General features: G+C 41.9%; 4 protein-coding genes and 1 long non-coding RNA gene across 14 annotated transcripts; 2 read left to right on the plus strand and 3 right to left on the minus strand.

Annotated features, from left to right (window-relative positions):
• Window positions 1–29,519: 29,519 nt before the first annotated feature.
• On the minus strand, window positions 29,520–57,327 carry pcnx2 (pecanex 2). Of its 4 annotated transcripts, none has more exons than XR_016489472.1 (34): window positions 56,879–57,327; window positions 54,920–55,131; window positions 52,900–53,017; window positions 52,719–52,755; window positions 51,184–52,329; window positions 50,893–51,031; window positions 50,613–50,755; window positions 49,627–49,705; window positions 49,353–49,488; window positions 48,597–48,739; window positions 48,341–48,494; window positions 48,020–48,052; window positions 47,212–47,383; window positions 46,968–47,078; window positions 46,758–46,849; window positions 46,499–46,608; window positions 46,278–46,386; window positions 46,045–46,137; window positions 45,499–45,649; window positions 45,096–45,237; window positions 43,038–43,192; window positions 42,627–42,735; window positions 42,303–42,432; window positions 41,329–41,387; window positions 40,941–41,156; window positions 40,406–40,659; window positions 39,640–39,873; window positions 39,305–39,408; window positions 36,477–36,621; window positions 34,179–34,409; window positions 31,722–31,996; window positions 31,140–31,315; window positions 30,388–30,821; window positions 29,520–30,114 (listed from the first exon to the last, which is right to left on the minus strand). XR_016489472.1 is itself a non-coding variant. In XM_036956106.2 (34 exons), the coding sequence occupies exons 1-34, from the start codon at window positions 57,029–57,031 to the stop codon at window positions 29,944–29,946; spliced, it is 6,189 nt and encodes a 2,062-aa protein (XP_036812001.2). In that variant the 5' UTR covers window positions 57,032–57,327; the 3' UTR covers window positions 29,520–29,943. The 4 variants fall into 4 exon arrangements, 2 of the variants coding, with proteins under 2 accessions (XP_036812001.2, XP_036812000.2); XM_036956106.2 differs by having other exon boundaries at window positions 43,038–43,215; XM_036956105.2 differs by having other exon boundaries at window positions 43,038–43,215; window positions 50,613–50,773.
• Window positions 57,328–58,646: 1,319 nt separating this feature from the next.
• map3k21 (mitogen-activated protein kinase kinase kinase 21) lies at window positions 58,647–76,895 on the plus strand. 4 transcript variants are annotated; one of them, XM_021576321.3, is made up of 11 exons: window positions 58,647–60,397; window positions 66,062–66,242; window positions 66,958–67,106; window positions 67,496–67,671; window positions 69,491–69,731; window positions 70,234–70,350; window positions 70,552–70,656; window positions 71,218–71,368; window positions 71,471–71,568; window positions 71,679–72,443; window positions 72,561–76,895. In XM_021576321.3, the coding sequence occupies exons 1-11, from the start codon at window positions 59,623–59,625 to the stop codon at window positions 72,953–72,955; spliced, it is 3,153 nt and encodes a 1,050-aa protein (XP_021431996.2). In that variant the 5' UTR covers window positions 58,647–59,622; the 3' UTR covers window positions 72,956–76,895. The 4 variants fall into 4 exon arrangements, with proteins under 4 accessions (XP_021431996.2, XP_021431998.2, XP_021431999.2 ...); XM_021576324.3 differs by having other exon boundaries at window positions 58,700–59,105; XM_021576323.3 differs by lacking the exon at window positions 70,552–70,656.
• il22ra2 (interleukin 22 receptor subunit alpha 2) lies at window positions 76,883–80,595 on the minus strand. The gene is given in 6 exon segments (NM_001281388.1): window positions 76,883–78,237; window positions 78,662–78,838; window positions 79,317–79,486; window positions 79,609–79,787; window positions 80,252–80,384; window positions 80,505–80,595. Coding segments are annotated over 5 exon segments (696 nt in total). The 5' UTR covers window positions 80,569–80,595; the 3' UTR covers window positions 76,883–78,237; window positions 78,662–78,688.
• Window positions 80,596–90,206: 9,611 nt separating this feature from the next.
• Window positions 90,207–109,135, minus strand: ifngr1l (interferon gamma receptor 1-like). 3 transcript variants are annotated; one of them, XM_090211854.1, is made up of 8 exons: window positions 108,849–109,135; window positions 103,867–103,943; window positions 97,055–97,175; window positions 96,602–96,777; window positions 96,201–96,361; window positions 93,215–93,383; window positions 92,877–92,998; window positions 90,207–91,045 (listed from the first exon to the last, which is right to left on the minus strand). In XM_090211854.1, exons 2-8 carry the CDS (start codon window positions 103,913–103,915, stop codon window positions 90,686–90,688), a joined length of 1,158 nt encoding a protein of 385 aa, XP_090067980.1. In that variant the 5' UTR covers window positions 103,916–103,943; window positions 108,849–109,135; the 3' UTR covers window positions 90,207–90,685.
• Window positions 109,136–109,164: 29 nt separating this feature from the next.
• LOC149974569 (uncharacterized) lies at window positions 109,165–112,235 on the plus strand. 2 transcript variants are annotated; one of them, XR_016489473.1, is made up of 3 exons: window positions 109,165–109,254; window positions 109,905–110,008; window positions 111,276–111,415. It is a non-coding gene; the product is annotated as an uncharacterized LOC149974569 (long non-coding RNA). The 2 variants fall into 2 exon arrangements; XR_016489474.1 differs by having other exon boundaries at window positions 109,167–109,254; window positions 109,902–110,008; window positions 111,276–112,235.
• Window positions 112,236–115,235: the final 3,000 nt, after the last annotated feature.

Here is a 115,235-nt window from a genome sequence, read left to right on the forward strand (position 1 = left end):
AATTTAGTCCATATTGTCCTGATGAACAAAACAACTCGAGTTGTGCTCGAGTTGAGTTCTGCCTCAATAGCTGCCCTGCTACCAATTGAAAGTGGAAAAACCCTGCATTTCATTGTTTATTTGTCATTACGCAGTATACACATTTGGTTACTTTTATACCAGGGATACCTTTGTGTATAAGCCTGTTGTATATGTCATGACGTTGGCCTGGGGGTAGGTTTATGGCCGTCATAAATACCTCTTCCCCCCTTTTTCCTCTCTCTACCCTACTAATGTTACATTTGCAACCCCTTGGTTAACATAGAGATTCTGGGAACATCAAAAGGTGGGGGGAAATTAACTATATTCTGGTAATCCGACCAATTGAACATATGCGGTGGTACTTAATGACCGTCAGTTCGGTTGTCATCTGAGACATTCTCATCAATGATAAAATTACATAAACTCTACAGTGGAAAGTCTACACATCAGAGTTATCGGATTCACATGGAATTGTTGTTCAATTTAAATGTTTGAATATTAAATTATTCGTGATGGGATGAAATGTGATTTTAGCTTCTAAAATGTGAGATTTGGGTTTTCATAAGATTGAGCATAGCCCTATCAGTGGCCCGCCCCTGTGAAGGGACATGGGCTATAAAACTTTTCAAACACGCCCTCCTCTCCCTTCCTATATAAAGCCTTGACGGCAATGTAACCTCCTGTTCCGAGGATGTGAGGACGACGGTCCGATGTCAGAATGGTTCAGATAATAACTACAGAACGAAGCCAACATCAGAGTGAGCTTTGGTTGCGAATGGTATGAACTCCGAACTCCTATTCACTACAGAAGTGATACCTCCTAGCCGTTTAGTTAGCAACAGCAGCTGCAAACGAGGTTTAGGAAGGAACAGACAGAGTATCCTGTCTATCACACAACGACGTTACTACAACGTAACCAATTGACCACCAGAGACATTCTTCAAAGGATAAAGGACTCGGTTTGGCAACACGGACATCCATCTACCACCAACCTACTGAAGCGCAGCTCAGAGTAAATATTTATTGCATTTTCCTTTTCCAAATGGGCGGTAATTTAGAATGCATAAGATACTGTATTTACGATAGCACAGCTTCGCCCTTTGTTCCTCAGTCTTCCCGCTCTTTCACTCAAACCCAGCCCCTTTTCTTTTGTGTAACAAGCTGTCATATCTGTTCCGCCCGCTAGGGACGTTTTCCTTTATGATGTAATTTGTAATCAAATTATGATTAATTATGTGTATGTGTAATTCTGTGTGATTAGTTAGGTATTTAGTAAATAAATAATTAAACCCAATTTTGTATTGCTGATTCAACTTGTTAGCCACGGTTGGTGAAGATAACCAAGAATTTACAACTTTCAGATGAGACTGAATTAAGGTGACGATTAATATTGACTGCTATTGATGTAAAATATTACTAGGTCTTTAAGAGTTTATTCGGGAGATAACAGCTCTATAAATATTATTTTGCGGTGCCCCGACTCTCTAGTTAATTACATTTACATGATTAGCTCAATCAGGTAATATTAATTAAGGAGAAATTATTTGATAGAATAGCATGTCATATCACTTAATCCGGCATAGCCAAAGACACAACATATATGAGCAATGAACCAATAGGAATGAGAACAAGAACAGCTGTGGAGTTGCATGCCAGTACTGGGAATCATGATAATTAGATAACCTGCAGAGGTAGATGATTAAAGGTCCAGAATGATCAGAAGTCATTCATAAAAGAGATGATGCTTGTTTCAAGGCCAGGATTGCAGGCTTTTAAGCATCTGAGGAATCATTGTGTTAGTAATCGGATTTAGCCTTTCTGATTTGTCTATGTAACCGCTCTTTCGGATTGTAATGTGAACCCGGCTAAATTCTGGAAAACTGTCAAATCCCTGAAGGGTTATACTTCCTCCTCTCCGCCACAACAAATTCATTTCAAATCAAATCTTATTTTTTATTTGTCACATACACATGGTTAGCAGATGTTAATGCGAGTATAGCGAAATGCTTGTGCTTCTAGTTCTGACGATGCAGTAATAACCAACGAGTAATCTAACCTAACAATTCCACAACTACTACCTTAAACACACAAGTGTAAAGCGATAAAGAATGTGTACATAAATATATATGAATGAGTGATGGTACATAATGGCATAGGCAAGATGCAGTAGATGGTATCAACTACAGTACATACATATGAGATGAGTAATGTAGGGTATCTAAACATTATATTAAATGGCATAGTTTAAAGTGGCTAGTGATACATGTATAACATAAAGATGGCAAGATGCAGTAGATGATATCAACTACAGTATATACATTTGAGATGAGTAATGTAGGGTATGTAAACATTATATTAAATGGCATAGTTTAAAGTGGCTAGTGATACATGTATAACATAAAGATGGCAAGATGCAGTAGATGATAGAGTACAGTATATACATTTGAGATGAGTAATGTAGGGTATGTAAACATTATATTAAATGGCATTGTTTAAAGTGGCTAGTGATACATTTTTTTCCATCAATTTACATTATTGAAGTGAGCTGGAGTTGAGTCAGTATGTTGGTAGCAGCCACTCAATGTTAGTGGTGGCTGTTTAACAGTCTGATGGCCTTGAGATAGAAGCTGTTTTTCAGTCTCTTGGTCCCTGCTTTGATGCACCTGTACTGACTTCGCCTTCTGGATGATAGCGTTGTGAACAGGCAGTGACTCGGGTGGTTGATACAGCCCGACAGGATGCTCTCGATTGTGCATCTGTAGAAGTTTGTGAGTGCTTTTGGTGACAAGCCGAATTTCTTCAGCCTCTTGAGGTTGAAGAGGCGCTGCTGCGCCTTCTTCACAACGCTGTCTGTGTGAGTGGACCAATTCAGTTTGTCCGTGATGTGTACGCCGAGGAACTTAACATTTATTACCTTCTCCACTACTGTCCCGTCGATGTGGATAGGGGGGTGCTCCCTCTGCTGTTTCCTGAAGTCCAAGATCATCTCCTTTGTTTTGTTGACGTTGAGTGTGAGGTTATTTTCCTTACACCACACTTTGGACACTGGCCTCATTACGGGGATAAATGCCTCCATTGATCCATTTAATCACCATTTTATTTCAGTGGGCTATCTCTTTGAAAGAACTTCTGAGCATATCCACAATGAAATTGGGCTTGAAGCTGTTAGGGGAAGGTTGCTGAATGATCAGAGAAATGATAGTCAAAGCTTTTCTTTTAGGCTATTTACATAAAAATAAGTCCTGGATGCTTTGCTAGCAATAGACAACAAGAAATCCACAAGGGCTGACCAATTGGATCCTGGTTTGCTTAAGTGTGCAGCGCCCATCATTGTTGCCTCATTAACCCACATTTGTTATTTAACATTGTTATCAGAAAATATTCCAAAAGTATGGAAATCAGCTCTTGTGCTGCCACTCCATAAGGATGGGGATAGCAGGGATCTTAATAATTATCGCCCCATTTCAAGGACTTCTTGTTTAGCTAAGATTCTTGATTCTTTAGTAAATGTCCAACTTTGCTCCTTTTCATTTGAGGAATGTATTTTGAATGTTAACCAATCAGGGTTTACAACTGGCCATAGCACTATAACATCAACCACTTTAGATGTTAATAATCTTGTCAATGCTTTAGATACTAAAATTAAATGTGCTGCTTTGTTTGTGGACCTGTCAAACGCTTTTGATACTTTTGATCATACTAATTTATTGAATAAGTTGTCCTCGATAGTCATGAAACCGGCATTGGAGCTCATAATGGTGTACCACAGGGGTCGATTTTGGGACCTGTTCTCTTCACTATTTATATGAACACCAATGGCCAATCTGGTAAATAGTTTTAACTTAATCTATATGCAGATGATACTATTATGCATGCTATTGCTCCTACTGTTGATCTGGCTGTGTCAAAACTACAAACAGATGTTATAGCTATGCAGGAATCCCTTGCTGATTTTAAAACTTGTGCTTAATATGTGCAAAACAAAATCCACATTGTTTTTAAAAACTCGTAAGAATGTTTCAGATTAACAACACTCATTAGATGGTTCTCCAATCGAACGTGTTCACGCATATCGATACTTTTATATTTTATACATTTGAGATTTTTAAAAACATACGCTGAGCCTACAAAATCTTAAGGACATCTGCTCTTTCCATGACAGACTGAAAATGTGAATCCAGGTGAAAGCTATGATATCAGTGTAGATGAAGGGAGGAGACAGGTTAAAGAATTACTTTTAATGTCATGTACTGTCATGTTGTGTCTTGTCTCTGTCCTTTCCCTTCACCCTGTCTCCCTCTGCTGGTCGTTGTTAGGTTACCTTTTCTCCCCCTCTTTCCCCCAGCTGTGCCTTGTCTCCTCCTAACCACCTCGTCACCCCTTTTCCCACCTGTTCCCTTTTTCCCTCTGATTAGGTCCCTATATCTCTCTCTGTTTCTGCTCCTGTCTTTGTCGGATTCTTGTTTGTTGTGTTTCATGCCTGAACCAGACTGTCGTCATGTTTGCTGTAACCTTGTCTTGTCCTGTCGGAATCTGCCGGTCCGTCTGAGCCTACCTATGTTTGGTAATTAAAGAAGCTCTGTTTAAGTTAATTCGCTTTTGGGTCCTCATTCACGCACCGTAACAGAAGAATCCGACCAAGAATGGACCCAGCGACTTCGGATCCTCTCCACTCAGCCGTCGGGATCCAGGGAGCGATGCTAGGCAGACACGAGCAGGAAGTGTCTGCTGCTCGACATGCCGTTGAGACCCTGGCCACCCAAGTCTCCAACCTCACAGAACAGGTTCACCATCTCCGCCTCGATCCACCGGCCACTTCCAGGGCTTTCGAATCTCCGGAGCCCAGAATCAATAACCCGCCGTGTTACTCTGGGGAGCCCACTGAATGCCGCTCGTTCCTCACCCAGTGTGATATTGTGTTTACTCTCCAGCCCAACACTTACTCCAGGAGCACTGCTCGTGTCGCCTACGTCATATCTCTCCTTATTGGACGGGCTCGTGAGTGGGGCACGGCAATCTGGGAGGCAAGGGCTGAGTGTACTAACCAGTATCAGGACTTTAAGGAGGAGATGATACGGGTTTTTGATCGATCTGTTTTTGGGGAGGAGGCTTCCAGGGCCCTGTCTTCCCTATGTCAAGATAATCGATCCATAACAGACTACTCTATTGAGTTTCGCACTCTTGCTGCCTCCAGTGGCTGGAACGAGCCGGCTTTGCTCGCTCGTTTTCTGGAGGGTCTCCGCGCAGAGGTAAAGGATGAGATTCTCTCCCGGGAGGTTCCTTCCAGCGTGGATTCCTTGATTGAACTCGCTATTCGCATTGAGCGACGGGTTGATCTTCGTCACCGAGCTCGTGGAAAGGAGCTCGCGTTCTCCGTTGCCCCCCTCTCCGCATCACTACCATCTTCCTCTGCCGGCTCGGGTGCTGAGCCCATGCAGCTGGGAGGTATCCGCATCTCGACTAAGGAGAGGGAACGGAGAATCACCAACCGCCTCTGTCTCTATTGCGGTTCCGCTGGTCATTTTGTCACTTCATGTCCAGTAAAAGGCCAGAGCTCGTCAGTAAGCGGAGGGCTACTGGTGAGCGCTACTACTCCTGTCTCTCCTTCAAGATCCTGCACTACCTTGTCGGTCCATCTACGCTGGACCGGTTCGTCAGCTTCCTGCAGTGCCTTAATAGACTCTGGGGCGGAGGGCTGTTTTATGGACGAGACCTGGGCTCGGGAACATGACATTCCTCTCAGACAGTTAAAGGAGCCCACGGCCTTGTTCGCCCTGGATGGTAGTCCTCTCCCCAGGATTCAGCGTGAGACGCTACCTTTAACCCTCACTGTTTCTGGTAATCATAGTGAAACCATTTCTTTTTTAATTTTTCGTTCACCTTTTACACCTGTTGTTTTGGGCCATCCCTGGCTAGTTTGTCATAATCCTTCCATTAATTGGTCTAGTAATTCTATCCTCTCCTGGAACGTCTCTTGTCATGTGAAATGTTTAATGTCTGCTATCCCTCCTGTTTCCTCTGTCTCTTCTTCACAGGAGGAGCCTGGTGATTTGACAGGGGTGCCGGAGGAATATCACGATCTGCGCACGGTGTTCAGTCGGTCCAGGGCCACCTCTCTTCCTCCACACCGGTCGTATGATTGTAGTATTGATCTCCTTCCGGGAACCACCCCCCCCCCGGGGTAGACTATACTCTCTGTCGGCTCCCGAACGTAAGGCTCTCGAAGATTATTTGTCTGTAGCTCTTGACGCCGGTACCATAGTCCCCTCCTCCTCTCCCGCCGGAGCGGGGTTTTTTTTTGTCAAGAAGAAGGATGGGTCTCTGCGCCCCTGCATAGATTATCGAGGGCTGAATGACATAACAGTGAAGAATCGTTATCCGCTTCCTCTTATGTCTTCAGCCTTCGAGATCCTGCAGGGAGCCAGGTTTTTCACTAAGTTGGACCTTCGTAACGCTTACCATCTCGTGCGCATCAGGGAGGGGGACGAGTGGAAGACGGCGTTTAACACTCCGTTAGGGCACTTTGAATACCGGGTTCTTCCTTTCGGCCTCGCTAACGCTCCAGCTGTCTTTCAGGCATTAGTCAATGATGTCCTGAGAGACATGCTGAACATCTTTGTTTTCGTTTACCTTGACGATATCCTGATTTTTTCACCGTCACTCCAGATTCATGTTCAGCACGTTCGACGTGTCCTCCAGCGCCTTTTAGAGAATTGTCTTTTTGTGAAGGCTGAGAAGTGCACTTTTCATGCCTCCTCCGTCACATTTCTCGGTTCTGTTATTTCCGCTGAAGGCATTAAGATGGATCCCGCTAAGGTCCAAGCTGTCATTGATTGGCCCGTCCCTAAGTCACGCGTCGAGCTGCAGCGCTTTCTCGGCTTCGCGAACTTCTATCGTCGTTTCATCCGTAATTTCGGTCAGGTGGCAGCTCCTCTCACAGCCCTTACTTCTGTCAAGACGTGCTTTAAGTGGTCCGTTTCCGCCCAGGGAGCTTTTGATCTCCTCAAGAATCGTTTTACATCCGCTCCTATCCTTGTTACACCTGACGTCTCTAGACAGTTCGTTGTCGAGGTTGACGCGTCAGAGGTGGGCGTGGGAGCCATTCTTTCTCAGCGCTCCCTCTCTGACGACAAGGTCCACCCATGCGCGTATTTTTCTCATCGCCTGTCGCCGTCGGAACGTAACTATGATGTGGGTAACCGCGAACTGCTCGCCATCCGGTTAGCCCTAGGCGAATGGCGACAGTGGTTGGAGGGGGCGACCGTTCCTTTTGTCGTTTGGACTGACCATAGGAACCTTGAGTACATCCGTTCTGCCAAACGACTTAATGCGCGTCAGGCGCGTTGGGCGCTGTTTTTCGCTCGTTTCGAGTTCGTGATTTCTTATCGTCCGGGCTCTAAGAACACCAAGCCTGATGCTTTGTCTCGTCTCTTCAGTTCTTCAGTAGCCTCCACTGACCCCGAGGGGATTCTCCCTGAGGGGCGTGTTGTCGGGTTGACTGTCTGGGGAATTGAGAGGCAGGTAAAGCAAGCGCTCACTCACACTCCATCGCCGCGCGCTTGTCCTAGGAACCTTCTTTTCGTTCCCGTTCCTACTCGTCTGGCCGTTCTTCAGTGGGCTCACTCTGCCAAGTTAGCCGGCCACCCTGGCGTTCGGGGTACGCTTGCTTCCATTCGCCAGCGTTTTTGGTGGCCCACCCGGGAGCATGACACGCGTCGTTTCGTGGCTGCTTGTTCGGTCTGCGCGCAGACTAAGTCCGGTAACTCTCCTCCTGCCGGCCGTCTCAGGCCGCTTCCTATTCCCTCTCGACCGTGGTCTCACATCGCCTTAGATTTTGTCACCGGACTGCCTTCGTCAGCGGGGAAGACTGTTATTCTTACGGTTGTCGATAGGTTCTCTAAGGCGGCTCATTTCATTCCCCTTGCTAAGCTTCCTTCTGCTAAAGAGACGGCACAAATCATCATCGAGAATGTTTTCAGAATTCATGGCCTTCCGTCAGACGTCGTTTCGGACAGAGGTCCGCAATTCACGTCTCAATTTTGGAGGGAGTTTTGCCGTTTGATTGGGGCTTCCGTCAGTCTCTCTTCCGGCTTTCACCCCCAGTCTAACGGTCAAGCAGAACGGGCCAATCAGACTATTGGTCGCATCTTACGCAGTCTTTCTTTTCGCAACCCTGCGTCTTGGTCAGAACAGCTCCCCTGGGCAGAATACGCCCACAACTCGCTTCCTTCGTCTGCGACCGGGCTATCTCCTTTTCAGAGTAGCCTCGGGTACCAGCCTCCGCTGTTCTCTTCTCAGTTCGCCGAGTCCAGCGTCCCCTCCGCTCAGGCTTTTGTCCAACGTTGCGAGCGCACCTGGAAGAGGGTCAGGTCTGCACTTTGCCGTTATAGGACGCAGACTGTGAGGGCTGCTAATAAGCGTAGAACTAAGAGTCCTAGATATTGTCGCGGTCAGAGAGTTTGGCTCTCCACTCAGAACCTTCCCCTTAAGACGGCTTCTCGCAAGTTGACCCCGCGGTTCATTGGTCCGTTCCGTATTTCTCGGGTCATTAATCCTGTCGCAGTTCGACTTCTTCTTCCGCGATACCTTCGTCGCGTCCACCCGGTCTTCCATGTCTCCTGCATCAAGCCCGTCCTTCGCGCCCCCGCTCGTCTCCCCCCCCCCCCCCCCCATCCTTGTCGAGGGCGCACCCATCTACAGGGTCCGTAGAATTTTGGACATGCGTCCTCGGGGCCGTGGTCACCAGTACCTCGTAGATTGGGAGGGGTACGGTCCTGAGGAGAGGAGTTGGGTTCCCTCTCGGGACGTGCTGGACCGTGCGCTGATCGAGGATTTCCTCCGTTGCCGCCAGGTTTCCTCCTCGAGTGCGCCAGGAGGCGCTCGGTGAGTGGGGGGGTACTGTCATGTACTGTCATGTTGTGTCTTGTCTCTGTCCTTTCCCTTCACCCTGTCTCCCTCTGCTGGTCGTTGTTAGGTTACCTTTTCTCCCCCTCTTTCCCCCAGCTGTGCCTTGTCTCCTCCTAACCACCTCGTCACCCCTTTTCCCACCTGTTCCCTTTTTCCCTCTGATTAGGTCCCTATATCTCTCTCTGTTTCTGCTCCTGTCTTTGTCGGATTCTTGTTTGTTGTGTTTCATGCCTGAACCAGACTGTCGTCATGTTTGCTGTAACCTTGTCTTGTCCTGTCGGAATCTGCCGGTCCGTCTGAGCCTACCTATGTTTGGTAATTAAAGAAGCTCTGTTTAAGTTAATTCGCTTTTGGGTCCTCATTCACGCACCGTAACATTTAAGCCTTGAGACAATTGGAGACATGGTTGTATGTGTGCAATTCAGAGGGTGAATTGGCATGACAAAATATTTAAGTGCCTTTGAATGGGGTATGGTATTAGGTTGAAGGCTCACCAGTTTGTGTCAAGAACCGCAACACTGCTGGGTTTTCCACACAACAGTTTCCCGTGTGTATCAAGAATGGTCCACCACCCAAAGGACATCCAGCCAACTTGACATAACTGTGGGAAGCATTGGAGTCAACATGGGCCAGCATTCCTGTGGAACCCTTTAGAGACAATGCCCCAATGAATTCAGGCAGAGCCCCACCTGTTCTGAGACCCACATTTTTTGCAAAAAATATATATAAAAATATTTGTTTTGGGGGGGGGCTTGCATGTTACTTTGGCATTAATACGTGTCACACATCAGTTTGCAAATATAATTGAGTTAATAAAGCTGCATACAACCATGGTCTCTTTTTGTTTTCTTGAGTAAGGCAGCTCCAAAATGCAGGTGTTTCAGCCTAACTCAGTGCTTTCTGTGGTGGTGGGGCAAGCCAGCAGAAAATGGGAGCATTGCGCCGTGATTGTCTCAGTATTCTGTCACTCATGGGGACCTTGCGCAATTGCCTAGCTTCAGTCCTTTAGTAAATGGTAGACATCCAAAATTTCAGCCCTTTGGGTCCTACCATAGAGTTATATTACAAGTGGCTTTCCAAGAAGGCTCAAAGTCATTGGACCCAAATTATGTCAAATCAAGTTATATGTACAGTAGCTTTGATTGGACTGATCATGTCAACATCTTACTTTCACTATTTAAGCTAGCAGTCATCATTGTGAATCATGTCTACTCGCAAATCCTTTTTAATCCTTGTCATACAAAGAGAAATATTGAAGAGAAAATATAGATAAAACGTATCGATGTCCATTGGACATAAACATTACACAACAACTTGGAAATCGCAAATTCAACAATGAGTTGTTTGGATGGAATCGTGACAGTGGCTAAACGCAAACATTGCAACTGGGAAGTCAGACTGGGAAAAAAACATTTTGAACGGTCATCCAACTCGGAATTGTAAATCTTTTTCTTTGATGACAAAATTTGCCATTGAAGGACCGTCGCGCACAACAAGGTGAGTCCAAAAACGTCTTATATGCTGCTGCACAAATGATGTAATATTCCAGGGAGATATGGTCAGCCATATCAGCTGTGTTTTTAAAACAGGCAGTAAACAAGGCTGAATGAATTGCTCCGCTGATAGCCAGGTGTAGTGGTGGTAAGGATTCACTCCATTGTGCTGGAAATAAAGAGATGCTGTCTGTGGGCACTGCTTGTTGCCATTATAGTGCAATTAATGTATTGTTTAGAGTTTGCCCCGCCAAGATTTACATGCTAAAATCACCACTGGTTCTGATTTTTTTAATTTATTTTTTATTATTTAACCGTTATTTAACTAGGCAAGTAAGTCAGTTAAGAACATATTCTTATTTACAATGATGGCCTACACCGGCCACACCCGGACAATGCTGGGCCAATTGTGTGCCGCCCTATGGAACTCCCAATCACGGCCGGTTGTGGTACAGCCTGGATCCAATCCAGGGTGTCTGTAGTGATGCCTCTAGCATTGAGACGCAGTGCCTTAGACCACTGCGCCACTCGGAAGCCCCGTTTGTATCAATTATGGTGATATTATTTATCAAAGTGCAGCAACTACTAATCTTAAACCTTTGGATAGATACTGTACCATCTACCATAGTGCCCTTCATTTTGTTACAGGTGACAGTTGATACTCATCACCGCATCCTGTATCAAAAGGTTGGCAGGACTTCGCTGAAGACCCATAGAGTTCTACATTTCTCCCTTTCTGTTTACAAGGCCATACTTCAGAAACTTCCGTCTTATCTCAATCTGCTGTTGAAGTATACAGTATACAGTAGACACCTGAGTTGCCTAACCCATTCACAGGATTGGTTAACTTTTGAGGTTCCTGGGTCTCCACCGAGCTAGGTAAATCTGATTTTAGTCTTGATGCACCATATCGCTGGAACAAAATTAATTTCATCTTGATGTTCTGGTGCCGTTTGGGCAGTTTAAAGTATTGATTGGGGACTTATTTGTGGAGGAATGTAACTGTTTTTATGGATGAGAATGCCAAGAGTGTGCAAAGCTGTCATCAAGGCAAAGGGTGGCTACTTTAAAGAATTAAATATAAAATATATTTAGATTTGTTTTACAATTTTTGGGGTTACTACATGATTCCATAGTTGTGATGTCTTCACTCTTATTCTACAACGTAGAAAATAAGAAAAATAAAGAAAAACCCTTAAATGAGTAGGTGTGTCCAAACTTTTGACTGGTACCCTATATACTGTGCCTTCGGAAGGTATTCAGTCCCCTTGACTTTTTCCACATTTTGTTAGGTTACCGCCTTATTTTAAAATTGATTAAAGGTTTTTTTCCCTCATCAATCTACACACAATACCCCATAATGACGAAGCAAAAACAGGTTTTTAGAAATGTTTGCTAATTTACAAAAAATAAAACACTGAAATATCACATTTACATAAGTATTCAGACCCTTTACTCAGTACTTTGTTGAAGCACCTTTGGCAGCGATTGCAGCCTCAAGTCTTCTTGGGTATGATGCTACAAGCTTGGTACACCTATATTTGGGGAGTTTCTCCCATTATTTTCTGCAGAGCCTCTCAATTTCTGTCAGGTTGGATGGGGAATGTTGCTGCACAGCTATTTTCAGGTCTCTCCAGAGATGTTCGAACGGGTTCAAGTCCGGGCTCTGGCTGGGCCACTCATGAACATTCAGAGACTTGTCCCGAACCCACTCCTGCGTTGTCTTAGCTGTATGCATAGGGTCGTTGCCCTGTTAGAAGGTGAACCTTCGCCGCAGTCTGAGGTCCTGAGCACTCTGGAGCAGGTTTTCATCATGGTTCTCTCTGTACTTTGCTCTGTTCATCTTCGCCTTGATCCTGACTAGTCTCCCAGTCCCTGCCGCTAAATAACATCCCCACAGCATGATGCTGCCACCACCATGCTTCACCGTAGGGATGGTACCAGATTTCCTCCAGACGTGATGCTTGGAATTCAGGCCAAAGAGTTGAATCTTGGTTTCTTCAGACCAGAGATTCTTGTTCATGCTCTGAGAGTCTTTAGGGGCCTTTTGGCAAACTCCAAGCGGGCTGTCGTGTACCTTTTACTGAGGAGTGGTTTCCATCTGGCCACTCTACTGTAAAGGCCTGATTGGTGGAGTGCTACAGAGATAGTTAACCTTCCAGAAGGACAACTTTCCCATCTCCACAGAGGAACTCTAGAGCTCTGTCAGAGTGACCATTGGGTTCTTGGTCACCTGATCAAGGCCCTTCTCCCCCGATTGCTCAGTTTGGCTCTAGGAAGTCTTAGTGGTTCCAAATTTCTTCCATTTTAAGAATGAAGGAGGCCACTGTGTTTCTTGGGGACCTTCAATGCTGCAGAAATGTTTTGGTACCCTTCCCCAGATCTGTGCCTCGACACAATCCTGTCTCTGAGCTCTATTGACAATTCCTTCAACCCCATGGCTTGGTTTTTGCTCTGACATGCACTGTTAACTGTGGGACCTTATATAGACTGGGATGTGCCTTTCCAAATCATGTCCAATCAATTGAATTTACCACAGGTGGACTCCAATCAAGTTTTAGAAACATCTCAAGGATGCGCTCAATTTCGTGTCTCATAACAAAGAGTCTGAATACTTATGCAAATAGGGTATGTTTTTTATAATTTAGCGAAAATGTCCTAAAACCTGTTTTTGCTTTGTCGTTGTGGGGTATTGTGTGTAGATTGATGGCTGTAACATAACAAAATGTGGGAAAAGTCAAGGGGTCTGAATACTTTTCGAATGCACTGTATATACTATAACCCACAAAGCAAATATTGCATATAACAAACAGTTATAGGACCTGCTGCATGGTCAAGCAAGTTCATGTTTGTCGGTTTACTAAACAACTACTGATTTAGAACCACAGTGTTACCACAAGTCAGCACAAACATGGGTCAATCAATCAAATGTATTTATAAAGCCCTTTTTACATCATCAGATGTCACAAAGTGTTATACAGAAACCCAGCCGAAAACCCCAAACAGCGAGCAATGCAGATGTAGAAGCACAGTGGCTAGGAAAAACTCCCTAGAAAGGCATAAACCTAGGAAGCAACCTAGAGAGGAACCAGATTCTGAGAGGTGGCCAGTCCTCTTTTGGCCATGCCGGGTGGAGATTATAAGAGTACATGGCCATTTAAGGCCAGATTGCTCTTCAAGATGTTCAAGCGTTCATAGCAATAATAGTCACAGTGGTTGTAGAGGTTAGTACCTCAGGAGAAAATGTCAGTTGGCTTTTCATAGCCGAGCATTCAGAGGTCGAGACAGCAGGTGCGGTAGAGAGAATCGAAAAACAGCAGGTCCGGGACAAGGTAGCACGTCCGGTGAACAGGTCAGGGTTCCATAGCCGCAGGCAGAACAGTTGAAACTGGAGCTGCAGCACGACCAGATGGACTGGGGACAGTCAGGAGTCATCAGGCCAGGTAGTCCTGTGGCATGATCCTAGGGCTCAGGTCCTCTGGGAGGGGAGGGAGAGAAAGAAAATTAGAGGGAGCATACTTCAATTCACACAGGACACCAGATAAGACAGGAGAATTACACCTGATATAACAGATTGACCCTAGCCCCCCCCCCCCCCCGGCACATAGACTATTGCATCATAGATGCTGGAAGCTGAGACGAGGGTGGGTCGGGGACACTGTGGCCCCATCCAACAATACCCCCGGATAGGTCCAACCAGGCAGGATATAACCCCACCCACTTTGCCAAAGCACAGCCCCCACACCACTAGAGGAATATCAACAGCATGGATTAGGTTATCTGCATAATTCTTTGACAAATGGTTTCTGATTTTTGCAATGTTACGAAGATGGAATAAAGCTGTCCTTGAAATATTCTTGATATGTTCGTCAAAAGAGAGATCAGGTTCCATAGTAACGCAGAGGTCCTTCAGTTTTATTTGAGATGACTATACAACCATCAAGATCAGATACAACAGCAGATCTCTTTGTTTCTTGGGACCTTGAACTAGCATCTCTGTTTTGTCCGAGTAAAGTAAATTAAAGCATTTACCGCCATCCACTTCCTTATGTCTGAAACAAAGGCTTCCGGGGTAGGCAATTTTGGGGCTTCACCATGTTTCAGTGAAATGTACAGCTGTGTGTTGTCTGCATAGCAGTGAAAGTTGACATTGTGTTTCCCAATGACAATAGTGGTCCTAAAACGGAACCTTGAGGAATGTCAAAACTTACAATTGATTTGGACAAACCATCCACACAGACATACTGATATCTTTCTGACATAAGATCTAAACCAGGCAAGAACTTGTCCTTGTAGACCAATTAGGGATTCTAATCTCTCCAAAAGAGTGTGGTGATCGATGGTGTCAAAAGCAGCACTAAGGTCTTTGCAGAGCCTTGGTCTGAGACCATTAAAAGGTAATTTACCACCTTCACGAGTGCAGTCTCATTCTATGATGGGGTCTAAAACCAGATCGAAGCATTCCGTATACATTATTTGTCTTCAGGAAGGCAGTGAGTTGCTGGACAACAGCTTTTCAAAAGAAAATGAAAGGAATGGGAGGTTTGATATGTATTTTTTTATTTCACCTTTTTTTAACCAGGTAGGCCAGTTGAGAACAAGTTCTCATTTACAACTGCGACCTGGCCTGGATATAGGCCAATTTATTTTTTTACATTTTCCGGGTCAAGGTTTGGCTTTTTTAAGAGAATCTTTATTACTGCAACTTTTAGTGAGTTTGGTTCACATCCGGTGGATATGGAGCCATTTATTATGTTCAACATAGGAGGGCCAAGAGCTGGAAGTAGCACTTTCAGTAGTTTATTTGGAATAGGGTGCAGTATGCAACTTGACGGTTTAGAGGCCATGACTATTTTCATGAATGTGTCAAGAGATACAGGATTAAAAAACTTGAGTGTCTCCATTGATCCTAGGTCCTGGCAGTTCTGTGCAGACTCAGGACAACTGAGCTTTGGAGAAATACGCAGATACAAAGTGGAGTCCGTAATTTGCTTTCTAATGACCATGGTCTTTTCATCGAAGAAGTTCATGAATATCACTGCTGAAGAAGTGAAAGCTATCCTCTCTTGTTGAATGCTGCTTTTTAGTTAGCTTTGCGACAATATCTAAAATACATTTAGGATTGTTCTTATTCTCCTCAATTAGGTTGGAGAAATAGGATGATCAAGCAGCAGTGAGGGCTTTTCAATATTGCACAGGTACTGTCTTTCCAAGCTAGTCTGAAGACTTTCAGTTTGGTGGAGCCCCATGTCTGTTCTAATTTTCTGGAAGCTTGCTTCGGGGGTCCGATATTTTCTGTATACCAGGGAGTACATTTCTTGTAACAAATGTTTTTGTTTTTTATGGGTGCGACTGCATCTAGGCTATTACGCAATGTTAAATTAAGATCCTCAGTCAGGTGGTTAACTGATTTTTGTACTCCGACATCCTTGTGTAAGTGAAAGGAGTCTGGAAAGGCATCTAGGAATCTTTAGGTTGTCCGATAATTTATAGCACGGCTTTGATGTTCCTTGGTTGGGGTCTGAGCAGATTATTTGTTGCGATTGCAAACATAATCAAAAATGGTGGTCCGATAGTCCAGGATAATGAGGAAAAACATTTAGATGCACAATATTTATTTCACGGGACAAAATTAGAAAATTAGATCCTGGGTATGAATGTGGCAATGAGTAGGTCCGGAGACATGTTGGACAAAACCCACTGAGTTGATGATGGCTCCGAAATCCTTTTGGAGTGGGTCTGTGGGCTTTTCCATGTGAATATCAAAAGCCACCAAAAATTAGAATATCTGCCATGACTACAAGGTCCAATGGGAATTCAGGTAACTCAGTGAGGAACGCTATATATGGCCCAGGAGGTCTGTTTAAAGTGATTGAGTAGGCTGCATAGATTAACTAGGAGTGATGAGCTGTACAGCAGACTCTCACAACTCAATCGCTGGTTCAAAACTGTTTTCTGCCCCTCCCAAAATATAGAATTTGTAGATAATTAGCCCCCTTTCTGGGACTCACCCACAAACAGGACCAAACCTGGCCTGCTGAGGAGTGACAGAATCCATCCTAGCTGGAGGGGTGCTCTCATCTTATCTATGAACATAGACAGAGCTCTAACTCCTCTAACTCCACAATGAGATGGGGTGCAGGCCAGACACCAGGCTGTTTGCCAGCCTGCCAGATTAGTGTAGTCTCCCACTAGCACAGTCAGTGTAGTCAGATCAGCTATCCCCATTGAGACTGTGTCTGTGCCTCGCTCTAGGTTGAGCAAAACAAAACATGGCGGTGTTCACCTTAGCAATCTCACTGTAATATTGACCTCCTCCATTCCTGTCATTATAGAAAGAGATTGTGATATGTCCCATTATGCCATGACGAAAACCAAACACTGCATTCCACAGTAAGAACCTTATACCAATGGTCAAGCATGGTGGTGGTAGTGTGATGTTTTGGGAATGCTTTGCTGCCTCAGGACCTGGACTATTTGCCTTAATAGAAGGAACCATGAATTCTGCTCCGTATCAGAGAATTATACAGGAGAATGTCAGGCCATCCGTCTGTGAGCTGGAGTGGAAGCTGAAGCGCAGCTGAGTCATGCAGCAAGACAATGATCCAAAACACACAATCAAGTATACATGAATATAGCTAAAAATCAACAAATGTAAAGTTTTGGAATGGCCTAGTCAAAGTCCAGACCTAATCCCAATTGAGATGTTGTGGCAGGATTTGAAATGAGCAGTTCATGCTTGAAAACCAATAAATGTCACTGAGTTAAAGCAGTTCTGAATGGAAGAGTGGGCCAAAATTCCTCCACAGCAACGTGAGAGACTGATCAACAACTACAGGAGGAATTTGGTTGGAGTCATTGTAGCTAAAGTTGGCACAACCAGTTATTGAGTGTAAGGGTGCAATTACTTTTTCAAACAGGGGCATTGGGTGTTGCATAACGTTGTTATAAATGAAATAAGTATGTAATTGTTGTGTTTATTTGTTCACTCGGGTTCCCTTTATCTAATATTAGGTTCTGGTTGAAGATCTGATAACATTCAGTATCAAAAATATGCAAAAGTAGAGAAAATTAGAAAGGGGGCAAATATCTTTCACAACACTGTATGCTTAGTTTAAGACACTGAAAATAAACTTAAAAATACCAAAAAGATTTTAGTCCAATCAATGTTGCTAAATATCGTGTGTGTGTAAGTAAAAAAAAAGTTGTGGGACTCACCCTACTTGTAGACTAGTTGAACGCTTTTAGTTTCTGTTTTCATAGGCTACCTAGCTAAAATGCTTGCTAATGTAACTTCTTTGCATGGGCAACAATGAACCAGCAAAACCACAAGTCCAAATCCCCATCTCCATCCATGGCTTAGGAAAGGGCCGATTTAGCAAGCTAGCTACTACAGGACATCAACACCAGCAGTTCTTGGACATGTTCTTCTGACTGATGACGTTTTGCTCAAGGGAGGCCAAATGTCACGCCCCGACCATAGAGAGCCCTCGGTTCTCTATGGTGTTTAGGTCAGAGCGTGACTAGGGGGCTGTTCTAGTCATTGATTTTCTATGTGGCTGGGTTGTATGGTTCCAATTAGAGGCAGCTGGTAATCGTTGCCTCTGATTGGGGATCATATTTAGGAAGCCTTTTCTCCCACCTGCTTTGTGGGATATTGTTTTGAGTGAGTGCTTGTAGCACTACGGTACTTCACGGTCGTTGTTTGTTGCTTGGTTTGTTTAAGTTTCACAAACATAAAGATGTGGAACTCCAATCATTCTGCGCCTTGGTCCGTCTCTCCTCGCGAACGTGACACCAAGTTTTCTGGCATCAATCAATCAAATGTTATGGCGGCAACATGTCAAACTCTTTTGTTCCAGAAAGCATCAGACACATGGGCTACACATACTGAGACAGAGGGGCACAGTTTCCCTTGCTCAGATGATTTCTCCAGTGAGATTCAGCCACTTGCGAATTTAAGGAAAATTATGAAAACACAGAGAGACGAAAGTTAATGTTATCATTTTTATTTGTAAAATATTTGGGGAACCTGGCTTCACTTGGCATCCATGAATACATGCCACTGCTGAAGAGAGAGCCATCCATTTTTATTTCAGAGAACTCCATGTATCCCTTATTAGAAAAACGTACACTCCCTAAACATCATGTGGAGTCAAGGTAAATGTGGAGTCACACAATGATATGTTTTGTTGTCCTCCCACCACGATGTGGAAAAGGCATGAAAAGTTTATTAGGCAAATTAAATAAGTTGGAATGAACTTCACACGTTGATGAGCTTGATGCAGATTTCCAATACATATCAATTAGGGTATTATTTGTATGCTGGTGACATGATGATTGGTGCTTGGCTGGCAATATATTTTTATATCTATTTTATATCTTGCTCATTCATATCTCATTATCCACTTTATCAGCGAACTGTTGTCTAATGTGCATGTGCCTTTGTTTAAAACCTCTACTGACTCCCCATCCCGCATGCGGGAGCGTAATCATCGCCTGACACTAATTAGCATAACGCAACGGACATAAATATCCCTAGAAAATATTCCTATTCATGAAAATCACAAATGAAATATATTGAGACACAGCTTAGCCTTTTGTTAATCACCCTGTCATCTCAGATTTTCAAAATATGCTTTACAGTCAAAGCTAGACAAGCATTTGTGTAAGTTTATAGATAGCCTAGCATAGCATTTTGTCCAGCTAGCAGCAGGTAACTTGGTCACGGAAATCAGAAAAGCAATCAAATTAAATTGTTTACCTTTGATGAGCTTCGGATGTTTTCACTCATGAGACTCCCAGTTAGCTAGCCAATGTTCCTTTTTTCCAAAAATATTATTTTTGTAGGCGAAATAGCTCCATTTGTTCTTCCCGTTTGGCTGAGAAATCGCACGGAAATTGCAGTCACAAAAACAGCTAAAAATATTCCAAATTAGCTCCATAATATCGACAGAAACATGGCAAACGTAGTTTATAATCAATCGTCAAGGTGTTTTTCAAATATCTATTCGATAATATATCCGTCGGGACAATTCGTTTTTCAGTAGGACCGATTGGAGTAATGGCTACCTCTGTATTTTACGCGAGAGTCACCCTGGGAGCCATCAGGTGACCACTTACGCAATGTAGCCGCCTACGGCTATTCTTCAACATAAACACGTAAAACTACGTCACAATGCTGTAGACACCTTGGGGAATACTTAGAAAGCGTAAGCTGGTTGATAGCACATTCACAGCTCAATAGGGACTCATTGGAACACAGCGCTTTCAAAATATGGGGCACTTACGATTTGGATTTTTCTCAGGCTTTCGCCTGCAACATCAGTCCTGTTATACTCACAGACAATATCTTTACAGTTTTGGAAACGTTAGAGTGTTTTCTATCCAAAGCTGTCAATTATATGCATATTCTAGCATCTTGTCCTGAGAAAATATCGGGAACGTTTTTTTTCCAAAAATGAAAATACTGCCCTTAGAGTCGCAACTTAAAGAGCATGTGCACATCAACGCCATTTACAATGGGAGCCAATGATGCACAGTATGCGGAACAAGCAAGGAGGTGGGCAGAGCCAAGCACAAGCTAGCGAGATCCTAGCCGAGGGTTTTTGCATATTTCTGTTAAGGAACGCCAACTGCTGCGTTTCCAGAGCTTGATTTGAGCCGGAACAGAATCTGGCACCGCTCAGATTTGACTTTATTTGTTTTAGTGCCTATTTGCCCTGATCGGGTAACTCTTGCGGCATGATTTACTAATTGTTTAACTTTTCGCACTATAAACATTTGAATAAAAGCTATCAGAGTTAAATCACGTTGCCTCCTTGTTACTCCTTGTAATCATCTTATCCTGCCACACTGATTCCAGACCCGCTCTCTCATACATAGAGTTTAGGGGGAGGGCCTTGGTAGTGGTGGTCAGCTAGTGGAGAGGTCCCAACATATTCACTTCACCCAGACTAGGCTTGTCATCTCCCTACTGAATTTGAAATGTGGAAAAGCCAAATAAAACAATTGTAAGAAAAGGCAATTGAGTTTGATGACGTTTTCCAAGTCCAAAAATACAGAGAAAAATGTCAATGTAATATATTTTTTTATCAGGCTGTAACAACAAAATGTGGAATAAGTCAAGGGGTAAGCTTAATTAGATGATGCACTCACTGTATGACATATGTGCTTTTTGGTCTTGTTATTAAAACAGAATGACATTTAGATACACACACACACACAGAGTGAGAGAGAGCAACGTAGTGGGAGGATGCTGCTCTGGGCTGACCTGTTGATCTAGCTGACGTTAGCTAGCTACATGGGTGACAATGCAGCTAGCTAGCTTAACCATAATATCTAGTGGCAACCTAACGTGATAGCTAGTTAGCTATTGTCACACACATCTGATTAATTTGTTCACTCGTTATGCCAATGACAAGGTGGCTAGTTATCCAACAAACAGAAATCATATGGAGAGCTAAAAACATGAGATTAAACTTTGTCAGATCCTGGGTTAGCCAAAGCTAGCCATTTCATTTGCACTCTCCCTCAAAACACAATATCAACAGCAGAATTATATCTGAGAAATACTTATCTTACTCCATAAATATTTCATATTACAAAGGCGGAAATAAAGTGTAACTTAGCTCTCTGGTTCGAGTCCAGGCTCTGTCGCAGCCAGCTGCAACCGGGAGACCCATGGGGCTGCGCGCAATTGGCCCAGCGTTGTCCGGGTTAGGGGAGGGTTTGGCCGGCAGAGATGTTCTTGTCCCATCGTGCTCTAGCGACTCTTGTGGCGGGCCGGACGCATACACTCTGACACGGTCGCTAGGTGTACGGTGTTTCCTCCGACACATTGGTGCGGCTGGTTTCACGGGCTAAGCGGGCATTGTGTCAAGAAGCAGTGCGGCTTGGCTGGGTTGTGTTTCGGAGGACGCACGGCTCTCAATCTTCGCCTCTCCCAAGTCTGTACGGGAGTTGCAGCGATGAGACAAGACTGTAACTACTAATTGAATACCACGAAATTGGGGAGAAAAAGTGGTAAAAGTACAAAATAAATCAATTACCTCTGATCGCGTGTGGCTAAGAACACACAAACAAAGCTCTCAACAGTGAAGATGCGTGCTTCACTTCAAGAGCCGTGGTGGAGATACGGGGATTGACAGACAACTTTTCTCCGAGTTTTGATGACAAGCTATTTTGAATACACTTTATTGGTCAAGAGGTTGTGAAACGTTCATACAGACATAAAGGTGAACAATTAGTATTGATTCATGTAAAAAAAATAGGTTTTAATCCAACAGCGACGATACAATAATATAAATCTATGTAACTGAAGTGATTCGGTAAAATGTAATGGATTAAAAGTAAGTTAGTTCTTTCAGAAATTACTTTTAATAAAATAAAATGTTATTTGCCGAACAGGTGTAGAGCTTACAGTGAAATGCTTACTTACATGCCCTTAACCAACAAGGCAGTTTAAAAAAAATAAGAGTTAAGAAAATATTTAATAAATAAACTAAAGTAAAAAAAAGTAACACAATAAAATAACAATAACGAGACTATATACAGGGGGTATCGAGTCAACGGTACAGGTTTTTCGAGGTAATTGAGGTAATATGTACATATAGGTAGGGATAAAGTGACTATGCATAGATAATAAGAGTGAGTAGCAGCAGTGTATAAAGGGGGGGGGGGGTCAATGCAAATAATCCGGGTAGCCATTTGATTAATCGTTCAGCAGTCTTATGGCTTGGGGGTAGAAGCTGTGAAGGAGCCTTTTGGACCTAGACTTCCAGGTGGGAAAGGGCAATGTGGAGTGCAATTGAGATTGCGTCATCTGTGGATCTGTTAGGGCGGTATGCGAATTGGAGTGGGTCTAGGGTTTCCGGGATGATGGTGTTGATGTGAGCCATGACCAGCCTTTCAAAGCACTTCATGGCTACAGACGTGAATGCTACAGGGCGGGAGTCATTTAGGCAGGTTACCTTGACGTTCCTGGGCACAGGGACTATGGTGGTTTGCTTGAAACATGTCGGTATTACAGACTCGGTCAGGGAGAGGTTGAAAATGTCAGTGAAGACACGGTTGGATGGTCCATGCATGCTCTGAGTACACATTCTGGTAATCCGTCTGGCCCCGCGGCCTTATGAATATTGACCTGTTTAAAGGTCTTACTCACATCGGCTACGGAGAGCGTTATCACATAGTCGTTTGGAACAGCTGGTGCTCTCATGCATGCTTCAGTGTTGCTTGCCTCGAAGTGAGCATAAAAGGCATTTAGCCAGTCTGGTAGGCTCGCATCACTGGGCAGCTCACGGCTGGGTTTCCCTTTGTAGTCCGTAATAGTTTGCAAGCCCTATCACATCTGACGAGCATCAGAGCCGGTGTAGTAGGATCAATCTTAGTCCTGTAGTGACGCTTTGCCTGTTTGATGGTTCATCTGAGGGCATAGTGGGATTTCTTATAAGCATCCAGATTAGTGTCCCGCTCCTTGAAAGCGGCAGCTCTAGCCTTTAGCTCGGTGGGGATGATGCCTGTAATCGATGGCTTCTGGTTGGGATATGTACGTACGGTCACTGTAGGGATGATGTCATCAAATGCCCTCAGATGAATCCTGGAACATATTCCAGTTTGTGCTAGCAAAACAGTCCTGTAGCTTAGCGTCCGTGTCATCTGACCACTTCTGTATTAAGGGAGTCTTAGTGCCAGCATCGGTTTGTGGTGGTAATTAGACAGCCTCAAAAAATATAGATAAACTCTCAGGCAAACAAAACTTAGAGACTCCCTTAATATTAGATATTGTGCACCAGCTGTTACTGACAAATAGACACAGACCACCACCTCTCGTCTTTCTGGAGGTAGCTATTCTGTCTTGCCGATGCAGAGAAAACTCAGCCAATTGTATATTATCCATGTCGTCGTTCAGCCACGACTCGGTGGAACATAAGATATTACAGTTTTTAATGTCCCGTTGGTAGGATAGTCTGGAACAGAGCTCATCCAGTTTATTCTCCAGTGATTGCACGTTGGCCAGTAAGACGGATGGTAGAGGTGGGTTACCTACTCGCCAACAAATTCTCACAAGGCACCCGAATCTTCAGCCCCTGTATCTCCGTTTTCTCTTCATACAAATGACAGGGTATTGGGCCTGGTCCGGGAGCTGCAGTATATCCTTCGCGTCAGACTCATTACAGAAGAATCTTTGTTCAGTTCGAGGTGAGTAATCTCTGTTCTGATATTCAGAAGCTCTTTTCGGTCATAAGAGACGGTAGCGTAAACATTATGTATAAAAATAAGTTACAAACACTGCAAAAATACACACAAAATAGCACAATTGGTTAGGAACCCATAAATCCGTAGCCATCCCCTCCAGCGCCATTATGTACTGAGTAAGTAAAAACTTTGTAAGAGTATAAGTACTGCCAACAGAGAGTAACTAGAAAGGTACAAATTCCTCCAAAATTTTAGTTAAGTACATGTAATGTGTTACTTGTATCACGTTACCTACCCACCTCTTGTAGCTAGGATATATCAGTTAGCTAACCATTTACAGAAACAGCAGTTTATTAATAAGGCAATACGAACTATCATTGTTGTGGCTAGATTACAAAGCTAACCTGAAATATAAAGCAGAAATTGAAAGACCTCATATTATCTTGGCACTGAGGCGTGGTATGGAAGCTATTAATTGATTAATGAATTGATTAATAAAACGGAGTTATAAGGTTGAACTGCTTTTCTGAAGGGACAGAAAGTGTTGGCTGTGTATTTGGCCAATGACAGGAATTCCACATTTAAATCCACCCACACCTGAAAATCGGAACTTACACGGACCGTCTTTTTATATTTTTTTTATTTAACTAGGCAAGTCAGTTAAGAACAAATTCTTATTTACAATGACGGCCTACCCCAGCCAAACCCTAACCCAGGCGGCGCTGGGCCAATTGTGAGCTGTCCTATGGGACTCCCAATCACGTCCAGTTGTGCTACAGCCTGGAATCGAATCAGGGTCTGTAGTGACGCCTCTAGCACTGAGATGCAGTGTCTTGGACTGCTGACCACTTGGGAGCCCCGTCTGAGTATGTCAAAGACTTATTTCAAGGTTAACTGCCTTGTTCAGGGGCATAACAACAGATTTTTTCTTTTGTCAGCTCAGGGATTCGATCCAGCAACATTTTGGTTACTGGCCCAACGCTCTAACCACTAGGCTACCTGCCACCCCCATAAACAGCCCCTTGTATACTGATAACATGTTAGCAAATCACCCCTTCTGTCAGCAATAACAAGTGACGGGCAGAGAGCATGCTCTTTCCACTGGTCCTGCAAGGGTAGAATCAGGAGTAAGGAAAGCTGGGACCTCTCCCCCTGAGGCAGTGTGACAGAGTTGGAGCCTGTATGTTACACTCCTACAACTGGTAACTCAGCACACTGGCTTCAGGCAGGCAGGAAGGGGGACTCTGTGGGCCTCAGTGTTCCTTACCTGAAGAATCCACCTCAGGACACATGAGGTAGAAGGTAAAGACAGAGCAGGGTTGGAGGCCATCTAAGAACAATTTTTTTCTAAAGGGAGAGTTCCACTTACTGTACTACATATGGAAGGGGATGTACATTCTATCCTTTGACTCCGTAGTATTGAAGTCAATATCTTCTCTGTAACTTCTTCTACATCTTCTACTGAACATAGAGTTACAGTATATTGCATGACCTGGGGTTTGGCTGTGGGAGCTAGGTTGAGTGTCTCTCTCCCTCACACACATACACACACACACACACACACACACACACACACACACACACACACACACACACACACACACACACACACACACACACACATACACACACATCAGCTAATGGGGATCCTTAATAAATACAAATGCACACACACAGAAAGAGAAAGAGAGCGAGTGAGGCATTGTGAGACTGACAGCTGAACCCAGCGAAGGCTGCTCACGATGGCAGCCGTGAAGAAACAAGACCAGAAAACCAATTATGCCATTGACAGACTGGACAGTTTGGGAAGAATGTGAGCTTAGTTTTTTACATTTTCCCACAATTCCAAAAGCATCAACACAGCCAGAACAAGGGTAAAAAAAAAGCTGTGACCCACTCCTTCCCCTAGCCTCCCAAAACTCTCCCTCCCTTCCCCACAGCAGTGTGGAGAGCTGGGATTAGATTCAGGTGCGAGGTCCTGTTTGGGTTGGACGGGCCCCAGTCCAGAACAAAGTGTTTCTGTCTGCGCTCAACCCAGTTAACAGCTTATTGTGAGATGTTGCCATTCCGAGATGTCAATCAGTCGGAGGGAGACCCCGCTTCGCTGATCTAACCAGCTGCAGGCTCTGAAAACATTTGACTAAGTTTTTAATGGGATCCCTTTACATGCCCCCTACCTCTACAAACCCAACCAACTACTGCCCTCATAATGGTAACAAGAGCTACTCCAGGTATTCTCTGGCAAACATTAAAGCCCCCAATCAAACAGGAGAGAGATAGAATGGCAGAATAGTATATAGGGTTCTGAAAGAGGCGATTGCGTAGGTGCTGACTGACGTGGAGCCGTGACGATGGTCTGTATCTGAGACTGGTCTCACTGACTAACAAGTATCCATGAAGCCTTTCACAACAGCCTGAAAACTGCCTTACAGCCATATAGGAGCCAGAATGACGGTATCTACTGATGCCCAGAGGGTAGTGATTGTATGGCCCATAATGAGGGTTACCACTGAAAATGTTTTGTTCCTGACTGACTGACAGCCTCTATGTACGACTATGGCATGCAGTGAATACTGTAGCATGGGAATACTGTAGAATGCGGTGATGACAGTTCTACTGTCGCCATCAGAGGCACAGGCTTTTGGCATAGATGGTAGAGCTCTCATCTAATTTCTGGACTGCACCCTCTTACAGCACTGCTCTCTCTATACATTGATCGGCAGTGGTGGAAAAAGTAGCCAATTGTCAAACTTTAGTAAAAGTAAAGATTTCTTAATAGAAAATTACTAAAGTAAAAGTGAAAGTCACCCAGTAAAATACTACTTCAGTAAAAGTCTAAACGTATTTGGTTTTAAATATACTGTACTCAAGTATCAAAAGTAAATGTAATTGATCAAATATACTTAAGTATCAAAAGTAAAAATCATTTAAAATTCCTTATGTTAAACAAACACAAAGGCACCGTTTTCTTGTTTTTAAAATTTTCTTTAGGAATGTAGTGAAGTAAAAGTTGTCAAACATATAAATAGTAAAGTAAAGAACGATTTAAGTAGTTTACACCACTGTAGGTTTAGGTTATACTATATTTAGATACTCCAAATACTGCCTGAGACACCTTTGCAATTTGTCTCTGTAAACAATAAATAGTGATCGAGGAAGATCCCATTATAGCCCGATTGACATTTAATGGTAATTTCCGATTCAGCCGACATCCAAGCTGCATCACATCCGGCAGTGATTGGGAGTCCCATAGTGTGGGGCACAATTGGCCCAGCGTCGTCCGGGTTTGGTCGTCATTGTAAATAATAATTTGTTATTTAACTGACTTGCCTAGTTAAATAAAAAGCATTATGCAGCCTTTCCGGTCTCCGTGAACACGGAAACATTGCCTTTAATAGGTGCATAGCCTGAAAAGGGCGATTGGATTGAATCTAACCCCAAATGTGATGTTCTTTGTTCAAATGTATATGCATGAAATGTACAATATATAAAACATGTCTCGCACTGCCATAATTAGTAGAATATTGGATGTGCAAGATTTTGGCACAATCAAAATGTTTGCCACTGCAGATATGGCACTGGGGTTAGAAGTTAACCACCTCCATTTATTCACATTCATTGACTTAATAATAAGTATCTGAAATTGAAACATTAATTTCCCAACTGCTTTTCTATCATTTGCAGGCTCTTTTTGTCGTTCTACATTAGATCTAGCTCTCAACCACAGTGCAGCCAATGTGTACAACAATCCCAACGCTCTTTCAAAAGTTAATAAAGATCGCGTGTTATACGGTTTTAGAAACCCCAGAAACTAATTTCATATCACCCCAAAATAATTTTACCAATACAGAAGGTAAACGTACTGTGCGCCATTTAACCACACATAGGTGTTATGCGTTGCACATAAAACTGAACTGTGATACTTAGCTAAATTTGTCTCGAAGCTGTGTCACACAAATCTGTGGTAAAACAGCTAACAGTAAGTAAGTCTATTTTATATGTTATTTTTGGATGATAAACGTTTCGCAAGCAAGGACAAATTGTTTCTAGATAGAGCGTTTTACACGACAAATCACCTCAGCTCATCTAGAGACTTTTAATGCCTCCAATGTAGCATTGGCATCAGACGGGCAACATTAGATCCAGCCTTATATCTGAATGCATTCAACATTAAGCATGTGCACCACAGGCGACTGGTGGCACCTTTATTGGGGAGGACGCCGGGCTCATATGAATAATATATGCAATGTATTGCCTTTTATTCAGTGACTTAAAGTCATGCATTCATACATTTTAAGTCTGGGTAGTCCCTGTAATTGAACCCCCTAGCCTGGTGTTACAAGTACCATGCACTTACCAACTGAACTACAAAGGACCAGTAATGACTGGAATGGAATGGTATTGACACATCAATACCATTCCATTCCAGTGGAAAACCACATCATGGTTTCCTTGTGTTTGATACCATTCCATTCACTTCATTCCAGTCATTATTATGAGCTGTCCTCCCCTCACCAGCCTCCTGTCATGTACACCATAATATTGGTGTGATATTGTGCAACTGATGACAACTGTTATTTCACCACTGGTTAACAAACTCTGGCTCTCTAATATCAGAGCACATAGTACACCTTTGAACAAACTGGATTTAGAGAAAATTGTTGCACTACTGCAAGTCATGTGTGTTAGCTATACGCATGATGCAGCAATCCATACGTTTTTAAACCTCCATTCTCCCATACACACTATGCCTTTATTTTGGTTGACTTCCAGTCAACTCGGTTCGACATCTCCCTTTGGGACATGATCTAGTAAGATCATTTGGTGGATTTGGCCTGATCAATATGGGTGTGACCATCTGAATTAGCAAAACTCGTGCAGCACACCATAATATGGTAACTGCCCTCGGACCACCATAATCACAACATTTTTTAACTGGTCGTTCAGTACAGTACCATTTCTGTGTCTGTTGAATTCAACATTGCGCACCGTTCTGGCATACTGAATGCAACCCTAATGGCTTGATGCCGAAACGTTTTAGTTTTTTCACCTTACATTATGAACTTTTCGGGCATCATTATGTCCCAATAAATCATCTCTATTTTTGCATTTAAACCTGTTTTGGATTTTTCCTAATTTCCGACAGTGTGTGGGTCTCCAGCTCTCCCAGTATTCTTATATATTTTGAAACCTACTCACCTGTAACAGACACTATTTGATACAAAGGTCCTTTAAAGAGCGCAGTGGGGCCCAGTGCAGTCAGAAACTGGATTTTTCTGTTTTATATACACAGAGTGCATTAAACATTATGACGCCTGCTTTTTCCATTACATAGACTGACCAGGTGAATCCAGGTGAAACCTATGATCCCTTATTGATGTCACTGGTAAATCCACTTCAATCAGTGTAGATGAAGGGGAAAAGACAGGTTAAAGAAGGATTTTTAAGCCTTGAGACAATTGAGACATGGATTGTGTATGTGTGCCATTCAGAGGGTTAATGGGCAAGACCCTTAGTGTGGTAAAAAGAAACGTATGGAGGTGTTCTAGACAATCTATACTAAAAGGATCAGTTGTGTATTGTTTTTAAACATATGCATGCTTTTCTCCTACGACGAAACATCTGCGGTAGGATACACCCGAGAATCCTCTGCAGAGGCAATCGAGGAGAGGAGCAAACTCCTCTGTTCACCTATTAACAAAATGACACTCGTACATATGGCGACCAATTATCAGCTTCCGGGTCATGGAGGAGAGGAAGGAGTCGAGGAGAGGACTTACTTTTGCACAATTGAGAAAAGGCTTAAGTGTTCTACTTTCCCAGCTGGCACCTCACCAACCAAGAGATACAACCTTTAGAAAGTGACAAAATATTTTCAAATTTATGAACGCTCAAAACTTTGTTTCAAGCACCTTTTTGTTAGGTTTTTTATTGGTAAACTGAGCACATTGTGAAAAATGAACATCAGTCCATGGAAAGTGCCCATATCTCATGCACCAGATATATCCTTAAAGTGATCTGTGATTATTGTTCACATTTACTCCACAGTATGACATGAATCCAGTGATCCAGCGACACCCTGAACACGACTGAACCTTTGAATGTGTTTAATTTGTTAAGTGTTTATGAGTTTAGTACACTATTGACACACCACATAATTCACAACCCTTTAGACAACCCTTCCGGTGTAGGATCATGAACGGTGCAAGAGTTGTCTTTCTTACAAAAAAGTTTATTTTGTCACTCGAGCAACAGGCATTGTTGTTTACATTCAGAACACTGGGGCTGAACATGCTGCGGAGTGAGGTAGGTGTTGGTGGTCTCAGATAGTCTTTAGCTCTGGAAGTTCGTGGGTTTCAGAAGTTGTTGTGTCCTCCTGGCTCTTATCTGCGACCTGTGTGCAGCCTTTGTCACTTGAAGGCTTGTTGTCTTTCGCACCATTGGGAGTGTTGGAGTAGGATGCATCTATACTCTCGTAGGGCTCTGATGTCCACTGGGAGCAACATAGAAAAGATAGAAAATTCTTAATTCATTCAGAATTATTTCAATACAATCTGAAATCTGATGCATTGTACCAACTAAAAAGCTAATTTAGTTTCATTTGAATTTGACTTATTTAAAGGTTCTGACACATCTGATAAGTGTCCTCCAACTGTTGACATTAAATGCTAACATAGGTAACCACAACATAGTTAAACGTTAATATAGTCTCTTGAATTAAGCTTAATAAATGCTACTAAATATGTTATCGGGCTGTAGCTTCTACCTGTGTGGCTCGGCTAGTGGACCGGCAGGAGGGCCCACCCATGGCGATGTTGACGCTGCTGGACGACTGCGTGTCCGTGGTGTTGCCCCCCTCGGCCGCCGACAAGCCGGAAATGACCAGACCACTGGAGAAGCTCCTCTTGCCGAACAGCAGGCTGAGGGTGGAGCTGGAGGAGGACACCTGGCTTGAACGGTGGTGGGCTGCAGCCTGGAGCTGGGAGCTCAGTTGGCCCCCGGCCGTGGAGAGCCGCGGCACCTGGGAGAAGATGGAGGCGATGGAGGTGTTGAAGGACAGCTGGCTATTGGAGAGGCGCTGCACCAGGCCGTTGGCAGAAGCTGACACCTGCTGGCTGTCCAGGATGGGCCCTGACTGGCTGGTGACTGGAGGCCGCTGACTCTGGGGCTGCACTGAGCGGCTCCGGTACTCTCTCCTGGCTGGATGGATACACATAAAGACAAGAAGACACAGTCAGTGTCAGAACCTAACATGGCAGAACCCTGAACATGGCTGTCAGAACCTAACATGGCAGAACCCTGAACATGGCTGTCAGAACCTAACATGGCAGAACCCTGAACATAGCTGTGCAAGACACATCAATGTACTCTACTTAGATGTGTAATGCTTTCATGGTAAGGAAACCAATATGTAAATTAGTAACTTGGGTGAACCATCCCTTTAAACGTATCATATATTGCATTTGTTGAGCATACGTAGCATACGTTCTCCAGTAGAGAAAATCTGGTGAGCCAAACCTGCAGCGTGCTGCCTATTGGCGTGAGAGGTCCTGTTGGGCCTGGCCTGGTAAAGACTCAGGCTCTGGGAGGTGATGGAGTTTGGGTTGTGGCTCAGAGAAGAGGAGCCCCCTGCACAGTCCACATCCTCCATGTTCCCACCACTGTTACAACTGGTCAGGTTATCCTTCCGCACCCTGCAACACAACACACACACACAGTAGCCCTATGTTACCTTTATATGCCGTCCGACAGCTCTATTAAAATGTTGTTTAACTCAAGGGCAATGAATCTGGATTGATAATGTCAATCGAAAGCATGGACCTATAAAAAGCTTACACAGTGCAGCTGTGCCTCCACCCAATAAACACTCTAAACATAAAAGTTCCATTAGCCTAACAGAAGATGCTAATGGTCAGTTATTTCAATCTCTCTGGATGCAGCCAAACATGTCGCAGCACTTTAGCCCTATAGGGTTTGGAAAGAGTGGTGCTATCACAGCAGAAAAGTCCCTGATTGGATTCCATCCATAGGGGAGCAGAGCTCTAGCAGACTGGCTGATAAACGATACCCTTCTGTTTCCCCTTGGCAGCCAGCACTCACCGCAGCCACTTGGAGAAGAGCCAGGTCCTGATGCTGTCCAGGCTGAGAGGGCCGCCCCAGATGCTCCTCAGCTGCTTGTGGGTGCCCATGTAGGAGGTGGTGAGGGGGGACACGTACATGGGGTAGCCCAGTGGCTGGTCGCACGACGAGTTGATCATGTTTCGCAGGGCCTGCTTGGAGTTCTGGATGCTGCCTCGCTCTGGGTTGCGGTTGCGCAAGAACACCAGCTCCTGCTGCTGGCCGGCCCACAGACCCCTTACACACTCCTTATTGATCTAGAAGAGAGGAGAGGATGAAGATTATTACTGATATCTGAATTCACATGACACTCCAAATCCATACTTCTTTGATTTAAATCACAATTTTTATCAACTACGATACTATGATTAAATCATGACTTCAATCTACTGGCGATGGCAGAGAGAGGGATCAGGGTGGTACTATTGACACCTGAAAACACATCACACACCATGTCCAATTCCCCATTTCTTTACTCTGATTAAATCACAATTTTAATCAATTGGATATGGCAGATCCATTTGGATAACGTTTCTTTACTTCATTAACCAAACCAACAACTCGTCTACCCCACACTGCTCACTCTAAACTCTATTAATATACAGTGCCTTATGAAAATATTCACAGCACTTGACCTTTTCTATATTTTGTGTTTCAGACTGAATTTAAAATGGATTAAATTTAGGTTTTTGTCACTGGCACACAATACCCCATAATGTCAAAGTTGAATTATGTTTTTACAAATGAATTAAAAATGAAAAGCTGAAATGTCTTAGGTTAATAAGTATTCAACCCCTTTGTTATGGCAAGCCTGAATATGTTCAGGAGTAAGCATTTGCCTAACAAGTTACATAATAAGTTGCATGGACTCACTCTGTGTTCAATAATAGTTTAACATGATCTCTGTACCCCACTTATACAATTATCTGTAAGGTCCCTCAGTCGAGCAGTAAATTTCAAATACAGATTCCACCACAAAGACCAGGGAGGTTTTTAAGGGCACTTACTGGTAGATGGGTAATAATAGAAAAAGTAGACATTTAATATCCCTTTGAGCATGGTGAAGTTATTAATTACACTTTGGATGGTGTATCAATACACCCAGTCACAACAAAGGTACAGACAGGACTCAGATGCCAGAGAGAAAAGAAACCGTTCAGGGATTTCACCATGAGGCCAATGGTGACTTTAAAACAGTTAGAGTTGAATGGCTGTGATAGGAGAACACTGAAGATGGATCAACAACATTGTAGTTAATCCACAATACTAACCAAATTGACAGAGTGAAAAGAAGGAAGCCTGTACAAAATACACAAATTCCAAAACATGCATCCTGTTTGCAACAAGGCACTAAAGTAATACTGCAAAAAATTTGGCAAAGCAATTTCCTTTTGTCTTGAATACAAAGTGTTATGTTTTTGCCAAATCCAATACAACACATTACTGAGTACCACTTTCCATATTTTCAAGCATAGTGGTAGCTGCATCATGTTATGTGTATGCTTGAAATCATTAAGGACTGAGGAGTTTTTTAGGATAAAAAAGCTTTCCACCAGACACTGGGAGATTAATTCACCTTTCAGCAGGACAATAACCAAAAACACAAGGCCAAATCTACACTGGAGTTGCTTACCAAGAAGAGTGAATGTTCCTGAGTGGCCGAGTTACAGTTTTGACTTAAATCTGCTTGAAAGCCTATGTCAAGACCTGAAAATGGTTGTCTAGCAATGATTATCAACCAATCAACCAGGTGTGGAAAGCTATTAGAGCCATACCCAGAAAGGCTCACAAGTGTATTTGCTGTCAAAGGTGATTCTAACATGTATTGACTGAGGGGGTTGAATACTTATCTAATCAAGATATACTAGTATTTTTTTCTTCTTTAAAAAATAAAAAAAATAATGTAATACATATTTTATAATTTTTCTAAAACTTTGACATTAAAGTATTTTGGGTAGATTGTTGACAAGAAGTTACAATTAAATACATTTGAATCCCACTTTGTAACACCATAAAATGTGGAAAAAGTCAAGGGGTGTGAATACTTTTTGAAGGCACATCAGTGTAACTTCATCTCATGTTCCAGACAGCTTCACACAGCTTGAATAGACAGCAATGCTGAATCATTCCAGTTTGAACTATAATACCATAGGCATTTCTATAGATCTGAAAGGACTGGATAGATGTAAGCAATATTGTAATAGCTTCATCTTGCCTATTGATTGGTAGAAAAACTGCCATATTGCTTACTTTATACACTCCTCACTGATCTACAGAAGTGGCTACAGAATAGGGGCTTGGAATTCATCATGAGTTCAGCACAACTGTTCATTCCAATCTGGGGTGAAGTTTTTTAACCATTGGTGGGGAAAATGCAAAACTAACCCAAGATCAGTGTCTAGGGGCATCTACACCCTACACCATTCATCCCACACCCACCTTAATGACCTTGAAGCTGAGGTGGCGTTTGTAGAGCATGATGATCTTGTACTCGTCCGTGCCGTCATCCACCATGTGTCTCAGTGTGAGAAGAGTGTCCCGGCTGGACAGAACCGCCTTCCTCCAGGCTGGGTCGCTTTCATGGCAGATCACCAGACTGGTCTTGTAGTTACTAATGGCCTCGTACAAGATGGCTGGCTCCTCGGTCTCCTCCAGACATGTGAAGTGGTCCTGAGAACAACCAAGGAACAGAGCAGTAAGTAGAACCGCCATAAGTAAAAGCTTTATTTCAGGGATTTACTGAACCACTTAAAGGACAGGATTCAATTAACAGAGCATTGTCGAAAACTTTTATAGCGCAATTTGCACTGGAGCCGACATCCGCTGCTTTTACCCGTGAATTGCTCCTTTTAAAGGCAATTTCTCTTGACATTTGCGGGAATCACATTCACAGTAAACGCTGCAGATGTCAGCTCAAGGGTAAATAACCTTTAAAAGCAAAGTGCAGTCAGTGCACTTATCGACAATGCGCTTTTGATTGCATCCTGGCCTAAATAAATCAATCTTTGCAGCTCTACTGTAAAGTGCCTTCAGAAAGTATTCACAACCCTAGACTTTTTCCACATTTTGTTGTGTTACAAAGTGGGATATAAATGGATTTAATGTTTTTGTCAAGAATATACACAAAATATTCTATAATGTTAAAGTGGAAGAAAATTCAAACATTTGTATAAAAAAATATATATCTGAAAAATGAATTAGATATATAAGTATTCAACCCCCTGAGTCAATAGAGTGGCGCAGTGGTCTAAGACACTGCATCTCAATGCAAGAGGCATCAATGCAGTACCTGGTTTCGAATCCAGGCTGCATCACATCTGGCTGTGATAGGGTGGCACACAATTGGCCCAGCGTCGTCCGGGGTAGGCCGTCATTGTAAATAAGAATTTGTTCTTTACTGACTTGCCTGGTTAAATATATATATATATATATTTTAATAGACGTTAGAATTACCTTTGGCAGGGATTACAGCTGCGAGTAAGTCTCTAAGAGCTTTCCACACATGGATTGGGCAACATTTGCCCATTATTATTTTCTAAATTCTTCAATCTTTGTCATATTGGTTGTTGATCATTGCTAGACAACCATGTTCAGGTCTTAGATTTTCAAGTAGATTTAAGTAAAAACTAACATTTACTGTCTTCTTGGTAAGAAACTCCAGTGTAGATTTGGTGCTTAGCGCCATTCCGTCTTTTTTATCCTGAAAAACTCCCCAGTCTTTAACGATTACCAGAATACCCATAACATGATGCAGCCACACTATGCTTGAAAAAAAAGGTACTCAGTAATACTGTATGTTGTACTAGATTTGCCAAAAACATAACAGTTTGTATTTAGGACAAACAGGATGCATGTTTTGGAATATTTTTATTCTGTACAGGCTTCCTTCTTTACATTTGGGTTAGTATTGTGGAGTAACTACAATGTTGTTGATCAATCCTCAGTGTTCTCCTATCGCAGCCATTAAACTCTAACAATTTTCTATTCACTCATCATGAAATCCCTGAGCGGTTTCCTTCCTCTCTGGCAACTGAGTTAGGGAGGACGCCTGTATCTTTGTAGTGACTGGGTGTATTGATTCACCATCCAAAGTGTAATTAATAACTTCACCATGCTCAAAGGGATATATAAATATATATTTTTTAATAATCTACAAATAGGTACCCTTCTTTGCGAGGTATTGGAAAATCTCTTTGGTCTTTGTGGTTGAATCTGTGTTTGAAATTCACTGCTCAACTGAGGGACCTTACAGACCATTGTATGTGTGGGGTCCAGAGATGAGGTAGTCATTAAAAAAAAATCCTGTTTAACACTATTAGTGCACACAGTCCATGCAACTTATTATGTGCCTTGCTAAGCACATTTTTACTCCTGAACATATTTAGGCTTGCCATAACAAAGGAGTTGAATACTTATTGACTCGAGACATTTACGCTTTTCATTTTTAATTAATTTGTAGACATTTGTAAAAACATAATTCCATGTTGACATTATGGGGTATTATGTGTAGGCCATTTAATCCATTTTAAATTCAGTTTAACTCAACATTTAGAAAAAGTAAAGGGGTGTGAATACTTTCTCAAGGCACTGTACAGCAAGATACCATGGTTAATAGATACATGTACAGAATGCACAGGAAGAGTTTAAGGTTAAATGTACAGTCATCTACACATTCTACTTCAATAAGGGAACAAGAGAGCAAATGTTATTGTCTTCAAGATAGGCTATTGTGAATACCTGATGGAGCTTGAGACTCATCCTCACACCTGGGGCCACCACTTTCTGCAGCAGATCCATATCCGTGAACACCCACTCATCTTTAGTGGCGATACGGAAGTCTCCTTTGAACAGAGTGTTGAACCCATACAAGAAGGACTCCAAACTGAGTTAGAGAGACAGAGAAAGGGAGCATTGTCTTTTTTAATCACATTACAGCAAACACATTACAACAAACAGAGGGTTAGAGTTTAAAGAGACTTGCGTACCACTGTGATACTACAGTGTATTTGTACAGTTGAAGTTGGAAGTTTACATACACTTAGGTTGGAGTCATTAAAACTCGTTTTTCAACAACTCTACAATTTTCTTGGTAACAAACTATAGGTTTGGCAAGTCGGTTAGGACATCTACTTTGTGCATGACACAAGTCATTTTTCCAACAATTGTCATTTTTCCAATTTATTATTTCACTTATAATTCACTGTATCACAATTCCAGTGAGTCAGAAGTTTACGTACGCTAAGTTGACTGCCTTTAAACAGCTTGGAAAATTCCAGAAAATGATGTCATGGCTTTAGAAGCTTCTGATAGGCTAATGGACATAATTTGAGTCAATTGGAGGTGTACCTGTGTATGTATTTCAAGGCCTACCTTCAAACTCAGTGCCTCATTGCTTGACATCATGGGAAAATCAAAAGAAATCATCCAAGACCTCAGAAAAATAATTGTAGGCCTCCACAAGTCTGATTCATCCTTGGGAGCAATTTCCAAATGCCTGAAGGTACCACGTTCATCTGTACAAACAATAGTACGCAAGCACCATGGAACAACTCAGCCGTCATACCGCTCAGGAAGGAGACGCGTTCTGTCTCCTAGAGATGAACGTACTTTGGTGCGAAAAGTGCAAATCAATCCCAGAACAACAGCTAAGAACCTTGTGAAGACGCTGGAGAAAACAGGTACAAAAGTATCTATATCAAGGTATTGGAGTGGCCATTACAAAGCTCTGACCTCAGTCCTATAGAAAATTTGTGGGCAGAACTGAAAAAGCGTGGGCGAGCAAGAAGGCCTACAAACCTGACTCGGTTACATCAGCTCTGTCAGGAGGAATGGGCCAAAATTCACCCAACTTATTGTGGAAGGCTACCCAAAACGTTTGACCCAAGTTAAACAATTTAAAGGCAATGCTACCAAATACTAATTGAGTGTATGTAAACTTCTGACCCACTGGGAATTTGATGAAAAAAATAAAAGCTGAAATAAATCATTCTCTTCTATTATTCTGACATTTCACATTCTTAAAATAAAGCGGTGATCCTAACTGACCTAAGACAGGGAATTTTTACAAGGATGAAATGTCAAGAATTGTGAAAAACTGAGTTTATATGTATTTGGCAAAGGTGTACAGTGCCTTGCGAAAGTATTCGCCCCCCTTGAACTTTGCGACCTTTTGCCACATTTATTCAGCCCCCTTAAGTTAATACTTTGTAGCGCCATCTTTTGCTGCGATTACAGCTGTAAGTCGCTTGGGGTATGGCTCTATCAGTTTTGCACATCGAGAGACTGAATTTTTTTCCCATTCCTCCTTGCAAAACAGCTCGAGCTCAGTGAGGTTGGATGGAGAGCATTTGTGAACAGCAGTTTTCAGTTCTTTCCACAGATTCTCGATTGGATTCAGGTCTGGACTTTGACTTGGCCATTCTAACACCTGGATATGTTTATTTTTGAACCATTCCATTGTAGATTTTGCTTTATGTTTTGGATCATTGTCTTGTTGGAAGACAAATCTCCGTCCCAGTCGCAGGTCTTTTGCAGACTCTATCAGGTTTTCTTCCAGAATGGTCCTGTATTTGGCTCCATCCATCTTCCCATCAATTTGACCCATCAATTTCCATAAAGGCCAGATTTGTGCAATATACGACTGATTGTTGTCCTATGGACAGAGTCTCCCACCTCAGCTGTAGATTTCTGCAGTTCATCCAGAGTGATCATGGGCCTCTTGGTTGCATCTCTGATCAGTATTCTCCTTGTATGAGCTGAAAGTTTAGAGGGACGGCTAGGTCTTGGTAGATTTGCAGTGGTCTGATACTCCTTCCATTTCAATATTATCGCTTGCACAGTGCTCCTTGGGATGTTTAAAGCTTGGGAAATATTTTTGTATCCAAATCCGGCTTTAAACTGGTAACTTCACAACAGTATCTCGGACCTGCCTGGTGTGTTCCTTGTTCTTCATTATGCTCTCTGCGCTTTTAACTATCACAGTGCAGGTGCATTTATACGGAGACTTGATTACACACAGGTGGGTTGTATTTATCATCATTAGTCATTTAGGTCAACATTGGATCATTCAGAGATCCTCACTGAACTTCTGAAGAGAGTTTGCTGCACTGAAAGTAAAGGGGCTGAATAATTTTGCACGCCCAATTTTTCAGTTTTTGATTTGTTAAAAAAGTTTGAAATATCCAATAAATGTCGTTCCACTTTATGATTGTGTCCCACTTGTTGATTCTTCACAAAAAAATAGTTTTATATCTTTATGTTTGAAGTCGAATACTTTCGCAAGGCACTGTATGTAAACTTCTGACTTTTGTCAATTGTAATTTACCGAGGTCCCTCTTTGTGGCACCTGACCACACGAGAGCCATAGCTGCCCCCTTTTGGAATCTCAATGGAACTACAGCTTAGTGTAGATTGATGTGTTTTTACCGTCCATGAGTAGAGGCTGAATCTCAATGGAACTACAGCTTAGTGTAGATTGATGTGTTTTTACCGTCCATGCCTGGAGGGTAATAAATCCCATATTTAACACGAAAGGAATGAATGTTTGACAGCTATGGAAGGTTTACCTGTTGGACATGTTGTGAGATGCAGTCCCCAAGGATCTCCTGCCCAGCACAGACAAGGCATAGCACAGAGTGACCAGAGGGGAGTCCTCGTCACAGTCCACAGGCTGGCAAAGCACAAAGGTCAAAGGTTCTCATTGTTCACATCCACTGAAATGACCAGCAGCAAGGAAACCAAACTGTACAACATGGGGTCATACTGCATGTCATAATAAGGCCCTGAAGTTTTTCTTGACCACATGACCTGATCAGGAAAAATGATCTAGACTAGGGCCTGGAGTTTTTCCTGACTACGTGCATGATTGTACTGTTCATTGCAATATCACATCTCTACTTACCTCCTCCATTTTGTTGGCACAGTACTGGATCCACTCCAGATAGACGTTGCAGAAGCTGGCCCTGGTGACGCCCTGGAGGCAGTGGACGTAGTCCTCGTCTATCTTAACGCTGAACACGGCCGGGTCTCTCTCTATGTGGTGCCACTTGGTGTAGGACACCAGAGCCTCCGTGATAGAGGAATCCTTGATCCACGTCTGTAGCTTCAGGGAGTGGATCAGGTAGTAGATTATGCTCTAGAGGTGAAACAAGAGGGAATAATAACAGAAGATTGATGATTTTATGGTCTACTCCCTTTTGCCTGCATAAGACCAAGCTCAGACTTACTATGGGATGAAATGTATTTAACTGCTTATGAAATAAAACCGGTAATGAATTACAAAGATGCTGAAAGTAAAAAAAAAATATATATATAATTGAGCAATAAGGCCTGAGGGGGAGTGGCATATAGTCAATAACCCACAACTAAGGGCTGTTCATATCCACGACGCAACACAGGCCATTAGCCGTGGTATATTGGCGATATACCACAAACCCCTGAGGTGCCTTATTGCTATTATAATCTGGTTACCAACCTAATTAGAACTGTAAACAAGTCATTTGTGTCATACCCGTGGTATACGTTGTGACATACTACGGCTTTCAGCCAATCAACATTCAGGGCTCAAACCACCCAGTTTAAAATACTGCTTAGATCATAGGTTCAATTCAAATTCAAAAAACGTTATTGTCTGTTACATTTCCATAAGAAGTAAAAAGGTCTACAACCTTCAGATAGTAGGTGATGAGCAGTTTGCGCAGGTCGTACACCTGCAGCATGATGGCAGCATTGTTCTCGCTGATGCTGTAGCCCTCCAGCAGGTACTTGGTGGTGGTGACCTCCCAGGCCAGCCATCGCAGGTTAAAGGCCGCGTTGCAGGACAAAACGTGGGGCAGGTGGCCCGGCTCACAGCAGCAACAGGCATCATCCTCCTCCACCCCCTCAGTGATGGCCTCTACCTCCCTCTGCTGGCAGTATGTACCTGGGGAGGAGGAGAAGGAGCACAGACCATCATGTTAATGGTGATATCTGTGGTCGAGATGTAAGGTTTAGGATTATTAGAAAACAATTTCAGATAAAATTGGAATAACTTCAGAATGAAATGAAACATATCAAACATGTAACATTCAACACAGTGAAGATATTTCCCATATCAGTAGTGTTATCAGAGAAACAGAGTATCTATGTGTATATAGATGTATATGGTTCTGGGTGTGGTATAGTGCTCCTCACTGTGTTGCTGTATATTAGTCAGTATCTGACCTCTGAACTCCAGGCCTCGGAGCTGGAAGGTGACCAGGCCATTGCCGATCTCGATGAGGTGAACAAAGGCGTTGAGGTAGTCAGAGGCCAGGATGAAGCAGTCTCCAGAGCTGTAGTTTCCCCAGCGGCCCAGCATCAGGTCACCACACAGAGAGTGCTGCAGAGAGCGCGTCAGATACTCATAGAAGATGGAGTTCAGGTTGTTGTCGTCGCATCCTGGGGGAATAAAGGCTTATGTAAAATACACTGATTGACATGACCAACAAACCAACGTATTAACCATGAGAAGATCCTTGTAGAGTTGAGAAGTTCTAATTCAGATGATTATTTTAACATTAATTAGGGGAAAAAACATGTTGATATTTATTCAATAAACTCAATAGGTTACCTGTCTCTTTATCAACCTGAGATACCAGTCTGCTATTAGAGTTGTCAATGCGTTTGGTGCTGCAAAATGGTACAAAACCATAGATTAGGGAGACAGTACATTCATTGAAATAAGCTAAACATGGTCTAATTCTGGTTTATTTTTAGGACATTTTCTGTGTTAAATTAATTACATATATCCTCATCAATAACTCAGTGACTGGAGTAATGTTAGAGACGGAAAAGGAAGCGAGACATCTCACTCAATCCTTTTTTCTGGTTCATATACAGTCAATGAACTAAGCAGACCAGACCTAGTTGCTATCACAATGGGAGAGACATCCCTTAAGCAGACCAGAACTGTGACCATTCTTTTCAGTGGTAAACGTCCTGAGTAAGACTGCTTTTATCCATCATCTTTAGTGGTCTCTATACTCTGCTTGTATACCCCTAGACTAGAACACTTAGCTCAGGGTCCTTGCTATCCAGAATCCTTGGGACGTCCCTACCCCCTTGAAGTTTAAATTTTAAATGGTTAAGGTAAGGGTTAAGGTTAGGGTAAGTGTAGTGGTTAGGGTAAAAGGATCCCAAGGATCCAGGATAGCATTAAAACTTGGCTCAGTCAGCTGAGTGCATGACATCATCTCTGAGAAAGAAATGTCCCTATATGGATGTCAACAGGGGCTCTAGGAGGCCATATAATTCACCACTTGCATATTTTCTGAGCACATTGATAAAAACAGATGAAACAGAGGTGAGTGACTAACAATGAACTTTCACCAGATGAAAAATTATTGACAGCGACCTAACTCAATGGTTTGGTCATAGACTCAAATTGAGTCGGACGTCCCTTGTCACCTTCTTTATTCATAATGGACTTTCCCATGTCCCATCTCTAAGGCTGAATGCCCTGGGGTGCGGCCGACACACTGTGGTGCTTTAAGGTGTGCATGCATATTTCATGGTGCTTTATCTCATGCGGTGAAAAGCCATTACTTGTAGTTCCTCTCCCAGAACTTGACGGGCCGTGGGTAGGAGGTGACGAAGATGGCACTGCCCAGGAAGGGGCTGAGAGGAGTGTAGAACAGAGTCGTCACAAACGTTTGCAGCAGCAACATGGCTGAATCTGAGCTGCATCATGAAGGAGAACCACCACAACAACGGAAAATCCACCAGGTATCAATTCAATTGGAAACAACAGGTTTACCATACTCACATATCTTCTGTCAAATTCACAGTTACATTACAGTTTCAGTCAGAGCAACGTCAAAACATATGCGGAAGCTTGTGTAGTTCCTACACGTGAAAACCAAAGGATACGAGGCACAGCGAAGGGCTGAGCGAATGCGTGGAAGGCGCTGCCCCATGCAATCTGCCACGGTGCGATATAGACCATGATGAAGTGGAGCTTGTGAAGCAGATCACTGAGCTGTCGAGGAACAAAGACCTGCTGTGAGTCACTGACAGACAGCAAAGCCAGTTATTTTTAGACCAGATCCTAAAAATAAATCCAATATAATCAAAAGTAGAAAGGCCACTCTACATACAGAGCAGCTGGCAGGTGTTTGCTGCTTCATATAGACCCAGAAGAAAACTGTATGTTTGTTAATCAACTGTAGGGAGGTTGGGGACCGCACTCATAGTGAGTTGTATTCCTTTCCTATCTTATTGTAGTGAGACGTCTGTCATTGGGAGTGTGTGTACCAGTCTCCGGTCACGTCGCAGACTGACCTTGTGGAAGACAATGGACATGATAAAGAAGTCCAGCAGAAAGGTCTCTGAGGCCCTGCTGCAGTCGAACTCGAAGAAGACGATAGTGAAGATGAGAGTGACGAACTGGAAGCTGGGATTGCAAAAGGAGGCGCGGAGGAGCTTCATCCCAGCAACTGTCATCAACAAGACATCACAGCTGGAGCGAGACACAGAGACCTGAGCGACTCAGGTGTACAGGCGTGACACAGCGGAGCAAAGCAGAGGGGTGACATTGAGTGGGAGGGGAGCAGGGGAGACAAATGCACCAATACTAGCGAATATTGTGTATACATCACACTTTCTTCCCTAGCAAGGGAATTGACATGCAAAGTGACTGTTGTCATGATGACCAGGTTCAGATGATGACATCAAAGTGACTGACTGTCTACTAGTTAGTACATGTACATAATTCAGACTGGGTTGAAAGTGATATTTATGTGGTTGATTAAGGTGCTAATGGTTTTGTTCCACCTCCAAGAAGCACAGAAGGGAGTGGTGGAGACTTTATAAACCTATGAAGAACTGTGTTTCTGGATAAGGTTTCCCCAGCTGCTACATGTAACTGCCAAAATAAAGGAAACATCATAAAGTGTCTGAATAGAGTGTTGGGCCACCAGAACAACTTCAATGCACTTCGGCATAGATTCTACAAGTGTCTGGAACTATATTGCAGGGATACGCCACCATTCTTCCATGAGAAATACCATAACCAGCTTTTTTGTTGATGGTGCTGGAAAATGCTGTCTCAGGCGCAGCTCCAGAATCTCCTATAAGTGTTCAATTGGGTTAAAATCTGGTGATTTAGACAGCCACAGCATATGGTTTCAATCATTTTCATGCTCATCAAACCATTCAGTGACCACTCGTGCCCTGTGGATGCAGGCATTATCTTCCTATGGTGGCATAACCACAGTAGCCAAAATAATACCTGTGGAAAGAAGTGGAGGACGCTCAACCAACCGACGTCAGTCGAGGTGCAACCAATATTTTTTTTTATCATAGAAAAGGAAAAGGCGCAACACTCGCTCACCATTACATTTTTATGTTTTATTTAAGCAAGGTTAAAAATTTCATGTTTCGGCCTTCATCAGAATAATCCTGATGATTATTCAGATGAAGGCTAAAACGTTCATCTTTTAACCTTGCTTAAATAAAACATAAAAATGTAATGGTGAGCGAGTGTTGCGCCTTTTCCTTTTGATTCCTAAAATAATGGCCCGCCTAGCATTTTATACATCATGGGATATTAATTGCTTAATTAACTCATTGCTTAATTAACAACACCTGTGTGGAAGCACCTCATTTTAATATACTTTGTAATGCTCATTTACTCAAGTGTTTCCGTTATTTTGGCAGTTACCTGTACATTAAGATTTATGTTGACATCTTAAGGTAATTACGTAAGCTAGACAGAGGCAAGTTTAAAGTATTTCATAATGTCTACCTACAAAGAGATTAACTTGACATTCCAAACTGAATGTTATACAGACTGAAAATGGTTCTTAGAAGACCTGGGTCAAATACATACACAGGTTGGCATTTATTGAGATGACTCATGTACTGAAGGCAGCTCTGCAGATTGTGGTTGTGCTAGCTAGTGACCAAAGTCATAAAATCTGATTTTAAACTTAACCCTAACCTGAATCACACTGCTAACCCTAATGTATAACCCTAACCTTAAATTATGACCAAAAAGCACATTTTTGTTTTCATTAATTTTTATGATATCGACAATTTTGACTTTGCAGTTGGCCTATCTAGTGGAAACCGATCAGTTCTGCTTCCAGGGCAAGCAAGACTCATGACAATAAACGTCAACCTGCAATACATAAGTCCAGTACTTGGCATGTGCTTGATTTAGTTAGCTTGGTACAATGGAACCACTGGAATAGTTCCAAAAGTACAAACCCTAAATTACACCAAGCGCACATCAAATACTTTCAAATACTTTGGCATTTGACCCAGGTCTGGGTCTTGGTTCAGGGAAAGGAGGGAGTATGTGTTTTTTATTAAAATCTTTAGGAGAAAGGTACTTACTGGATGCCTAGCTTCTTACGGTGACTGAGTGAGAATCCATCATTGGTGAGCGCACTCAGAATGATGGCTGGGTAAACCACGTATTTCTCAAAACACAGCAGGCCCACGTACAGACGCTCAAACCACATCAACTGAGCATCATCTGGAAAATGAAATCAACTTTAATCACCACACACAAGAGCTGTTTCTTACTTTTGCAGTACTTGACAAATCCGTATAGATGAAAGCACAGGAGATAGGTCTTCCCCAACTAACTGAACCCACACGTGTATAGAACTATAGGCTATTAAATGTAGTCTTTCATCAAATTTGTACCAGAGAGTCAGATGCAAAAGGTCTATAGTAGGAAAAACTGCATTGTGTCAGAATTTTTTTTTTGTTTATCAATAAAGGCAGGACTGACCTCTGGGCTCAAACTGGGAGTACTCATTGCTCTTTAGCACTGGGTGAGAGATCCAGAGCCAAGGGTGGTGCTTCCGTAACTGGGGTACGAGATAGTGGGTGACAAAGCCCACTGTCCCTGCCAGCGCATACAGTACTATGGTCACAAAGGGCTGTGGAGAGAAAAGAAGAGAAAAGGAGAGAGAGAGAGAGAGAGAGAGAGAGAGAGAGAGAGAGAGAGAGGAAGAGAGAGAGAAATATATATATAGAGAGAAAGGGATATAGCGGGAGGGAGAGAGAAAAGGGGATAGAGAGGGAGAGATGGATAAAAAGGGATATAAAGGGAGAGAGATGGAGAGAGATGGAGAGAAAGGGATATAAAGGGAGAGAGATGGAGAGAAAGGAGAGAGAGCGAGATGGAGAGAAAAGGGGGTTGACTGAATACTGAACCGATCAGATAACATTTACACCACAGTAATTATTTACTGATGAGACAACATTGCTTTATGACACAAACAACATTTATGACACATCGTTTATGGATAGTGTTTGGATGTAGGTTACCCACCTTTAGGGACAGGAAGACAGTGCTTGAAGTAATAGCAAAAGTTAAAATGTAGGCAATGGAGCAGACCACAAGATCCGAAAGAAGAATCTCCTTCTGCAAATGCAAAAGCAAATCATACAATATCACAATTGCGGAATATAATAATGTGTTAAAGTCAAACTTTTGTCCTGAAACAAAAACAGAGGACAGCAGTTGAGTGGAGGTGGAGAAAACAATGCAAGTCTCTGACTTACCACTGAATTCATGAGCTTCTCTGGAAGAGGATCCTTGATGTCTTCTGAGTCTTCACCCTCTTCCTCACTGTCCACAAGAGTGGGCATCAGTTTGGACTTGATCAGAGACCTGTATGTGCACAAAACAAATAGGAGAATATCTTAGCCTTAGCACTAACAACTCTCATACAGTCAGCATGTTAGCAGGCATAACAATAGGAGCAGAAAAGCAGGCGGCTTACATCAGCACAGTCGGATCACTGCTCTGCCCACTCAGATGATAGGAGAGAACCACCAGCAAGCCACAGAACCCAGAGAACAAGGCTGGGGTATGCTGTTCATCCCAGGGCTCCTTTAGAACAGAATAGAAATATTGATTATTGTACCATTTCATGCTCGACTAAACTGCCTCTGCAGCAACAAACTGTTCCATCGCAGTGCAAAACATATCCTTCATGTAATCATACACACATCTTTACTCAATAATGAATTCATTCCTACCTTCAGAGCTCCAAAACAGAAACCGTACAGCAAAGACAATGCTGTCAGACTACGGAATATGCTGTACACTGCTGAGTGGAGTCCAGTTGCAGCTGACAAAGGAAGTGGAAACACAGGAATCAGGTTAAGGGTTAAGTTTATGGTGGTACAGTATGCATTCAGTTCATAATTATGAAGGTCAAGCGAAACAGAAAAGAGAGTGCTACTCACCTGTTCCACCAAAGAAATGAATGTCTATTTGTTCGAGCAGGTAAATCATAAAGGTGTTGATTTGTGGGAACAGGCCAACGAGAAATGTGATAGGAAAGCAGTAAGTGATGCCTGTCGAATATAGAACAGACAGGACTTTAAAACTATACGTTTTTTAGAATGTCAAAATAAAACATAATCTAAAATTGTTTAATGGAATTGACTGAAAAAAGGTACAAGAAATGATTTATGGTACGTGACTTACCCACTAAAATGTCTCTCAGGAATTTGAGAGCATCTGCTAATACTATGGTGATGCCATATACAGTGGACACAGGCAGGTCCTTCCTTCTTAACATCTGTTCCAGAATCCAAATAAGGCCACAGAAAATACAGAAATAAGCAGCCCGGCTGTAGGCAACAATCTGATTGTGTCCCTGGAAAACATCAAGAGGGGAGTGAAATGAAGCAGAGAAAGCCTTGAACAATCTAGTTTGGAAAAAATGTAAATACTAAACAACCAGTGAAAATGTAAAGGTAATTGCCTAAATAAAGGAAACACCAACATAAAGTGTCTCAATAGAGCGTTTGGCCAACAGAACAGCTTCAATGAATCTACAGGTGTCTCGAACTCTGTTGGATGGATGCGACACCATTCTTCAGCGAGAAATTCCATAATTTTATGTTTTGTTGATGGTGGTGAAAAAAAAACAGTCTCAGGCACCGCTCCAGAATCTCCCATAAGTGTTCAATTGGGTTGAGATCTGGTGGCTTACATCGTTTTCATGCTCATCAAACCATTCAGTGGCCACTCGTGTCCTGTGGATGGGGGCGTTGTCATCCTATGGGGGCATAGCCACAGTAGCTAAAATAATGGCCTGCCCAGCATTTTTCTACATGGCCCTAAGCATGAAGGGATGTTAATGGCTTAATTCACTCAGGAACCACACCTGTGTGGAAGCAACTGCTTTCAATATACTTCGTATCCCTCATTTAATCAAGTGTTTCCATTATTTTGGCAGTTACTTGTATCTTCACAGTATGCCTTTAGAATATGTTCCATACAGACTCACATGTGTCGGCGAGGCTGCATCAGGTTGGACACTCTGTAATACAAACAATTTGTTCAAAGTGTTATTAACGTGATTAACTGATATACAGTCAATGACTGACAGAGAAATGCGTTTCCATCAGCAATGTGTCCGATAAAAAGTACTTAGCTAAAGCTTAATTCCATTGTTACAGTGGAGTATGTGGTGGAGCATTGAAAATGGCACAGTATTATCACAGATCTGGTATCCTATCACTGATCTGAATTATGTCAACACAGATCAGCAACAGTTGTACGGTTGATTAAGCCTTATCCTTTGTTACAAAATAGATACCTTCCTTACCTTTAACAATGAGTACTGGCAGCTAGCTATGACCACGCAGAACTGGAAAACCCAGATGTCTTTGAAGCAGCCATGGTTGAGCAGGATGAATCCCAGGAAGGCCACCAGGAAGGCCAGCAACACAACTGCTATGTTCTCCACCACATCCTGGTTCCTGAGGAGAGAGAGCAAAGGTCAAAGTCGAGTCTCTGTTAACTAGTTGATCAATCGCTGAGAAATGGAAAAGGAAAGATAGAATGGGAGCTTTTTCTCTTACCTGTCCAATAGCGCCAACAAGGCGAGCCGGTCATACAAGATGTTTACCCACTTCCCAGGAAAAAGCTTGAGCTTGTAGTACAGCTTACGAGAAGGCTTTTCCTGTGTGGAGGTCTCTGATGATTCATCAATCGAGTCCTCCTCCTGTCAGAGGTGGAATGCAGGTTGTAGTGTAAAATAAATCTCAATATCACTTTAATTGAACCCTTAGTCATAAGGGTTACATTACACTGACATAATAGATGTCTTAAACCGTCATGACTGTTAGTTTCAACTCATAACAACTGACTACACGCTGTCATGACACAGATAATGTTTAGATCAGTTAAGTAATAATCATCAGTACATTTCACCCAGTGTATTTCCTGTGTGTGTTTGTGTGTGGTGTGTGTGTGTTATGAACCATACATTGTGAATTTAGCGCTGAGAGGAACGATGTGCTATGTGATGTCCGAGCCAGGCAGGCAGTTTCTGTTCTGCTCACAGAGTCACTATAGTTTGAGTAATGGCCAGCACTCTGATTTGCAGTGCTGAGTCGGAGCACCGCTTGGCCTTGGTTGCCTGCGTCCACTATCTGGGATGGATAGGGGTTTATGGGTGGAGTGGAAGGGAGAGGAGAGAGGAGATGAAAGAGTGGAGGGGCGGGGTGTAGTGACTTGGAAGATTTTGGGTGAGGGAAGGAGGGGAGGAATGGGTGGTGGGGGAAAAGGGATGGGGGAAAGGGGTTGAGGTGGGGGGGGGGGGGGGGTGTAGTCACCTGGAAGATTTCAGGGTGAGTTCTCCGAGGTCGAAGCCTGTGTGAAGGGATGATGCGGCGCTGGAAGGGGCAGTCTGTATGTCCACCCGCCAGCCCGTCCTGGCACTCCGAGTTGGAGGAAGTTGACAGGAGATCACTGGGTACACGACAAGGTTCACATGTAAAAGCCCATGACGTTTTAAAAACAACTAAAATTAAACATTGTCAAATATAAATAGAACACAACAAAAACTTCATACAAATATTACATATGAAATAATTGAGGTTATAGTACCACATGTTGCCTGTGATAAGTTCAGCTCCGAGGGGTAGGTTTAGGGCTCTCTCAGCATACAGTTTACGAGGTCTGTCTCCTGGAATAGAGAGCAGACAGAACCTCACATTTAAAACACCTACCTGATATGACGTAAGTGTTATACATACAGTATGTTATACAATAGTTGGGCAATAATAGCACAGACAATTCACCCTTGGTTACTGTTGCAACCTCTGCCAACATTTTCCCGGGAAGCCCAATTTCCCATTGAACCACTGCCCGAAATCCGCTCACAATGATCTCAAACTGTGTTTCTAATAAACAAATCCACTCACAATATTCTAAAACTGTGTTTCTAATAGACAATTAAATTAAAAACAGACTACCCCTTGCTAATCAGGAAACTCTTGGTTATGTTGTGGTGGACTGTCATTACAATTGCTTCACGGGAACCTGGTAAAATTAAGTTTGTAGTGTAGCTTGCCACTGACTGGCTCTGAATTCACTGTCAGCAAGCAGTCAAAGCTATAACCACTTTTGGAGCTAACTAGTGCTCTCAAATCATTTCCTGATGTTGACAGCAGACGGGAGTTAGCTAGCTAACATACATTTTGAGAAAAACAGGTTATATTAAGTGGCTAGCTAGTGTTAGCAACTTTTGGTGGTCAATGTGACTTAGAGCTAGCTAACCAGCTGAACTAAACAAAAGTATAATTTCACATTTAAAAAAATACTACAACAAGCTTTGCATTTCAAGAATCACAGTAGCAAGATACTATTCAATTATTTAGCCATTTAAACATTTATTTCAGTTTTCAAGCGATTTAAACAGATGCTTCTCCGATGTATCGACAGTTGATATCCATTGAAGTGCTGCGATTGGTTGGCCAAAATTCTAGGGCGGAGATTATCGAAGGGTCAGTTCACTACGACATTATCCAGGGTTTGTAACCAGTTTGTAGACTTCAGTGAATTGATGCCACACAATAATATTTTGCACTTACTGTGGACTGTATGAAAAGTATAGGCGTCCTCCTTGTTGGTGGCCTCTGGTCTGCATATGACCTGGAGCATCGAGCTCTCTGACTGAGATGTTTGGGAGGGCAGGGAGTCGTAGTCTGGGTCTTTATCCCGGTCTGTCTGGGGACTGAGAGTAGAGGACAAACTATACAACGATTATATAAAAAAATGCATTCATTTACAATAAAGATCAGATCAAATAACAAAATAAAGTAAATTGTGATGATGACCTTTTATATCTAAGAGACATTTGAAAAGGTTTACCTGTCTGGAGACACAATGGGGATCCGTGTTTCGGGGATGGTGTGGAGGGTGCCTGTTGTGGCCAGAGTATTGGGAGGGTTTGGCCGCTCCTGCTGGCTCTCTGTCTCTGTGTTATCCTCAATTTTTGCAGTGACATCCTCTGCAAAAGCAACACTCGTTTTCAATTTTACCAATAAAGAATGAGTAAAACACAGCTATTTGCACAACAGAGACAATAACTTATCTCCTAAAGTCTTACCTGTCTACATGTATATAATTATTATCTGACAACCTACATATGCCTGGACTCACCTTCCTCCATGGCTCTGTCCTCCTCATGTGTCACCTCCTCTGGTGGGTTTTCAATGCCATTGGCTCCCCTGGTGCTGTTGATGGACTCCAGCAGCGACACAAACTCCACAAAGTTGGACTCGTTGGGGATCTGGCCCTCCTTGGCCTCCAGGTCTGACTTGGATGAGGTCATGGTGGTCTGTTTATTCTGTGATCTGTCAGCAATGAGGACTGCATCCTTCCCGCTGTCCATGCTCAGGCCTCGCACGTGTGTCCTGCCCCCTGGGCCGTACTTCCTGAACATAGACGGGATTCGCAGGAAGCCATCTGCATCCACATTGAGGTCCGGAGGGTCGTTCTCGTCAGGGTGGGAGTGGACATCGATGCCAGAGGAGCTGTTGTCGGCTGTGGTCAACTGGGGGCTGGGGTGTTCCAGGTCTGCCTCGTTGTACTCTAAGTCCCGGCAGTCCAGAGCGGCAGAGTCAGCGCTCATCAACTCTTTGGTGATCTGGCCATCTGGGCTTGGGGTCTGCAGCTCAGCAGAGTCAGCCTCAGATAAGGGTTCCCCTTCACTCTCTGCACCACTCCGTTCATCATCCTCAGGTGAGTCAAAGGTGATAACTGGGATTTTGATGAGGCAGTCGCCAGCAGCCCCTCCATGGGGGTCGATGCCCATCTGTGCCTGGGCAGACTCCAGGATGCTCTGTTTGACTGACTCCTCCAGCTCCGCAGCCGTCTGGGCATCACAGCTCATGGTGATGATGATCTTGACCATGTCGTTCTCATCCAGGCGGGCTGATGGGCCAGAGTTGTCCACAAAGACAACAGCAATCTCATCTGAGCAGTATGTCTCCTCTGGCTGGTCATTCTGAGGAGGAGGTGGGAGGGGGTCATCACGCTCCTGAATGACCTCTAGAGAGTTGTTGTTGGGGTCCTGTTGGAGCTGTTTCTCCTGCTTTGTCTCGTCTGTGCTTTCTTCATCACTCCCCTTGGAAGAGGGCAGTCCCTCATCAGCAATCTCCCTATCAGCCACATGCTTCTGCTCCCCCAGCAGGAGAGGGGCAGCCTGGTCAGGGTTGGGGCTAGACAGGTCCTCTGGGGAGAGCTCTTGCTCAGGCTGTAGGCTCACTCTGGGTTGTTTCTCCTTGGGGATACTGTCACTCTGGGCTGCAACAGATACATTAATGTTACAAAGAGCATATTGACCGGAATTTAGAATGGCTCATAAATGAAAAAATAAGAAAAAACATCTCAGTCTTTACAATTTCTGCTCTTAACTAACAATAAAGAATATAGATCTTCTCAGCAACACTTTGCAAATCCAACATTATGTGAGAATATTTATTGGAAGCTGACAACATGCTTATCTGAGCATATTTGAAGCAATAATGTGCTGGGCTAGCATAATGAGTAGTATTATCATTTTATCACTACATCCACACAATGCATTCCAGGAAGAGCATGTTATTCTCACAGTGAGATTTGTAAATAGAAAACCCATTTCCCACTATAGGGGGGAATCAGACCAGTGTTAAAATTATAGGAGAGTACAGTACCTTCAGTATTCTTTAAGTCTTCTGATTTTGGGCACTCCTGTAAGGGCAAGAAATATGGATGATGATGAAGGGGGGGGGGGCAGTGCTCATTCACATCTTAGCTTTAACTCAAAAATGTCTATTCCATAATATAATATAGTAGTAGAATGGAGCTCGAGGGTAGTTATAATAGTACACTAACCACACCAATCAACCCAGGGTCCGTTTCTGTCTGTTTCACTGTAACCTGGATGACTGGACTCGGCCTGTTTCTCGTCAACATTGTCATGGCAACACTGTCAGGAACCGTGCTGCTTTTCCTATTTGGAAAGATGTAGAGTATGTGGCCATCTGTGGTAGTTCATTTATCAAAGGATGACATCATGTTTTTCAAGACAAAAGCACTACCCATAAGAGACATTCTATTGTGCATTTGGAAAGTACTCAGACCCCTTGAATTTTTCCACATTTTGTTGCGTTACAGCCTTATTCTAAAATGTATTGAACTGTTTTTTTCCCTCATCAATCTACAAAGCAAAAACTATTTTTTTTTGTAAATGTATATTTCAAAAAACAACTCAAATATCACATTTAAGTATTCAGACCCTTTACTCAGTACTTTGTTGAAGCACCTTTGGCAGCGATTACAGACTTGAGTCATCTTGCGTATGACGCTACAAGCTTGGCACACCAGAATTTGGGGAGTTTCTCCCATTCTTCTCTACAGATCCTCTCAAGCTCTGTCAGGTTGGATGGGGAGCATCGCTGCACAGCTAATTTCAAGTCTCTCCAGAGATGTTCGATAAGGTTCAAGTCCAAGATCTTGCTGGGCCACTCAAGGACATTCAGAGACTTGTCCCGAAACTACTCCTGCGTTGTCTTGGCTGTGTGCTTAGGGTTGTTGTCCTGTTGGAAGGTGAACTTTCACCTCAGTCTGAGGTCCTGAGCACTCTGGAGCAAGTTTTCATCAAGGATAGGTCTTTGCTCCGTTCATCTTTGCTCCGATGCTGACTAGTCTCTCAGTCCCTGCCGCTGAAAACCTTCCCCACAGCATGATGATGGTACCACCACCATGCTTCACCGTTGGGAAGGTGCCAGGTTTCCTCCAGACATGACGCTTGGCATTCAGGCCAAAGAGTTCAATCTTGATTTCATCAGACCAGAGAATCTTGTTTCTCATGGTCTGAGAGTCCATTAGGTGCCTTTTGGCAAACTCCAAGCGGGCTGTCATGTGCCTTTACTGAGGCGTGGCTTCCGTAAGGCCACTCTACCATAAAGGCCTGATTGGGGGAGTGCTGCAGAGAGGGTTGTCCTTCTGGAAGGTTCACTCATCTCCACAGAGGAACTCTGGATCTCAGTCAGTGACCATCCGGTTCTTGGTCACATCCCTGACCAAGGACCTTCTCCCCGATTGCAGTTTGGCCGGACGGCCAGCTCTAGGAAGTGTCTTGGTGGTTCCAAACTTCTTCCATTTAAGAATGACGGAGGCCACTGTGTTCTTGTGGACCTTCAATGCTGCAGAAATGTTTGGTACCCTTCCCCAGATCTGTGCCTCGACACAATCCTGTCTCGGAACTCTACAGACAATTCCTTCAACCTCATGGCTTGGTTTTTGCTCCGACACTCATTGTCAACTGTGGGACCTTATATAGACAGGTGTGTGCCTTTCCAAATCATGTCCAATCAATTGAATTTACCACAGGTGGAATCCAATCAAGTTGTAGAGACATCTCAAGGATGATCAATGGAAACAGGATGCACCTGAGCTCAATTTTGTGTCACATAGCAAGGAGTCTGAATACTTATGTAAATATGGTATTTCTGTTTTTTATTTTTAATATATTTGCAAAAAATTCTAAAAACCTGTTTTCACTTCGTCACTATGGCGTATCGTGTGTAGATTGATGTGGAAAAACATAATTTAATCAAATTTAGAACAAAGCTGTAATGTAACAAAATGTGTCAAGGGGTCTGAATACTTTAATTTTACTAGGCAAGTCAGTTAAGAACAAATTCTTATTTTCAATGACGGCCTAGGAACAGTGGGTTAACTGCCTGTTCAGGGGCAGAACGACAGATACCTTGTCAGCTCGGGGATTTGAACTTGCAACCTTTCGATTACTAGTCCAATGCTCTAACCACTAGGCTACCCTGCCACCCTGAATGGACTGTATACTTTGGATTATATTTATTATACATTTTGTTTTTATAAACAGGCTCACCTTAATTTAGCTGCAAGACATGAATCTGACGCGTTGCTTTTATTGCTTTTATTCTCTGCACCTTGGATGACATCAGAGAGACTGCTTGGGGGCACAACGTCACCTTTATCAAACATCACATGAAGGCGATAGTTGACCATCTTTATCGTGATGAAGAAGATGGTGACTGAGGTGCAGTATATACTAAGTGCCATGGTGGTGGGCGGAAGAGCCTGAGGATAGAACACACAAACTCCCTCAATATCTCAAAACACATATCCTGACAATAAAATAATATTCCAATAAAAAATGACAATCTTCTTCATCACATAGTGCATCCCAACCTTTCCTCAATAATATGATAACTAGTCTCAAATTAAGTCTGAAGCACAACGCCAAAGCAGCTATTTGGGGCTGCAATATTATGCTCAAACAGCCAAGAGCGACACTGAAAGAAAAACTATTGTCTGAGGATGATCTGAATGAAAAGTCAATGCTCCGACCATATAATGTAGTCATGTGGCCCCTCAGCTACATACTGAGATGAGTGAGTCATCAGAGGAATCAACCAACCTGTCAATAGAAACAAATATGTGCAATAGCCATGGTGTTCATTATGTTGAAACACAGGTATGCTATAGGCCTACATGAAATTATGAACAGTAAAACTGTGGGCTTGTGACTTGCTCTGATCTATAATTCAGAGGAACTGTCAGCCTAAGGGATGTCATATGTTTTGTGTTTAGCTCCTTGTCATCAAACCCTGAGGACCAAGCCCAAAAAATTCAGAATCACACAATAACATTGTATTCAATTTGTATTTTATTTAACCTTTATTTAACTAGGCAAGTCAATTAAGAACAAATTATCATTTAAAATTACAGCCTATTTTATTGTCAAGTAATATATCAACCAAAAACAATTAATTGACAAGAGCTATTTCTATATTATTTGTATAAAAACATATATCGATATCTATTTTCTGAGAAATCAAGCGTATGGAAATTCAGGCCCTTATGAAGTGACACAATATCACATTCTGTGGTATAGGGAATAAAATAAGAACTTGAAATAGAGGACAAAACTAATCTCCTTGAAATGGGTTAGTGGTGGGACAATATTACACCATTACATAAGAATGACAGTCCTTCATCACTTTAGCATCTGCACAAATAATCAGAAGGCTTTTGGTCTTCAGAGTAGCTCATACTGTATGTCGTTTGACCTTTTTTTATCAAGTTATTTATAGATAAACTCTGAAACAAGCGTTATGGGTTTTTTCTTAAATTAATATTAAATGAAACTCCCTTTATTTAACCAGACAATAGGTCATATTCTGAAACATAGTAGGCCTATTCTGTACAAGAAATAGCATAGAATTCTTGAAATTAAAATACATTCAATTCCATTACGATAGAAATAAAGTGACACATTAAAGAGACCACAACCACAACATTTGGTGCCGGAATGTATTTTTTATAGGCTATCTTGACCAAATTAAACCAAACCCAAACAGCATCATTAATGACGTAGGACTACTAGCCACTAAAATAAATTGATCAAATGCAGGTGAGTGCGTGCTGTAGGCTATACTATCACATCCAAAAGGGAGAGAAGGTGAGGTGTGCTGCCGTTTGTCTTTGTGAACGCTGTGTAGGCTACCTACAGTCAGCGTTACAATGCCTGGACTTTTCTGCTTTTTCATCACTGTGGCAGCCATGCGTTCCATCACTGTGCTACATACTAGCCAACGGCATGCAGAGAAAAATGCGACCATTCCATTTTCTGCCAATACAATTAATAAATAGGCGGAAATGTTTCAGTGCTGAGGATAAAACATATCACTGTAAATAAAAGATTAGAACGGAATGTTGCTCCAAGAGAACCGTGTTTGTCAATGAAAAGGGCGCTTAGTGATGCGGCGCACTAAACCTTATAAACCAACACAAGATCTGGGCCTTCGATTGAATTTATACTCACCAAATGTAGTGATAGTGGCAACATAAGAAGGAACATCCACAAATAGAGGTGACAGGAGTTATTGAATGTGTTCTGGTCCGGGTCATGGTACCAACCTCCTGTCAATGATGCCCAAACCCCCTGACGCAGAGTCTGTACCAGTTGCGAGCCCATCCTCCTCAACTGCAATAGATTCGTATCACGATGGTCAAATTCATATGTAGCCCAATATACTACGTTGTTACCATGTTGAAACTATAGCCCTACTGGCTCTATCAAGCTATCATTCGCAATTTACTCGCCGCATCATTTCATCCAAATGTCAGATCTCACATGGTGCGGACAGCTCTCTCTCATCCTCTCTTCTTCTCTACCTCCGTCCGTCTACATGAATTATGCACATAAACCCTGGATTGCTGATGCTATGTATTGTCTATTGTGTGGCTTTGAAGCCACCGGTCGGCCATATTGGCTCGCCCCGGTAGGCGCGGTCTTCCATAGGAATTAATGGGATTCTACAGTATTTCAATTAAATGTTTCAAGGACAAAATAACATGTATTTAAGTACACGTTTTTTGTAGTGGGGACAGTAACATTAGTAATCTCAACAACAACAAAAACATATTTGTTTATATTAAGCTCACATAATTTAATTCAAAAGTGTGCATTAAGGTGTCTGTAATAGAATACACGTGTCTAAAACGAATGTAGACATTAATACATGCATTTCTATCGCTTCAACAAACAAAAACATGTTTTACGAAGGAGTACCAAGATGGCTACGCGATGGCTTCAATACAGCGCCCCCTGTTAGTCCTCCAGGGTTTATACACATCACTGGTCCAGATGCGCAGCTCGTGAGAGAGCACCAGCAGCAGCCACTCTAGCTATACGGTGCTGCATCACTAAAACTAAACCCTCATAAACCCTCATGCGGTTTATGAGCTGATCCTGAATTGGATCGACCTTATGGTTATTGACATCGTTTCACATTTATTATTGACTCTAAAGCAACAACAACAAAAAAAATCTCTATTCTTTGGGACTGATATTATATATATTTTTTAAATATTATTGAAAGAAAAAAGTATCATCTTGGTGATTGAATGTAAAGCATAGATAGGCCACGAATCATGCAACGTCCCCATCGAACATGACAATAACAGTAGCCGTTGTCAAAACCCACAAACAAAACGTGTCCCGCTGATCAGTGGGAATTTTACAGGCCCTCAAAAATTCACAAGTAATAGTTGAAAAAAACAAACAGCTATTCACAAGTAATAGTTCAAAAAGATGGTCTTAAAAGGTTAATAAGGTGATAATACTATCATATTGTTTACACAACAGTCATTTTATACAAGCAACAGTTCAAGAACACAGTATTAGTGTTAGGGTGCAGTGCTAATAGGACTCTATGAAATGCATAACATCACAGTCCAACACAAAACAAATAAGATAACCCTTGAGAAGTTACAACAGCTCCCCCCAATTCTGCCATAACATCCTAGACAGTATTAGCAATTAATTATATGCCTAACTTATAGACAAAATGAATGTAGGCTAGTTCATGTATAATTAATCAACAGTTATATCTGTTTGGTTGAAGTTGTGATTGTCGTGTTGGTGCTCATGAGATAATGGTTTTACACATGGCAGCAATGTAATTCATTAATACTGCTGTCATCAATAATATGGCATAATATGCCATCACTGCGCGCACTCTTCTGCACACGGAGGCTCCTCCCCTTGTTTTCCTGTAAAGACATTCATGTCACGTGAGGGGAAATCCACCAATCTGCGTGTTCACGAGCTAAACTGGAGCGAGCGAGAAAACTTCCCAACAGGACCAGCCCGCTGCTCAGGCAGCCCAGTGTGTGTAGTAAGAGCGATATCGGGTGCCGTGCAGATTGTTCTGAGGAAAGTTGATGGAACGTTTGGTTATCTTTCGGATCCTAGCGAATCATTAAAACTTCGTATTGTTGGCTACACGAGGATTCATACTGACAAGACATTAGCTGCATTTATATTCAAACTTTTTAAAGTGTCAATGGGCTGACGACCTAAGCTAGCTAGCGTAAAGAATGGGCTAGCTAACTAAAGGTTTGGAGAGCGATTAAACTAACGTTAGCTAAACTTGCCAGCTAAAAGTTAGATGAAAACGTAGCTCGGTTACCAACAATGATATAACTACTACTGTTGGCGTATGTTTCTGGTGTTAAACCCAAGTTTATTTCGACTGAATGTGCAGGTAACGTTACTATTTTGGCACTTAAACTTCATAGCCTGCTAGATAATTCAGGAGCTAACGTTAGCACAGCTACTGTAGGTATGGGTTTTTTTCTAGTTACTAAGCTAGCTAGCAGTAATTGGGGGTTATTTTTCACTGTCCGTAGTGGAACTGGGTCAACGTCCACGTACACCCTGATAAGTAGCTAGCTACATAAATGTGCCTTGTTTTCCTTAAAACTAGCGTAACTTTAAAGGTGACTAGCTAGCTAGTCTTAGCATTCGAACTAGGTAACGTTACTAGTTAACTAAATGAATAGTTACGTTTCAGAAGTTGATCCACAAATAAACTTGACCAGAGTGGCGACGTGGAGGAAAGTGGCAAACGTGTCTTACCAGGACATTGGAATACCATGTTGGGACCGTCTTGACCATTTGTGAAATCGTTCTGAACGATTCACGAGCATTCCAATGAGTGTAGAGGTCGTTTGATTTTGCAGCAGCTTTGCACCCTATGGTTCTGCTACAGACACCGAGAAATGGATGTTTCCAAGGTTGGTTTCCCAAACGGTGAGGGGCGACCGACAGACACTGGAGAGCATGACTGGACAGATTCCCCCAACGCAAGAGCTTGGGCTCATTCTGCTCCTCTTTCCCGGTCGCTGTGGACGGCTGTGTTTGACTATGGAAGTACTGGAGAAGACGAACTTAGTCTGCGGCGGGGGGACGTGGTTGAGGTCCTCTCGAAGGATGCTGCGATCTCGGGAGATGAAGGATGGTGGACGGGTAAAATTAACCACCGAGTTGGGATTTTCCCTGCGAATTATGTTACTTATCAACCTGCAATTTACAGACTTCCCGACGGTAGCACTGTAGGGGTGCGGGAGCGTCCGAGTACTCCCGTGCAAATAGATTTTAGTGAACTCGTTTTAGAGGAAATCATTGGTGTCGGGGGATTCGGTAAAGTTTACCGAGGGGCATGGAAGGACCAAGAGGTTGCTGTAAAGGCAGCCCGACAGGATCCTGACGAAGACATTACTGCAACTTCGGATGGTGTTAAACAAGAGGCCAAGCTCTTCTCCATGCTACAACATCCCAATATAATAAAACTTGAAGGTGTCTGTCTTGAGGAGCCGAACCTTTGCTTGGTGATGGAATATGCTCGTGGAGGGACTCTTAACCGGGCTTTGACAGGCCGGAGGATACCCCCACACATTCTTGTCAACTGGGCTGTTCAAATCGCCAGGGGCATGCACTACTTACACGAGGAGGCTGTTGTGCCCATTATTCACCGTGACCTGAAATCCTGCAACAGTAAGCAACATAACAATATTACCATCTGCTCAAAATAGCCACCCATCACTTTTCAGAACAGATGAGAATCTGAGCATGGCCATAGGAATGGTCAACAATCTCCTCTACCAACTAAAACATTACCCTAAGGCTCATGAATACACTTTTACTATCATTGTAAAACTGACAAACATATCTCCTAGCACCAAGAAATGTTGGGTTTTGCACGTTGTCTGATTAGGAAAGCTGCCTAGAATGCTATTGTAATGTTAGCTCAGCTGCTGTACTTAAACTTCAGGTGACACTGCATGCACGTTGTAGATAGGCCTGCAACTGAGAGTTGACGGTTGGCATTTGAAGGAATGATTTGTGGAACCCAGAGCAAGGTCTTCTCCGCCATGACTTTCCCTGTTCAAACTATCACACAAACTCTCTGAAACCCTCTTATGCTAATCCCACATTAATGATATGCTTGAACATGATGAGGATGATGATCATATTCATTCACGAATCAATCAAACACCTGGCCACAGTGGCATGTTGAAAGATGACTATTGTCATACTTGTTGTCACACAGTGAGCTCCAAAAGTATTGGGGCAGTGAAACATGTTTTGCCTCTACTCCAGCACTTTAGATTTGAAATTATACAATTACAATGATGTTAAAGTGCAGACAATCAGCTTTAATTTGAGGGTATTTTCATCCATATCGGGTGAACCGTTTATAAATTATAGCACCTTTTGAACATTGTCCCCCCTCAATTTTAGAGGACTAAAAGTATTGGGTCAAATTTACTTAAGTGTATTAAAGTAGTCACAAGTTTAGTATTTAATACCACATTAATAGCAGGCAATGATTGCATCAAGCTTGTGACTTGACAAACTGTTTGTGGTTGTTTCTGATTATTTTGTGCCCAATAGCAATGAATGGTAAGTAATGTATTTTAATTTTAGAGTCACTTTTATTGTAAATAGTATATTTTTAAACACTACATTAATGTGTATGCTACCATGATTATGGATAGTCCTGAATGAATCGGGAATAATGATGAGCTTAAAATTTACACGTACAAATATCATACCCCCCCCCCCCAAATGCTCACCTCCCCTGATATTTTAATGGTGAGACATTAGCATGTTTTGAGTATATATTATTATTCACGATTGATTCAGGACTATCCGTAATCATGGTAGCTTCCATATGAATGTAGAAGTGTTCACCCAATATGGTTGTAAATACCCTAAAATTAAAGCTGACAATCTGCATGTTAACCTCCATAGTCATTGTATCATTTCAAATCCCAAGAACAGAGTACGGAGCCGAAACAAAATGTGATCCCCAAAAGTATTGGTACAGTATCTGTCCCATATTGCGTGACATAATTGAACGAAAACTCTGTGACAATACATTAAGTTAAAGGTGCAAAATGCAGAAATCGCTCTGCCATTTCCGGGTTGCTAAAATTATAATAGTTGGCCTAATTTCAGTTTGTTACAAAACAAGCAAGTGTAGAGAATCATCTTATCTTCTAAACTGCTGTGCAATATCTTTTCACTAAACAAAACTATTGTATTTTCAGCTGGGAAGCTGGTGTACAAAACCAAAATTAAGACGCAAATACGAAACTTAACTGGAAGCATAGAAATAGTGCACATAGAACAGATTTACCCCTTAGACTTGCTTTCATTGCGAATGACAGATCTATAACACATGTCTATGCTAATTTGGTCAGGTTGCCCAAAAAGTTACATATTACAGATTTAATTTAAGTTGGCCAAAGCAGTAATGTTTTACATTCTAACCCAAATACGTCAGTCTGCCTTTGGGAAGTGCAGAATCATTGCTGCTATGAAATTGCACCATCTCCGCATTCCATTAATTTCCACAGTACACAGGCAACTTTCCCTCTCCCAACTCTGTCCTTTTCGGTCACCCCTATGAACTTCAGAGGCCTGTACAAGCAGCTGAGAGCTCTCCATCTGCTTGTCGTTCTGTTAGGCATGTGGCTGATCCTCAGAAACCCAGATCCTTGGGTCTTTGTATGCAGGGGGGGGACCCTTGAGAGGATGTGAAGATCAACGTTTGCTCAGCTGGGGTCCCTAACCCCAACACCCCAGAAATATTGTCTCAAATTAAGCCCCTGATTTACTAAACACTCAACTTCAAACCATGTATGTGCTCCTAAATTACATGAGTGCTGTTACAATGTTGGCGCTCACAACTGTAATGATAATATGGTCATTTTCCTAAGCCTCTCATATTAGGCTTATATGGCCCATGTGAAAATCAAACCCACAATCCCGGTGTTGCAAGAACCAACCCAAACTGAGCCACTAGAAAACATGAAGATTCTAGAACTGACCCTTGCTACAGTTGGGTTTTAGGCATGTTTTTCAGTTGGTGAGAATATTTAGACTCAAACCTTGGTGGGGCTTTTGAGGCCTCTGAGTCGTCCCTCTAAATAATGCATGAACATTTTTTAGTTTACTATGACTGTGTCTATGTACTTCAGAGTGAGACATCACCGCTGTGTTGTGTGAAACATGATTTTGGCACAGTGTCCGTTCTGCGGTATACCGATAGTGGCTTGTCTTATCAGGTTCAGATTTCTCAGAAGGTGAACCTTGTTCGTCAATTCATTTAGCTGTATTTTTGTTTTCACCGGGGATTCCTACACGTGTCTACATAGTACTGTCAGATGTGGGGGTGTGGGCAAACCCAACCTCTTCTATTGAACAGCTATTCGGGTAGCACATGTTAAATGGACAATAGACACTGGCTCACACCCCACCCCCAAGCAGCACTGCACTGCTAACACAAGTTAGTATGTGTATCTTTCCACATTATTGTGACAGACAGCACTGGTGGCTTGCTGAATTTAATTGGGGGGAAATGTGTTTGTTTAAGGGGCTCACTAAATTTACCCACTGACCCCCACTGGGAACTATATACTTTCTGTTTAAACCAGTTACTTAGGACACCAGCCACAAATAAGGGAGCCCAGAGGGCAATTCATCTGTGGGATATTGTTGTGAATGTTTGTCTTGAGCATGTGTTGTAAGATGAGGCAAAATGCAGTGCACAAACTTTCACGACCCAACTACCTTCACCTTCAGAACTGATCAACCCACAATTTACTTGGTGTAGTACTACACACTGATTTGATCAATGATTATTTTAAGGGATTATCAAAAAGTCAGTGAAATTGTGTGTCTTTGTGTGTCTTAATCTTTTAATACCTCGGTCGAAGGAGGAATGCCGCTAATGAGGGGCAAAAGCTTAACATAAGTTTGCACAATGGAGTGGTCAAGCACTAGTTGCTAGGTGACAGCAGCCACAAGAATGCCCAGACTCCCAGGTCTGAAAGGCTTAATTTCATTATATTTAATCTCCACAACAGCTGCAACTTTTAAATTCTTCTAAAAAAATTTTTTACAAGAGGTTATTCCTTCTTGCTGATTGGAGCTGGAGAGCAGAGAGGTACTGTAGATGGATGCCATGTTCATTGGCAGGCAGTGCAGAGCACACTGAAACTTGGCCTCTTGCCAGCCCTCATAACACTTTAATTTTGTAGTTTCGGGCACAGAGATGCAAAGGTTAAAGAATGTCAAGAATCTCGCTCCAGAATGGAGGTAACAATAGTGCCCTGTTGGAGTGCACACAGTGTTATTTTGTGTATCCAAGTCATGGCTATTTTTGCGCCTAGCGCTCAAGTTTACACCCTAACCTATAAAATTGTTACTGTAAATATATATGCCCTTACAGAGGAGGGCTTAAGTAAGCTAAGCATTACTATAGATTGCAAGGAAACTTTTTTTTTTTTACTTCCCTGCAATTAACCACAATAATGAGTAGTTCGCTTACTGTAGGTTTTTTTTCTGAAAGGAGAACTGGATTTTTAAAAAAAATTATTGCCACCAAAGAACTGCCTATCTTGAATAGCCCAACAGCTGGAGAAAACCTGACTGACTCAACCCAGTGTTCTGTCTACAAATTATCACCTTCAGCTGGTACCTTTTAAGGCTAACTCTTTTGTTTATATAATGTGGTAGAAACACAAGGGAAATGGTCTGAAAAAGAACAAGGGGAAAGACATTTTTCTCAGTGCCACCCAGGCCTACGGCCAAATAGACCAACTATAGGTCTAGTCTATGTTAGAAATACTCAACAAATTGGTTTTTAAAGATGGTCTAGTCCTTTAGGCTGTGGTTTGCTCCCCTCCCTGCTACTGAATCATGTTAATTACTATGGCAGAGCTCAGGTTCCGACATCCACATCTGAGGAAACTCCTTTAAAGGCCTGAAATGTGCCATGGGCGTCTCACTGAAATACAGCCTATGTCAACCCGACTTGTATTCAGAGGTTTGGACCAGCATTCAGGGAAAGGTTAGCATTAGTATATCATGTAATCAGGGAGTCTGTTATCAATGAACATACCACTTTTCTGTATCCTGTTTGGGAAAAATATAGAGTTATGTCGGGTAACTAGCCTAATCAGATTTTATAGAATCATGAACAATGAGATGAAACCGCTGTATTTTATAGGCTCTCATTAAGCCAGAAAAACCTGTTTTGAAATGGAATGCCAAATGTCACATTTAGGAATAGGCCTAGTTTCTTCCTATAAGCCTACTTGAAAATTGTGCCACTCTAAGGAACATATTTCAATCTAAATGAAGGTTGTTGCTATGTCAGTTACAGTATATTTATCTTCTACAAATAACACACAAATAAGGACAAAAATAATCTTACACTGCCATAGCTCTCCACAATATTGTTGCTATCCTTGTCCACTGTGATTTTGTTACATTACCCTCCAGATGTAGCCTATGTTGTGTGCTTTGTCACCCTCTCATTTGGCAAGTCAGTGACTGAGCTGGCAGTAGAGTCAAGGTCTCTTCTGGCTGTCCTTATCTACTTTATGCTCTATTCTGGAGTAGATTATTATTAACATTCAGGGCATGGGAAAGTTAAAAGTGTTCCCTTGTAAAATTAAATATGTGTTGTAGTTTTTAGATAATGGTGTTTTGTTAGCTTGGCCAAGTTGGATATGGTATTGATATGGAGGAGTCAAGGACAGAATGAGCTGATATCTGACTTTCAGGCAACCACCCCCAGTCTTAGAGACTGTTACACATTCTCTTTAATCAACAGGTGTCCAAACCTGGGGTGAATGCCAATGTTAATAGGTTCTTAATAAGTAGAGGGTGGCACACCTGCCAAAGTAAACAATGGCCTCCCTTCTTTAGCTAGGCCTATAGTTTGGGTACAGTATGTAATATCCATATTGTCTATATGTCCATGAGGAAGAATGTCTTCTAAATTAGAGGAGTAGTAATCGGGTTTCACTGCATATTTATATTGTTTGAATCGCACAAAGTGCTTTTTATTAGTCTTTAAAGCAAAAACTGCAGTCCTCTGAGAACACTTCATACTGTTTCTAGCCTATTCATTCAGTTAAAGGGTGGTGTGTTCGGTTTTGCCTTATAGACAGGTTCTGTATGTATCAGTATAAAGAATGTTTAAGACCTGGGGACAGATCTATTATAATGCTGTCATCTTGAAAAAGCCGAACACACCACCCATGAAAAAGCAGATTTTTCAAATTTGTTTTTACACCTAGAAGATATCCCATTGTGTGTCGCCAAACCAACCCTCTCCTCTGTCCTCTACTTTTTACCTAGTTTTGTTGCTTGAAAAAATAGAGAACGATGACATTGGAAGGAAGACTTTGAAGATCACAGACTTTGGCCTAGCCAGAGAGTGGCATAACACCACCAAGATGAGTGCTGCTGGCACGTACTCATGGATGGCCCCCGAAGTCATCAAGTCCTCCCTCTTCTCCAAAGGCAGCGATGTCTGGAGGTAAAAAAAATAACAGCACGCTCCTTCTACTCTCTTTTCCAAACACAGTCAGACTGGAATCAATAGGGTTTTTAGGAAATGATGATTTGGAAAGGTGGCACCATGATACTCCATGATACATTTAGAAACATTTGTCCCGGCCTATTTCTGATAAGTGCTCTCCCGTGTTTCTACACCTGCATTGCTTGCTGTTTGGGGTTTTAGGCTTGGTTTCTGTACAGCACTTTGAGATATCAGCTGATGTAATATATATATATATATATAAAAATACATTTGATTTGTTATTTTGTTTAAACCAAAACTGTTTTATCAGATAACTTTCTGTACATTCTGTACTACTACTATGTGCAGTATAGCCTACAGTGTCCCTGAACACCCTCCACTGGTAGCTACAATCTGATGCATCAGGAGCTAACATTCATTTTATGAAAGATGATTACTGTAGGCTTGGTGCTTAATCTCAACAGGATCATTTGTGTTTGCACTGTACAGGTAAACAACATTTTACTGCCATTATTTAGTATTCAACATGTCCATTATTCAAGGACAAGTTCCTGTTTAGAGGAACTTGTCCTTGAATAATGGACATGTTGAATACTAAATAATGGCAGGTTTAAGCACAACAAGAAAGGTTTAGGCAATGTGAATTTGAGTGTTAAAATAGTGTTATAATATTAGGACATTGTGCTCACTGTATCTGTGTTCTCTCTACTAGTTATGGGGTCCTGTTATGGGAGTTGCTGACAGGAGAGGTACCTTACCGTGGGATTGATGGGCTGGCTGTGGCCTATGGTGTGGCTGTCAACAAGTTAACCCTCCCTATTCCATCCACCTGCCCAGAACCCTTCGCCAAGCTCATGGAAGGTGCTCCCACCAAGTCCGACCATCCATCTGTTCCCATTTTTGAAGAACTCATGTTGCCTGAAGTACATTCGTAGGATAATACATTCTCATTCCAGGACATTTGTGTGTGTATTTGGTTGCTGGTTCAAATATCCAAACCGACACTGGTGAAAAATCTGCAGATGGGCCCTTGTGCAAGGCACTTAAGCCTAATTTACTCCAGGGTGCTGTACTACTATGTCTGACCCTGTAAAACAACACATTTCACTGCACCTATCTGGTGTATGTGACAATAAATCATATATACTTCAAAATAATTATAATAATTACATCACACAACTAGATATTGGTATTGATTTAGTTCCAGAACATTGATCCCAATCTTGGTTCCACATTGTTGTTTATCTCAGAGTGCTGGGAGCAGGACCCCCACATCCGGCCGTCGTTTGCCTCTATCCTGGAGCAGCTGACAGCCATAGAGGAGGCGGTGATGGCCACTATGCCCCAAGACTCCTTCCACTCCATGCAGGAGGACTGGAGGGTGGAGATCCAGGAGATGTTTGACGAGCTCAGGACAAAGGAGAAGGTACAGGTTTAGGAGCTTAATTTGATCACTCTTTTGTTGCTGTGACAATGTAGGTCAAATTAAGACCATACATCTGTAATAACAGAAAGTGTCACATCCCTCCCCATATGCCTTCGTTCATTTGATCAGTGTAGGGGCATGTCATCTCAAACATAATGCCGTGATGTGAATCGTGAGAGGCACTATGTCAGCACTCGGGAAACAGTGCAAGATGTTGTGCAATGTATTTAGAATTTTCACTAAGTACATTTGTCCTGTTTTATAATTTACTCATCCTTTGTTGATTCATTAAGTAGGTAAGGTGTATAGCTCAAGTATAAACTGAGAAGTATAAGGTTAGAAGCGGTTGGAAGGCAGCTGTGCAATAAACCTGTAGTTAAGGAAATGCTATAATTTGAATGGTTAATTTCTGGGAGCGAGCTAATCTTGTCTAACAAAATAAGGTATTAGTGTTAATGGTTTAAAGTATTTCCCCTTGTTAATATGACAAGCTGCTTCCCTTAGTCCCTCCTCTTATATCAAATGGGATTTGTAATTGCTGTATCAAATGCGCTTTCATGTAAATTCAGCTGAATTGTTAAGCAGCAAACTTGGCAAATTGCGAAATATGTCAAACCTCTCCCAGGGATTGTCTAGCATGTCAATTCTTCATGTTATTTCCCCATACGACACCGGTTCATTTCATTACCTCTAAAAGGTAACAGAAGCACATTGGAGAACAAGTTATTGTACTGAAACTTGACCACAAGAAATGTACAGAGGTACAATTGTGTGTGTGTTTGTGTGTTATTGTTCCTCCAGTGTGAGTTTCTACATTCCATTGTTAAAGGTTGCATATGATCTAAAACGCTTATCCATCTATATTTATGAGGGACCATAAGTCTAAACCTACTGTAGGTATGAGGTTCAGCTTTCTTCTAAAACTTCAGTGACGTTTTTTGCCGGACGTATATAGGGCTATTGTTTCAGTTATTTTTAACACAAATGATTATATAGTTTTTCAACATTACAAGTTGCAACGTTGTTACACAACATAAATCTAATTTTCACTTCAGTGAGTTTGTAAAGCTGCTTTGCAGAAGTAATTCATTAAGGATTATTCCGTTTTATGAGAGGAACCTAAACAAAATCAAGAACATGAAATGCAAATGCCGCCCTGTAGAGGAGATCAACTGATTTTGTTAACCCTACTCATTTGCAACCTAGTTGACAATCAAGCATTGGCAGCCTCTTAGCCAGGCAGTCCAATGCCTCTCTACCACTCTGTAGCTGTGCCTCAGCAACGGAGGGGCCCCCTTTAGCTTGTGGTCTTTGGCTATGTCATCGCTTCCCCACACACCACAAGGTCTCTGCAAAGCTCCATGAAGCCAGTTGGGATTTACAACCTGTGAGTGCTGGCCAGCCTCTCTTAAAAGAGCTCTCCTTCACGCAGGGCTCTGCTCCAGGGCACTGATCACTGCTATGCTGCAGATTTACCTTTGTTATTTGCAAAGGTAAATCTGTAAACAAGGAAGGTATTTGTGAATTATTTTTAGCAAAAATGATAGAAGGGATAAGGAAATAATGCCCTGTCTAGAACCTGTCGATGTGGATAATTTTCCAGTGTTTCCCCTATCATTGTATTGCAGAGGTGGGCACACCTGCCTATCGCTGTCCCTCCCTCCCTCCTCCTCCTTGGCTTCGATTGGTCTCAATTTATAATTTTGTTACTTTGGGCGAGTCGTGCACCCCACCAAATGAAAAATGTAGGGGGAAAAAGTATATTATACAGAGTTGTCTGTCATGTGACCCTCCTACATGTGTTCCTTCCTTCCTGTAGGAGCTGCGTTCGCGTGAGGAGGAGCTGACGCGTGCGGCGCTGCAGCAGAAGTCCCACGAGGAGCTGCTGAAGAGGAGGGAGCAGCAGCTGGCGGAGCGGGAGATCAACGTGCTGGAGAGGGAACTAAACATCCTCATCTTCCAGCTCAACAAGGACAAGCCCAACGTCAAGAAGAGGAAGGGCAAGTTCAAACGCAGCCGCCTCAAACTCAAGGACGGCAACCGCATCAGCCTCCCGTCAGGTGGGTGTTTCTGACCGGCTTTCTGTCTTGTCGAGATAGTCTGTCTTTAAGTCAATGTTATCTTCGAGTTGAGAAAAAAAGTTCAACAAATTTTACACCAATGGTAATCTCGGACACCCAGAACAAAAATGTTGCGTTATTTGTTCAAATGCTCAATTAGGTTCTGTCTTTCTCATAGATTTATGAGGTAAGATATTAACAAGACCAAAAAAGTCTCCACCCCCCTAAACGGAAACTCTCAGCCAAAAAAGTGTTCCACTTAAAATCAAAGCTTGAAATCCCGCCCCCACTTAAAGCCCCACCTCACCCAAATAATCTCAAAATAACCAGTGATGGAAAACCAAAGCACCGGAACTACTGTTGCTCGTTAGTCATCGCATCCCAGTCTTTTGACAGACATTACGATACCATTTATGTTGCGTAGTCTGTCCACTAGAGATTACACAAATGGTAAAAGCTAAACAAGTGACCAACCACCCTTGCCTGTGTCTCTGTTTTCTAGATTTCCAGCACAAGATCACGGTTCAGGCGTCACCCTCCATGGACAAGAGGAGGAGTCTGAACAGCTCCAGCCCCCCCAGCAGCCCCACACTCATACCCCGCCTCCGGGCCATCCAGTGTAAGTGCACCTTAGACAATCAATCCACATACTGCATTAACACAGGAACACGACAGACCTGGGTTAAATGCATAACAAAACAATGTAACTATCAAATAAAGTATTTTTATGTGTGCTTCATTGTGGCATAGCTGTTATGACTGGGTAAGCTTCCCTCACCAAATGCTGATGTGGTTCTGCGTGAATGTTTTCTCCCTCTAGTGTGTGCCCGCATTGACAGTATTCGAAGGGGCAGTATGTATGTGTATCACCAGGATGTGGATATCACCAGCGAATGCCAGCCCTCTACTGGGTTTAGGAAGAAAGGCAAGCAACTGCGGCATTGTTGGGATGTGGCCGCTGTGTGTGCACCGGCTAACGTGTTTCTCAACTGCTAAAGTTCTAACAACGGGCTACCAGCTGCTGCCTGTGTGCTTCTGGCTACTAAGACAACTTGATGGACTATCATCATTACTGATTTTTCCTCTGAAAATCCCAGGGTGTTTCAGGGTTTTTACTACTACTAATAATAATATGGGTTTGCTTTGAAATGAAGAACACGTTGGGATGCGTCAGAGGCTGTTTGTAACCTGTAATGTTTATCACAGAAGGTGTTTTTGTTTTGTTTGCAACCCAACCTGTTCTTGAAATATTGACATCAAAATACTGGGTCTTTTTGATTTCCTAACCAGTGTTCAGCTGCAGGGATTATATTTCTTATTGCGGTGGAGGTTGTCTTCTCAAATAATCCAGTCCTCTAATTGCTTAGCTACTCAGGTGTTTGAAGACTAATATATCTGCTGTTGGCCTGGACTCTCACAGAGATTTGTCACTGGGGCATTGGAGTACTCTGCCAGTTGTTGACTGATGTTCGCTCCTTCATCACAGTGACTCTGGACGAGAGCAACAGGACATGGGGACGAAGCACCATCTACAAGCCGGAGGAGTTTGATGACGTCAAGAAGGGGATTAAGAAGAAGGGGCGAACGTGGGGACCGAGCTCCGTTCAGACCAAGGAGCGGGGAAACTGTGCTGAACGGTACAGGACATTAATGTTTCTTTCCATCTCCGTTCAGTATTTCTTCTGTCATCTTCATGGTGTCTGTGTGGGTTGTTTGATGAAACTGACTTGTCCTGGCAGAGTGAGGCCACTGTCTGATGGAAACAACCCCTGGTCCACCAGTCTGGTGAAGTCCCAGAAGTCCGTTCCATTGGCTGCATTGTTTGCAGAGCAGCAAGGTGAGGGAAATCTGTTTTCTAATATAATCAGATACAACAATACCATTTCTTAGTCCCTGTCAAAAGCTTATCAATGACTATTTGTCTCTGTCCTCGTCCTTCATTTTTAGGGACCAATAAAGATGAGATTTGCTCACCAGATAGCTCGGACAACAGCAAACCAAAGCAACTGAAGTTCCCCAATCAGGTCTACATCGATCTACCTCTGTGGAAGGATGAGCAGCAGCAGGGGGGTGAGGGGACGGCAGGAGGCTGCCCTGGGGAAGGCCTGGAGGACCCCAGCACCACCTCAGCCAGCTCCACCAGCACCACCCCCCAGCACACCCCCACCAACAGTCTGAAGAGGGCCTCAGCTCGCCGCCGGACAGATACCGTGCTTTACGTCTGTGCCTCAATGCTGGCCTCGGTGGGGCTGGGCTTCGACCTGCGTGACACGCTCAAGGCCCCACCGGGAGACGACCCTGAGCCCCAGCCCAGCGTGGAGAAGAAGAAGAAAGAGGGTCTGTTTCAGCGCGCCACACGCTTCCGCCGCAGCACCAGCCCCCCTTGTGGACGTTCCTCTCGCAAGGAGGAAGCAGCCTTATCCTTGTCGGCGGGCTCCCAAGGCCCTGTCAACCTCATCTCCATGTCCTCCATCTCAGAGTGCAACTCCACCAAGTGCCTCCTGCAGTCGGACGCGGAGGGGCCTGAGCCCATCCCTGTGAAGGAGGTAGACCCCAGAGCACAGCCCAACAGCGGCTCCCAGCCACAGGGTCCGGGCAGCAGGACTCAAGCTGAGGTCGAGCCCCTCCCCCAACCTGCAGCCCCAGAGCAGACTCCGCCTCAGAGCATGGGCTCTAGCCTCCGAAGGAAGAACTCATCTGTCGTTCAGGACAGTGAGTGAAAGTGACAGTCAGGACTGTATAATGCAGTAATGTTGTTTAATGCTGTGAGGTGACACCACTGTGCCCAAAACTGTTGCAATGAAACTGACTGTTAATTTATTTCCACAGCTAATGGTACATCTGGCCGTCACACAACCTCGTCGGGACAATCTTCCACCATGACCTCTCAGAAGAAGTCTGACAGGGAGGAGACCCCTGAGAGAGCAGCCAGTGGGGAGACTGTTGCTTCCAGACCCCGGCCTTTGTCCCTCCGTGGCAAACCCCACTCCTGGGGTCTCTTGAGGGGCCAAAACAAGAGCTACTCCCTGGGCCACTACTCTGGTGAGAAGAGCGCCAGGAGCCTCAACATCGTCCTCTCTTCCGCTGAGGTCAAGATGGACTGCTCTCTGCTTGACATGGACACGGAGGGGCAGAAACGTGACTGCACCGTGCCCCTCTGCCGAATTCAGAGCAGCCCCAGTCGCCCCTCCGTCTTCGAACTAGAGAAAAAGTTCTTGTCATAGCAGAAATAAGCTGCCTTATTACCAGGCTACCAGAGCAGAATCTTTAACGTTTGAGTTGGATCAACAACTCTTATTTGACATTCCAGGGCATTCCACTGCCCTCATGTTTTTTTTAACCTGAATGTGGGCCACTGCTGCTTGATGATACCTGTGCTTTTTTATTTATATCTGTAATATTTTGCTTGGTAATTTAATATTGGGGGAAAAAACATATTTCAATAGCATCAGGTTGATTGAACACATTCCATTTTTTGTTGCAAAAATGGCGCCATTTCTGCACACACTGGTTTGGATCGTGGCATCTCAAGTTAGAAAATGATGCGTACTTTAAAATGTCAAACAATGTTCATTTGCTTTTGTCTATAAATATATTTTTCTCCAATTTGATTTAATGCTGGTTATTATTTTGTTTTCTATTGATTTTGTTCATCGATTCTATTTTATAGATGCCACAGTGTTTATTTTAGGACAAGTTCTGTCCAATGTCAGAGGTAATATTGAATGTCTTTGGCTCATCTTTGACTTCTGTCTGGAAGTCAACATGTGGCTCAACTGACAGATGTAGAGTAACAGTGCAACCAACAACACTGGAGATCCTAGTCTCAACACTGAAACACTAAGCAAGGCCTGGTCAGCCACTACCTTACCACTATACGACTAGACAAGCGTTACAAACAACTGAACCAGTACCACTACTGTACAGACTATTCAGCATTATTCGCTGCTGTGTTTTTTGTGGAATATGACCATTTGGCTCGAAACCAATTCACATGGGGGCTTAGTCTACCTAGCTTCCTGTGCAAACACTATTTTGAAGAACAAAGAAATGGTGATTGGATGGGGGGAAAGTATGAAGGTGTTTTATTTGGCTTATCATAAATGTATATTCTGTATGAATGGTTATCATTACAGTATTGATTATTTCACACCTTTGTTCCTAAAGATGGAATGACATTTTGAAAAAACATATTCCAATACTTGTTTGAGTAACAGATGCAGTATTCCTTAGCTTTTTGTTGACAGGAACCGCCTTTTTGATGCACCTAGACTATTCAAGTTGTTATCGTCTAAATATTCAGTCCCATGTAAGTCATCAGTACCGAGCAACATGTAAAACTGTCCTGTAAATATCCAACGTACAGTATTTGTTTGTCCCGTTTATACAGTTTTCAAAAAATATTGAAAGTTAATCTCCTTTTGTAGTACTATTTTAAATCTGGAGTACTTCTCTTTATTTAAATCAACATTCCTAACAGTACCTCCCAGTCAGCTGTTGAAGTCAGTACAACTGGAAGAATATCTTATTTAAAAAAAAATAATGAAACACTGCCTTTGAGATCACATTGTCATAGCTAGATAATTTATGGGGTCCTTGCTATATCCTGACATGTTATGCCTGCCATTAATACAACTTTGATAAGGCTTTCTTTTTCATACTTTTTATTAGCATTGTGTTTGCTGTGCTTGGGAGAAGAACAGTGCAAGAGATTGAGACAGACATTTACAGATCTTTAGTTATTTATTTTTTTGAAACTTGTTTTATCACATTTTGTTCACACCGCAGAATCCCAGTGCTGTTTTATCCCCATATTAATAATCACAGGCTTTAAGTAGTACTTCAGTTGACCTCAACCTTCTTTTATACTTGAACCACTTCAAGAATGGCTGATTAGCATGATAGGTCTTTCAACCAGCATGAATCCTCAGAAACCCCCCACGTTCTTTCTGGAAATGTAAATCAACTCAAGATGACCATACTAAACAAATCTGAATGCATACCTTCAGAAAGTATTTACACCCCTTGACTTTAAAAAAAATGTTTAGTCAATTTAAAATGGGTTCAATTGAAATTGTGTCACTGGCCTACACCCAATACCATGTTTTTTTTTTTAGAAATGTTTACAAATGAATTAAATATGAAAAGCTGAAATATCTTGATTCACCAAGTATTCAACCCCTTTTATGGCAAGCCTAAATAAGTTGCATGTGTGCAATAGTATTTAACAAGATTTTTTTTTTTGAATGACTACCTCATCTCTGTACCCCATACATACAGATAATTGTAAGGTCCCTCAGTCGAGCAGTGAATTTCACACACAGGTTCAACCACAAAGACCAGAGGTTTTCCAATGCCTCGCAAAGAAGGGCACTTATTGGTAGACGGGTAAAAACATTCATTTTTAAAAGCAGACATTGAATATCTGTTTGCGCATTGGTAAAGTTATTAATTACACACAATCACTACAAAGATACAGGCGTCCTTCCTAACTCAAGTTGCTGGTGAGGAGAAAACTGGATGGATCAACATTGTAGTTACTCCACATTAGTAACCTAAATGACAAAGTGAAAAGAAAGCCTGTACAGAAGAAAAAAAAGAATCCAAAACATGCATCCTGTTTGCAATAAGGCACTAAAGTCAAACTGCAAAAAATGTGGCAATGGAATTAAACTTTGTCCTGAATACAAGGCATTATTTTTGGGGAAAATCCAACAATCGCTGAGTACCACTCTTCATATTTTCAAACGGTGGTGGCTGCATCATGTTATGAGTATGCTTGGCAAAACTTGAACATGACCATCAAGCAATGATCAACAATCAACTTGACAAGAGCTTGAAGAATTGTTTTAATAATAATAATGTGCAAATATTGTACAATCCAGGTGTGAAAAGCGCTTATAGACTTACCCAGAAAGACTCACAGATGTAATCTCTGCCAAAGGTGATTCTAGCATGTATTAAGTCAGGGGTGTGAATACTTATGTAAATCAGACATTTCTGTATAGGGTATTGTGTGTAGATGTGTGACTGTTATCAAAACGTCACGCCAGGGTAAGCCTACACAGCCCTTATTAGAAGTGTTTCTAAAATCCCCTATGGGAAAAATGGTGGAAAAACGATTGAAACCATTTCCCTGTTTAACCGCTAGGTTCTATGGGTATCTATGACTCATATTGTGGTACTCTATAGCAGGGTTTCCCAAACTTGGTCCTGAGGATCAGCTGTGTAGTGCTGGGGGGGGGAGAACCCTGAGATAGACGTGAATGAGCTCTGCTGTTGATCTGCAGACTCTGTGTTGACGAGGGAGAAAACAACCTGTCTCCTATGTTCCCAACACTTTCACCAAAGCTCAAAGTCACTCACATTCCATGAGACAGATTTTTGATACTGTATTTTTAAATCAGCCGTTTGGTTTGTGAAATTATGTAAAAGTAAAATTGACAAATATATTTTATTAAAAAAGAAAGTTGATTTGTTATGTAGTATCCATGTACATACTTTTATTTGTGACCTAGTGTATGTATTCTAGTTATTTCCTGAATGAATCATCTGTATTGTGTTTATCCCAAGAAATTGAATACATTGTAATAGATTTTTTTCCTTCATAGATGAGGTTTAAACCCTGTTAAACATGAAAATGTATGATTTGTAAAAACAAAAAATCCTATTATACATGTATTATACACACATTTGGTGGTTATCAAAAACCATAGTCTGAAAACATATTGCCATTCTGTTACAATTCAAAACAATCTAAGCCAGAGCATAATAGTGAGAGTAATTTTATTCAGGGTTAGAATTGTTGCTGCATGCGTAAGACTGAATGAATGAAATGTGAAATATATGATTCTGTCCCGTGTCATGCTCCATACAGGTTGGTGGAAACAGAACAAATCTATAGTGATAAGATGGTAAAGATACAGTACGAGGTAGGATGCATTCATAAAGAGCGATCAAATGGACTGTCGATCTTACACAAAAGGATTTGTTGTACGATCTGAAATTGCAATTTATGAATTGTAGATTTTAATTGTTGTCTGAGATGACTGTAGTATAAGATAAACAATTATTGTTCATATTTGTTTTGAATTATTAGTGTCCCTTCTGTAAATCAACCTCAATAAAGATATCCGCAAGGATATGTTTGTCAAAGCAAAATGAGTAGGTTTTATTTGCATTTGAATACAGACAGTGTAATGAGTAATTTAGCAGACACTTATCCAGAGCAACTTAGAGTCAGTGCATTCAAGTAAGACAACCACATATCAGTCATGGCAAATAAAAAAAGCAGCTTTCTGCAAAACCAGTGCTAGTAAAACTGATTCATTATTTGAATTATTGATTCATTACATTCATTGATTACATGTCAATGTAATCAGGACCCAGGAGACTAATTTACTGGGATTCTATGGCTGTGTTTACACAGGCAGCCAAATTCTGATCTTTCTTCTACATTATTGGTCTTTTGACCAATCACGTCAAGTATTTCTCAGAGCTGATCTGATTGGTCAAAAGACCAATTAGTGAAGAAAAAAAAATCAGAATTGGGCTGCCTGGGTAAAAGCAACCTTAGCAATTATATAGGAGACGGTAGGTTGTTTTGTCCCTCGTCAACACAGACGGCAGAGAACAGCAGAGCTCCATCACATCTATCTTACAGTGCAACCCCACCCCAACTACACAAGCACCAACTACACAAGGATAGGAATGATTGTGCTTTATCAATATCTACCTATTAGCATAGTGAGGCGGCAAGTAGCCTTGCGGTTAAGAGCGTTGGGCCAGGTTGCTGATTCAAATCCCAGAGCCAGCAAGGTGGACAAATCTGCCATTCTGCCCTTGAGCAAGGCAGTTAATCCCCAACAACAACTGCTCCCGTGGACATTGATTAAGGCAGCCCCCCGCACCTCTCTGATTCAGAGGGGTTGGGTTAAATGCATAAGACACATTTTGGCAGAATGCATTCAGTTGTGCAACTGACTAGGTATCCCCCTTTCCATTTAATATGCAACAGGCAGTCCGCAAGTGGGATATTTTGTCCTCCCAAAATTTTAAGTTCTTGGTTAAAAAATAATACTTTCAAATCACCAAGAAATTCATCTAAAAATGATTTTGATTTAGGAAATCTCATTTTGGGCTTAGTTGTGGTCAATCTGCAGTGCACAAATTATTATAATTGTGTTCCAACCCCCCAAACCATCCACTCTGACAAAAATCAGTGCGTGCCTGAATCTAGTTACCTACCCCTGCTATGTGTGCGGTAATTTAATTATTGATGACATATCACAATGTTTAATTGTTTGGTGTCTACTCATTGTTTTACGTACAACATTAGTCAACAAAGTTATCGATGAAAGAAATGTGAAGGATCCTAAAAGTGCATCCCTGTGCAGTACCTGAGGTAATAGTGGATAAATCAGTCTATACTTCAAGTGAGGTTTGATTGTCACAGTATCATGTTGAGTTTCCGGTTTGGCAGAGAAATCCAGGGCTACATTTTCCCCTGCAGGGGGAAATAAAAAGAGGATAGAAACTTAAGTGTCTCAAAGCTAAAACCAAGAACAAATCTGGGTGACTTTGCACATGTCAATAATCTAAAAATACAGAACAAGGAAGTTTTTTACTCAAAGGGAAGATTTGACAAAGCAAATGTAATCCCAAGGCACTGCTCGCCCCATATGAATATCTCTCTAGGGAGAGATTTCTCTCTCCTAGATGACGGTAATACTTATCCCCTCATTTTGTAATCTTTTGTCCTGGCCGACAGCCTGTTTTGAACAGCCTTTCTCCCCTGACTCCCTGAGAGTGTACAACCGGTCTACACTTTAGGCTACCAACAAAGGCCAGACTCTGATGCTAGCCTCGGCTGGCTGTCTCAGGTGTTGCCTGCTCCCGAGGCGCAAAGTGCTGGGTAACGTAAGGCATACCTGGGGGAAGACATTAGATCCTGGCCCTCACAGTGTGGTGATGCAGGCCCTAGGGCTCCGGGTGCTTCTACGGCCCAGCAGGTGCAAGCGACTCTCGGCCGTCAGGCAGTAGGTGGTCCTGGGGCTCAGATCTGAGATCAGGAGCTGTTTGGCACAGCCCTCCATTTCAAATGTTTCCTTCACAAGGATTAGTCAGAGAATAGGCTTAGACAGAAGTGCTAGAGATATTTTGAGTTGTTAATCATAACTCTGAAGACTTCTGAATCACTTGGCAGCACTCATCAAGTTAAAAAGCTTGAAGGATTCTGTGAACCTCAACTATTTCAGTAGTTTATAACTATTCTGTGACCATTTTGTCTCAAGTCTTAAGCTCCCTTTATACCTGATGTTAACATGCAACCTTTGTCTGTGTATGTAATTTGCATACACAGAGGGACAAGGACATCTGGTTACAATGCAGACACAGTGGACAGATAAGACACCTTTTAATTACCAAGTGTAGACGCAACAAACCTTGATAAGAAGTGATTGGATCATCGCAATCAGATCCCCAAAAACACGTTAGCGCAAGGTATAAACGGGGCATTTGAGTTAAAGTTGGACAATTCCATTGTTGAGAACAATTGACTAATTATAAAAAATAGAAGCTAATTACCTCCTCAACATCACTCTGCATGAGGTGTATAGTAAATGACATTCTTTGCAGCCTCCTCACACTGATCCAGCTGCCATTAGATCTCCTGTGGGGAGAGCGTGGAGGCTTGAGCCGGACCACAATGCCTTTCTCCGTCACATGAAGTTTCATAGTCGGTGGGCTGACAGAGGCTGCAAGATACAGAGGCCAAACCACGCTGTCTAGTAACGACAGCTCTGAAATTGTAAATCCTTGTTTACATAAAAGACTTCTGATTACCCATTTACCATGGATAGTAATGAGAAGCACTTACTCTCCCACTTAGGGTTGAATCTGGCAGATATGACCCATGGTGATTGGTTCCCTGAGTGGGCTGCATGGACCCTGGCGTAGTACCATTCTCTGGAGTCGGATGTCTCCTTGCTCAGGTCACAGAGCAGCCGGCTGATGCCATGACACTCCTTTGCATTGGTCCACAGCTTCTCCCCATATCTGAGGTGGGGAGAAATTTAAGGAATAATCTGAGCCTGTATTCATAAAGCGTCTCAGAGTAGCAACCCCTCGGTCTATTTAATATTATTCGTCATGATCCATAAAACAAAACGTATCCTAGATCAGCACCCCTACTCTGACACGGTTTACGAATACAGGCCCAGAAATATCAATTGAAACAAAGTAGGAGAGGTGCATGTCACGTCTTGATACATGTACATTTTTTCACCTGTGTTTTACTTGTTGTAAAATGTACAGTTTTTATAAGAAAACATACTGAAAAGCATTTCTCATTTGTTTGAACAGAAAATTAAACAACAACTCCTGAATTGCAATCAGCACATGCCTAGCTCATTGTCCTACATGATTTTGAGCTATAGGACGATATAGTAAACATATGTGTGTTCATATAGTAGCCTATGACAGATTCACAAAGCTTTGACTCAAACAGTTTTGATACTCACACTTTCCACTGTACAAAGTATTGTTGGTCGTTGGTAGAGTTGGCATGTTGCTTCCAATGCAAGACATTTCTGTAGTCTAGGGAGTGGAATTTCACCTCCTGTGGTGCGAAGACATCTAGAGGATATTCTTTGCCTGAAATGGAGACCAGTGTCATAAAGCAAGACATTTTCCCCTAAGCTGAAAGAGAGATACACATTGCAGGCATTCGATATTATAACCATGCATCATGTTGAATATTAAGATGGGACTTACTCTCTGAGCAGCGACTGAGGGAGCTGTAGCACAGCAGTAGAGTGGGGATCAGGAGAGATGCCATGTTAGCTATAGCGCGGTATTATGACATACAGACCTGGTTCAGCTCTGTGCCCTTTTTAACCAACCATAGTTCCCTTTTTTAACTTCCATGAGAGGCATAGTTATCTTGTTTGTGACGTTTTCTCCGTAATAGAGATGATATGAAGGTATTATGACAGATTTAGCTCAACTCAGTGCCATTTTTAACTATGGAAGTTAAAAGAGGGAACAAAAGGTTTGTGACGACACGGCACATATGGTAATATAGATAAACAAGCAGAAAATTGTAAAGGCAACAAACGTACATTTACTTTGTAGATAATATTTTGGTTTAATCCTTGTGAAGATGGATAGAGAAAAAAACTTAGTGCCAATATGTGCAATATTAACATCTGTACCGGCTACTGCACTATATATACTGTGGGGCAAAAAAAGTATTTAGTCAGCCACCAACTGTGCAAGTTGTCCCACTTAAAAATATGAGAGGCCTGTAATTTTCATCATAGGTACACTTCAACCATGACAGACAAAATGAGAAAAAAAATCCAGAAAATCACATTGTAGGATTTTTTATGAATTTATTTGCAAATTATGGTGGAAAATAAGTATTTGGTCACCTACAAACAAGCAAGATTTCTGGCTCTCACAGACCTGTAACTTCTTCTTTAAGAGGCTCCTCTGTCCTCCACTCGTTACCTGTATTAATGGCACCTGTTTGAACTTGTTATCAGTATAAAAAGACACCTGTCCACAACCTCAAACAGTCACACTCCAAACTCCACTATGGCCAAGACCAAAGAGCTGTCAAAGGATACCAGAAACAAAATTGTAGACCTGCACCAGGCTGGGAAGACTGAATCTGCAATAGGTAAGCAGCTTGGTTTGAAGAAATCAACTGTGGGAGCAATTATTAGGAAATGGAAGACATACAAGACCACTGATAAGCTCCCTCGATCTGGGGCTCCACGCAAGATCTCACCCCGTGGGGTCAAAATGATCACAAGAACGGTGAGCAAAAATCCCAGAACCACATGGGGGACGTAGTGAATGACCTGCAGAGAGCTGGGACCAAAGTAACAAAGCCTACCATCAGTAACACACTACGCTGCCAGGGACTCAAATCCTGCAGTGCCAGACGTGTCCCCCTGCTTAAGCCAGTACATGTCCAGGCCTGTCTGAAGTTTGCTAGAGAGCATTTGGATGATCCAGAAGAAGATTGGGAGAATGTCATATGGTCAGATGAAACCAAAATAAAACTTTTTGGTAAAAACTCAACTCGTCGTGTTTGGAGGACAAAGAATGCTGAGTTGCATCCAAAGAACACCATACCTACTGTGAAGCATGGGGGTGGAAACATCATGCTTTGGGGCTGTTTTTCTGCAAAGGGACCAGGACGACTGATCCGTGTAAAGGAAAGAATGAATGGGGCCATGTATCGTGAGATTTTGAGTGAAAACCTCCTTCCATCAGCAAGGGCATTGAAGATGAAACGTGGCTGGGTCTTTCAGCATGACAATGATCCCAAACACACCGCCCGGGCAACGAAGGAGTGGCTTCGTAAGAAGCATTTCAAGGTCCTGGAGTGGCCTAGCCAGTCTCCAGATCTCAACCCCATAGAAAATCTTTGGAGGGAGTTGAAAGTCCATGTTGCCCAGCAACAGCCCCAAAACATCACTGCTCTAGAGGAGATATGCATGGAGGAATGGGCCAAAATACCAGCAACAGTGTGTGAAAACCTTGTGAAGACTTACAGAAAATGTTTGACCTCTGTCATTGCCAACAAAGGGTATATAACAAAGTATTGAGAAACTTTTGTTATTGACCAAATACTTATTTTATACCATAAATTTGCAAATAAATTCATAAAAAAATCCTACAATGTGATTTTCTGGATTTTTTTCCCCTAATTTTTTCTGTCATAGTTGAAGTGTGCCTATGATGAAAATTACAGGCCTCTCTCATATTTTTAAGTGGGAGAACTTGCACAATTGGTGGCTGACTAAATACTTTTTTTGCCCCACTGTGTGTGTGTGTGTGTGTGTGTGTGTGTGTGTGTGTGTGTGTGTGTATGTATATATATATATATATATATATATATATATATATATATATATATACATACATACACACACACACACACTACTGCACTGTCTGATAAATTAATTGAATTATGCAACTGGTGCCATAAAGTTGTGTGAAGTTTGTTAGAATTTTTTTTAGGATCAATGTGTGTGGGCAAATCACACCTTCGCACGAAAACAAGATAATATTATGCTGGCATGAATACTAACGTGCTAGCGTAGAGGCGTAAAGCAGTGTCATGGGTTCAGGTGTGTGGGTGGATGTTGGCTTGAGGTGTGTGTGGGTGTTGTATGAATAGGCATCTGGAACACAGGGTCTGGAACAGATAAAAAGCTGAACTTTACCATACTTCCTCAATTCAAACTTACTTCAACTTTGTAGTAATTGCCATTTATGGCAATTTGTACATACCTGTGACAAAGCATAAATGAATAAACCCCAATGACCTTGAGAGTCAAATTAGGCTTTGCAGTTGATACAAAACGTACTACCTATTGCATTTAGAAAGTGCATTATCGTAAGAAAAACAAATGATCCTACGTAGAATATCGTATAATTCACTTTATATATATATAAAAGTATATTCTATGCCATTTTATTCTATACTAAACAAAAATCGGACAGTTTGTGTAAAAATGGTTTTGGTTGTGCAAACCCAGCTTCATCAGCTGTCCAGGAGGTTGGTCTCAGACAATCCCGCAGGTCGGATGTGGATGTCCTGGGCTGGCATAGTTACACATGGTTTGCGGTTGTCAGGCCGGTTGGACATAGTGCCAAATTCTCTAAAATGACAGCGGCTTATGGTAGAGAAATGGACATTCAATTTTCTAGCAAGAGCTTGGTGGACATTCCTGCAGTCAGCATGCCAATTGCATGCCCCCTCAAACTTGAGACATCAGTGGCATTGTGTTGTGTGACAAAACTACACATTTTAGAGTGACCTTTTATTGCCTCCAGTACAAGGTGCACCTGTGTAATGATCATGCAATTTAATCAGCTTCTTGATAAGCCACACAGATGGATGGATTATGTTGGCAAAGGAGAAATGCTCACTAATAGGGACGTAAAACAGATTTGTGCACAACATATGGAACATTTCTGGGATATTTTATTTAAGCTCATGAAACCAACACTTTACATTTATATTTTTGTTCAGTATATTTTATGAATATCCTTGTGTGACAACAATGGTAATTTAGAAGTTTTCTCAAGAAGAAACAAATCATGTGCAGGCATACAAAGAGTTAAGAAGAGTGTTTTTGTGAAAGTATCCTGACAACCTTTGACGTGGTTGCCTTGGAGCCATTTTGGGGCATCCCCAGCTGTTCTATCCCATCACTGTTTCACTGCGGCCCTCCTTTCTCCTCCTGTTGATTTACACCTGCTCCCCGTGAGAGCCAGGCTTTTGTAATGGCCCTGAGGCTCCCACTTCACATACATTCTCAGAACTAGAACAATGGGAATATCTGATTTACTTTTCACTGGTAGTAATTAAAGGCAGAGGAATTGTCTCCTCTTACTGGAAACTAGTCTAGGGGCCTCTTCCTGATGCACAGTCTGCCCATGCCATTTAGAGGAACGAGCAGGTGATAACTTAAAATGTAAAATGAAAGCAAACAGACATCCAGCGTTTCTTCCTTATTTAGTAGTAGTAGTACCTTTGTGAGGTAGCATTTCAATAAAAGCAGTTAAGGTCTTTCCTGTTAAGATCTGCTCCACTATTCATTCAATACTATTTGTTTGGCTTTGCTGAAATACCTACTTCCCTTCCTCTATGGTAGAATTTCATTGACATGAAAATGTCCTTCAGACATCCCTGCAAGCATAACAATTTGTTTGCTCTTTCAAATCTGTATTTAATATCATAGTAATTACAATAATCAATTTAAATTTGCTTATATTAGATATAAATAGTATACAGTGCATTCAGAAACTATTCAGACCCCTTCAATTTTCTCCACATTTTGTAACGGTACAGCCTTTTTCTAAAATGGATTCAATTATTTTCTCCCCTCAATCTACACACAATACCCTAGAATGATTGTGTTGAGAAACAGATCTGGGGAAGGGTACAAAAAAAATTATGTAGCATTGAAGATCCCCAAGAACACAATGGCCTCCATCATTCTTAAATGGAAGAAGTTTGGAACCACCAAAGACTCTTCCTAGAGCTGGCCGCCTGGCCAAACTGAGTAACTGGGGAAGAAGGGCCTTGGTCAGGGAGGTGACCAAGAACCCGATGGTCACTCGAGCAGAGCTTCAGAGTTCCTCTGTGGAGACAAGAGAACCTTCCAGAAGGACAACCATCTCTGAAGCACTCCCCCAATCAGGCCTTTATGGTAGAGTGGCCAGACAGAAGCCTCTCCTCAGTAAAAGGCACATGACAGCCCGCTTGGAGTTTGCCAAAAGGCACCTAAAGTAATATCAGACCATGAGAAACAAGACTCTCTGCTCTGATGAAACCCAGATTTAACTCTTTGGCCTGAATGCCAAGCGTCACATCTGGAGGAAACCTGGCACCATCCCTACGGTGAAGCATGGTGGTGGCAGCATCATACCGTGGGGATGTTTTTCAGCGGCAGGGACTGGGAAACTAGTCAGGATCAAAGGGAAGATGAACGGAGCAAAGTACAGGGAGATCCTTGAGGAAAACCTGCTCCAGAGCACTCAGGACCTCAGACTGGGGAGAAGATTCACCTTCCAACAGGACAACGACCATAAGCACAGTCAAGTCAACACAGGAATGGATTAGGGACAAGTCTTTGAATGCCAGAGCCCAAACTTGAACCCTATCGAACATCACCGTTGAGACCTGAAAATAGCTGTGCAGTGACGCTCCCCATCCAACCTGACAGAGCTTGGGAGGATCTGCAAAGAAGAAAGGGAGAAACTCCCCAAATACAGGTGTTCCAAGCATGTAGCGTCATACCCAAGAAGACTAGGCTGTAATCGCTGCCAAAGGTGCTTCAACAAAGTACTGAGTACTTACGCAAATGTGTTACTTCATTATGTCTATGTCTAAAACTTGTTTTTCCTTGGTCATTATGGGGTATTGTGTGTAGATTGGGGGGGGGGGGTCAAAATCAACAGTATCTGGGGTGGCCACCGGCTGCATTAAGTACTGCAGTGCATCTCCTCCTCATGGAACACACCAGATTTGCCAGTTCCAGCTATGAGATGTTACCCCACTCTTCCACCAAGGCACCTGGACATTTCTGGGGTGGAATGGTCCTAGCACTCACCCTCCGATCCAACAGGTCCCAGACCTGAGATCCAGGCTCTTCGCTGGCTATGGCAGAACACAGACATTCCTGTCTTGTGGGAAATCACGCATAGAACGAGCAGTATGGCTGGTGGTATTGTCATGCTGGGGGGTCATGTCAGGATGAGCCTGCAGGAAGGGTACCACATTAGGGAGGAAGATGTCTTCCCGGTAACGCACAGCGTTGAGATTGCCTGCAATGACAACAAGCTCAGTCCGATGATGCTGTGACACACCACCCCAGACCATGACGGACCCTCCACCTCCAAATCGATCCCGCTCCAGAGTACAGGCCTCGGTGTAACGCTCATTCCTTCAATGATAAATGCGAAACCGACCATCACCCCTGGTGAGACATAACCGCGGCTCGTCAGTGAAGAGCACTTTTTGCCAGTCCTGTCTGGTCCAGCGACGGTGGGTTTGTGCCCATCGGCGACGTTGTTGCCGGTGATGTCTGGCGAGTACCTGCCTTACAACAAGCCCTCAGTCCAGCCTCACTTAGCCTATTGCAGACAGTCTGAGCACTGATGGAGGGATTGTGCGTTCCTGGTGTAGCTCGGGCAGTTGTTGTTGCCATCCTGTACCTGTCCCGCAGGTGTGATGTTCATATGTACCGATCCTGTGCAGGTGTTACACGCGGTCTGCCACAGCGAGGACGATCAGCTGTGCATCCCGTCCCCCTGTAGCGCCGTCTTAGGCGTGTCACAGTACGAACTAGAGGTCGACCGATAATGATTTTTCAACGCCGATACCGATTATTGGAGGACCAAAAAAAGCCGATACAGATTAATCAAACTATTATTTTTTACATTTATTTATTTGTAATAATGACAATTACAACAATACTGAATGAACACTTATTTCAACTTAATACATCAATAAAATCAATTTAGCCTCAAATAATTAATGAACCCTGTTCAATTTTTTTTCCAAATCAAATCAAATTTTATTTGTCACATACACATGGTTAGCAGATGTTAATGCGAGTGTAGCGAAATGCTTGTACTTCTAGTTCCGACAATGCAGTAATAACCAACAAGTAATCTAACTAACAATTCCAAAACTACTGTCTTGTACACAGTATGAGGGGATAAAGAATATGTACATAAGGATATATGAATGAGTGATGGTACAGAGCAGCATAGTCAAGATACAGTAGATGGTATCGAGTACAGTATATACATATGAGATGAGTATGTAAACAAAGTGGCATAGTTAAAGTGGCTAGTGATACATGTATTACATAAGGATACAGTCAATGATATAGAGTACAGTATATACGTATGCATATGAGATGAATAATGTAGGGTAAGTAACATTATATAAGGTAGCATTGTTTAAAGTGGCTAGTGATATATTTACATAATTTCCCATCAATTCCCATTATTAAAGTGGCTGGAGTTGAGTCAGTGTCAGTGTGTTGGCAGCAGCCACTCAATGTTAGTGGTGGCTGTTTAACAGTCTGATGGCCTTGAGATAGAAGCTGTTTTTCAGTCTCTCAGTCCCAGCTTTGATGCACCTGTACTGACCTCGCCTTCTGGATGATAGCGGGGTGAACAGGCAGTGGCTCGGGTGGTTGATGTCCTTGATGATCTTTATGGCCTTCCTGTGACATCGGGTGGTGTAGGTGTCCTGGAGGGCAGGTAGTTTGCCCCCGGTGATGCGTTGTGCAGACCTCACTACCCTCTGGAGAGCCTTACGGTTGAGGGCGGAGCAGTTGCCGTACCAGGCGGTGATACAGCCCGCCAGGATGCTCTCGATTGTGCATCTGTAGAAGTTAGTGAGTGCTTTTGGTGACAAGCCGAATTTCTTCAGCCTCCTGAGGTTGAAGAGGCGCTGCTGCGTCTTCTTCACAATGCTGTCTGTGTGAGTGGACCAATTCAGTTTGTCTGTGATGTGTATGCCGAGGAACTTAAAAATTGCTACCCTCTCCACTACTGTTCCATCGATGTGGATAGGGGGGTGTTCCCTCTGCTGTTTCCTGAAGTCCACAATAATCTCCTTAGTTTTGTTGACGTTGAGTGTGAGGTTATTTTCCTGACACCACACTCCGAGGGCCCTCACCTCCTCCCTGTAGGCCGTCTCGTCGTTGTTGGTAATCAAGCCTACCACTGTTGTGTCGTCCGCAAACTTGATGATTGAGTTGGAGGCGTGCGTGGCCACACAGTCGTGGGTGAACAGGGAGTACAGGAGAGGGCTCAGAACGCACCCTTGTGGGGCCCCAGTGTTGAGGATCAGCGGGGAGGAGATGTTGTTGCCTACCCTCACCACCTGGAGGCAGCCCGTCAGGAAGTCCAGTACCCAGTTGCACAGGGCGGGGTCGAGACCCAGGGTCTCGAGCTTGATGACGAGCTTGGAGGGTACTATGGTGTTGAATGCCGAGCTGTAGTCAATGAACAGCATTCTCACATAGGTATTACATAGGTCCAGATGGGTTAGGGCAGTGTGCAGTGTGGTTGAGATTGCATCGTCTGTGGACCTATTTGGGCGGTAAGCAAATTGGAGTGGGTCTAGGGTGTCAGGTAGGGTGGAGGTGATATGGTCCTTGACTAGTCTCTCAAAGCACTTCATGATGACGGAAGTGAGTGCTAGTTGTTTAGTCGTAGTGGTAGTCGTTTAGCTCAGTTACCTTAGCTTTCTTGGGAACAGGAACAATGGTGGCCCTCTTGAAGCATGTGGGAACAGCAGACTGGTATAGGGATTGATTGAATATGTCCGTAAACACACCGGCCAGCTGGTCTGCGCATGCTCTGAGGGCGCGGCTGGGGATGCCGTCTGGGCCTGCAGCCTTGCGAGGGTGAAGGAGAGACTGCATGTTTTCGTTGCAGGCCGTGTCAGTGGCACTGTAGTCCTTAACTGGGCAAAAAAGTTATTTAGTCTGCCTGGGAGCAGGACATCCTGGTCCGTGACTGGGCTGGATTTCTTCCTGTAGTCCGTGATTGACTGTAGACCCTGCCACATGCCTCTTGTGTCTGAGCCGTTGAATTGAGATTCTACTTTGTCTCTGTACTGACGCTTAGCTTGTTTGATAGCCTTGCGGAGGGAATAGCTGCACTGTTTGTATTCGGTCATGTTACCAGACACCTTGCCCTGATTAAAAGCAGTGGTTTGCGCTTTCAGTTTCACGCGAATGCTGCCATCAATCCACGGTTTCTGGTTAGGGAATGTTTTAATCGTTGCTATGGGAACGACATCTTCAACGCACGTTCTAATCAATTTGGTTTATATAAGGCAAAAACAAAGTGTTGGAGAAGAAAGTAAAAGTGCAATATGTGCCATGTAAAAAAGCTTACGTTTAAGTTCCTTGCTCAGAACATGAGAACATATGAAAGCTGGTGGTTCCTTTTAACATGAGTCTTCAATATTCCCAGGTAAGAAGTTTTAGGTTGTAGTTATTATTGGACAATTTCTCTCTATACCATTTGTATTTCATATACCTTTGACTATTGGATGTTGTTATAGGCACTATAGTATTGCCATTGTAACAGTATAGCTTCCGTCCCTCTCCTCGCCCCTACCTGGGCTCGAACCAGGTACACGTCGACAACACCCACCCTCGAAGCATTGTTACCTATTGCTCCACAAAAGCCGTGGCCCTTGCAGAGCAAGGGGAACAACTACTTCAAGGTCTCAGAGTGAGTGACGTCACCGATTGAAAAGCTATTAGTGCGCACCCCGCTAACTAGCTAGCCATTTCACATCGGTTACACCAGCCTGATCTCGGGCGTTGAAGTCATAAACAGCTCAATGCTTGAAGTTTAATGCTAGCTAGCAACTTACCTTAGCTTCTTGCTGCACTCGCGTAACAGGTAGTGAGCCTGCCACGCAGTCTCCTCGTGGGGTGCAATGTAATCGGCCACAATCGGTGTCCAAAAATGACGTTTACCGATTGCTATGAAAACTTGATATCGGCCCTAATTAAAATCCTCCATTCCGATTAAAACGGTCGACCTCTAGTAGAGACATTGCAATTTATTGCCCTGGCCACATCTGCAGTCCTCATGCCTCCTTGCAGCATGCCTAAGACACATTCACGCAAATGAGCAGGGACCTTGGGCATCTTTCTTTTGTTGTTTTTCAGAGTCAGTAGAAAGGCCACTTTAGTGTCCTCAGTTTTCATAACTGACCTTAATTGCCTACAGTCTGTAAGTTGTTAGTGTCTTAACGACCGTTCCACAGGTGCATGTTCATTCATTTTTTATGGTTCATTGAACAAGCATGGGAAACCGTGTTTAAACCCTCTACAATGAAGATCTGTGAAGTTATTTGGATTTTTACAAAATATCTTTGAAAGACAGGGTCCTGAAAAAGGGACGTTTCTTTTTTTGCCGAGTTTATTTATTGTATATTGGGAAATGATAGGGGAAAATAATATTTTAAAAACAATAGAATTAGTTTGCAAAATAGAAACAGCCTTATTATTTATAAAAAAAAAGATAATTGCAGCTATATGAAAAATACAATATACAGATGTGCACAATAAAAACCAAAATGATTAGGTATGATGTAACCTAAAGACCGCAGATGGCGATATTGAGTTAATCTTACCGTCCAAATGCAGCTGGCAATATACTTGTATCCCCTGTGGACAGGTTCGTACCTAAAACATTCTCCATTCAGGCTGCAAAGGCTTCGATATCCTCCTTAATTTATTGGCGAGAAGGCGGATAAAAACAGGAAAACTATGCATGTTTTCCTCATGAAACAATTTTCCACCACCATGATAGTGGCTAAATATTAGTCCCGGATGTTGCGTATCACGTTCAGCCAATCAGGTTGCAGCAGTCTGTTTACCCTAGGCTGAACGCGCAGGACTCATCTCCTCTATCACAAGTCTATGGGAGCAGTCATAGTTCGACAGCTCAGCGAAGTTACTCTTCACCTTCAGTCCCAACTCTCTCGTTACCTGCAGTGAAGAGCCTGATCCCTCGTTAGGCAACATGACCTCCCCACCGCTCCACTCCTGGTCCTTCAGTCCAATGGGGAGGCGGAGGACCTCTTCCTGGGGGGTACTGAAGACTGTGAGGGTCTCATCTGGCAAAGATTCCATGGGGGTCTGCAGCAGGGGGGAGCCACCTGTTTGTACCTCACTCAGGATGGCTCTCTCAGGGAGCATAAGTGACCTAACTGAACCGATATGTGACAGTATGGAAGCCTACCAGAGGAGAATAGACATTATTCAGTCAAACATTCTGTGGGTGAAATATGTTTTTAAATTTGCTATTGTTGAGACAGTGTTTGCAGGAAGTAGCATATCAATTGTTTTGATAACTCCAACAGGAACATGACACACAGTTTCAGGAGAGCACATGTTGGTACCTTGTAGAAATTCTCTGTCTTACTATAATCTAGTCTACAGTCATGGCCAAAAGTTGAGAATTGACACAAATTTTAATACATTTTCAAAGTCTGCTGCCAAAGTTTGTATGATGGCAATTTGCATATACTCCAGAATGTTATAAAGAGTGATCAGATGAAATGCAATTAATTGCAAAGTCCCTCTTTGCCATGCAAATGAACTGAATCCACAAAACTTTTCAACTGCATTTCAGCCCTGCCACAAAAGGACCAGCTGACATCATGTCAATGATTCTCTCGTTAACACAGGTGTGAGTGTTGACGAGGACAAGGCTGGACATCACTCTGTCATGCTGATTGAGTTCGAATAACAGACTGGAAGCTTCAAAAGGAGGGTGGTGCTCAGAATCATTGTTCATCCTCTGTCAAACATGGTTACCTGCAAGGAAACAATTGCCGTCATCATTGCTTTGCACAAAAAGGGCTTCACAGGCAAGGATATTGCTGCAGTAAGATTGCACCTAAATCAACCATTTATCAGATCATGAAGAACTTCAAGGAGAGCGGTTCAATTGTTGTGAAGGAGGCTTCAGGGCGCCCAAGAAAGTCCAGCAAACGCCAGGACCGTCTCCTGAATTTGATTCAGCTGCGGGATTGGGGCACCACCAGTACAGAGCTTGCTCAGGAATGGCAGCAGGCAGGTGTGAGTGCATCTGTACGCACAGTGAGGCGAAGACTTGAGGATGGTCTAGTGTCAAGAAGGGCAGCAAAGAGGCCACTTCTCTCCAGGAAAAACATCAGGGACAGACTGATATTCTGCAAAGGTACAGGGATTGGACTGCTGAGGACTGGGGTAAAGTCATTTTCTCTGATGAATCCCCTTTCCAATTGTTTGGGGCATCTGGAAAAAAGCTTGTCCGGAGAAGACAAGGTGAGCGCTACCATCAGTCCTGTGTCATGCCAACAGTAGAGCATCCCGAGACCATCCTGTGTGGGGTTGCTTCTCAGCCAAGGGAGTGGGCTCACTCACAATTTTGCCTAAGAACACAGCCATGAATAAAGAATGGTACCAACACATCCTCTGAGAGCAACTTCTCCCAACCATCCAGGAACAGTTTGGTGACGAACAATGCCTTTTCCAGCATGATGGAGCACCTTGACATAAGGCAAAAGTGATAACTAAGTGGCTCGGGGAACAAAGCATTGATATTTTGGGTCCATGGCCAGGAAACCCCCAGACCTTAACCCCCTTGAGAACTTGTGGTCAATCCTCAAGAGGCGGGTGGACAAACAAAAACCCACAAATTCTGACAAACTCCAAGCATTGATTATGCAAGAATGGGCTGCCATCAGTCAGGATGTGGCCCAGAAGTTAATTGACAGCATGCCAGGGCGGATTGCAGAGGTTTTGAAAAAGAAGGGTCAACACTGCAACTATTGACTCTTTGCATCAACTTCATGTAATTGTCAATAAAAGCCTTTGACACTTATGAAATGCTTGTAATTATACTTCAGTATTCCATAGTAACAGACAAAAATATCTACAGACACTGAAGCAGCAAACTTGCTGGAAATTGGAAATTAATATTTGTGTCATTCTCAAAACGTTTGGCCAGGACTGTATATGTAGTAGCTTTATGACTAAATCCACTGCAGTGCAGGCCAAACAGTTGAAAGGCTGAACACACCAAAATCTTTGGTTGAGGGAATGAGCCGCTTGTCAGTTTCCTGTATATCAGCCACACGATGAACGCAATCACCACCATGGCAACGATAGGGATCACAATGTAGAGGGCAGTGTAGCTAGGACCTACAGGGAACAAGTCCAGCAGTTAGACTGACAGTCAAACTGATTTCACATTCAAAACTGTACAGTGTTCTAATTGAGCATTTGCTGCTAAAATCAGCCATAATATGACAATACAGACAAATATAACTTTCAAAGGACGTATCAGATATTAGCAGATGTGGTTTAGAGCTAATATGACTTTGACGCATCCATCATGTGAGAAATTAAGAGTCTTACCAGAATCCCCATGCTTCCCCTCAATGCATATGTTCTGGTGAGCTGAGACATGAACATTGTTCATTTTTCCTTTCATCTTGACGCAGTGCCTATCCATCTTTCCATCGACTGGTATTTCAGCCTCACACACATGGTGTTGCTTGTAAGAGCAGGCAAAGCTGTGTTGTTTCTGGGAAAAATAAGAAAAAAAAGGAATATATTTAGGCTATACTACAACAATGTTAATAAAAATAAATATGCAAACGTTTACATTTGAAAGATATAAATGTGTTTCCTTTTGAAAAATAAGGCTGCTTTGCTTGCAAGTGAAAGCAGCAGGTAGATACAGTTGAAGTTTATGTCATGACGTTGGCCTGGGGGTAGGGTTATGACAGTCATAACTACCTCTTCCCCCCCTTTTTCCTCTCTCTACCCTACTGATGTTACATTTGCAAAACCTTTGGTTAACATAGAGATTCTGGGAACATCAGAAGGTGGGGGGAAATGAACTATATTCTGGTAATCTAAACAATTGAACATATGCGATGGTACTTAATGAATATGATGTCAGTTCGGTTGTCATCTGAGACGTTCTCATCAAAGATAAGATGACATACCTCTGTGTAGACTTCCCACTGTAGAGTTTATCAGATTCACATGGAATTGTTGTTCAATTTAAATGTTTGAAAATGAAATTATTCGTGATGGGATGAAATGTGATTTTAGCTTCTAAAATGTGAGATTTGGGTTTTCACAAGATAGGGCTCTGCTCAGAGGCCCGCCCCTGTGAAAGGACATGGGCTATAAAACTTTTCAAACACGCCCTCCTCTCCCTTCCTATATAAAGCCTTGACGACAATATAACCTCCTGTTCCGAGGACGTGAGGACGACGGTCCGATGTCAGAATGGTTCAGATAATAACTACAGAACGAAGCCAACATCAGCGTGAGCTTTGGTTGCGAATGGTATGAACTTTGAACTCTTATTCACTACAGAAGTGATACCTCCTAGCCGTTGAGTTAGCAACAGCCGCTGCAAACGAGGGTTAGGAAGGAACAGACAGAGTATCCCGTCTACCACACAATGACGTTACTACAACGTATTCAATTTACCAGCAGAGACATTCTTCAAAGGACAATGGACTCGGTTGGGCAACACGGCCTTCCATCTACCAACAACCTACCGAAGCGCAGCTCAGAGTAAATATTTATTGCATTTTCCAAATGGGCGGTAATTTTGAATGCATAAGATTCTGTATGTACGATAGCACAGCTTCGCCCTTTGTTCCTCAGTCTTCCCGCTCTTTCACTCAAACCCAGCCCCTTTTCTTTTCTGTAACAAGCGGTCATATCTGTTCCGCCAGCTAGGGACGTTTTCCTTTATGACGTAATTTGTAATCAAGTTATGATTGAATTATGTGTATGTGTAATTCTGTGTGATTAGTTAGGTATTTAGTAAATAAATAATTAAATCCAATTTTGTATTGCTGGTTCAACTTGTTAGCCAGGGTTCGTGCAGATAACTAAGAATTTACAACTTTCAGATGAGACTGAATTAAGATGACGATTAATATTGACTGCTATTGATGTAAAATGTTACTAGGTCTTTAAGAGTTTATTCAGGGAGATAACAGCTCTATAAATATTATTTTGTGGTGCCCGACTCTCTAGTTAATTACATTTACATGATTAGCTCAATCAGGTAATATTAATTATGGAGAAATTATTTTATAGAATAGCATGTCATATCACTTAATCCAACATAGCCAAAGACACGACATTTACATACACCTTAACCAAATACATTTAAACTCAGTTTCACAATTCCTGACATTTAATCCTAGTAAAAATTCCCTGTCTTAGGTCAGGTAGGATCACCACCTATTTTAAGAATGTGAAATGTCAGAATTATAGAGAATTATTTATTTCAGCTTTCATTTCTTTCATCACATTCCTAGTGGGTCAGAAGTTTATATACACTCAATTAGTATTTGGTAGCATTGCCTTTAAATTGTTTAACTTGGGTCAAACTTTTTGGGTAGCCTTCCACAAGCTTCCCACAATAAGTTGGGTGAATTTTGAGTCAGGTTTGTAGGCCTCCTTGCTCGCACACGCCTTTTCAGTTCTGCCCACACATTTTCTATAGGATTGAGGTCAGGGCGTTGTTATGGCCACTCCAATACCTTGACTTTGTTGTCCTTCAGCCATTTTTTCCACAACTTTGGAAGTATGCTTGGGATCATTGTCCATTTGGAAGACCCATTTGCGACCAAGCTTTAACTTCCTGACTGATGTCTTGAGCTGTTGCTTCAATATATCCACATAATTTTCCTCCCTCATGATGCCATTTATTTTGTGAAGTGCACCAGTCCCTCCTGCAGCAAAGCACCCCCACAACATTATTCTGCCACCCCCCATGCTTCACGGTTGGGGTGGTGTTCTTAGGCTTGCAAGACTCCCCCTTTTTCCTCCAAACATAATGATGGTCATTATGGCCAAACAGTTCCATTTTTGACCAGACCAGAGGACATTTCTCCAAAAAGTACAATCTTTGCCCCCATGTGCAGTTGTAAACTGTAGTCTGGCTTTTGTATGTCAGTTTTGGAGCATTGGCTTCTTCCTTGCTGAGCGGCCTCTCAGGTTATGTAGATATAGGACTCGTTTTACTGTGGATATAGATATTTGTGTACCTGTTTCCTCCTGCATCTTCACAAGGTCCTTTACTGTTATTCTGGGATTGACTTGCACTTTTCGCACCAAAGTACGTTAATCTCTAGGAGACAGAACGTGTCTCCTTCCTGAGCGGTCTGACGGCTGCGTGGTCTCATGGTGTTGCCAAAACTATAGTTTGTTAACAAGAAATTTGTGGAGTGGTTGAAAAACAAATTTTAATGACTCCAACCTAAATTTAAGTAAACTTCTGACTTCAACTGTACATGTGAAAAATCTCAGCTTCTACAAGTGCTCCCCAGTCATTTCTAAGTCATAATTTTCCGGCAGTTCTCACCAAGTGATCTTCTGTGACAACCATGTAATGAAATTCCTTATGATCCAGTCTTTCATTTTTGATGATGGCATATTTGTAGATGTGAAACGGGTGAATGAATTGAACTTTGATAATTTGATCAGATACAGCAGAGATGTTGACAGGTGGGAAATCCAATGAGCCTAAAAAAAACACACAAAAGACCATTACTTTGTGAAAAAATCTGAGGTCAGAAAATATGTTCAAAATCTCCCGGCTCTGAGCATTGTGTGGTCAGATCAACAAATAAATGTTACATGTGCTGCAGTGCATACAGTGTACTTACAAAACCCTTTCAAGATACTACCCCAATTCAATCACTACATACTGTATAACATTGTTCCCATAATTCACCTTTTGGTTAGCTCAGTGTGAGAACTTACACTGTACATCCACCAGGTCTGGATACACTGTATCATCGTAGGTGAATGAAATTTCGGAGGAATTGGTATTCTGTCCAACAGCAGTCAATATGAAACGGTAGCCCTCTTCTATTACTTTGGTAAATGAGGAGACATCGCAGTGGTAGAGGGAAGTGTTTGAACAAACCAAGGCAGCACTGAAAGATAGTGGAAAACAATTGTTGTGGGTTAGTGGCAACCTCTGATTTGGACTGAAATGTTAGTTCACAATTACAATGGAAAAGCTGACAAAGAACTGTTGACAGGACTTTACATTTGTATGGGTCTGACAGTGCATGTCAATTTTCCCATTTCTACTTGAAATTGTGGCAAGAAAGACTTAAATAATATTCACTAGCTATTTAACCTACATTGGATAACATAGGCCCTATTTGGTGAGAGATTAAGAAACCTCTTAGGTGCTGCAGCACCTACCCAGAGTATTTTCGTGTCATTTCCACATTGAACTGTGGCTGCAGAGATGGTTCACTGTAGTTCCAATAGATCACATTGTGAAAATTGCGGCAGATAACGCTCACGTTGACGGGAGGAGGAACTGTAGGATAAAATAGTAGAACGTCAGTCAGAATCAACAAGCTCAGTCCAGACAGTTGTATAATTACCATATAATGACTGCGTTTGTAAAAAAAAAACTGTGCTATATCTATAAACAGCATAACATAGCAATTAAATCTATCCAAGTGATGTTGCAACAATAACCTGTATACCAGGGGTCCCCAATTACAGTCAGTTGTGGGCCAATGTTTTCTTGAGCGAATATTAAGGGGACCAAAACATAGTTATACATCATTTGTGCACTTCAAAATGACCGCAAGAATCCGAAAAACAGATATAGTACTTGACAAAAACAGAACCATGATTTAAACATTGACTACATATGCCTCTCTATTTATGTGTGGGAATACCTGGGAACAGATTTTCTGAATTGGAGATTTTACAGTCTTGTCCAACAACAAAACATTTATTAATTATTATTTTTGTATTATAAAAAAAATTTTAGCTCAGAAAACTTGGGGTGCGGGGCAAATAAAAACATTTAGTTCAAATTATATTTCATCTCAGAAATTAAGCTTATTGATTGCACCCAAATTGGCCATTTTAATTTCTAGGATTCATATAAAATCTTCAATAAATGTAGTACCTAACATCCTATTTGGACCATACGTTATACCAACAATGAGTAAGACATGAATAATCCAATAAACTGATCAAAAGCCACCCACCCACGTACCCTCCACACCCCACCCAAACAGCCAGTATACAGTATCGGTTTTCTATGTTTGACAAGTAGTATGGAGCTTCTGCTTAGAGTATTGCTTCTTCATTCGGTGATGTTTTTCAGAGAAATTAGCCATTGAAGTTGCTTACATTGTTTACTATAAATTAGTGTGGAAGTACCAAGTTTTGCCCACTAGATGCTGCTGTCCTTGCTACTACCACCACACATTTTTTCATGTGGCTGGTCTCTTGTGTTTATTAAATCACAACCTTTTCTTTGCAAATTTGGGTAAAAAAAAACAATAGTTTTTGCTCATGATGGAAATAGATTGTATGGTCATCCTCACAATTGAAGCCAGTCCTCCATGAAAGCAATTTAGTTTGTCATGTTGTTAGGCTTTTTTGTGTGTCCAGGAAACAGCCTTGTGTGTGCTTTAATCTCTCCGAAAAGGTATGGATTAGTTAGACCATTTCTGGTGAACAAGCAAACCATTTGGCTACAGCAGATCCAAATGGTTCAATGTTATGGTCACTAATGTTCTTCTATGGTAAAAGTCCCAAACACACACTGTATAGTGTTTTGCAATGGTAATAATGGTATTGGGTTGGGTTTTATGGTAAATGTCACTAATCACATAAATACATTTTCTAATATTTGTATTAAAAAAACACGACTGCCATGCAGTGGTTTACAATTGTATTATTTTATTAGGGTTTTCACAACATTTTAGTCACTCGTCCATTTCTCCATCATAGTTTTGGGCAAAATCTTCATATGAGAATTGCACCATACAGCCCTCAGAGAGCTGCCATTTATTGGGCTATTCAAAGTCAGTTGGGTTGAAGCATTAGGTCGCAAAGAGAAGGACAAACTGAATTCCTTTCATGGAGGACTGACTTGAACACACAATTCACTTTCATCATGAGCAAAAGCTACTGGTTTTCTACCCAAAATTGCAAAGAAAATTTTGTGATTAATTGAATAAACCAGCTAAATGGATAAAAGCATGTGGTGGCAGAACCAGGAACAGACACATCGAGTAGGCAAAACCTGGTACTTTCACACTCATTTATTTCCAAAGTACTTAGATGGCTAATTTCTCTAAAACAGGGGGGGACGTCAACAGATTCACAGGGAATACATTGCAAATGGCGAAGAAGCAATACTCCAAGCTGCAGCTCCATACTACTTGTCAAACATAGAGAACTGATACTGTATACTGGTTGTTGGGTTGGGATTGGAGTGAGGTGTGGAGGGTCCGTGAATGGGTTTTGACAATTTTGTTTGATTCCTTATGTCTTAGTCAATTGCAAGAATAAGTTTGGTCCAAATCGGATGTTGGGTACTATAATTTGTTCAATATTATGTGAATCCTAACATTTAAAGTTGACAATTTGCGTGTAATCAATTAGCTTAATTTCTCAGAGACCAAATTAAATTTCAACAAAATAATGTTTCTGGGATGCTAATCTTAGTGGTTTCTAACAGCAGAATCAATTTCAGAATAATTTGAGATGGGGAGTGTCATGGCTTGCTGAAATGACCCAGATGCCATGTTTTCTGGTGTTTTCCTGATTGTTTTGTCCCGAAGCAATGTATTTTGAGAGTTTGGCCCATAGAATTAGGCATTAAAATACTAGAATGGTTATGAACCTTGTTATGACGGGATAAAGGTCAGCCATTTTGGGCAGGGAGTTGGTCAAACATGGTTTGCCAGTGCTGTGATAAGATAGTGTAAAATAAGGAATTTGAATCATTTATCTGCACTATGCTTGTTAGCTAGCCAGTTTTAGTTTTATTCCAATAATAATTTAGATGAACTGACAATTTGCCAACATTCCATTCAATGTAATCAATCCACAGCCATACACTGGCTGAAATCAGTTGAAGATTAGACAAGTTGTAAATGCAACAAGTACTGATACTGTATCATATAATAGCATACATTTTTCCAAGGAAACAAAAACTACATTTATGGTCTGTTTACATAGCCTTTAAAATCTATTTGTACAGAAAATGTGTATAAAACATGTATAAACTGTATTTATAATTATGACAACATTTATTTTCCTGCATAAGTAAAATCAGGATTAAGCCTCTACCGCCAGTCATTCAAATTTACCAAGCCCCACCCCAGAATATTGGGCAACCAATCATAGTACTCCGTTGCTTAGCAACCATCTCTAACCAAGCTTGTGTCTGACGTCCTTGGACAAGATCTCGTTTCAAAAGCATGGAAGCCAATGAGGACTATGGCAAAAACAGAGTTCTTAAAAATAAAATTGAAATGAATATACTGTATATTATAAACATATTAGCTTTAATATCCGTGTTTATGTACATTTGCAACCTTTTGTAGCCTCATGCTAGCGTGTACTGTAGTGAAGGGGGGTGTGGGGGGAATCAATACATTTACATATTGGGATATTATGTTTGATAATATATCATATTGACAATATCATTTTTGTGCTAGTTGGCTGTACTTGCACCAAAACGGCAGTATTTTTCCTTTAAAGGTTGTTCTCCATCTTTTTAAAAATGGGGAGCCAATTTGTTTTCAGAACTTTCATTTCCATGACTAATAAAAACTTGTTTTCAAATGGCTCTCTTGTTCCTCTGCAGCAGACATATTGTGTTGCACCCCGCCTTTTGTCTTCAGAACAGCCTTATTTCATCAGGGCATGGACTCTACAAGGTTCCTCAGGGATGCTAGCCCATGTTGACTCCAATGCTTCTCACAGTTGAGACAAGTTGGCTGGATGTCCTTTGGGTGGTGGACCATACTTGATACACACAGGAAACTTGAGAGTAATAAACTCAGCAGCAGTGCAGCTGGTTTGTGTCAATACGCCATTCAAAGGCACTTAAATATTTTGTCTTGCCCATTCACCCTCTAAATGGCACAATTGTTTCAAGGCTTAAAAATCCTTCTTTAACCTGTCTCCTACCCTTCATCTACATTGATTGAAAGTGACATCAATAAGGGATCATAGATTTCATCTGGATTCACCTGGTCATTCTGTCTGTTTTGTATATTTAGTTTATACCTCCACAGTTTACTGGGCCTGTATATTGTATGTAAGCCTATAAATCATGGTTATTCCTTTCTATTATTTTCAATATAACCACTTATACACACTCACTTTTACTGTGAGCCATCAATACAGAGGTGCGTGGTGTAGCGAACCATTATCTGAATAAACCTTGTCTGAAGATATCTTGGACTTCTTGCCGGACATACCTGTGGTGGCTGAACGCTATCCACTGGCACCTAATATAACTGTAATAGTGCCCATTCTACATTGTCCTCTCGGGTTCAACCTTTACTATTTTTCAGACACAACTGCAGATACAGATTGATGATCGATCAACCTAGCTCCTTATTTATTTGTAAAGGATTTTTTGCTAAACTCAATCCACAGGTAAAGCATACTCGTCTGTATCAATTAAAAGAAAACAAAGGATAACTGATTCAGATCAAAATTGTAACAGGGAGATCCACAAAACAATGTTTTTTATTTCCCCGAACAACTCTGGGGATCATTATGTCTGATGTTGAACACTATGTCTGAAAAGTTTCAACAGAACACAGCAGTACTTCACTGTTATTTCACAAGAGCAGGTACTGTCTTTCAAGTCCCACAACTCCATTTAAAAAATGTATTAAAAAAATATACTGCATGCACAGTATGTCGCCTTTTCTATGCAGGTATAGTATAGAATATATTTTAAAAAATGTAAATCAAAAAAATTCCCATGCCAATAGATTATGGTTTATGATAGCTGGTTGCTAAAATTCTAAAAGTTTGTCTTATTTCAGTTTGTGACAAAACAAGCAATGCATAGGGTAGAGAATCATTGCACCATCTAAACCACTGTGAAATATATTTTCACTAACCCAAAATATTGTATTTTCAGCTGTTTGAAGCTAGTGTACAAAACCAAAAGACACAAAAAGGAAACCTAAGAACTGGAAGCATAGAAATAGAGCACATAGAACAGACACCTCTTAGATATGCTTTCAATGAGAATGACCAATCTATAACTCACATTTCTATGCGAATTTGGTCAGTTGCCCAAAAAGGTACATATTTCAGCTTTAAGTTTGCTGGGAAATATTCAAGATATGGGCTGCATTGTGTGCAAGTTAAATAAACCGATAAATCTTCCAGCACAACATAAGAGGGTATTGTAAGTGATTGCAGGGAAGCTAACATTTTGGTGCAGCAGGTAACCTAGTGGTTAGAGCATTGGGCCAGTAAACGAAAGGTTGCAAGATCAAATCCATGAGCTGACAAGGTAAAAAACACTTCCGGATTTAGTTCCACAACATTAATGTTACTTTAGAGTGGGGGAAATGCAATGTCCTCTGTTCTGTGGAGCACAAACACACTAGAATAGAGGTTGACCGATTAATTTGCATGGCCGATTAATTAGGGCCGATTTCAAGTTCTCATATTCAGTAATCTGCCTTTTTGGACGCCGATTACGTTGCAATCCACGAGGAGACTGTGTGGCAGGCTGACCACCTGTTACGTGAGTGCAGCATCAAAGGGACCTTGTGGCTGCAAGGAGCCACGGTAAGTTGCTAGCTAGCATTAACTTTTTATGGCTGCAGGGGCAGTATTGAGTAGCTTGGATGAAAAGGTTCCCATTGTAAACAGCCAGCTCCTCAGTCTCAATTGCTAATATATGCATATTATTAGTAGTATTGGATAGAAAACACTAAAGTTTCCAAAACTGTCAAAATAGTCTGCGAGTATAACAGAACTGATATTGCAGGCTGAGGAAAATCAAAACAGGAAGGGTTTTGAAAACACTATTTTGAAAACTTCATGTTCCATAGCCTCCCTTCGCTGGATTTAAAGGGATATGAACCAGATTTTCCTATCGCTTCCTCAAGGTGTCAACAGTCTTCAGACATAGTTTCAGGCTTTTATTTTTGAAAAATGAGCCAGAACGATAACGTGCGTCAAGTGGTCACATAAGTTTTGCTCGCGCAACTAAATTTGGATAGGTATTGCTTTTCCCTTTCCTACTGTGAAAGACGTTTGCGGTTGATATATTATCGATTAGATATTTTAAAAACAACCTGAGGATTGATTATAAAAAAACTTTGACATGTTTCTGTGGACATTATGGAAACTATTTGGAATTTTCATCTGCGTTGTCGTGACCGCTCTTTCCTGTGGATTTCTGAACATAACGTGACAAACAAACGGAGGTATTTTGGATATAAAAATCATCTTTATGAAACAAACGGAACATTTGTTGTGTAACTGGGAGTCTCGTGAGTGAAAACATCCAAAGATCAAAGGTAAACGATTAATTTGATTGCTTTTCTGATTTTCGTGACCAAGCTTCCTGATGCTAAGTGTACTTAATGTTTTGTAGTGGGATCGATAAATTTACACAAACGCTTGGATTGCTTTCGCTGAAAAGCATAATTTCAAAATCTGACACGACAGGTGGATTAACAAAAGGCTAAGCTGTGTTTTCCTATATTGCACTTGTGATTTCATGAATATAAATATTTGTAGTAATATTTATTGAATGTAGCGCTATGTTATTCAGCGGTTGTTGATGACACTTATCCCGATATATCGGGATTGCAGCCATAACAAGTTAAACGTATCTTTAAAAAAATAAAATAAAAATTTAAAAAAAAAAAAAAAAAAGTTTAAACCTTCCCATAATCACTAGTTAACCTCTCTAGGATAGGGGACGCTAGCGTCCCACTTGGCCTAAAGCCAGGGAAAATGCAGCGCGGCAAATTCAAATAAAATGATATAAAAATCTAACTTTCATTAAATCACACATGTAAGATACTAAATTAAAGCTACACTCGTTGTGAATACAGCCAATGTCAGATTTTAAAAAGGCTTTTCGGCAAAAGTATAAGAAGCTATTATCTGATAATAGCACAACAGTAAACAAAGAGAGTAGCATATTTCAACCCTGCAAGCGCTACACAAAACACAGAAATAAAATATAAATCATGCCTTACCTTTGACGAGCTTCTTTTGTTGGCACTCCAATATGTCCCATAAAAACATCACAATTGGTCCTTTTGTTCGATTAATTCTGTCCATATATATCCAAAATGTCAATTTATTTGGCGCGTTTGATCCAGAAAAAAAAACAGCTTACAATTTGTGCAATGTCACTACAAAATATCTCAAAAGTTACCAGTAAACTTTGACAAAGCATTTCAAACTACTTTTGTAATACAACTTTAGGTATTTTTAAACGTTAATAATCGATCAAATTGAAGACGGGTCTATCTGTGTTCAATACAGGAAGACAACAACCCAACGCTACTTTTCAAGTCTTGCGCAACTCTCAAAAGTGTTACCCAGTTCCAAGATGGCCGTACTTCATTGCACAAAGGAATAACCACAACCAAATTCCAAAGACTGGTGACATCCAATGGAAGCGGTAGGAACTGCAAACAAGTGCCTAAGAAATATTGTTTCCCAATGAGAACTCACTGAACAGACAGACCTCAAAAACAAAACAAATCTGAATGGCTAGTCCTCTGGGGTTTTGCCTGCTACATATGTTCTGTTATACTCAGACATGATTCAAACAGTTTTGGAAACTTCAGAGTGTTTTCTATCCAAATCAACTAATAATATGCATATCTTATATTCTTGGCATGAGTAGCAGGAAGTTGTTCTGTGTGTTTATTATAATTAAGTATATAGCTTGATATTTGATAGAGCAATCTGATTGAGCGGTGGTAGGCAGCAGCAGCTCTTAGCAATACTTGAAGCACAGCGCTGTTTATGACTTCAAGCCTATCAACTCCCAAGATTAGGCTGGCAATACTAAAGCGCCTATAAGAACATCCAATAGTCAAAGGTATATTCCTATAATAGCTACAACCTAAAACTTCTTAACTGGGAATATTGAAGGATCGTGTTAAAAGGAACCACCAGCTTTCATATGCACTCATGTTCTGAGCAAGGAACTTAAACTTGAGCTTTTTTTACATGGCACTTATTGCACTTTTACTTTCTTCTTGAACACTGTTTTTGCATTATTTAAACCAAATTGAACAGGTTTCATTAATTATTTTGAGACTAAATTGATTTTATTTATGTATGATATTAAGTTAAAATAAAAAAGTGTTCATTCAGTATTGTTGTAAATGTCATTTATATACAAATCTGCAGATTAAATCGGTATCGGCTTTTATTGGTCCTCCAATAAATCTGTATCGGTGTTGAAAAAAAAAAAAAAAAAAATCACTCCATAAAAACCTACTGAGGGTACAGTAGTAACCCACACATGAAGATAGGCATGTGTCAAATCAGGGGGGTCTATTTTAACTGTGATTTTCTCTGTGGTGTAAGTGTGAAATCTACAATGAGTTTCCCCACTGAGGTTGAAGGAACAAAAAAAACTTGACTTAGGCTACTGGCATACAAACAGAATGCCAAAACCAACTGACAATAAACAGTGCTCACCACTTATTGCAAACTAGCACCTTATTTATAGTCAACAACTGACTACTTTAAGGACAACTTTGTGTGTATCAGTCCACTGCCTGAATAAAAGAAAACACATGGACTGACAATATTGAAGCGAAATCAGGAGTTAGTCCTGACTCAAACCCGGGTCCAGCAACTGTCAACCCAACAGCTCAGCCGTTATGCCAAGAGATCCAAACCTCTTCTTGAGGTCACTAGGTGTTGGATTATGGTCGCTACACTACCCCCATACTCCGGGAGAGCATGTCCCTTCTCTACACCAAGCCACATGTACAGCCAGTGCTTAATCTGTAAATTGGGAGATGCAGAAACAAAAAGTGAGTGCAAGAGGGGGTGATAATCAAGCATTGCATGCATATCATCGCATTAGAGTGGCATAGAGCAGTAGAGTAGAGGCACATATAGAAGTTGCAAACAAGGGGAGCATTTTTAGTAGCCAAGGGCCCTGGAAAATGTTGGCTTTATATAAACGCATGTCATGCAATTCTATGTCATTTTACATGACTGCGGTATTCATATTTTTTTTATATCGCACAAATTATCTAAATGGCAGTCTACTTTCACATTGACAAACTCAGAAAGATATCAATAAAAAGGACCTTGTCTTGAATCCATCAATATCCTTGCCCTAATGCTCACTGACAGGGATGTAAACACATTTTCCATATGCACAAAAAGCTTATTTCTCTCAAATTCTGTGCACAAATTTGTTTACATCAATGTTAACGAGCATTTCTCCTTTGCCAAGATAATCAAGCCACCTGACAGGTGTGGCATATCAAGAAGCTGATTAAACAGAATAATCACCCCACGTTGTTTTAGAGAATTTGGCAGTATGTCCAACCGGCCTCCACATGTAACCACGCTATCCCAGGACCCCCACATCCGGCGTATTCACCTGCTGATCGTCTGAGACCAGCAACCTGGACAGCTGATGAAACTGAGGAGTATTTCTGTCTGTAATAAAACCCTTTTGTGGGGAAAAACTCCTGATTGGCTGGGCCTATGCCCTCCCAGGTTCACCCATGGCTGCACCCCTGCCCAGTCATGTGAAATCCATAGATTAGGGCCTAATTAAATTATTTCAATTGACTGATTCCTTATATGAACTGTATATCAGTAAAATTGTTGAAATTGTTGCAGTACATTTCAATTTATCAGGGGTGCTGCAGTTCATTTAGAATCCCTCACATGGCTATGATTCTATAGGAAATGAAAGTGCAACACTGGAGAGATGAGAGTTGCAGGCTCATGTCTATCCGAGCAGATGTTGGTTCTCAAACATAGGTTACAATGTTGCGTAAACCATAAACCTGGGCAGGCCCAACCTAAATCAACTCTTATAATATTAGGTACAGTCTGAAAATCTACTTTTTCACATTAAGTTTTTTTTGTGGGGGCAGGAAAATTAACAAAGAGGCAACACGAATGAACTTTGACCGCTTTTATATTGCAAAAACTGAAGAAAAAAATGTAACGCCAGGACAATCCGTTTTGTCACCAAAGCCCCATACACTACCCACCATTGCGACCTGTACGCTCTCGTTGGCTGGCCCTCGCTTCATACTCGTCGCCAAACCCACTGGCTCCATGTCATCTACAAGACCCTGCTAGGTAAAGTCCCCCCTTATCTCAGCTCGCTGGTCACCATAGCATCTCCCACCTGTAGCACACGCTCCAGCAGGTATATCTCTCTAGTCACCCCCAAAACCAATTCTTTCTTTGGCCGCCTCTCTTTCCAGTTCTCTGCTGCCAATGACTGGAACGAACTACAAAAATCTCTGAAACTGGAAACTCTTATCTCCCTCACTAGCTTTAAGCACCAACTGTCAGAGCAGCTCACAGATTACTGCACCTGTACATAGCCCACATATAATTTAGCCCTATCAACTACCTCTTTCCCAACTGTATTTAATTTATTTATTTATTTTGCTCCTTTGCACCCCATTATTTTTATTTCTACTTTGCACATTCTTCCATTGCAAAACTACCATTCCAGTGTTTTACTTGCTATATTGTATTTACCTTGCCACCAAGGCCTTTTTTTGCCTTTACCTCCCTTCTCACCTCATTTGCTCACATTGTATATAGACTTGTTTATACTTTATTATTGACTGTATGTTTGTTTTACTCCATGTGTAACTCTGTGTTGTTGTATCTGTCGAACTGCTTTGCTTTATCTTGGCCAGGTCGCAATTGTAAATGAGAACTTGTTCTCAACTTGCCTACCTGGTTAAATAAAGGTAAAATAAATAAATAAATAAAAATCTCTGAACAAATAGGTTCGGGAAAGAAAACTTTCCAAAACTGAGTGGTTTCGGTGTTGTGCCCCAAAATCTCCCCCCTGTTAGAATTCTCCCCCTTCGCGTTCTTCATTGCTACGACTTGCTTGCTAGTTCAGATTTCTGCTATTCACTCCGTTGTCAGTTTAGCCTACATTTCACTGATCTTAGTAACAGAAAGCATTTTTGTCTGCAATTTTCGGTTTGACTATTTGTTTCAAGTGCATGCAGCGGTTCTAGTTTATATGGCGCCCTGGGCGACGCCCCTTCAGCGCCCGCCCGCCGCACCCGGCGGCTGCCAAGATGCCGCCCGTACCTAAATCCCCTACTGATTTTTATTAGTCTATAAATACATCTCTTTGCCAAAATTCGTCATCTCTCCCAGGTCTTATTCGACTAGTATTTTTTAGAGTGTAAGGATAATAATTCTGCCATAGTTGTTCTGAAATGTTTCTTGCTTGCCAAAATTGTACTCCCTCCTCTGTTTAATATAACACACATACATGCATTATTAATTGAAGTCCGTTCTATAGAAAGTATTTGACTCAAAATTAAGGAAATTAGAAGAGGTGGGGGGAATTTTGGCTGGGGGAAGATTTTCGGCAAACCTGTTTTTGTTAGGCAAGTCAGTTAAGAACAAATTCGTATTTACAATGACAGCCTACCAGAAGGCAAAATGCCTCCTGCGGGTACCGGGGCTAGGATAAAAAAAATTAATACAATAAAAATATAGGACAACACACATCACGACAAGAGACACCACAACACTACATAAAGAGAGACCGAAGACAACAACATATGGCAGTGACACATGAAAACACAGCATGGTAGCAACACAACATAACAACAACATTATGGCAGCAGCACAACATGGTAACGTTAGCAGCACAAAACATGGTAACGTTAAACATTATTGGCCACAGACAACAGCACAAAGGGCAAGAAGGTAGAGACAACAATACATCACGCGAAGCAGCCACAACTGTGTTAGGCCAAGAAATCTACAATATATTTATATATCGAGTATACTTTTGGAATAGCTATATCATTTCCAAGAACATTAGCATATTGTACAGTGGCCTATAGCCTGCATAATGTTTTTGAAAGAATTAAGCAGGAATACTGTACTAAATACTTACAGTAACATCAGCTCCAACTGATTAATCAATGCGTCATTTAAAGCAAACTATTTTAGGGCAAAAATGACTTACCGTAAGAGTCGACCTGTTGGCTTAAAACCAAGATCAGGGAAATGTGGACCATCCTTACCCAGGCCATTTTCAAATGTTGTCGTGTCTATGTAAAACTATATGAAGTGTATCTGAATGTCCATATGAATAGGCTATACCTATTTGAGAGCCTTTTGTCTGTCTAACTAAAAAATGCAGACAAAATGCATTTCCAGCACAGCCAAACCCCAGGATATTGCTCAAAACGGCAGGCTACACAGTTAACAAATTCCAATGAACTGTTCCTGTCGCAACTACCAGACCCGCCTACTACACATTTTTACAGGAATAGGAAAAGTCACGTGCGGCGAAATGATGCTGCAGTGCGTCGTGATTAAGTTTCAAATAGCTACGCATCGAGGATCAAAGGTGAAATGTCAATCTTTGTGTAAGTACACATTTCGAATACAATCTTGGTACCAATAATTACTTATATTACACCAGATATGTCTCTGAACCGATTATTTTAAAATTGCACACAGTCAGGGATGGCCCGAGCCTTTTGGGGGCCCTAATAACATTTTAAAGCACGTTTTCTACAATTCTACACATTTTACCATGGGGAAGAAAGAAAATTTTGCCATTTTACAGCACATTTTCTGCAATTCCATCCATTTTGCCATGGGGTGGAGAGAAAATGTTTGCAGTTTTGAAACAAATTTCCTGCAATTGTTAGCTGACATGGCTAATTGAGTGACTATCAGTGACTGAAATAACAGGAGGAAAACTGCTTATGCACAACCAAATTTCGAAATTGAACTTTGTGTATTCTACTATTCTAACAGTTGAAACCCCTACAGAGTCGTTGTCCCCCCCTCCCCCATAAAAAAGTGCGTTTTTGTCACTTATACCCAGGGCCGGGCCTAGAAGGATAACTTTGTAGCTAATGACTGCCTGCAGCATCTTGCTCGGCCTTCAACTTGAGATGTTTAATAGAAGGGGCAGCATTTAGCTAACCTGCAAAGTCATTTCCTGGAGTAGCTCAAATTGTGCATTTATGTCACATGAATCTCACCGAGGAACTTTTGTTCTCAGCAGTACCTTGAAGGCAGCTAATCGTGGCACACCCTTTTCTGCTCTGAGCCAATTGTGAACGCTGTGCAGATTTCACCCCAATCAACGAGGCACATTTTCACATCTTGGTAGGCTTCATTTGACTGGCAGATTTTCAATAGTATAACTTTTTTTTGTATTTATAGCTAGCATCTTAATTAAGGTAACTTTATACTGGTATAACACTGATATTATATCAGACTGATTTATTGTAGATTAGCAATATTTGTGTGTTTGTTAGATAGCTTACCAGTCGGGCTAGTTAACTAGGTGGCCCTTGATTATGACTCTTACTACCGTTACATTACACGTAAGAGTCATTGGACGAAGGCGTCTTCTGTAGGGGGAAAAATATATATTTTTGTTAAGAGTTGCAACACGCCATCTGAACATTAACATGCATCGCTTGTGGTGTGGTTTTTGAAGTATAAGGACCTTATCTTTCATATCGGCGAGAATTTATTTTAAAAAACTAAAGGTTAAATTGATACACACTTTTCTAGGGTTAGGGATCACACAACCAGATGTCCATGTTACAGCGCTTGTTATGGAGGACAGTGGACTGACTTCCTGTGCAAATTAGTTATCTGCGTCTTCTAACACCTGTATGTAAATGCAAGACATGCCACAAACATGTTGTCACTGAAAAATACTGTTGGCTGCAACTGTTACAACCGGTTAAAATAGTGTAAAATAAGTATATATATTTGTGAAATTATTTTGACGTGAGGGATTTATGTTTCCAGAACCGAACTGCAATTGAGAATCAATATACGTTTAGATGGAGTATTTGTCTTCCAGAGGCAATTTGCCCTTTAAACAGAAAATATAAAGGTCATTGGACTAACATTATGCTCCTTTAGTCCAATATTGGGCTAGTTAGCTAGGTAGTGTTCTTAAAGACCTATGCTGGTTGTTAGCTTTTGTGGACTTTATATTTAGTCAGTGAGATTAATTTCTGACAGAATTATCAAATTCGCTTTAAGCCTCACAGCTTGAGGCTGCCATGTAAATGTTTTTTTGGGGGATGGGGGCAAGTCAGTTAAGAACAAATTCTTATTTTCAATGACGGCCTAGGAACAGTGGAACACTGCCTTGTTCAGGGGTAGAACAACATATAGCTATATATACCTATACCTTTAGGTTACTAGTCCAACACTAACCACTAAGCTACCTGCCACCCCATGCTAATTAGGCGTGCCTTATAGGCTGATACATAATATATTAAGTACATTTTGTTTTTACAATATTTATGAATATTGCTATTAGATATTACATTTTGATGAATGATATAATATTTATAAAAAGGTATGCTATCAAAATGACTGATGCTGAATCGCTTCTCATCTTTTCAAGTTATCATGGAGGATTTTGGGGAAAACACCGAAGGACAACCTACAGAAAGAAAATGATCCACGCATGCAATGAAGTGTCGAAGTGAAGCTAGTGGATACAGTATGTAACCAGGGTGCCTAACTGTTTCAGCGTTTAATAATACCACTTAGCTACTTAATAATCTCAAGCTTTCTTTCAATCTCCTGTACTTAAACTGGAAACAAGTTATTTGATATGGAAAACAATGAATTTGTACTTTAAGTATTTTTGTACTTGTTTTGATGAACCATACCATCAGATAGTAAATCAGTCATACACACACAAGATGAACCTAAAGAGACCCTCATTTCATTCATGATTATCATGCACTAAAATATCTGCTCGGAGCACATGGATTATACCAGCCCTTTTAAATAAAACTCACCATTGTCTTTGGGACCAGATTCAGACAATTGTCAGTAATAAAAACATGGTGACGTCCTGCGCATGTGCTACACAAAAACGAACAGAATGTTATGTTAATGGACACCCCTCCCTAGATGTTTATACTTTCATACTATTGTTTGTACAGATGAACGTGGTACCTTCAGGCATTTGGAAATTGCTCCAGACTTGTGGAGGTCTACCATTTTTTTTCTAAGGTTTTGGCTGATTTCTTTTGATTTGCCCATGATGTCAAGCAAAGAGGCACTGAGTTTGAAGGTAGGCCTTGAAATACATCCACAGGTACACCTCCAATTGATTCAAATTATGTCAGCCCACCCAATTTACCTACCTCATCCCCATACTGTTTTTATTTATTTACTTTTCTGCTCTTTTGCACACTAGTATCTCTACCTGCACATGACCATCTGATCATTTATCACTCCAGTGTTAATCTGCTAAATTGTAATTATTAGTCTACCTCCTCATGCCTTTTGCACACAATGTATATAGACAATTTTTTTTAAATATATAAAACAAATAAATCATTCTACTGTGTTATTGACTTGTTTATTGTTTATTCCATGTGTAACTCTGTGTTGCTGTCTGTTCACACTGCTATGCTTTATCTTGGCCAGGTCGCAGTTGTAAATGAGAACTTGTTCTCAACTAGCCTACCTGGTTAAGTAAAGGTGAAATAAAAATAAAATAAGCCTATCAGAAGCTTCTAAAGCCATGACATCATTTTCTGGAATTGTCCAAGCTGTTGAAAGGCAAAGTCAACTTAGTGTATGTAAACTTCTGACCCACTGGAATTGTGATACAGTGAAATAATCTGTAAACAATTGTTGGAAAAATTACTCCTAACCGACTTCCCAAAACTATAGTTTGTTAACAAGAAATATGTGGAGTGCTTGAAAAACTAGTTTTAATGACTCCAACCTGAGTGTATGTAAACTTCCCACTTCAACTGTATGTACAGTGCCTTGCGAAAGTATTCGGCCCCCTTGAACTTTGCGACCTTTTGCCACATTTCAGGCTTCAAACATAAAGATATAAAACTATTTTTTTGTGAAGAATCAACAAGTGGGACACAATCATGAAGTGGAACGACATTTATTGGATATTTCAAACTTTTTTAACAAATCAAAAACTGAAAAATTGGGCGTGCAAAATTATTCAGCCCCCTTAAATTAATACTTTGTAGCGCCACCTTTTGCTGCGATTACAGCTGTAAGTCGCTTGGGGTATGTCTCTATCAGTTTTGCACAGGTTGGATGGAGAGCATTTGTGAACAGCAGTTTTCAGTTTTTTCCACAGATTCTCAATTGGATTCAGGTCTGGACTTTGACTTGGCCATTCTAACACCTGGAAATGTTTATTTTTGAACCATTCCATTGTAGATTTTGCTTTATGTTTTGGATCATTGTCTTGTTGGAAGACAAATCTCCGTCCCAGTCTCAGGTCTTTTGCAGACTCCATCAGGTTCTCTTCCAGAATGGTCCTGTATTTGTCTCCATCCATCTTCCCATCAATTTTAACCATCTTCCCTGTCCCTGCTGAAGAAAAGCAGGCCCAAACCATGATGCTGCCACCACCATGTTTGACAGTGGGGATGGTGATGAGCTGTGTTGCTTTTACGCCAAACATAACGTTTTGCATTGTTGCCAAAAAGTTCAATTTTGGTGTCATCTGACCAGAGTACCTTCTTCCACATGTTTGGTGTGTCTCCCAGGTGGCTTGTGGCAAACTTTAAACACTTTTTATGGATATCTTTAAGAAATGGCTTTCTTTTGCCACTCTTCCATAAAGGCCAGATTTGTGCAATATACGACTGATTGTTGTCCTATGGACAGAGTCTCCCACCTCAGCTGTAGATCTCTGCAGTTCATCCAGAGTGATCATGGGCCTCTTGGCTGCATCTCTGATCAGTTTTCTCCTTGTATGAGCTGAAAGTTTAGAGGGACGGCCAGGTCTTGGTAGATTTGCAGTGGTCTGATACTCCTTCCATTTCAATATTATCACTTGCACAGTGCTCCTTGGGATGTTTAAAGCTTGGGAAATCTTTTTGTATCCAAATCCGGCTTTAAACTTCTTCACAACAGTATCTCGGACCTGCCTGGTGTGTTCCTTGTTCTTCATGATGCTCTCTGCACTTTTAACAGACCTCTGAGACTATCACAGTGCAGGTGCATTTATACGGAGACTTGATTACACACAGGTGGATTGTATTTATCATCATTAGTCATTTAGGTCAACATTGGATCATTCAGAGATCCTCACTGAACTTCTGGAGAGAGTTTGCTGCACTGAAAGTAAAGGGGCTGAATAATTTTGCACGCCCAATTTTTCAGTTTTTGATTTGTTAAAAAAGTTTGAAATATCCAATAAATGTTGTTCCACTGCATGATTGTGTCCCACTTGTTGTTGATTCTTCACAAAAAAATACAGTTTTATATCTATGTTTGAAGCCTGAAATGTGGCAAAGGGTCACAAAGTTCAAGGGGGCCGAATACTTTCGCAAGGCACTGTATATAAGTGGTGATTTATTTCATGCTTCAAGAAAGAGGTTTCTTCACCTCACAAAATTGTACATTTATCGCTGTCTTGTAATTGTTGTTATTGTCTTGTCTGTATTTCGTTCAATAACACTTTTTATTATTACTTTCTTCTTTTTTTTGTACATTTGCCAGCCATGTTCACTTAAAAATAAACCATCTATCACAGCACTAGCATTTATGAAAAATCATAAAAATGTTGTTTACTTTTGTCACTAATCTCCATATGGTGCTAACCTCACCCCATGCCCATAGGGTCTTAAACAGAGCTAAAGTTTGAGGGCCCACGGCCTCCTCTCTTCTCCTCAGGGGAGATGCCTGTGAAAGACAGGAAAACAACTTTACATTTACCATGTGGTAAACAATGACGACACATTATCTCATTTGCTAGATTAATAAGCAATCACGTTCCACTGTGGCATTAGTATTCTCTCTTAACCCTCAGGTTGAAGCTACCGGTAGTATTCATGTTTCTGTGTCCTCCTCTTCTCCCTCTGCCCTGTCGGACCTGGCCGTCAGAGTCTGCGTAATAGGCTGGCCTGGTGGCCTCCCGGGTGGTGCAGTGGTCTAAGGCACTGCATCGCAGTGCTAGTTGTGTCACCAGAGATTCTGGGTTCGAGCCCAGACTCTGTCGCAGCTGGCCGCGACCTGGAGGTCCATGGGGCGACGGACAGTTGTCCGGGTTAGGGAGGGTTTGGCCGGCAGGGATATCCTTGTCTCATCACGCACTAGCGACTCTTGTGGCGGGCTGGGCACAGTGCACACTGACCAAATCAAATCACATTTTATTTGTCACATACACATGGTTAGCAGATGTTAATGCGAGTGTAGCGAAATGCATGTGCATCCAGTTCCAACGATGCAGTAATAACCAACGGGTAATCTAATCTAACAATTTCACAACAACTACCTTATACACACAAGTGTAAAGGAATGAAGAATATGTGCATAAAAATATATGAATGAGTGATGGTACAGAACGGCATAAGCAAGATGCAGT

This window comes from Oncorhynchus mykiss, chromosome 20 (assembly GCF_057628025.1).
Source record: "Oncorhynchus mykiss isolate SJ-2025 chromosome 20, ASM5762802v1, whole genome shotgun sequence".
NCBI lineage: Eukaryota > Metazoa > Chordata > Actinopteri > Salmoniformes > Salmonidae > Oncorhynchus > Oncorhynchus mykiss.

Excerpts from the sequence above, each read along its gene's own strand:
- pcnx2 (XM_036956105.2), bottom strand. The coding sequence starts at position 57,031 with ATGGGCTCGCAACTGGTACAGACTCTGCGTCAGGGGGTTTGGGCATCA. Across the intron at positions 47,384-48,019 it reads ATGCAGCCTCGCCGACACAT|GGACACAATCAGATTGTTGC; the intron begins GTGAGTCTGTAT and ends GATGTTTTCCAG. Across the intron at positions 46,850-46,967 it reads TCATTTCTTTGGTGGAACAG|CTGCAACTGGACTCCACTCA; the intron begins GTGAGTAGCACT and ends TTCCTTTGTCAG.
- ifngr1l (XM_036955526.2), bottom strand. The coding sequence starts at position 97,296 with ATGCTGTTTATAGATATAGCACAGTTTTTTTTTTACAAACGCAGTCAT. Across the intron at positions 92,999-93,214 it reads GGGGAAGCATGGGGATTCTG|GTCCTAGCTACACTGCCCTC; the intron begins GTAAGACTCTTA and ends TGTTCCCTGTAG. Across the intron at positions 91,046-92,876 it reads TCCCTCAACCAAAGATTTTG|GCTTCCATACTGTCACATAT; the intron begins GTGTGTTCAGCC and ends CTCCTCTGGTAG.
- map3k21 (XM_021576321.3), top strand. The coding sequence starts at position 59,623 with ATGGATGTTTCCAAGGTTGGTTTCCCAAACGGTGAGGGGCGACCGACA. Across the intron at positions 66,243-66,957 it reads AAAGGCAGCGATGTCTGGAG|TTATGGGGTCCTGTTATGGG; the intron begins GTAAAAAAAATA and ends TCTCTCTACTAG. Across the intron at positions 72,444-72,560 it reads CTCATCTGTCGTTCAGGACA|CTAATGGTACATCTGGCCGT; the intron begins GTGAGTGAAAGT and ends TTATTTCCACAG.